General features: G+C 45.5%; 1 protein-coding gene across 1 annotated transcript; it reads left to right on the top strand.

Moving 5' to 3' along the window:
* The first annotated feature begins 25,716 nt into the window (after window positions 1-25,716).
* Window positions 25,717-117,994, top strand: C1QL4 (complement C1q like 4). The gene is made up of 2 exons (XM_068265189.1): window positions 25,717-26,702; window positions 116,429-117,994. Exons 1-2 carry the CDS (start codon window positions 26,142-26,144, stop codon window positions 116,606-116,608), a joined length of 741 nt encoding a protein of 246 aa, XP_068121290.1. The 5' UTR covers window positions 25,717-26,141; the 3' UTR covers window positions 116,609-117,994.
* Window positions 117,995-144,179: the final 26,185 nt, after the last annotated feature.

Raw genomic sequence — 144,179 nt, forward strand, 5'->3', positions numbered from 1 at the left:
TGGTAGGACGCTAGTGTAGCAGCCCAATCCTCCCATGTTTCTGTGGCAGCTAGCACTACCTTACTGGATATAATGCCCTCTGGAAGTGTAGACTGAACTGTCTCGGGTTCGAAACACCTGGAGAGAGCATCCGCCTTAACATTTTTAGAACCTGGGGTGTAGGTGATGACAAATCTGAAGCGAGAGAAGAATAAAGACCAGCGGGCCTGTCGGGGAGTAAGCCTCTTGGCGCCCTCAATGTACTCCAAGTTCTTATGCTTGGTATATACCACAATAGTGTGTTCTGCCCCCTCCAGCCAGTGATGCCATTCTTGGAAGGCCAGTTTAATGGCGAGGAGTTCCCTGTTGCCTATATCATAGTTTCTCTCCGCAGGAGAAAATCTACGTGAGAAATAGGCACAGGGATGTGTCTTGCCCTGCGGACCTGAACGTTGAGACAGGACCGCCCCCACCCCAATTTCTGAGGCATCCACCTCCACCATGAAGGGGAGGGTGACATCAACATGTCTCAGAATAGGTGCAGAGCAAAACATCTTTTTCAGGGTATTGAAGGCTGACTGAGCTTCTGATGACCAATGGTATGGGTCAGCCCCCTTTTTGGTTAGACTAGTCAAAGGGGCTACTACCGAAGAGAATCCCTTGATAAATCTCCGGTAGTAGTTAGCGAAGCCCAGGAACTTTGGAAGTGCTTTCAAACCCACTGGTTGCGGCCACTCTAAGACAGCCGAAACCTTTTCTGGATCCATCATGAGACCTGAGGTCGAAATAATATAGCCCAGGAAAGGAATTCGAGTGACCTCAAAGACACATTTCTCTAGTTTTGCATAAAGTGAATTCATTCTCAACTTCCTTAAAACGTACTTGACATGCTTACGATGTTCTCTGAGGTTCGGAGAAAAGATCAATATGTCGTCAAGGTAGACCAAGACGAATTTCCCCAAAACCTCTCTGAAGACCTCATTTATTAGTTCTTGGAAGACGGCCGGGGCGTTACACAACCCGAAGGGCATTACTAGGTACTCGTAATGCCCGTTGGTTGTATTGAAGGCCGTCTTCCACTCATCACCATCCCTGATGCGCACCAGGTTGTATGCCCCACGTAAGTCTAATTTTGAGAAGATACTGGCATTGGTAATTTGGGAAAAGAGATCGTCTATTAAAGGCAATGGATAGCGATTCTTTATGGTAATCTTGTTGAGACCTCTGTAATCAATACAAAATTTAAGACCACGGTCCTTCTTCTTTACGAAGAAAAACCCTGCCCCGGCTGGCGACCGGGAAGGGCGGATGAAACCTTTTGCCAGATTGTCTGTAATGTACTTCCGCATTGCCAATTTCTCCGGCCCTGACAGGTTATAAAGATGACCTCTAGGGGGCATACAACCGGATCTTAAATCAATGGGACAGTCGAAACTCCGATGAGGTGGGAGTTTATCAGCAGACTTAGGGCAGAAGACGTCAGCGAACTCAGTGTATTGTATTGGTACCCCCGTAACATCTATCTTGGTGGCACACATAGCAATCTTCCCCAAACAATGATTGTGGCAAAAAGACGACCAACTGAGTAGCTGACCTGAGGCCCAGTCTATCTGCGGGGAGTGGAGTTGCAACCAGGGCATCCCAAGAATCACCGTGTAGGTTGCCATGCGTAAAACAAGGAACTGTAAACTCTCCTTGTGCAAAACCCCTATTGTGCAAGACAACATCGGGGTCTGGGAGAGAGGTTGTTTGCACTGTAGGGGAGAATCATCCACTGCCGTGACGACTATTTGTCGGCCTAAGGGTTGAAAGGGCACACCCAGCCCTTTCACAAACTCATAATCTATAAAATTGGCCACGGACCCAGAGTCCACGAAAGCTTCCGTACAATCAGTAAAATTCCCCCAGGAAATTGAACACGGGAGGAGTAACCGATTATTCTGACTTAGAGGTAAGCTCTGTGTGTCTAGGGTATTACCTCTAACTACACCTAGACGGCAGCGTTTCCCGATTTCCTGGGGCAATTTTGAGCAATATGACCCTGCTCTGCACAATATAGACAAAGATTTTCCGCCCTTCTGCGCTCTTTCTCGGCTCGAGTCAACCGAGAGTGTCCGATTTGCATCGGTTCGTCAGTAGGAGGGGTAGGCGATAAACATGCATAAGAGAGAGTTCTTACTGCATTCCTGCCTCTCGATTGGCGCTGATAGCGCATTCTGCGATCTGCACGTATCGCCAGGGAAATGGCGTCATCGATGAACTTGGGTTCTGGGTGTCCTAACATCAATTCAGAGACTGCGTCTGATAGGCCTGAGAGAAAACAGTCCAATAAAGCATAGGACCCCCACCTAGATGGCACAGCCCACCTTCTGAATTCGGCCGCATAAACTTCCACCGAATCTCGACCCTGCTTGAGAGTTTTGAGCTTCCTCTCAGCAGTGATCGAAGCATCCGGATCATCATAAATTATTGCCATTGCTTTAAAAAACTCCTCAACTGACCTCAGTGCTGTATCCTCGGACGGAAGGTCATATGCCCAGGTTTGTGAGTCCCCGGACAATAAGGTCTTAATAAAGGTCACCCTTTGCTGCTCAGTACCTGACAAAGTTGGTCGTAGCTCAAAATAAGACAAAACTCGATTGCGAAAGTTCTGAAAGTCGGATCTTTGCCCTGAAAATTATACGGGCACAGACATACGGAGATCCGTGACTGGAGGGAATTGCACAGTGGCCACAGTCGTCTGCAAGGCCCTTACAGACCCAGCCAATTGGTTGATCTGAGTCTGTTGTGAATGAACCACCTCAATGAGGGTATTAAGTGAGGTGGTTAGAGTCTCGATCTGACTGCGAAGTGCTTCCATACTAGTGGTCTGCTGTTCTGTAACGATCGGTGTCCGCACGCAGAGAGAATCTGATTATTGGTGATCTGCCGCATCACCAAGAATGCAGATATATACCCGATTATTGATGATCTGCAGTATCACCGATAATCTGATATATTGCTAACCTCTGGACACCAGCAAAAGAACACAATAAAGACAGTAATATATCACGGAAGTGTGGAAATATCCACCACACGGCAATTCCTCAGAGGTGTGGTTACCTCTGAATGGGAACCCCATGCGTGAGATCCTCTAACCAGGCAGAGTGAGGAATCTCGACCCTTAGCAGTAATCGTCTGCTTGGGGCAGGCATCTTGGAGAGGCAAGCCTCAGAGATAACCCTCCAGTGGGAGACGTTCCACTGAAGGGAGAAAGGACAGACAGGCAAGGGTTCAGCAACAGAGATGACGGCAGCAGTACAGGAACGGAAGGCAGAAGAGTAATCTTAAATCAGGCAGAGGTCGGCAACAAGAATCAGATAGGCAAAGGTACAATAACGTAGAGCGAGAGAGTAGTCAAGGATAGCCGAAGTCAAAACACAGATACAATATCAAAATACAATCCTAACTAAGGTGTGAAATCCTTAGTATCAACACCAGGGCACTGAGCTAAGGTCTGAGCGCTAACACAACAGTGTGTTCACGACAGCAGACAAGGAGCAACTGACAGACAGCTCCTTTTATGCTGGGGAACACTCCAGCAGCATCCCCTAGCCACCCAGCCAATCCCCAGCACTGCTGGAGTCAGCTGACCAGCCTGGTCAGCTGACTCCCCTTCGGGAACTATAAAGTTCCTGTCTCCTCGCGCGTGCGCGCGTTACCCGGAGACACTGAGCCGGCAAGAGGGCAGGGAACCCTCTGGGCAGCAAGCATGCGGCGGAGTCCGTCGGACTTACAGACTCCGGCGCCTGCCCCATAGCCCCCGCCGGCAGCAGTACGGAATCCCCCTGGGATGCGGAGTCCGCCGCCACGTGTGTTCGGCGGAGGCTCCGTCATCCCTTACACATACCCCCTCGGAAGAGGGATTGGATATCTCTAGTACAGAAAGAGGTAGTAATACTGAAGCGGATATACCACAAGCGCAAATGTCGAAAAAATTCTCTGGTCATGTTGGACCTCCTTTTACAAACTGCACATTGATGACTAAGGCATGACAATCTGCAAATCTGTAGCCTAAATTAAGAGACTAGCAGGCGGGGGAGCATACAATCTGTCTAGGAAGATGTTGGGTCTGACCAGACCGCCGATCTCGGACCCGTGTGTATTGCTGCCCTGTTTTCTTTTTTTCCTTTTCCTCATGTCCTTGCTTGGTGACTGTAATACTTCGATAGCCACAAGTTAGGTTGTTATTGTTAGCAATGTTTTATATTGCAATGTTATGTATGTTAATATACAACTAAAAATCAATAAAAAATATTCTTTCAAAAAAGTATAGAAAGTAACAGAGCTAAATAGAGCTTCTAATAAACTTTCATACACTTATTTAGACCTTTGATATATGCCTCAGTTGCTGCTTCATAACTACAGGAATACATTCTAATTTCCAAATCAAGCACGTTTTTCCGTCATTTTATGTAATTACTCTGACCAAAGTGCATAATCCCACTCATTATTTAATATAATACACCAGTGTCTGCAATATTCATCTGGAAGTCCTAGCTGCTACACACTGTATTAATTATTTGTTGACACCATACATTGTTATAAATATTTGTTCTTTATATGGAGGTTCTTGTCCCTGAAAATGAGATTGTGATGTGTTCCATTTCAGGTCTCAATTGTGCTCTTCCAGACAAGAGTGACTTTTTGTCGTCTGCAGCAGCGCACCTCCTAGCAGCCCTGGGAATCCATTCACCCGCCGGCAGCTGTCCAAATGCTGAAGTGTTAAGAGAGCATATCACTTAGCAGCGGCAAAGCCGAGCTTATTATGAAAGAAATACCTGCATTTGCTGTTGACCTGTATGTATGATCTAACATACCCAGAAATGAATAGTCTGATTTATAGACATGGTTGTTTTTAGATTAGAATGAAGAGACATTTTGGTGTGTGATGAAGAGTGTAACTTATGTGTCTCCCCATAAGAATCACACGTTCTCACACACATTTGTCTAACTTGTCAGTTGTTTTTAAGTCTGGCATACTAGCGACCAACACATTTAAAGTGCGTGGGAACTTTTAATTACGCAACAGCCATCACTGGGATTTGCTGAATTAAAGTAACATAAAGACATCAGATGGTTGGCTGTACAAAGAAAAGAACAACTATTATGGGAATGTCTGCCCAGTGATGTTTGTAGAGAGATGCATTGAGTGCCAGGGAAGAGGGCTAAAGCACAAAACATACTGGCTACATGTGGGCAATGTTGCTGTGCCTGCCATCAGCAGCCATGTCCCATGCTTGTTGTCACCAGCTATGTCAATCACACATCCAAGTATCAATTGGTTCTGCACAATATGGTTGCATCCATGAAGGACTTTTGGATATTTACCAACACATCCAATCAAAAAATAACAAGAACATAGTTTCCTCTTGGCCACCTCTGGTGATTTATGATCATTAGCAGAAAAATTCACTCCTGATCGTGGTCCTCATAACTGGATTTGTCACAAGGTGCTTGATGTTTGCACAAATAAAAAGTGACCCTTTTTCCCATTTCAAAAAGCTCTAAGTTAAGAGACCCCAGTATTAATTGTGAGCACTGCAGTTAACTATCCTGTTCAGTACTTTTTTTCATCTTCTAAAAGGCCTTGCATATACATGCAGACATACTGTATAAGGGCCCATTCAGGCTAGAAATCGCTAAATGCTGAACGACTTTCTGGCATTTTTTCCTAGTGATTTCCCAACGATTTTTCACTGTATAGAAATCGTTTTTCCAGCATTTCTTCAGCAATTAGCGTTTTGTGATTTCTAGTTTTATTAAGCCTTACAGAATTGGTCCAGAATTGCTCAGAAAACGCTGCAGGAAACAAGTTTGCATTTCAGCAAATCGCAAATCACTTAGATGAGAACACTTCCATATACTTTCATTGTACACACATTTTTCAAACTGCTAGCGATTTTCAGTGTTGCTGAAATCAGTCTGAAAATGCACAAGTGACTAAAGCACCACCCTTTCTCGGAACAACTAAATGAAGCACAAGCTCTTGACTCCAGGGATTAATGTTAGGCGGGGGGAGGTTAAGGTTAGGTGGCCATGTGGGTTACAGTTAGTTGCCCATGGGGAAGGGTAAGGTTAGGCAACCACCAGGGGTGTTAAGGTTAGATGCCCACTGGGGGGGGGGGGGGTTAAGGTCCACTGAGAGGGGGTTAAGGTTAGGCAACAAAAAGGTGAGGGGGTTAAGGTTAGGCAACAAAAGTGGAGGGGGTTATGTGTGAGAGTAGGGAGGGGTTGGGTCATAGTCAAATGCCAGCAGCTATTACCAACATTTCACTATATGAATTAAGTAGTAGACTATTGGTAATTGGAGACACAAAATAAGTGTAAACTGTGTGTGTGAATTCACCTGTAGAGTGGCTTAAAGGGCAACTGAAGCGAGAGGTATTGGAGGTTGCCATATTTATTTCCTTTTAAGCAATACCAGTTGCCTGGCTATCCTGCTGATCCTCTGACTCTAATACTTTTAACCATAGACCCTGAACAAGCATGCAGCAGATCAGGTGTTTCTGACATTATTGTTAGATCTGACAAGATAAGCTTCATCCATGTTTCTGGTGGGTTTCAGACTCTGCTGCAGCCAAATAGATCAGCCTGGGCTGTCAGGAAACTAGGAAATAAATATGGTAGCCTCCATATTCTTCTTACTTCAGTTGTCCTTTAAAGGGAAGGTTCAGGGACTAGCTAAAAAAAATAAAAATCCATTTCCACTTACCTGGGGCTTCCTCCAGCCCGTGGCAGGCAGGAGGTGCCCTCGGCGACGCTCCGCAGGCTCCCGGTGGTCTCCGGTGGCCGACCCGACCTGGCCAGGCCGGCGGCCAGGTCGGGCCTCTTCTGCGCTCCATGGTGCGTTCCACGCCGGCGCGCTGACGTCATCGGACGTCCTCCGGGTTGTACTGCGCAGGCTCAGAACTACTGAGCCTGCGCAGTACAGCCCGGAGGACGTCCGATGACGTCAGCGCGCCGGCGTGGAACGCACCATGGAGCGCAGAAGAGGCCCGACCTGGCCGCCGGCCTAGCCAGGTCGGGTCGGCCACCGGAGACCACCGGGAGCCTGCGGAGCGTCGCCGAGGGCACCTCCTGCCTGCCACGGGCTGGAGGAAGCCCCAGGTAAGTGGAAATGGATTTTTATTTTTTTTAGCTAGTCCCTGAACCTTCCCTTTAATAAGACCTATGTTTAGTGATTTACAGTGCCCGTATTAACCAAGGTTTGTTTTCTGGTGAAGGTGTCACAGAGTGACAGTCATTTGTAACGCTCGGTGAAGCACAGAGAGGTCTGATTACCGGTGAACTGCAGTATCACGGGAAATACAGACGTATATCAGATTATATGTGATCTGCAGTATCACCGATAATCCAATATAATAGCTAACCTCTGGCCACCTGAGTAGAGTGTAGTGATTGGTGCAACAGTAATATGGAGGACAAGCCTCAGTGCAGCAAGAAGAACTGCACAGATTCCTTCCACAGGTCTGAGCTCTCCGAGACGGGAGGAGTCAGACTTACAGTGGGAAGGAAAGTCCGAAAGTGACACTCAGGCGCAAGTGTCACTAACGGGACAAGGAACCGCCTCCAATCGTGAGGTCGGTTCTCGAGGTCGGGCAAGCCAAGTCGTAAACACACTGACAGATAAGGTACAGATACAGTAGGCAGAGGCGGAGTCTAGGTGCAGGCAGGGTTTGGCAACAGGTATCAGAAATATCGGAGTACAAAATCAGGAGGCAGAGGCGGAGTCTAGGTACAGGCAGGGTTCGGCAACAGGTATCAGAATAACGAGGTACAAGGTCAGAGTTCAGAAGGATAGTCGAGGCAGGCAAAGGTCATAACATATAATCACAATCAAACTAGTACTTTAAGCTATCAACAAATTCTAGCTTAGTGTAGGATTACAGCTCCAGCTGGTCCCGGCACACTAACGGATCTGACTAACGGATCTGGGTGCTCCCACGTATGTGAACGCAACGCCAGACAAGGAACAAATGAACAGCCGGCAATATATATACCTAAATGCCTTTCAGCACCTCCCTAAGTGCTGAACCAATAGGGAGAAGTGCTGGCGTCAGCTGACCAGCCTGGTCAGCTGACTCTCCTCAGGAAGTCATAAATTATGTCTGAGTGCGCGCGCGCGCGTCACTCTTACTCCTGAGGGACTACATGTCCCAGCTCCAGCTGCCCCGCTCTGCGGAGTCTCTGCAGCGGGGTTATGGGCAGCAACCGCCGCGTCCCACGCGGCGGTTTCTGCGTGCCCTGCCGACGCTTGCCCGGAGAGAGCCGCCTCATGCAGAGGAGAGGCGGCAGCCTCTCCGTGTGTGGCAAGCGTCTGTACGCGGAAGGAGCCGCCTGCCGCCAGATCATGGCGGCGGCTCTTCCGCGTTCTCACAGTACCCCCCCCCCCCCCCGAGGAGTGGACTCCGGACAGCTCCTTCCAGGTTTCCCTGGATGTAAAGCATGAAATTCCCTAACCAAGTCATCCGCATGCATACGGTTCCCAGGTACCCATTGCCTTTCCTCAATGCCGTACCCCTTCCAATGTACGAGATACTGCACCGAGTTTTGTACAGTACGTGAGTCAATGATCTTCTCCACCTCATACTCGGGTTGGGCATCGACTAAGACAGGAGGAGGAGGAGTGGGGCCCACCTGGACTGCGGGTTTGAGAAGTGATACGTGAAAGGACCTCACTCCACGCATGCTGGTAGGAAGATTAATGGTATATGTGACATTGTTGATCTTCCTATTAACTGGGAATGGGCCCACGAACCTGGGACCAAGTTTGTCAGAGGGTTGTTTCAGGGTCAGGTGACGGGTTGACACCCAAACCAAATCTCCTGGTTGGAATTTCCACTCTAACGAGCGTCTCTTGTCAGCCTGACTTTTCTGACTCTGAAATGGTTGTCTTTTATGGTCTTCCACATGTCTTCTAAATGTCCTCTGCCAGGCCTCCAAGGCTGGGAACGGACTGGACGCAACCGGCAGCGGGGAAAACTTAGGTAACTTCCCGGTCACTATCTGGAACGGACAGAACCCCGAGGAAGAACTCTTTAAGTTATTGTGCGCAAATTCTGCGTAAGGTAAGAATTTAACCCAATCATTCTGCGCTTCAGCCACGTAACATCGTAAGAATTGCTCTAAAGACTGGTTGACCCTCTCAGTTTGGCCATTAGTCTGTGGGTGGTAACCCGACGAAAATGACAGTCCCATGCCCATTTGGCGACAGAATGCCCTCCAAAATTCTGAGACAAACTGGACTCCCCGATCGGAAACTATGTCCTCCGGAATGCCATGCAACCGGAAAATATGAGTGATGAACAGGTCGGCCAATTCCTGGGCCGAGGGGAGTCCTTTCAAGGGCACGAAATGGGCCATTTTACTAAAGCGGTCGACTACCACCCAGATGACCGACATGCCCTCCGACCTCGGAAGCTCCCCCACAAAATCCATGGACAAGTGGGTCCATGGCTCACTCGGGGTGGGCAAAGGCTGTAAAGTACCAACAGACGCCAGCCGGGAGGGCTTGCTTTTTGCGCACACCGCACATTCCCTGACAAACTCCTTGCAGTCGGCTGCCAGAGAGGGCCACCACGCACACCTTGCCACGAGATCTTGTGTCCTAGACGCCCCAGGATGTCCCGCATTCTTGTGTGAGTGAACCAACTCCAAGATCTGGAGCCGAAAGGGCAGCGGGATAAACAAAACCCCCTCAGGTTTTCCTTCTGGGACATCCTGCTGGAAAGGACCCAAAGTTTCCTTCCAGTTCTCCCACGTCTCGGTAGCGGCTAGCACCAACTTCCGTGGAACAATGGTCTCAGGAACAGAGGGCTGTGCTGTTTCTGGTTCAAAACACCTAGAGAGTGCATCTGCCTTGGTATTTTTACTACCAGGAGTGTATGTAATCAAGAATGTGAACCTCGAAAAAAATAACGACCATCGAGCCTGTCGGGGGCTTAATCTTTTAGCCCCCTCGATGTACTCGAGATTCTTGTGGTCGGTATAAACCATGATCGTGTGCTCCGCTCCTTCCAGCCAATGACGCCACTCCTCGAAGGCTAATTTGATGGCAAGGAGCTCCCTATTACCTATATCATAGTTTTTCTCTGCCGGAGAGAACCTTCGGGAGAAATAGGCACACGGGTGTAATCTCCCCTGAAGACCTGAACGTTGGGACAGCACAGCCCCCACTCCAACTTCTGAGGCGTCTACCTCAACTATAAATGGAAAAGAAGTGTTCACATGCCTCAATATGGGTGCCGAACAGAACAATCTTTTTAGAACGGTGAATGCCTGTACGGCCTCGGGAGACCAGTGAGTGGTGTCTGCCCCCTTCTTAGTAAGACTGGTGAGGGGTGCAACTACTGTAGAGTACCCCTTAATAAACCTTCTATAGTAGTTTGCAAACCCCAAGAAACGTTGTAAAGACTTTAACCCCACCGGCTGCGGCCACTCCAAGACTGCGGAGACCTTAGCAGGGTCCATAGACAGGCCCGAGGTAGAGATTATATATCCCAGGAAAGCTACCGACGTGACCTCGAAAATGCATTTTTCCAACTTAGCATATAATAAATTCTGCCTCAGCTTGTTCAATACCCATCTGACATGAGTTCTGTGATCAGAAAGATTGTTAGAAAATATAAGAATGTCGTCGAGGTAAACCAGAACGAACTTCCCCAACACTTCTCTAAAGACCTCATTAATAAGTTCCTGAAAAACGGCCGGGGCATTACATAACCCAAAGGGCATCACCAGGTACTCGTAATGCCCGTCCGGAGTATTGAAGGCCGTTTTCCATTCGTCACCCTTTCTGATCCGTACAAGATTGTATGCCCCCCTTAAATCCAGTTTCGAGAATATCCTAGCCTCCGTGACCTGTGTAAAAAGGTCATCTATTAAGGGCAACGGGTAGCGATTCTTTACTGTGATCTTATTAAGCCCCCGGTAGTCGATACATGGCCGTAAACCCCCATCTTTTTTCTTAACAAAAAAAGAACCCTGCCCCGGCGGGTGACCGAGATGGCCAAATGAAGCCCTTGGCTAGGTTCTCACGAATATATTCTCCCATGGCCACTTTCTCGGGTCCCGACAAATTATACAGATGGCCCCGGGGAGGAACACAACCTGAACGGAGGTCGATGGGACAGTCGAATGGCCGATGTGGGGGCAGTTTGTCAGCTGCCTTGGGACAAAATACGTCGGCATATTCAGAGTACTGATCTGGCACACCTCCCACCTGAACTTGGGTTTGTCCCAATGTCAATTTTCCCAAACACTGTTGGAAACAATGCGGTGACCAGGAGGTTAACTGCCCCGTGGCCCAGTCTATTTGCGGCGAATGGGTTTGCAACCACGGCATGCCTAGGATAATAGTGGAGGTGGACATGTGTAACACAAAAAAACGTAATAGTTCCCCATGCAGTACCCCTATGGTGACTTTCACCTCCGGAGTCTGTGACAGTGGGCGTTCCCGTTGCAGCGGGGAATCGTCCACTGCCGTGACCTGAATGGGGGGATTCACTGGAATGAGGGGAATACCCAACTCCTGAGCAAATGCAAGATTCATAAAATTAGCCGCTGAGCCGGAATCAATAAATGCTTCAGTGGCTACTGACTTATTCTCCCATGTAATCGTACAGGGGAGAAGCAGTTTTTTCTCCTTAAGGGGTGAAAATTGTGTGCCTAGGGTGTCACCCCCCACTACTCCTAGGCAGACCCGTTTCCCGACCTGTTAGGACAGTTTCGCACCCTATGCCCTGCCTCTGCACAGTATAGGCACAGTTGTTCCGTCATTCTCCTCCTCCGCTCCACCTGGGTCAGCTTAGATCGACCAATTTGCATTGGCTCTGGTGGAGGCAAGGCCGGAGAGGTCGAGACAGACGGAGTTGTTGTTACTGGGGATGCAACAGCCGGTACTGTGTACGAAGTCACCCTGACCCGGTGACTACTCCTAGCCTGCCTCTGATGGCGTAGCCTGCGATCTACTCGAATGGCTGACGATATGGCTTCGTCAACTGTCTTGGGCTCGGGCACAGTCAACATTAGGTCGGAAACCTCTTCCGACAACCCAGACAGGAAGTAGTCCATGAGGGCAAAATTATCAAATCTCGAGGTGACCGACCACCTACGGAACTCTGCCGCATAATCCTCGACCGACCCTCTGCCTTGCCGTAAGAGTTTGAGCTTCCGCTCTGAGGACGCAGCAAGATCAGGGTCGTCATAGATTATGGCCATGGCCTTAAAGAATTCCTCCACTGAGGTCAAGGCAGTATCGGTAGCGGGCAGGTTGTATGCCCACGACTGGGAGTCCCCAGTCAACAAAGTTTTAACGAAAATGACCCGTTGGGTCTCAGTCCCCGAGGATCGGGGCCTTAACTCAAAATATGACAACACTCTACTCCTGAAATTCCGGAAGTCAGACTTGTGGCCGGAAAATTTATCAGGGATAGGCATACGGATGTCATCACTAGGAGGGGATCGCACTGAATCAACTGATGTCTGGAGGGTTCTCACAGAGCCTGATAAGGCATCAATTAAGGCTTTGTGCTGGCCTAGTGCTTGATGAATGCTATCCACCGAAGTGGCAAGCACAGTCAGAGGATCAGTGCGTTCCATCAGTATTTTTTGGTCTGGCGTTCTGTAACGCTCGGTGAAGCACAGAGAGGTCTGATTACCGGTGAACTGCAGTATCACGGGAAATACAGACGTATATCAGATTATATGTGATCTGCAGTATCACCGATAATCCAATATACTAGCTAACCTCTGGCCACCTGAGTAGAGTGTAGTGATTGGTGCAACAGTAATATGGAGGACAAGCCTCAGTGCAGCAAGAAGAACTGCACAGATTCCTTCCACAGGTCTGAGCTCTCCGAGACGGGAGGAGTCAGACTTACAGTGGGAAGGAAAGTCCGAAAGTGACACTCAGGCGCAAGTGTCACTAACGGGACAAGGAACCGCCTCCAATCGTGAGGTCGGTTCTCGAGGTCGGGCAAGCCAAGTCGTAAACACACTGACAGATAAGGTACAGATACAGTAGGCAGAGGCGGAGTCTAGGTGCAGGCAGGGTTTGGCAACAGGTATCAGAAATATCGGAGTACAAAATCAGGAGGCAGAGGCGGAGTCTAGGTACAGGCAGGGTTCGGCAACAGGTATCAGAATAACGAGGTACAAGGTCAGAGTTCAGAAGGATAGTCGAGGCAGGCAAAGGTCATAACATATAATCACAATCAAACTAGTACTTTAAGCTATCAACAAATTCTAGCTTAGTGTAGGATTACAGCTCCAGCTGGTCCCGGCACACTAACGGATCTGACTAACGGATCTGGGTGCTCCCACGTATGTGAACGCAACGCCAGACAAGGAACAAATGAACAGCCGGCAATATATATACCTAAATGCCTTTCAGCACCTCCCTAAGTGCTGAACCAATAGGGAGAAGTGCTGGCGTCAGCTGACCAGCCTGGTCAGCTGACTCTCCTCAGGAAGTCATAAATTATGTCTGAGTGCGCGCGCGCGCGTCACTCTTACTCCTGAGGGACTACATGTCCCAGCTCCAGCTGCCCCGCTCTGCGGAGTCTCCGCAGCGGGGTTATGGGCAGCAACCGCCGCGTCCCACGCGGCGGTTTCTGCGTGCCCTGCCGACGCTTGCCCGGAGAGAGCCGCCTCATGCAGAGGAGAGGCGGCAGCCTCTCCGTGTGTGGCAAGCGTCTGTACGCGGAAGGAGCCGCCTGCCGCCGGATCATGGCGGCGGCTCTTCCGCGTTCTCACATCATTCAGTTGGATTCCATCTTAAGACTGAAACACGAGGTTGCTGTGGGTAAGTTTTTCACTTTTTGTCAGATTTCTTTCAATCTGTCTTGATAAACCATTACCTCTCTGAGCACTCCTGTGCCACTAAAGTTGCCATAGACCATACAATCTTTACTGTCCAACAGTATTGCTTGTGAATTTTTGCTAAAGTCATTTTCACATCAAAAATGCTATTTTGGATTTTGAGAAATTAGTCACGAAAATACATTGTGTTTTTGCAATATAGTGAAAAATCTCCAAAATGCGAAAAATCTGTATTTTTACAGCGAAAATTTGCAAACACCACAAAATAGTTTATTTTACAGCAAAAATGTGTGTACCATGCAAAAAGTCATAAACTAATTACAAAACTAATTTCAATGGCATTTTTGCTCAGTCAAATTTAACATTTCTTTTGCGAAAATTATTGCAAAAAGAATATTTACATTTTCGCTCATTACTGATGTCCAATCATACATCTCTAATATGAGGGACTATCCAATAAACCTGTTCACTGTGTCTGATCACCCCTATATTACATTGCTTTGTGTGAAAAGAGAACAGGGGAGTAAAATTAAAGGATACCTTAGCCTTCATTTAAATTTGAAAATGATGCCCTGTGTGTTTGGGGGGAGTGGTGCATAGGCTTACTGCACCTCCCATTGCCCGGTGTCTTCTATGGTTCCCTCACTGTGCCTGCCATTTCTCATTTCCTGGTCGGTGCCCTTTGACCTGGATATACTGCACTGTGCATGTGCAGTATGTTCTATTGGGCTTACTGTGACAGCGCTTTCCAGTGGAGCGTCCGCACGCCAGCATTAGGACATATGCTCACGCTCTCCAGGAAGTGCCCAACGAGCGCTGTCACAGGAGGCCCAATAGGACATACTGCGCATGCACATTGCAGTATGTCCAGGTCATCGAAGGGCACTGACCAGAAAATGAGGAACGGAGGCACAGCAGGTGAAACGTAGAAGACGACGGGCCATGGGAGCTGCAGTAAGCCTATGCGCACCTCCCCACACACACAAATTTAATTTAGGGCTAAGGTATCCTTTAAGAATTTATAGTTTTTGGCACCTGTCAATCAGTGGCTGACCAAGTAAGTAGAGAAGCAAAACATGTATAAGGTCAAAGGTTATGCAGTCAGTCATGTGACCTTTTTTTTCTTCTAAAAGTACAAAATGTGCCTCCAAATTAAATTTCCCTAATCCAGCTTGTAATGTGCAGAGTAAACTGTAAGTGAAAGCAATGCAACCTGCATAGCAGGATTTATAAGGTTCCAACCTGAATTTTCTCTGTAATAATGGTGACATATGGAGCTCAATAACATTCCATTAAACAGAAAGTAATGTCTAAAGCTGACAGTTTGTTTTATCACACAGGTGGGGGAGCCGGGTTTGAAGTGGTGATGCATGTACGGTGACACCTGGCAGCTGCTTGCTGAGACTATCACATGCATCCCACATCAGGCAATACTCCTGCAAACTTCACATCTTAACTTGTGCAATGGAAGAGAAATCAAGGCAAGTGTAAGAAATATTACACATTTGCTGAAATATGTATGTACTCAGCATCTAGTAAACCTAATTGCTCTGTGCTCTGCATAAGTAGATTCAACCATTTCTTTAATTAACATGAGTGCTATATCTTGCACCCAAATTACTTCTACTTCTTACTTACCTGTATCAGACAGATATTGGCTGTGGCCAAGCAAGAGTAACAATGTTTATCTTGCATTTGTGTTAGTGTCTGTGGTACTGGAAAAAGGGCAAAATAGGAGTAACTGGCACAAATGTTTGGAGCAGTCTCTCCCCTCTGAAGCTCTGAATATTACACTGCCTGCAATGGTTGGTAAGAGTGGCACAGAACATAAATGCACACAATGCACTGCATACTGACCACGTGGAAGCAGTGGCATGAAATTTGTTGTGATTTCTTTTGACACAAGTTGACTTCTCTACCAATACATAGATGCATTGTCTGTCATTTAACCACATTTTCAAAAAAATTGTAACTTTAATATTGATTTTCTCAAAGACTACAATGTCTTTTTGAAATATTTTCCCTTTGTTCCCACTATTCTCCTTAACATACCTGCCATGCATGGAAACGGTGGTGAGGATGTGGGAAGCCACTAACACTAATGCAAGATAAACATGGTTATTCTTGCTTGGCCACAGCCACTATCTGCCTGATACCTAATGTAGGTGTAGGCCTCTGCAGGAGCACAAGGCTTGAAGCAGGTTAAAAACAGTGATGCCATAGTTGGCAATGTTAAAAGCCACGATTAGTGGCCATAAACAGTGATTTGGCTGCCTGGGAGGTGCCCAATAAAATAGCAGGTGCTCTCATCACTCACTATTTACCATTTATAGCATATAACCTCTAGTTACCATTTATAGCCACTATTTACTATTTATAATTGTGGCTCTTAACATTTCCTGGTGGTGAAAATATTGGAGGTTAGGGATAGGAGGTGGGGGCTGTTAGGAGTGTGGGGGTCCTTATGGGTTAAGGTTAGGCACCACAGGGGGGTTATGGCTAAGTACCACTGGGGGAGGGGATTAAAGTTAGGCACCACCAGGGGGAGTTAGGGTTGGGCATTGGTAGAGGAAGGGTTTGTGTGAGAGTAAGGTTAGCTTATGTCATAGTAAAATATTGGTAAAGATTACTTTACTAGGGATGGTCGGAAATGCCAATTTCCGATTCCACGGTAAATCTGCATTCCGCCATTGCCAATTACCGATTCCGGTTTCCGGTACCAATTTCCGCATTCCAATGCGGAATTTCCACCGGAAATTGCGGAAATTCCGCCCGACTTTAACATCGATTTTCTCAAACACTATAAGGTCTTTTTGAAAACTTTTTTTGCATCTTGTTCAGAAGATTCTGTTTAATAAACCCTGAAAATTTGGTGTTTCTAGGACTTACGGGGGCTTTGCTATTAACCACTAAAGTCGGCAGATTTTTACTGTAATATAAATGCAGAAAATAGGCAGATACAGATTTTCTGCATTTTACTTTACAGTAAAAATCCTTCTGAACAAGATGCAAAAAAAAGTTTTCAAAAAGACCTTATAGTTTTTGAGAAAATCGATGTTAAAGTCAGGCAGAATTTCCGCGATTTCCGGCGGAAATCCGCCTAACACACTTGCATTACCGATTTCCGCATTCCGATGCGGAGATGCAAATTCCGATCGGAATTTCAGAAATTGCATTTCCGCGGAATCCGAATGAGCATCCCTATACTTTACCAATTTTATTTTACTATCTGAATTTAGTACTACATATTGGTAATTTTACCACTATTCTACTAGCGGCTATTTCCAACACTCTTTTTACCAGGCGCTTTTTTTAGATGTACACCCAAAAGCTTTTCTCTTCTTAAGTATCTGTTTTTTTTTCACTTCAGGTATATTTTTATTCATAAATACAGGAAGAAAACGGACAGGCAACATTACTTCAAGTTTGAGCCCCTAAGCGCTGGCAAATAGAAACATTCAAAATACACAAGAGTATACAAACTGTAGGCACAGGTCAGGAAAACATTGGGTAAGATAAACCATTGTGCCTTGGGCAACAGTATACAGACACACTGGATTATGAAACATGCATAAGTATATAGGACCAATCAAACAACAAAATAACAGAGAAAAAATATGCAACAGGAGGTAGAAGAGGAAAAAAAAAGAATACAAAAAGGTAAAAAATGTGTATGGGCAGAGTGTTATACAGACATGTAGAGTAAACGGTTCAATGAAACAAAATAAACCATATATTGTAAACCCACATTGTCACCATGAGAGATCCAGGGTTCCCAAGTGTTCTGGAAATGTCGCAAGCAGTCATGAGTTGTAGCTAACATGCGTTCATAGATCATAAAAGGATGGACCCTCTGAACCACTGGTAGCATGGAAAGGGTGGAAACAGAAGCCATCCAAGGAGAGGTTAGATACACTTTAGCTGCTTTAGCAATAATTGTATCAATCTATGAACAGGACATTTGGTGGGACCATCTTTATGCCCCATTACCAAAGTGGCAGGATCTAAGTCTACCATAGACTGAAGGATGGAAGAGAGAAGGCTAACCACATCACTCCAGTAGGCAGTGACTACTGGACAAGCCCACCACATATGAACACTGGTCTCCCTCCACAGCCTCTAAAGCAGCTGAGTACTCCAGTTGGACTTTATGAATCCTAACAGGGTTCAAATAGGTCCAATGGAATAATTTAATATTTTTCTCGATCGGGGAAAAGTAGAGGCTACTTTTCAAAAGGGAAGAAAAGGAATGGGACCAATCCTGTGGGGGGAGGGACATACCCATGTCTGCATTCTATCTGTCCTGAAAAGAAAAAGTTTGGGAGGAGGCTTTGTTTTTAAGCATAGAATACAAGAACAATATTATTCAGCCCTCTAGGGGCCCTGTTGAGCACCAGGATTCAAAGTATGTAGAGGAGGAGTCATATCTAATTCGTACCAAGCTCTTCCAATAATGTAAAAGCTGAGTGACCTGAAAGAGTGCAGATGGTGGTAGGATAATTTTGCAAGGACCTCCTGTGCTAAGAGTAGTCAATACTCATACAGATAATGTCATAGCTGAGAGGCCTAGCTATCCTTGGCCCAGGAGAAGCCTTCAATCAAATATGGGTGGAAGTGAGGGTTGTTACAGAGCTCAGTATTGTAACGATCGGTGTAACACAGAGAGGGTCTGATTATTGGTGATCTGCAGTATCATCAAAAATGCAGATATACACCTGATCATTGATGATCTGCAGTATCACCGATAATCAGATATATTACTAACCTCTGCACACCTGAGTAATATGAGTGTTTGGTGCAACAGTAATACTTTGAGGACAAAATCTGGAGAACAGGTACAAAGGCAGTAAGGAATACTGCACTAGAGAACGAGTACCTTTCACCAGCCTGAGAATCTCCCGCAGGGAGGAGTCAGGCTGGGAGAAAGAAGGACCAGAGCGTGAGTGACACCAATAGGAGGATGTCACTGACTGATCTGTGAACTATCTCTAACAGGGGAGATAGTTCTCAAGGTCGGGCAAGCCAAGTCGGCAACACATGGACAAACAAAGTACAAAGACAGGAGGCTGATTCTGTAATCCTAAGGCAAGCAGGGTTTGGCAACAGAGTATCAGATATAGCGAAGTACTGAATCAGTGAACAGAAGAGTGGTCAGGAAAGCAGTAAGTCATAACAGATAATAAACAATGCCTAGTCTTGGGTGTGAGCTCCGTGATCATCAACACCCTGGAACTAGTCTGACATATAACAGAATGATAACACAAGTCCCTAGTCTTGGGTGTGAGGTCCGTGATTATAAACACCCTGGAACTAGTCTGAAGTATAACAGAATAGTAACACAAGTCCCTAGTCTTGGGTGTGAGGTCCGTGATTATCAACACCCTGGAACTAGTCTGAAGTATATCAGAATGGTAACACAAGTCCCTAATCTTGGGTGTGAGGTCCTTGATCGTCAACACCCTGGAACTAGTCTGAAGTATAACAGAATGGTAACACAAGTCCCTAATCTTGGGTGTGAGGTCCTTGATCATCAACACCCTGGAACTAGTCTGAAGTATAACAGAATGGTAACACAAGTCCCTAATCTTGGGTGTGAGGTCCTTGATCATCAACACCCTGGAACTAGTCTGGAGTAGAACAGAATGGTAACACAGATTCTGACAAAAAAGGTCTGAGTGCTTCCACGTAGTGATCGCAACAGCAGACAACCAGTGAATGACCAGCACCCGGTATATATAGCGCAGCGCTCTCCAGCGCCTCCCCTAAGTGCTGGACCAATGGGAACTGGTTGAATCATCAGCTGACCGGCTTGGTCAGCTGACTCTCTTCTGGCTGTCATAAAAGTTCTGCCTCTCAGTGCGCGCTTCCTTCTGAACCTGTGTGGACTATCGGTCCCAGCCACACCAGACATGCGTTGTGTACCACCCGCCACGCTGGACGCGGAACCAGCTGCACCGCTATCAGGGCATGCGGCGGTTTCTCCGCGTTTAGCCATACTGGCAGATGTAGGCCTACTGTGAAGAAATGCGGAAAAGCCGCCGTTTCTCAGGGTGAGGCGGCTGGATTCCGCGTCCAGCATGGCGTCACAACGCGGAAAAACCGCCACATGCCGCATAGGCAGAGCGGCGGAATCCGCATTGGGAGCGGCGGAATCCGCATTGGAGGCGGCGAACTTGCCACATGGCAGTGTCCCTGACAAGGGTAGTGGTTAGCTCTCTCGCCTTGCAGCGCTGGGTCCCTGGTTCGAATCCCAGCCAGGGCACTATCTGCAAAGAGTTTGTATGTTCTCTCCGTGTCTGCGTGGGTTTCCTCCGGGCACTCCGGTTTTCTCCCACATTCCAAAAACATACGGATAAGTTAATTGGCTCCCCCTAAAAATTGGCCCTAGACTACAGTACTTACACTACATAATATAGACATATGGCAATGTTAGGGATTAGATTGTGAGCTCCTTTGAGGGACAGTTAGGGACAAGACAATATATATACACTGTACAGCGCTGCGTAATATGTCAGCGCTATATAAATACTAAATAATAATAATAATAAAAAAGGGGGCTGAGCTTGGGGAAGCCGCCGCTGGTGTAGTGAGCGGTGCGGCGGCTCCCACGCTCGGTTCGCTGGATACATTGCAAGACAGTACTGGTGTGGCTGGGACTGATAGTCCACCAGGATTTAGAGTGACATGCGCGCGCGCACTGAGGCAGAGCTTATATAATAGCCAGAAGTGAGTCAGCTGACCAGGCTGGTCAGCTGACAATTTTTACACCTCTCATTGGTCCAGCACTTAGGGAGGGGCCTGGAGAGTGTTCTGGTATATATGCTGCTGGCTGCTCAGTTGCTGGTTGTCTGGCGTTGCGATCACTACGTGGTAGCACGCAGACCTGAGTCAGATCCGAAAGTGTGCCGGGACCAGCTGGAGCTGTAATCCTACACTTAGCTAGATTTGTTGATAGTTTAAAGTACTAGTTTGATTGTGATTATCTGTTATAAACTTCTGCCTGCCTGACCATTCTCCTGAACTCTGATCCTGTACTTTGTCATTCTGATACCCTGTTGCCGAACCTCGCCTGTACCCTAGACTTCGCCTCTGCTTTCTGAATCTGTACTTTGTCTGTCCGTGTGTTTACGACCTGGTGTGTCCGACCTCGAGAACCGACCTTACTGTTAGAGGCGGTTCCCAGTCCTGATAGTGACACTCCCACTTGAGTGTCACTCTCCGTGAGAGTCCAGAAGAAATTGGGCAGTACTCCTTACTGCTCTGAGGCCAGTCCTCTCATTATTACTGTTTGCACCAAACACTCCACTCAGGTGTCCAGAGGTTAGTTTGTATATCGGATTATCGGTGATACTGCAGATCATCTATAATCTGGTATATATCTGTATTCCCAGTGATACTGCAGATCACCAGTAATCAGATCCTCTCTGTGCTACACTGATCGTTACACCTACGCGTGCAAACTGCCGCGTTAGATGCGGAATCAGCCGCCTTGTTCTGAGCACATGCGGCGGCTTTTCCGCGTTTTCTCACAAGTATAAGGGGAGGGTTGACACTGAAGCTCCAACTGGAATTGGGGCTGCCTCCAGATCGACATGGTCAGATGAATAGTTTGGCTAATCTGCTTGTATTTAGAAAGATCTCTCAACGAGGGCCATGTTAGAGCCGGGAGCAAAACTGGACTCCACTTCCCCCCAAAGGGATGCATGAGTTCCAGCAAAAATTGGGACAATTTGCACCAGTTGAACTGTCCTAAAGTAGTAAAAAATATTGGGAGGGGACAGACCTCCCTGGCATCTTAATTTGTTCATTGCCGGCTTATAAATGCAGAGCCTCATCCCCATCCAGACACATTTAGAGATATATCTTTTGTAGGGAGCCTAAAGCTCTCTTATACTGTATACTATTACCACTAGAGTCCTAAACAAATATTAAATCTTCGGAAGCAAAGTCATACAAACTGAATTAATTCTCTCCAGCCAGGAGATGGAATGAAGATTCCACTCTCACAAAAGTCTAGCCAGATTATAAATATTAGTGACTGTTAATGCGAGGTCATCAGCAAACATTGAAAGACTTATATTTGGAGTTCCCGACCATATAACCTTTGATGCCCGCTGAAGACCTAATGGAAATTACTAGGGGTTCCATGGCTAGTGCAAGGACAGTGGGTGATAGCACAGTCTTGCCTGGTTCCTCTGGCAAGAGGAAAATGTAATGGATTGGGGGTAGGAAGTTTTAAGGTGGCTATTGGGGAGGGGTATACCACCCCATTCAGAAAGGCAGCATGTACTCCAAATCTCTGAACCACAAAGGTCACATAGGGCCTCAGACTGTAGACGGTCAAAATCCTTTTCAGTGTCCAATGCTAATATGGCTAGTTGATGGGCTTAAGAATGAGATTTGGCATGATGGATTATTTCAATTGTTTTTCAAATGTTATCCGGTGCCTGCCTGGAAGGAATGAACCCTACCTGGTCCCTACTTATGAGAGGATTGAGATCTTTATAGCTTCTGTAATTATAGTGGCGGGGTAGCATGATATTCTCAAATGCTTTGTGTACAATTTAAAGCAAGCCTGAAGTGAAGATAAATTGATAAGATAAACAATTGTATCTATACTTCTATTGCTAAGTAAGCCTTTCCTAAAGTCCCATAATCTTATGTTGGTTTAGAAATATACAGACAAATCTTGAACTATTTAACTTTTTATCTGTTCCTTGCACTTGAATGTGTTTTTCTCAGCCACAGAGATAGTGTATTGCAAGATGTACAGTTCTTCAAACTGCAGTATTATAAAGCTGCCCATACAAAATAAAATCTCAGTTGTTCAATCTTTCCACTTGCATGTCATGAGTCATGACTGCCTACCTAAACCATCTGTTCATGTTCAAAGAACTGTCAATGTGTTCTCACCTACATTCCATAGTAGTAGTCAAGTTGGAGAAGATTTTACAATCAAGATTGTATAGAGCAGTGGTCCTCAAACTATGGCCCGTGGGCTAAATGTGGCCCCCGAAGCATTTTCACTGGCCCCCAAACACAAAATGTATAACTTATAGATGTGGCCCAATGCACCTTTAAATATCGGAGGCCCACGTACAGAATAGCAGTGCTGACACCAACCATCCACATACTACAGCAAGCAGTCATTCACTGACTTCCATCCAATCCAATTCTGCATCAGATGACACTGCTGTCCAACTGGATCGCAGATGGTCACCTGGGTATGGTTCACTGTCTGGTGCTCAAAGACGTTCTTCAGGCGCCGCAAGACTGAATGGCTGCTGCTGGGAGTTCTCCTCCAGGCATGATTGGGCGGGAATCAACACCTAGATTCAATGTAATGTTCTTCAACATTTTATGTATGTTCCGGCCCCCCAGCAGTCTGAGCTATGTTGACCCGGCCCTTGACCAATAAAGTTTGGGGACCCCTGGTATAGAGTATAGCCATCATACATTAGAGAGATGACTATGACCTGCCTTTTGCAGTCTGAACAGCATGCTAATGATGCTCAACCAATCAACACTGGCCTAAAACAAAGAGTCAGATGTTGATTGTTTCAGCTGGCTTGCTTCATTTGACATGATCACATTTTGAAAGCAGGATTTTTAGCTGCCAAAGCCTTATTTCACACAAAAAAGGGTAACCATTAATAAAATCATGTGTGTAATTCTATACACATATGATTATAACTGCCAAGCAACCAGCATCTCCTTCTGTGCACAGAACTCTCAGTAACGAACATTCCGTACAGATCACCTGACAGAAATAAAGATAAATTTCAGTATGTCAGGTAGGAAAGATTTAATAAGGGCAAACACTGACAACATCATTTATAAGTGAATATTTTAAAAATAAAATAAACAATTTTATTCCTTATGTTATTTTCACTACAGTTCTTCTTTAAAGGAAACATCCGTGCTAAAAAAACAAAACAAAATGAAAACAGATCAACTTACCTGGGGCTTCTGCCAGCCCCTACCAGCCTATCTATCCCTTGCCGAAACTCTGGTGTCCCAGGATCCCCTCCGTTGCACATTCTGACCTTGTCAGGTCGGCATTTCTGCGCCTGTGCGAGTGCTGCCGCACCACTCGTGAGCGCACTCCCATGCACGGGAGTATTCTGCGCAGACGCATTAGTTCTGCGTCTGTGCAGAATGCTCCAGGCCACGTGAGCGAGATCATGAGCGTCTCGGCCATGCGCTTGCGCAGGCGCAGAAGATGCCGACCTGAAGAGGTCGGCATCTACAATGAAGGGGATGCTGGGACACTGGAGTTGCAGTGAGGGACAGATGGGCTGCCAGGGGCTGAAGAAAGCCCCAGGTAAGTAGATATGGGATTTTTTTGGGGGGGAGGGGGGTTGGTCGGACCTGTCCTTTAAGGGTGTTTACAAATTTACAAAAAAGCACTCATTAATGACCAAACCAGAAGATCAAACCATTTATGTGGGACCCCCACTAACCTCAGAACACGTTTAATTGCATGAAAAATGAGATTTAGACTGTACTGATATTAGTGGCTATGGGGTATATATTCACTAAACAGCGGTAAGCAGAATAACTTGTGTAAAGTCTCACACACAATGAGTAGACTTATTTAGACTTTAGGCACGTTATTCTGCGTACTGCAGTTTAGTGAACATACCACAATGTTATATACATTATTTGATTTAGACCATAGACCATAGAACAGAAATTGTAAAATGAGGATACATGCTGAAATTCTTCATTACCTATAGAAGCAGCCACGTGAAAAAAATGTGAGTTTATATACTTACTTGCAGTCTCCTTCAGTTGAGTGCTATCTAATAAACGATATCGCAGAAATTATGTGCTTTTTTTTTTCTGTAAATCCCCCAGCACTGAGTGGATATGTGTGATTTGTACACAGTGTGGTTGCTACAGCAAACTAAGTCATGGCTCAGGAACTGGATAAATTAGGTAGTACTCTCTCATTGTACTGACGTCATACAGATATACTTGGAATTGTTCTTCGTGCTGATAAAAGACTACACCGACTCACATAAAGAGATACTGTATGCCTTTGCAATAATAGAGAAACAATGTCAAGGCTGTTTCCCCATTACAAAAAAGAAACTGTAACAGCTTTATTCTATTCTACAGTTGTGAATCAGTCAGGAGTGTACTATAAAGCAGTAATACACACATACACAAATACACATGTCATCCTGCGCTATACATATAGATAAACTATTTCTATTGGGAAATAAATAAAGGACCTCTGACCTTCTGTGTGCGGCCCTAGAAGACACATCTGTCCTGAACAGGCTTTTTAATTGATTAATTGCTGATTGGGCTGGAATGAGATGGGGTTTATGATCTTTTGCTGCACCCCTAGGTGATTCCTGCTGGATTTGTCAGTGCTTAATCAATCTCTACAGAGTGAGAGGGAGACAGAGAGACACAGGGAAAGCACTTAATTGCGCTGGGATGATACCAGTCCAGCATATAAAGCACATTCTTAAACATTGCTGCTGTAACTCCCAGGCTGCTGACTTTTAATAAGCAGGTGTGAGAGAGAAGATGGAACAAAAGGGAGGTGTTACAGCACTATGTAGTAGGATGAAAGCACCTAAGAGGCAATATAGGCAAGAAGATAACGTGCAGTGGCTTTGCTTGTAATATGGAATAAGATGAGACAGCCCCTCCTCCTTCTTGCCCTGAAAGGTACCCTGTCTATGCCAATCTGCCTTTTTCTCATGTAAATGAGGAGAGAGCTGGTTTGCAGAGAATGGGATGGGATCAGACACTGTGCCTGCAGGCAGCTCAGCTCTCAGCTTCTCCTCCTCCTCATGGCACCAGAGGTCGCTCTGATTTTCTTAAAGACAGTTCACACATCTTTGCCTCCGCAGACCTCCCTTATCGCTTGCATCTGAGCGAGTTTCACAGATGCTAGGATGTGATGCACACATCATGCCCATATGAACTGGCATGAAGAAAGGAACCCTGGGGCAATACAGCTGCAGACTAGACTAGGAAAGGCAAACACTCTATTAGGCAAAAGGACCAAGTTTTCACTCCTTGAGCACATCCCAGGGAGATACTGAACTATTGGATAAGTGCAGACGGATCCAGCCAAGGACTACCTGTTAGATCGGACAACAGGTGGATTGTCACCTAAAGGGAGCAGCCTCAGCTTGTGCCTCATATTTCCTTCCTGGGATTGCCTTTAATAAGTTTCCACCATTACTTCCAAAAGTGAAGAAGATTTCCTAGCCCTGGCAGCGTCCAGGCTAAGTCGTCGAAAGAGAGTGATTGGAGCGGCCATCGGGGTGGCCATGGTGCTCATCTTGCTAATAGCCATCCCTCTGTTGGTCAGCAGTTCAAAGACAAGTACTCACTATGAGATGCTGGGCAGCTGCCGGATGGTGTGTGACCCCTACACTCCCCAGACTGGGGCCTCCTCAGCGGAGTCCAGCCAGGAGTATGCCCTGATCTCACCGCCTCCACACCTGCAGGGGGCCAAGGTTGATCAGGGCAAAAAGGGGAGATCGGGACTCAGAGGATTACCAGGACCCCCTGGACCACCGGGTCCAAAAGGTCCTCCTGGTGAGCCGGGTCGCCCAGGACCACCTGGTCCACCTGGCCCCGGTCCAGGAGGTTACGTCTCGTCCTACTACAGTCCTAAGATCGCCTTCTATGCTGGGCTGAGGAAACCACACGAGGGATACGAAGTGTTGCGCTTTGATGATGTGGTGACTAATGTGGGCAACTACTACGAGCCCTCTACTGGCAAGTTCACCTGTCCTCTACCTGGCATCTACTTCTTCGCGTACCACGTGCTGATGAGAGGAGGAGATGGAACCAGCATGTGGGCAGACCTGATGAAAAATTCACAGGTAACTTAAAGTGGCTTTCTTATTTCTGGTTAACCCCTTCAACCCTCTATACAGGTAACTGTTTCAAAACCTCCCTTCCGCACCCTACACTTAGTTAGTCTCTTATGGTAATGGATGCCTCTTACTACCGATACCCCCTTACTATATATGATGAGTGACTTTATCCCCCTCCATAGCTCTATCATTGTGAGCATCACATCAGCCCTCGGTCCTGTCCCTGCGTGCCACAATTATTTATGTAGACTCCTCTACAGGTGCCGGGGCTACGCCTTGCCAGTCTCATAAATGCCGCAGGTGCATCAGTGGTTTGGCAGGCAGGGTCACTCCGGGTCTTCCTCCTCGGTGTAGAGTCTTTTAATAACAGAGCTAGTACAGAATAAACACGAAATACCACTATAATGAATTTAATATTTACTTAAATCGTACATAACGTGCAGCAGTTGGTATGTAATGTCCTGTGTGTGCTGTGCGTGTGTCAGCACCACTCACAGCAAACTCATTACATTTATCCGAATGGAACATTACTGCAGCAGAATTAATATTAATAATGATATATAAATATATATATATATATATATATATATATATATATATATATATATATATATATATATATATATATATATATACATACGCCTGACTTTCTGTTAGAAAGGAATGATAGATGGTCAATAAAAAGGACATCTGTGTCCAGGAATTTATATATGAAGATTTAGCTTAGAGTTAACTGACAGTGAATTGTCCTGTTGTAGTTATACAGCAGCGGGAGAGCTGTGCAAACGTCTCATCCAGACAGCTAAAGGGAAGCAGACATCAGGCAATTAAACGAACTATATTGGTGTTGTTAGAATCCAATTGGCGCCGTGGTGGAACACCTAATCGTTTAGGTTCGTTTAGCAGAGGCATGAAACACTGCTGAGTACCAATGTGTAACATAGAAAACAAACAGCGCCTGTAAATAACAATTTTAACACTTATGGTCGGTGAACCGGCTTATTTAAACTGCCCTAATAAAAGAAAAAGAGGAGGGGGCATATTTTATACTTGATTTACGATGACCTTGCATGTGGGGCTAACGAATAAGAAAGTGATTTCCCTAGATTAATAACTCCAGTGGGGTCGGGTGAATTGAAGTCTGCTAGCACCATGGACAGCAGCGGGGTCAGGTGAATAAAAGTCTACTAGCACCATGGACAGCAGCGGGGTCAGGTGAATTGAAGTTTGCTAGCACCATGGACAGCAGCGGGGTCAGGTGAATAAAGTCTACTAGCACCATGGACAGCAGCGGGGTCAGGTGAATTGAAGTTTGCTAGCACCATGGACAGCAGCGGGGTCAGGTGAATTGAAGTCTGCTAGCACCATGGACAGCAGCAGGTCAGGTGAACTGAAGTTTGCTAGCGCCATGGACAGCAGCGGGGTCAGGTGAACAAAAGTCTACTAGCACCATGGACAGCGACTTCCATATCTGCCGCAATAAGAGATGGGGATTAGGGAACTCATCCCAGGCTCTAAGAAAACGCTGCAGGTAACTTCTGGAGGCCACGTTATAAAACAACAGAAAGAACTGCAGCCGTGCTTATACCAACTACTTTTCAAACAACACAAGGAAATTAAATCGCTACCATGGGTATTGGCTCGAACAAATGCTATAACAGTAAATGCTATAACAGTTCTAGTTGTTAAATTTCAGTTTAGACTTTATTATGATTTACTTTTTACTGTTTTTACTATTTTGTAGCACAGCTTCAAGAAATGTTCGATTTTGAAAACAATAGTATTTTGTCACTTGTGAATGCACATTTGTCACATGATAATGTACCTATCTTCTATATAGTAGTATTGTATTTGTTAGCGGCACTCATGTAGTCCGCAATCAGGGTGATTCTGGAAAGTGAAGGATATGTTTTGTACCTTCAGTGCACGAATTTTCGTTCCCCAAATGATGAGAGGTTGGGGGGAGGGTGGTGGACGTGTCACTATGTGCTGCTCGCTTGATGGCTGGAATTAGATGTATGACATTAGGGAGGGTGGAACAGCTGCTGCCTGTCCCTTGATGCTCATTAAGTTGCATATTTTAGTTTCGTTATTTAAAGTCCCTGTCTGTGTTTACCTTTGTCTCCCTTCCCCTCTTTAGCTAATATTAGGAAGCATGATATCAGTCAGTGCTGAATCCTTACATTTTTACTAGTGCCTCTTCCTCTTTGTGGTAGCGTCACATTAATGTGTGGCTATCCCCCTGGTGTGACAGACACTACAAGACCCTTTATTTTAGTGACAAGGCTCCGGCTCCCCTGCGCACTAGGTGTAAAATGAATGACATGTTGTGTAGCTCAGGAGCATCAACACAGATTAAACAGAGACGTGTGTCCTGCAGTCTGGGCTGGTGGAGAATATTTTACAGAGGATACAGACAGTGATCTATATCCTCCCTGGCCGCCCCCACAGCATTAGCACTCCCTCTAACAAAGTTTGTGCCTTACAGATCATCCCGGGTGTAACACACTAGGCTACATAATATGAGGCCTTACAAAAGATAAAGATTCATTGTGGTGACATGAGACGTTGTCATACTACCTAATCTGCAGTCATACCAGTTGTATATGTCATCTTACAGGAGGAAGTAACAATCTGATGTTCTTAATTTTCTTCTTAAAGGACAGCTGAAGTGAGATATATGGAGGCTGCCATATTTATTTTATTTTAAGCAAAACCAGTTGCCTGGCAGCCCTGTTGATCCTCTGCCTCTGATAGTTTTAGCACAGACCCTAAAAAGCATGCAGCAGATCAGGAGTTTTGGACATTATTGTCAGATCTGACAAGATTAGCTGCATGCTTGTTTCTGGGTTTATTCAGACACTACTGTAGCCAAATAGACCAGCAGGATTGAAAGGCGACTGTTATTGTTTAAATGGAAATAATATGGCAGCCTCCATATTCTTCTCACTTCCGCTGTCCTTTAAAGGGAACTTAAAGTCAGAGGGATATAGATGCTGACATGTTTATTTCTCTTTAAAGGATACCAGTTACCTGGCAGTTTTGCTGAGCTTCTGCCTCTATTACTTTTAGCCATAGATCCTGAACAAGCATGCAGCAGATCAGATGTTTTGTGATACAAATCTAACAAGATTAGCTGCGTGCTTGTTTTAGGTGTGTGATTGAGACACTGATGCCAAAATGAACCATAAGACTTCCAGGCAACTGGTATTGTTTAAAAGGAAATATACATGGCTGTTGTCATATATCTCTCACTTCAATTGGCCTTTAAGATGGAAGCCTATGATCAGAGCTTACAATCAATGAAGATGGTTTATAAGCAGTGAGGCTGTTGTCAGTGGTAACCAGATTCTTTCTTAGCTTCCCTTTATCTCCTCAATTAAACAACGTTCCTAACAATCGTAGCATCCTAACATTTGAAACTTGCTTGGTTGCTAAGGGTTACTGTCATAATTGTGCTACAATTTCTATTCATCATTCCTTAACTGGCAGAGTTACATACATTAAAAGAAAAGTTGAGTAAGATTTACTAATGCAAAGGAATCCCTGTGGACATGCAGACCTATAGACACTCCCATACTAGTGTGTCCTACAGTTATTGTAGTAAATGACATGGAAGCTGTTAGTGGTGAGCAATCTGCGTCCCATTGGAGCTACACACTATCCACTTCATAACAGTACACAGAAGTTTCTGTTTTTCTTTAAAACTCCCCGTGCATCTATGTGGGTGTTTGCAGTGGTTGCAGCAATATAGCACTGCTCATCCCCTTTATTAAATGAGTGCTCACATCAAGGGACAGAGCCCCCCTCCCCTCTTAGGAGGCGCAGCAGGTGGATTGCAATGAACAAGAAGCCCAGTGCGCAGTGATGAAAGACCCTGCCTGGAAATGAGCCGGCAGGGGGAGGGTTAAGGCTGCTGCTGCTACTGGAGAGGTCAGCTCTGCAGGGGGAGAACTGGGAAGGGCCATCCTGGGGATCATTTATCAAGGCGTGCAGGGGGCACCGCTGACACAAGAAGGACAAGTCACTTGATATTCCTGTAAAAGTCACAATCATATCTCTGCAGAACAATCGCAGCACCGTAAACTTGGAACAAAAGAACAGCTCCCTCACCTTTACAGCTGCCTGCAGAAGAATGTGAGGGGGCTACCCCTGATCACAGGCCACCAGTGTGGGCGTTGGGCATGGGCACAGTAATGGGGATTTGATTACAGTTGTGCTGAATGATAACATCTCCCTGCCTCTCCTGCTCTGTGGCAAAGCAGCAGGCGGATACAAAGCAACTTAGCTAACATTATGGTGATTAATATCAGTGTAATGATATTCTAAGTGCCAGGCTGCAGTCATGGTCATTACATACAGGAACAGCAAGGCTCGGCTAATAATATACATGCTAATAAATACTTGTTTTAAATTATTGTTATTATTATCATCATCATCATCATTATTATACTACTAAGGCGTGTGTATATGTGTGTGCATCTATGTAGAAATGATACGTGCTATATCTCTCAGGCATCCTTGTGCCAGCATATCAGGAGGAATCTGGAGCACAGGCAGGACCATCTATGAATGAATCTATACTCAGCAAGTTCCAGCCCAGAGGCAAGTCACATCGCGACACGCTGCATCTTATAATCTGCTGTATAGCTGTCACATCAGCGCAGGGGGACCTACAAACAAAACCATTAACAGCTAGTCTGAAGGAATTTCTTGTGTTTGCTAACTTTTAGAAATACTCTGCCATGATTTGTTTAGATAAAAAGATGGTGAAATAGTCATGAGATGGGGGGGGGGGGGGGGGGCACGGGGGTACTTTTTCTTCATTCAGCTATAGTGATGCCACGTGTATGCATGCTGTGAGTATAGAGTGTAACAGATGTATATATACAGAAGGGTGATTTGTTATCTACAGGCTGCCAGGAAAAATATGCCTCGTTAATGCATTAAAACGTACGTGCAATTATTCAGGAAGTATAACATGTATTTGTACGTAGGGCTGGAATGGTTTCCTATAATCAGTGAGTTTAGGTTCTATAATTGTTTGCTCATTGCAATAGAGGTGGGAGTGGCTGCAATCTGCAAAGGGGACCAGTCAACAGGACCATTAGCATTGAGATAACTGAACTTTTAAATTATATTTTACAGAATGATTGTGCAGAACCCTCTGAATCATGCAGATCATTTGCACTACTGACTTGGTCGGCATTGCCAGAATTCATAAGACACACCCAGTTTAATTTTCCATATAGACTTGCTTTTACCCTGTAAAAGAATCCAAAGTGACTGAAGAATCACTTTGTATAAAGTCTTTCCTATAGACAATGATCCAGAGCTAGCCTAGCCACAATACACAGAATAATATAGCCTCTGAAATAATGTCCATGGTATGGGAGCTGAAGGCACCTGTATGAGTTCCTAGTTATCAATGGTGATCTCCCAGTGCAGGAGGAACTCAGTGTAAAAGATGCAGAGGAACTCAATATAGGCAGCTGCAGATGCCAGAGAAAGAATATGAGAACAGCAAACTACTGTTTGGAGCAATAATTGGATGGAAGGGAGTTTTCCTCAGGTCAGTATGTGCCTTTTAACAGAATACCAGGTGGTACAGATCAAGGTACTGGCTAAGCACTGCCACTCTGACTACAGTTTAAAGACTACACCTCTGCTGCTTCCCCATGGATCCTGGTAAAGAATGGCAAAATCATTAATGGAAAATACTTTATTTTTATTGATCAAAGGTATTCTGGGCAAAAAAAATGCTTTAAAAACATATTTAATGTTTATCTAGTGTGTATGGCTTTCAGAGCAATATGGAGGAGGCTGCACTATAATCCACATATGAAATTCTATGCAGTGTAATGCAGAGCAGATCCAGGTCATTGACTCTGAGTCTAAGTTAACACTTTGTGAGTTGCATTATACAATATGCCTGCATTAAAATGTAAGGGTCATTTGCATAACATGAGCAGTTGCTGTGTAAGGTGCCCGTTTTCCCACAGGCACCTAAAGGGAACCTAAAGCGAGGCTTCCATATTTATTTCCTTTTAAGCAATACACATTGCCTGGCATGATGGCATCCTGCTGATCTCTGTGGCTGCAATAGTGTCTGAATCACACACCTGAAACAAGCATGCAGCTAATCCAGTCAGACTTCAGTTGGAGCACCTGATCTGCATGCTTGTTCAGGGTCGTCTATGGCTAAATGTATTAAAGGCAGAGGATCAGCAGCACAGCCAGGTAATATGCATTGTTTAAAAGGAAATAAATATGGCAGCCTCTATCTCCATCTCACTTTAGGTTCCCTTTAAGAAATGCACTGGGTAAAGTACATCCGATTCTGGATGGCACACTGCAGTTTTCTGTAGCACACGTCTGAATCCCTATAGCCGTGCATGGCTATAGCGATTCAGCTGCGGCTTAGCAGCATGCAGGTGCCATGACCGATTGCAAAACTGATGCAGAATCCAGTGGAAATAGCTCCTGGATGTGCTAAATGTGCTTTGGGCCTAGTGGGTGACTCGGGGCCCACCTGCCACCTTCTTTGACCTCTCTCCGCTTTAGCTTAGCAAAAATGGAGAAGGATTCCCACCACCCCAACTTACTTGGTTTACACCAACTGCCAAGGCTTCTAGCAGCCATATTTTTTGTATTGTTCAAGTTCACAAAAACTCACAGAGAAGTAAGGCTCGGTTCACATCTGTGGCACCGTTTCTGGGCCAGGACCAAAACCGGAGACACTCATACAAATGTTAAAAATAGCAGCCGTTTTCACACACTTCAAAAACGGATCCGTGGGCTATCCGGGGGATCCAGGTTGAAAAACTGAACGGAGAGCCCAGGGAACTCATCACTTCCTTTTGTTCTGCTGCTCGCTGCGTCACTTCCTGCAATGCCACCCTCTGTACTTCAGTGGGCGGCATTGCAGGAAGTGATGCAGCAAGCGGTGGAACAGGGAAGTGAGTGAGTTCCACGCTTGCTGCTCGCTGCTGGATTGATTTTAAAAGAAACTAGCTGGAGGGGGAGTGCAGAAGGGGGCACATAGGTGAGGGAGGGGGGGTCTGACTCCCCTCCATGCCACTGTGCTCGCTGCCCCCCTTCCTGACTGCTACCCCTTTCAGCATGGCGGCTCCCCACCCACAGACAGGGCTGGGGATCCGTCTAGGGAAATGCAAACAGATCTGAAATGTATACTGCAAAAGGGCAGCATGGATCTCTTTGCGTTCTGGTTTAAGAAAACTGGAGCCCGGACAACGGATTGTGGTCTGCAACCGTGCCTAGTGTGTACCGAGCCTAAGCGAAGTCAGGAAGTGCCAAAGCAAATCTATCAGCTGATCAAACTGGTCAGTGATCCCATGATTCTCCATGAGTTCTAGAAAGTACACACAATGCTAGTTATTTCTCTATACATAGCTGTTTAATTGTCAGTTACTATGGTTCCCATTCTACTGACTACATGTTTCAACTCTAAAGTACCCCTGAACCAAGTTTATTTGTTCTGATTTTTAATAATGTTTTATCTGTGGTGCTATGACATATGTCACAGCACCATCCTCACCCTCCAGCGCCCCCTGTGGCCTCTGCTCTGCTCATCTGAAATACTCGACTGAGCAGAACATTGATTATGGGTGGGAAGAAAGTGGCAGTTCTCATCCTCTCCGCCCGTCCCTAGGAATGCCCCTTTACAGCCTAACTTATGGTTACTTGTACTGCACACAGTGCACAGGAGAGCTGCAATGCTTGTGCGCTTCCACACATAACAGCTCTTCTGTGCACTGTGTGCAGTATCTGGAACCATAAACAAGGCTGTAAGGGGACGTTCCTAGGGCTGGACGGAGAAAAGGAGAACTGCCACTTCCTCCCCATAGGCAAGTTTAGGGGGGGATTAATGGTGCCCAGAATCCCCCCTCCGACCAGGGTCATTGCAGTGTCTGAGGAAAGGCACAAGTTGAGACACCAGAATGTTTGCAGGCATCCTGTAGCTCACAGCACTGTGCTGCTGCCTGCACTATTGTACTACGCACCACCCGCCCCTTTCTTTTCTGGCTTCAGTTGACTTTGTTGACACCAAAAAGGATGACACGTTTTGAGGGACACGCCCGCTCTCTCAATACTACAGTGTCTCTTTGTCTTCATGGAGACTTTTTTTTTACTTTTGCCCAGATTTCCACTTTATATATGAATAATGTAGTTTCCGGATGGCTGTTTGAAAAAGAGTTTAGTGACTGTACAGTCCTGACTGACTTCTTTGTGCTGTGATATCAGTAGTGCACAGGCACTGGAGGCTTCAGGCAATTCTCTTTAGTACCAGGCCTGGGGTTTGGAAACTCTTAACCTTCTTGCGGTTTTTTGCTAGCTGCGTGTTGGGGACGATCGCCGCCGCCGATGTGCCGCTACCCGCTGCGTAACAGGCCCCCCCCCTAGACCCCATGAGCAGCCTGGCCAATCAGTGCCAGGCAGCGCTGAGGGGTGGATTGGGACTCCCTGTGATGTCACGACATCGATGACGTAATTCCATTTGTCGCCATGGCGACGGGGGAAGCCCTAAAGGAAATCCCATTCAGAACGAGATTTTCTGGTGGGTTTGATCGCCGTCGGCGATCAGAAGGGTGGGAGGGATTCGGTTGGGAAGGAGGAATCATATAGCTTGCGCTAGGCTAGCTACATGATTTAAAAAAAAAAAAAAAAAAATACTGCTGCACAGCCACCCTGGCGATCTTAATAGAACGCCAGGGTGGTTAAGTAAACCTTGTAAAGAGTAACACAGGCATATTTGGCATGGAGCCCAGACATTACTGGGGAGTCGTATGTTGTCTTAGACTGCAATATTTCCCACTTACACGTATGTCTGAGTACCTATGTTAGCATAGGCATGCTGCATCAACCCTACTTCCACCAGTTTCATTCAAAGCTTCCAGGGATGTAAAGTGTAATTCCAACTCAAAATGTGATATAATCTATAAAAAACGCATGAGTATAATTTATATTTCTTACATTAGTCATTTCAGGAGGATTTTGAATTGGAATGTTTTGTTCCATTTAAATTTGTCTTAAGATGCTAGCATTTTCACCTGTTTCTTTTTATAATGCTTCTCCTCTGGCTATACTGTATCTCTCACCTGGAAGATGTATACTGTACTTATGTATTGCTCTTTCATGACCTAGTGGTTACCTGCTTTGGGGAAAGAGGAGGGGGGTGGGTGAGTAACTCACTCACATTATAGTCAGCTGATCAGCCTTACAGTTTAAAATCTAGATATTTTTAAAGGTCTGGATAGCAGATTACTTAGGCATCTAATAACAGTTGTACTTTAAACCATGATTCCAGGCACAGACATTTTCCTGGACCTGTGTAGTTGCAGAGCTTGTTTTTGTATGTGTAGAAGGCCCCAAAGCAAAATTGTCATAGGTGCCTCCTCCCTCTCCACAGTTTAACACCGGTTCACACTGACAGACGAAACAACCATAAAGAGCTTTAGTGATAATTTCAGGTGAGCAAATCATTGTTTTTGCTAGTTGACACCTCCAGGACATAAATGTTAGTCCTCTCAGTGGCAATCTTTGTGTAGTGGTGTGTGGCCGTCATGCTTGTGTGCTCGTTCACGGGAGTGCAGGCAATCGTGGTTTTCCAGCCCCTATGGTCTGGCTGAGGTAGTTCAATGACAGTTAAAAAGGAACTTCAGCCTAAACAAACATACTGTCATTAAGTTACATTAGTTATGTTAATTAAAATAGATAGGTAATATAATTTCTTACCCACATTGTTTTAAAAGAACAGGCAAATGTTTGATTTCATGAGGGCAGCGATCTTTTTGGTTGAAAGGAGGTGACGGGGAGCATGAGACACAGTTCCAACTGGCCTGTGTGCTGATCACCCCTCCCAGTTGCTAGGCAACATAAATAGCAACATAGGAAATCCCATCATGCTTTGCACAGCATCAGGGGAAAAAAGCCCGGGCAGTTTTCTTTGATGGGGTGGAGCTTAAGCTTTTGTGCAGCTAAAAATAAGGCTTATGTAAGAAAAACAAAGTTCTGATGCTGTGAAACTGTTAAAGAAACATCAAGCCTTTTCAGTGCTGCTGAGTAGATTTTTAGTCTGGAGGTTCACTTTAAGTGACCAAAAAAACACTGATTCTGCACTGAGGCCTTATACCGGGGCAGTAGAGAATACTATATGCCAGTAGTGGTGCTGAAGGATTATTTGGTTATGGTCGGTGCACTACTAGGACCAGCAGACCTGTCTCCAACAGCTAATGTGTGCACTGGACACACAGAATTGCAATATAACAATAGCAAGAAAAAGAAAAACAGCCCTTACAAGGGTGATTGATTTATCAAGTTGGTGAACTACTATGACCAGTAGACCTGTCTCCAACAGCCAATGGGTGCACTGGACACATAGAATTTCAATATAACAATAGCAAGAAAAAGAAAAACATAGAAGGGTGAACTACTGTAGCATTAAGCACTGACTGCACCTGTCTGCAACAGCTAAAGTGCACTGTGTGGACACAGTAAACAGTAATTGTGATGATCCGCTCAGCTGGCTGCACAGGCAGACAGCTGTTTGTCCATTCCTCTAGTCTGTGGGCTGCAGATCTCTGGAACAGAGACCTGTCTTTCCATTGCAAGTTTCTGGTCTGTTCTCTTGCTGGGGAATTTGCATACATTCGTTATGCAAATCCCCTACCTGCCTTCTTTGATGACTGGCACTATAAGAGCTTTATGGTTCCCAGAATGCTTTGCTGGACATTTCCCTTCCATGGTCTGTTCCTGATGGACACTGCTGGAGTGTCAGCCATTGCTATCTAATATAGTTAATTCCTGGGGGTTGCTTTAGGCTCCCCTTCTAGCCCAGTCAGGTTGTATTATCCGTATTGCCTGTTCTGTCTTGTCTTGCCTGTTGCCATTGTCCTGCCCCTATGGTGGTCGACAGGAAATGGTTCTGATCTCTGTTCTTGGAGTATAGCTGGTGCAGCGGTTGCTACCAGCTATCTCTTCTGTTCTGTTTCCTGGGATCGCGCTAGCTACTTTTCGCTAGCGCTGGGGATCCTTCTGTTCTGTCTCCTGGGATCGCGCTAGCTACTTTTCGCTAGCGCTGGGGATCCTTCTGTTCTGCTACTCTGTACCTGGATCGCGCTACCCACTTTTCGCTAGTGCTGTGGATCCTATCTCTCGTTTGTCCCTGTTTTCGTGTGTCTGTCTTGTCCGCTACGCTTGCTGCAGGCTCGGTGAGGTAACCGTTAAGCAAGCGCTCGCGTCCTCTGTTTCATGTTTGTCTGTTAATGGTTAGTTTGGCGTGCTTGTCTCTATTGTGCTTATCACGTGGAGATCGCGCATAACCGCGTGCACTGTTGCGAATGAGTGCGGTGTTCGCGGTTAGCTAGCGTTGTTATTTTCCGTATCTCCTTATTGTATTTGCTGTGCCTTTGCTACCCTCGTATTCTATTCTGATCTGCCTTGTGTCACGTCTGGTGATCGCACCTCTCGCGATCGCGTTCCTATTTCGTATCTGCTGTTGTGTGTGCGCGGTCGCGGGGTGGCGACTGGATTGGCGCACACACATACAACCTATCCCTTTGCTCAATCTCATTCGCAATCGCCTCTCTTGCGATTGCGTTCTGCGCTTCGTACAATTCCTGTCTGGCACTTGTGGAGGTACAGAGGATTGGTTCCTCTGCACTCCCCAGCGCCATCTGCCGACAGGAATTTCCCTCTACAGGTGCGTAGCACCTTTTGCTGGGTGCCTGCAAATATACGCTTGTGGAGGATTTCCGCCGTGTCAGCGCACGCGTTGTGCGCTGATCACGGAGAAAGTTCCACAATCGTTACAGAATGTCCAGCCTAACCCAAAACCCCAGTGTAGACGGAATTTCCGATTTGTACGATTTTGTCGAATATGGCTCTTGTACCTTTAAGAGATTTAAAAAACTTGAACCTGAATCAGCAGACGAACTTTTGTCTGAGTGTACGAAACTGTTAGCGAACCCTGAATTCCAATGCACCCCAGTGTCTACCTGGGCCCCCCAAATGGTCTACATTCTGTTGGGGGGCAAAATGTCAATGTGGGGTTATGATGTGTTAGATCATACCACCCTGAGTCAAAGACCCCTGGAATTCTTGGCCTTTTTACAATTCACAATTGGCTGAGATTACCTCAATTACCATACCCCCTTAATGAGTTGTTGTCAGCAGCTCAATCAGCTGTTCCATCTACTCTTTCATCCATAAAGCAGCCATCCAAAGCCTCTAAGTCTAAACGTAAAAGATCTAGGAAGGCTTCCCAGCGGAAAGATCCGTTGCCCATGGCAACCACAGATAGAGAGGTTATTTCTGTCAAGTCTGAAATGGGCAAAACCATGCAGTATGATAATGATGTTTATAATGCATCTGCTGATCAGTTTCCAGGTTTTTTGCCCCAATCCAAAGCTTATGTGGATCCTGCCATAGGTAGGATCGCACACTATATTAAAGCAGTTAAAAAATCTGTACTCGTTCCTGATCCCCACCCATATGGAGATTATTTAGATACTGGGTTGTTCGAACCGCCATTTGCCTCATGGGAAATCGGGGCCTTGGTGGAGGAATTTGATTTGGATTGGAAAGCCTTTTGCGATTTTTACATCGCAAAAAGCGCGGATGTCCTGAACGATTGTCTTGACTCTGTGTGCCTTTTGATTGATTCTGATGAATGTGACAAGTGTGTTGTGGATCTGGTGATGTATGTGTGGCAGATAATTTTGGATGAATTACACACACACCAATTAATTGATCCCAATAAAGAGGTAAAAGATTCCCGTTCTGTTCCTGCTCCAGTTCCATCTGTAGACTGTGCGCACTATGATTGTTCATCCTTCGTTAAGTGTGCATGGGAGCCCCCGTTTGAGAAATGGGAGATCGAGCTCCTGGTCTATGAATTGGAATGTGATTGGAGATCGTTTTACAATCATTACCTTTCTAAAAACGAAGCAGTTTTGTATCCGTGCATTGAGTCTGCGTGCACTTTAATCAAGACTGGTGAATGTATCTCTGACTTTGTGACTCCGCTGTTTGACGTGTGGAGAATGATTTTGGATGAACTACATGCGCTTCAATCTGCTAAAAACACATTGTCAGCGGACGATTGCTCCAATCCTCTGGATTTAAAGAAAGTGAGTTTTGAATGCATTCCCTTTCCCAAAGCAACTGAGTGTTTGAAGTCTGAGTGCAAGTCGTTCAGAGCAGTTGCTTGTGTGGAAGTTGAACCAGTGAGGTCTGATGTCGCCACCGCACGTATGACTGCAAAAGGTCTGTGTGGTCCTGTGTCTAAGGAAGACAGATTTTTTTCCCTCAGGTTCTCTAAGATCGTCCGTTTGTGAGCCTGCCATGGGGAAAATTCCTAAGTTATGCAACTTTAAGAAAATTATTGATGTGTCTAATAAAGTTTCTCCTGTTGTTGTCGCCACTTCTTTTGCAAATGAATCTATGTCTTATTCTGTACGCACCTGTGCAGGCCTGTTGCCTGATGACAGTTGCTCCAGTGTTTCTGTCCTAGATGCCTTGCAGTCTGCTCTGCAGATCGCGGAGGTTTGCGATATGGAAGCGTCAATTTCGCAACCTAAAGCGATCTTGGATCCGCAAATTTTGCGTTCTGACTCCTCGGATTCGACATTGTTAGCCGAATCTAAGAGTGAGACAGCGCTTCGGTTTTGCGAATCTGATGCTGAAGCTTCTTTGCCTTGTCCAGAGAAGCTTTCTCTGAACCTGCCCTGTACCATGAATGAAGGCATGATGTCCACTTGCATTGACATTTGCGAGTCTGATTCTGAAGAAAGTATTAACTCTCCACCCAGTACTCTGGATGAGTCAATATTGCCTTGTACAATATCTCCTGCCCTGCCCCTAGAGGCTCGTCTAGGTATTGCTGCTATTTTTACCTGTCTTTCTGCAGTTTTGGAATTGCAAGCTAGTTTGACTACTACGCAGAGTTCTGGGTGCAGCGAGATTAAAGTTAGGGAGTCAGTGTGTGGTCCAGTGAATATTCCTGTACGTTCCACTCATGATGAAATTCAGTCTCAGTTTATGGTGGAAACTTCCCTGGGACATCTGCCCTGTTCTCAAAATAAAGTTCCAATTTTGCCCTGTAACATGGATAGTACAGAATCCTTCTTAGACAACTTGAAAAATTATGTTCCTGAGGTCTTGTTTGATGATCTAAAGGTCTCCGAGTTCCTCCCAAAGGGTGCAGAACTTGTAGGAGATGTCTCCTGCCCCCCAGGTCCTTCTGAGGTGTTGCCCACTTCAGTAGGCATTGCTGCCTTGCTGACTACTTTTGCAGCTCTTGTGGAGCTTCATTCATGTGTAGTCAATGATGATATTACAGTTACAGAAAATTCTGAATTTGAGTCCGAGTCTTCTTTTGAAAGACCAGTACCTGTGACCTTTACTCGTGATGATTTTCTGCCCGGTACTGGTTTTGGCCTTGTCGTGTCGGACTCTGAGGTTGGCAGTTCCCCGACATGTCCTGAGGTTTCTCCTGTACTAGTGCACCCCGATGTGCTCTGTGACCCAGTAAGCCCAAGTGTGCCTCGGTTACCAGCATACTCAGATGCTTCCTCAGTGGAGACATGTTCTGATATAGCCTGCCTGCTTGCATGCCCAGAAGTGGTCCCTGAAAGTCCTGATCTTGATGGGTGTCCTGCTAATTTTGAGTCTGGAATGATCATAGGTTCCATAGGGGTTCTTGGTGGTTCTCCATGTGAGCCTGGTGAGCGTTCTGGCTTCTTGGGATCTCTGCGGAGCTTCAAGGCGTTCTGGGAGATTCCGGGAAAGGTTTTGCTTGGTGCCCTGAATACGATCAGCAATGGCTTTGGTGTTGTAAGGGACACTTCGAACAGGTATTGCGGCAGGTTTGGTATTCTTGGACGCTCCTTGGAAGGTGGTGGGTATTGTCTGGAGGGTGTCGATGGCTTCTTCTCTGGTGTCCACAGTCCTGATGGGTGTTACGCTAAGACTTGCAGTGCTGATGGGCATGTTTCGGTGGCTTCTGCTTCCGATGAGGTCGGTTTCGGATGGACTGACTCTGGAATTGGGCCTTGTCGGGCTGTCCTGACCTTCATGAGTCTTCAGTTAGAGTTTTGTGATGATACCAGTTTTGAGGGATGTCTGGAATCCATCCCTAGAGGGGGGGGGGGGGGGGGTACTGTGATGATCCGCTCAGCTGGCTGCACAGGCAGACAGCTGTTTGTCCATTCCTCTAGTCTGTGGGCTGCAGGTCTCTGGAACAGAGACCTGTCTTTCCATTGCAAGTTTCTGGTCTGTTCTCTTGCTGGGGAATTTGCATACATTCGTTATGCAAATCCCCTACCTGCCTTCTTTGATGACTGGCACTATAAGAGCTTTATGGTTCCCAGAATGCTTTGCTGGACATTTCCCTTCCATGGTCTGTTCCTGATGGACACTGCTGGAGTGTCAGCCATTGCTATCTAGTATAGTTAATCCCTGGGGGTTGCTTTAGGCTCCCCTTCTAGCCCAGTCAGGTTGTATTATCCGTATTGCCTGTTCTGTCTTGTCTTGCCTGTTGCCATTGTCCTGCCCCTATGGTGGTCGACAGGAAATGGTTCTGATCTCTGTTCTTGGAGTATAGCTGGTGCAGCGGTTGCTACCAGCTATCTCTTCTGTTCTGTTTCCTGGGATCGCGCTAGCTACTTTTCGCTAGCGCTGGGGATCCTTCTGTTCTGTCTCCTGGGATCGCGCTAGCTACTTTTCGCTAGCGCTGGGGATCCTTCTGTTCTGCTACTCTGTACCTGGATCGCGCTAGCCACTTTTCGCTAGTGCTGTGGATCCTATCTCTCGTTTGTCCCTGTTTTCGTGTGTCTGTCTTGTCCGCTACGCTTGCTGCAGGCTCGGTGAGGTAACCGTTAAGCAAGCGCTCGCGTCCTCTGTTTCATGTTTGTCTGTTAATGGTTAGTTAGGCGTGCTTGTCTCTATTGTGCTTATCACGTGGAGATCGCGCATAACCGCGTGCACTGTTGCGAATGAGTGCGGTGTTCGCGGTTAGCTAGCGTTGTTATTTTCCGTATCTCCTTATTGTATTTGCTGTGCCTTTGCTACCCTCGTATTCTATTCTGATCTGCCTTGTGTCACGTCTGGCGATCGCACCTCTCGCGATCGCGTTCCTATTTCGTATCTGCTGTTGTGTGTGCGCGGTCGCGGGGTGGCGACTGGATTGGCGCACACACATACAACCTATCCCTTTGCTCAATCTCATTCGCAATCGCCTCTCTTGCGATTGCGTTCTGCGCTTCGTACAATTCCTGTCTGGCACTTGTGGAGGTACAGAGGATTGGTTCCTCTGCACTCCCCAGCGCCATCTGCCGACAGGAATTTCCCTCTACAGGTGCGTAGCACCTTTTGCTGGGTGCCTGCAAATATACGCTTGTGGAGGATTTCCGCCGTGTCAGCGCACGCGTTGTGCGCTGATCACGGAGAAAGTTCCACAATCGTTACAGTAATATCACAAGATCAAAACACAGCCTTTAGAAGGGCATTGGGAGTTATATAGATGGTGAATTGGTAGTGTAAGAAACTGGACTGGGGTTGCAGAACACAGGCATAACTAACGCTTTCCCTATTTGCAGAAATGCTCTTTCCCTGAACTGCTTCACACAGCACTAAGTGAGAATGTGATATGGCTGTTGTGCTGGCTTTCTGATGAGGCGGGGGGGGGGGGGGGGTCAGGTGGGAGGGATAGTTAATTGGCTGCCATGTGTCTGCTGACTCTGGAGTGAGGGGTACATTTTTGGCTCTATTATACTGTACAGAGGCGACAGGCGAGTCAAACATGCCATATGTTCGCGAACAAATATCAGAATCAGAATCAGAATCATTTATTTCGCCAAATACAACGTGAGTTGTACCCGGAATTGATTTTGGCACAACAGGGTCGGTGGTGGTAGAGTACAGAAATTGAACAGGCAGCATACAGTAGGTACACAGTAAATACATATAGTGCATACATATATATGGCGACATACAGTAGGTACAATGCATAGTTACAGAGCAAAGCAAAAACATAGGTAGAGAACCCGTAAGGAATGGACCCAAAGAAAAGGACCAGGGGGACATCCGCTGCAGTCTATGGCCCTCAAAACGCTTCTGCAGCGATACTTTGAGCCAGATGCCCCTGGCCTATGTGGGGGAGATAGAGAGAGAGAAAGATATACAGTGCATACAGATACATACAGTACATACAGTAGGCACAGTATGTGTGCACAGATAAAGGCATAGATAGAAGGATACGAAAAGAAGGATCCAGAAGAACGAACACACGTTGTTCGCTGCAAACTATTCGCCGGCAGAACAGTTTGGGCCATCTCTGTTTTACACTACACTACTTCTATTTTATCTTTTTACCATTAATTTTCTGGAGTGACAATATATTTAAGTGACAGTGTCCATCTTTTTTTTTCTCTCTAATTCCATGCACTCTCCCCATCTCCCGTTGTGATTTGTCATATAAGTCTGTTTGCGCACTTTGGCGGTACACAATCTTTGCCTTCCTGCCCATAAATTTGAAATTCTTTTTCAGTGAGACAGCTGTTAGTAGTTTGGAGCTGCCACCCCCTCCACTCCAACCCCATCCACTGACCTAGGATTTGTGGAATACAGTATAGAGCACAGGTTGCTGCTCTCCATTGCCACCTTTCTTTTACTGCAGATGACAACAAGCTACCTTCTCATTCAAAGGAGCACACCAGTGCAGTGGCCACATTCAGGTATTGCACCTGATGTTTTTAGGGTGCCAACTGGAGATCCACACACACACACACACACACACACACACACACACACACACACACACACACACACACACACACACACACACACACACACACACACACACACACACACACACACACACACACACACACACACACACACACACACACACACACACACACACACACACACACACACACACACACACACACACACACACACACACACACACACACACACACACACACACACACACACACACACACACACACACACACACACACACACACACACACACACTTTTATTAAACTATATGGCCCATGACTAAGCTTGTGTTTCAGGTTTTAGCCCCCTATGCGATTGAGTTTGACTCTCCTGTAATTTCTTAACCTCTTGCCGACCGTGTCACGCCAATGGGTGTGGCCGTGGCGGCAGCACCAGGACCGCCTAACGCTGATTGGCGTAAAGTCCTGGGGCTTACATTTGCAGGAGATCGTGCGCATGCTGCGTGCGCATCTCCTGCTTGGGGAGCGGAGCTCCGCCCCCCCTTCAGTCTCCGAGCGGCTATTGCCACACGGGAGACTGTTAGACGGCGATCACGCCGTCTATTTATATGGTGCAGCGCTACGATCAGCAGCAGCGCTGCACTGGGGACAGCCGTGTGACATGGCTGTCCCCCTGCGGGACAAGAAAGCGATCGGCTCTCATAGGGTGAAGTCTATGAGAGCTGATCACCGTGATTGGCTGGCTGGGGGGAGGGAGGGAAGGTTTTTTAAGGAACAGGTCTTTTTTTTTTTTTAAAACACAAACAAAAATATTTATTTAAAAAAAAAAAAATAAACATGGGGGGAGCGATCAGACCCCACCAACAGAGAGCTCTGTTTGTGGGGAGAAAAGGGGGGAGGAAATAACTTGTGTGCTATGGTGTGCGGCCCTGCAGCTTGGCCTTAAAGCTGCAGTGGCCTTTTTTACCAAAAATGGTCTGGTCACTAGGGGGGTTTAGCCCTGCAGTCCTCAAGAGGTTTTAAAGAGTTTCAGTCTGTTCCTGCTAAGAGGAATGCAGACACTCTTCAAAGCATTTTAAGAATGGTTTTTCAGCAGCAAAAGCCTAATTTCATACAACTAGGTAGCATCTGAGCCCTCTGATAACTAAACAAGTAAATGGTTTATTTAGATCTTTGCCTATAGATGATCTTAAATACCACAATGTTAAATTTAGATCAGGTAAACAATTAGTGTCTCCCTGATATTGATTGTTATCTCAAGAACCACCTCAAGCCTCAAACACACGTATGAGGAATGTCATCAGCAAGGGATCATCACTTGATCCCTCGGGAGAAAGTACAAGCGTGTTGCTAGCCTCTAGTCTAGCAATGTGTCCTGTTGCTATTCGAAGGGTAGAGGTCAGATGGAGCAGTGTGAGAGTGATGTCAGGCAGCGGGTAAGGTGAGTATGGAGGGTGAATATGGACAACTGTGCTTTCGGTCAGAGATCAGTTGACTTAATCTGCCCTGAGGATCACTGGCCAAAGAGATTTTTGGCAGAGGTGAATGTTCATTTAACGTGTGTATGAGGCTTTACTCTACTAAGTACCAATCAGATTTCATCAGAAGACTAATTGAATATTAATGAGCATATTTTCCCCTCCCCATTAGCTTTGTTCTGCTCAATGCAGCTCAAATCTATGCATCCACTGAATATGTACCGCTCACCCCACACTCCCATTGAACTGGGGAAAGATTGTCCTTTCAAGATCAAGTTTCAGTTTATATTTCTATTTAGTTAGCTTTTTTGTATAAGCAAGAAGGCCATAGTGGCTAACAGATTTTTACACATTTAATTTCTTAATTGAATCAAATGTAATCTATTAAAAAAAAACTAGCGGTATATATGAGGTATAAATACCACAATACGGGATATCTACGTCCTATCAATGTACTGCATTACAGCCCATCTCACCTACAGACAAGCATAAGTAGTAACAAAAAATGTTTTTATCGGGTTTTTGTCATCGGTGGGCGATTGCGCACTGAGGGGTGGGTAATGGGAGGGGAGGGAACCTTCGGTACGCATATAGCCTGTGACAATCCGTGTCCCCCCAGCTTCTGATGAGTCAATGATGATGAAACATGTAAGGTGGGGTTAGACACGGAAGTCACAAAGATGCATACACGTGGAATACCCGAGCGGCGTCCGGAACTGTGAGGGGAGTGGAAGTACACGCCATCCCAATAGCAGTAGAGAGACTACAGGTGCCAGCCGGGCCCCAACAAAGCAGGGGAGAGCCCGTGTCTAAATTACTCTGTGCGGATATTGACAGAAGGAATATGTGAGTGTATTTTTATATTTTTTACAATAAATGTCGCTGGTTTACGCTATGTGAGGCGTTTATTTTGAGGTATACTCTATGGGAAGGTGAAATCCAGACTGCAAGGACAGAGAAAACCAAACACCCAGGGACGACTATCATCAGTTCGGCGTGGTGGGGGATGGCCCGAAGTGTCCCAAGGCGCTGCTAGACCTAATTGGGGGTCTTAAAAGTTGGTGAGTGTCAGTTCACCTAGGTGCTGGTGGAGGTGATAGAAGGAATACAAACTGTGAAAAACAAGGCCCTTGGCAGAAGTGGACATATCAGTGGACATTTGTTTATGAACTTTTATTGGACTTTTATTGTAATTTATGATAGTTGTATGAAGCGCCACCTTCTAGTGTTGTATTGTGGATAAAAGTAGAAGGGGCAGCTCCGACTTGAGGTGTGCTAAAGAGGCACACTCATTGTTCTATAGGTGTAGCGCTTAGCTCCTAGTATAGGTTGGGTTTTTGTAGGTATTTTTGTATTTTGACTACTGTGATTAACCACTTAAGCTCTCAGTCGTTTTCACTTTATGCATCCGAGCAATGTTCACCTCCCATTCATTAGCCTATAACTTCATCACTACTTATCACAATGAACTGATCTATATCTTGTTTTTTCCACCACCAATTAGGCTTTCTTTGGGGGGTACATTTTGCTAAGAGCTACCTTACTGTAAATGCATTTTGACAGTAAGAATAAGAAAAAAACAGAAAAAAATCATTATTTCTCAGTTTTCGGCATTATAGTTTTAAAATAATACATTTTCTAGTGGTAGACAGGTCATGTGTATGCTCGGTGTGTATTCAACCCCACAAGTGGGGCTTGCACTCTTTTGCAGGTAGGCACTGGTCTGTTTTTAAGTAGCGCTGCTCATTTCCTTGCTGTCTTTAAAATAATACATGCCTCCATAATTAAAACTCATGTATTCAGGGCCGGATTTAGAGCTTAGGAGCCTATAGGCACATAAGTTCTTGCGCCCCCAAGCTCCGCCCCACAGCACAGGCCACACCTCCAAGACACCCCCCTTTTAGGAAAAAAAAAGCAAGGTAATGCATAAGTGCCCATTGAAATGGCGGTATTATCAGGAAATTTGAGAGCCTGTGGAGCCCGATAAATAGTGTGTGGGGGGGGGGTTGGTGGCTGGTAGGTTGTTTGTGGGAGGGAAGACTGTTAGGGTTAGCATCAAATAGGTTGTTTGGGGGAAGGGGGGGCTGTTAAGGTTAAGTCTCGGGGGGGGAGGGGGGGGGGGGTGTTCAGAGTAGAGTTAGGTTGCGCTATAGTAAAATAATGGTATTTAACCAATATTTACCGTCCTTTACATTTTAATAGTAAAATATTGGTAAATTTACCAATATTCTACTATTAGCTTTCCTGGGCGCCCAAATTTCCAGACACCATTTTATTACTTACACCACTTACACATACACAAAGGTCGCACCCACAGATCTCTCTCGTTCTCACAAACACACAGATCACAGACACACACACACTGATCACACGGACACTGATCACACGGACACTGATCACACACACACACGGATCACACAGACAGGCACACGGATCACACAGACAGGCACACGGATCACACAGACACACGGATCACACAGACAGGCGCACGGATCACACAGACAGGCGCACGGATCACACAGACAGGCGCACGGATCACACAGACAGGCACACGGATCACACAGACAGGTGCACGGATCACACAGACAGGCACACGGATCACACAGACAGGCGCACGGATCACACAGACAGGCGCACGGATCACACAGACAGGCGCACGGATCACACAGACAGGCGCACGGATCACACAGACAGGCGCACGGATCACACAGACAGGCGCACGGATCACACAGACAGGCGCACGGATCACACAGACAGGCGCACGGATCACACAGACAGACGCACGGATCACACAGACAGACACACGGATCACACAGACAGACGCACGGATCACACAGACACCTCACACATAGGTCACAGACACACACACACACACACACACTCCCCATCCCCACACAAAACAAAGCCCTCACTCCCCCTCCCCCATTCAAACAGCTAGCTAACTTTCTCTGCAGAAAGTACCATCCACGGCAGCTCCCTTACCATGTGACACTTTTTGTCAGGCTAGAGCGAAGCAGGAGGAATCCATCTCGGGAGAAGGCAGCAGGAGCTAAAGCTGCTCTGCTCTCTCAGCAACCTCTCCACCCCCAAACTGAGTGTGCCCCGGCCTGACCCCTTCTCCCTGACAGTCAAAGGAGATGGATGGATGAAGAGGGAGAAGAGGGATGGGAGCGGGCAGACAAAGCTGACATTATTGACACTGAACTCCCCGCCTGTTACACACACACTGGCTCCTGATCTGAACAGGACGAGAGAGGGGGGCGGAGCTTTTCCCCTACCTTCGCTGTTCTTATCTCTCTCCCTCTTATTCACTCTAGGCACAGGCAGGTTTAATTCACTGGCAAGTAAGCGATGCCTGCCAGGCGCCCACATGGTTTCTCCCATCCCAGCGGCAGCAGAGCGATGCCTATGCACGCAGCTGCTGCTCTAGGCTTGTCAATTGCAGCGCTGCGTGCAGGCCAGGCATGAATACAGCGGTGGGCGGAGAGAGCTGTGCTTGCAAGAGCCGCCCTCAGCCTGTCTTTCAGTCACTGTGTGTGGGGAGAGTGAGGTGGCTGCATGATTATGACGAAAGTGGGCGGGGCGAGCGGCGCGGTCATGGAGGATCGCACTTTAAGGTTTTTAAACTTGAAAGGGGCAATTAAAGCCCCGCCCTTGCCCAATCAGGCGCCTGTAGGCACGTGCCTAGGGTGCCTTATGGTAAATCCGGCCCTGCATGTATTGTAATTGCAAATTTGTCACGGTTATTTTATTTGGAAATAAAAGAGCATTTTTCCCATTTTGAATCCATCACTATTTACAAGCTTATAAAAAAAATATGTATAGAAATATTTCTTTACATAGATATTTAAATAGTTTAGACCCTTAGGTAAATATTTATGTTTTTTTTATTGTAATGTTTTTGTTTTTTTTATTAAACATTTTATGTGGGTATTTTTGGGAGGGTGGGAAATAAATAGTGTTTTATTTAGGGAACAATTTGTGTAGTGTAATTTTTTTTTTTTTTACTTTTAGATGTAGTTTTACTCTTTGGCCACAAGATGGCAACCTTGAGTTTGTTTACATGACGTCACTCTAAGCGTACAATGTACGCTTAGAGGGACATAGACTCAGAAAAAGTGAAGCTTCCGAGAGAAGCTGTCGTTTTTTTCTGCGGGGGAGAGGAATCAGTGATCGGGCACCATAGCCCGATTCATTGATTCCTGGGCTACCGAATCCGTGCCCGGGAGCGCACGTGCGCGATCGGCCGCGGGAGTGCGCATGTCCTACTTGACGTTTTTATACGTCAAGGAGGACAAAGTGGTTAAATACATGGGCAGCATGGTGGCGTAGTGGTTAGCTCTCTTGCCTTGCAGCACTGGGTCCCTGGTTCGAATCCCAGCCAGGGCACTATCTGCAAAGAGTTTGTATGTTGTCTGTGTGGGTTTCCTCTGGGCACTCTGGTTTCCTCCCACATTCCAAAAACATATGGAAAAGTTAATTGGCTCCCCCTAAAAAAAATATTGGCACTAGACTACAGTACTTACACTACATAATTTAGACATATGGTAATGGTAGGGATTAGATTGTGAGCTCCTTTGAGGGACAGTTAGCAACAAGACAATATATATATATATACACTGTACAGCGCTGTGTAATATGTCGGTGCTATATAAATACTAAATAATAATAATAACTGCTTGTGAGTACCTTCCAACTTCTTTTGTTATTACGGTATATGTTAATAATAGAGCATAGAGCTTGTATAGAGTGTGTATGTATACGTTCAGAATGGGCATTCCTTGTAAACTAATCTTGAGTAAATTTAGTCCTAAAATAGTCCTAAATTCCAGTGTTCATTCCAATAGGGCCTATTTTTTTAATATTGGGACTGAGAAAAGCTCTATATTGTGTATTGCAGAATTTTTTGATGACCAGTTTTTGAGAGATTAATCTCCTGGGAGTGTTCTTGCAATAGAAAAACATATCAAAAATAAGCAACTGTTGAATGATTGATATCCATCTTTCACTCAGCTCTATGGAGAAAAGATGATTAATTGCCCAAACCGTCTGCTACGAGATTAAGTTGTAGCATTGTGTGATCACGGAAATCAATCGACTATCGTGGTAGATCGCTTAAATTCTATTTGTGCTTAGCTGAGAAAGTAGTTTCAGAACAGGTGTGCTAATTTACTGCACATCATTACTCTATGATAGATTTTAATATGGATTCATTTTAACATCATATGATTATTACAAAAAAAATCATTAGCATTAAAAATCCTACGAAACGGCATACATGCTGCATCCCGAAGCAGCTGTACGTTAGCATTGCTGAGCTGTCTGGGGACAGCAGCGCCTGTGCAGAAATATGTTTGTATGCAATCCTTCATATGGGTTCAGCAAACTGTTATTAGTAGGTGAGATACATATGGATAAGGTGTTGCCATTGTGCCTCCCAATATTTATATCAATGCCAGAGGATGTGACAAGGTGAAAAGCAATAAATTCCAAAGATCATTACGTTAGAGAGGCACAGGGAGAATGTATGAATCTAAATTGCACACTTTGCAGAGCAGGAATATAGCATATCGTCAGGATGAGGTTAGATGTAGAAAAGGTAACATAAGCAGGTGAGTTAAATTGTGTTACTCTAGTGTGAATAATTTGTTTGTGTGGTTGATTGTGGTTGCATGGACGAGAAGTTTAAGTGCAAATTAAGTGACTGTTGATTTGAAAACATTGCTTGAATGCATTTTAACAACTATGATCAATATACTGTACCTGGTGACCAGATAAGGAAAATTATAGTGAGTCTTCAGGCCCATGATGAGGACTACTAGTATGATAAACCAGTAGAGGTCCACCATGTTACTGCTTTATCTAATAAACACATCAAGTTTTGACTGGCCAATAATTGGCCAATTTTACCATCTCCATGTAGTATGAGAGTACTTACAGAATCTGTTGATACTATTTAAAATCTGCTGGCTCTAATAACATATGGAGGTGGTAAAGTTGGCCGATCATTAGCGATGCAAAATTGGATGTTTGTATGCACCCTTAAGCTACATTACCAACCCAGTTCTGAACTCAGCTGTGGCAGATGATAACGACCGCCATGGCTGACGCTCAACACACACCATACAATCTTGGTTTTACAGATTTACCAAATCTATGTAGTAAAAGGGCCAACAGATTGAAAATACCTTGAATGATTGATTGGATAAGCTCTTATACTACATGAAAGTGGTAAGATTGAACAACCAAGATTGAATGGTGTGTGTTGAGCCTGAGAATCGGACGTCAGAGCAGCATGTTGTAGGGCCTGGCAACCTATCCACCCACGAATCAGCCTCAATGTCCCAATCTACCTCCGCCATCTTCGCCTTGTGTGGCGCGTCCCCGCTTGAACGGGAGGTGAGAGACAACACCTACCCGACTTCGGTTACACCCAGGCCTTTAGGGCGCAAGATATTGAGGCTGAATGCAGGGTGGGTATAGATAGATCACCAACACCAAACACAAGAAACAAAAGCAGAGTCCAATAACAGTCCGGGGTCATACACAGGTATCCGAGATTCGCAGTACAGAAGGAGCAGGCAAGAGAGTAGTCCAGAGTTTCCGGGGTCAGTTCAGGCAGCTAGCAAGGAAGGTCCAAAATCAGGCAGAGGTCAAAAAGCCAAGTAATCCAATAAAGAATAGTTTTCCAACCAGGATACACGCACCCAGCAGCTAGACTAGCTAACGCTATCACGGGCAATGACAGGAAGCACTCAGCAGACTTACATACTACATGCAACCAATCAGTGGCCGGCCACATGCACACAACAGCTAATCACACGCAGGCATAAATCAGCTGACAGTGAGATCAGCTGAAACAGATGACCAAACAGGTCAGCTGACCCACCCAATGCTGACCAGCAAAGATTTCTGAGAGTATTAACCATAGCATAGTGGTCAAGCTCACCACCTCTGATGTGGGAGACCAGGGTTCAATCCTAGGGTCAGAACCTATAATTTTATATTATTAAAATAAACCCCTGCTAAGTGTCAGCTGACTCTACCTCAGTCGTCGCCTCAAGCCATACTGCTGCCGAGAGGAGCGGATCCTTACAGTACCCCTCCCCTGAGAAGTGGTCTCCGAACACTCCAACCTTGGTTTATCTGGAAATTTCAAATGAAATTGATCGATTAATTCTTTAGCATGTACCTGACGTGCCGGGACCCAACATATTTCCTCTGGGCCATAGCCTTTCCAGTCAACAAGGTATTGTAAAGAATTACGTACTTTACGAGAATCCAGAATTTTTTCAATTTCGTATTCTGGTTCTCCATCAACAATAACCGGAGGTGGTGGAGAGTCAGACATAATGGTATTAACTGCCGGTTTCAGGAGAGAAACATGAAATGAATTGACTCCCCGCATGGATTGAGGCAAGGAAATTCTGTAGGTGACGTTATTGATTTTTTCTGTTACAGGGTAAGGACCTATATATCTGGGATCCAGTTTGGAAGAAGGCTGCCGTAAAGAAAGGTTACGGGTGGAGACCCAGACTAAATCACCAGGTGAAAAGGAAAATTCCTGAGAACGATGTTTATCAGCAAATTTTTTCTGCTGTTTGACTGCCACCTCTAAATTTCTTTTAACCTGGTCCCATAACGAAACTATATGTGATAGCCAATCCTCCAACACTGGAAACCCAGAAAACGTCCCAGATAGGGAAGCAAACTTAGGATTTAAACCTGTGACAATCTGAAATGGGGACATTTTTGTAGAGGTACTGGCAAGGTTGTTTAAAGCAAATTCTGCATACGGTAGAACTTCAAACCATTGGTCCTGACAATCAGATACAAAACACCGGAGATATTGCTCCAAAGACTGGTTTGTTCTCTCGGTTTGTCCATTAGTCTCAGGATGAAATCCAGAGGAAAATGACAATGATATACCAATACGAGAACAAAATGCTCGCCAAAACTGCGAGACGAATTGTACTCCTCTGTCAGAGACAATGTTTTCAGGGATACCATGCAGACGGAAAACATGGACAATAAACAATTCTGCCAATTCTTTTGCAGAGGGTAACTTACTCAAGGGAACAAAGTGGGCCATTTTACTAAATCTGTCAACCACTACCCATATAACAGTATTCCCCTGAGAGCAAGGGAGATCTACAATAAAATCCATCGACACATGAGTCCAAGGCCTATCAGGGATGGGAAGTGGTTGCAGATTACCTCTGGGTGCAAGATGAGAAGTCTTATTTCGAGCACAGACTGGACCTGCCTAAACAAAGGCCTTACAATCCACCCTGAGCGATGGCCACCAGACATGACGAGACAATAAATCTACAGTCTTTTTTTCACCAGGATGACCCGCTAATTTGGAATCATGAAATTGCTGTAGAACCTGTAACCGAAGAGTTAATGGAACAAATAACAGACCTGGTGGTTTCTCGGCAGGTGCATCATTCTGACAGGAAGACAGTAACACTGAAAGATCAGGTGATAACTGAGAGGTGGACAGCGCATTGATAATACAATGTTTGGGAACAATGGATTCTGAACTTACAGGTTGATTAGTTCCAAGTTCAAAACAACGGGATAATGCATCTGCCTTAATGTTTTTGGACCCAGGCTTATAAGTAATTGTAAAGTTGAAACGGGCAAAGAACAATGCCCACCGGGCCTGTCTAGGATTGAGTCTCTTGGCACTTTCAATATATTCAAGGTTCTTGTGGTCAGTAAACACAGTGACTGGGTGCAAAGCTCCCTCCAACCAATGTCTCCACTCCTCGAATGCCATCTTAACTGCCAACAGCTCTCTATTCCCTATGTTGTAATTTCTTTCAGCAGAAGAAAACTTGCGAGAGAAGAAGGCACAAGGGTGGAGATGTTCTGGAGAACCTGAGTATTGTGAAAGAACTGCTCCTACGCCAATTTCGGAAGCATCAACTTCAATGATAAAAGGTTGAAGGATATCTGGATGAGCCAGTACAGGGGCAGTACAAAAAGCATTTTTCAATACCTCAAAGGCATGACAGGCCTGAGGGGGCCAATGAGTGGGATCAGCTTCTTTTTTAGTCAGGTCAGTCAAAGGAGCGACCCAAGTGGAAAAACCCTTAATAAACTTGCGATAAAAATTCACAAAACCCAGGAAACGCTGGAGAGCCTTGAGCCCGGAAGGCTGGGGCCAATCTAGGACTGCGGACAATTTAACAGGGTCCATGGCGAGACCAGAATCTGAAATAATATACCCCAGGAACGAGATTTGATTGGTCTCAAAAACACACTTTTCCAATTTGGCGTAAAGAGAGTTCTCTCTCAATTTCTGCAGTACAGTCTTGACATGAAATCTATGTTCAGAAAGTGAAGCAGAATAGATCAAAATATCATCTAAGTAAATGACCATAAACCGCCCCAAGAATTCTCTAAAGATGTCATTTACAAAGTCTTGGAAGACAGCTGGAGCATTACAAAGGCCAAATGGCATCACCAAATATTCATAATGCCCATCCTTTGTATTGAAAGCTGTCTTCCACTCGTCACCTTGACGAATTCTGATCAAATTGTACGCTCCTCTTAAATCAAGTTTGGTAAAGATCCGAGCTCCTGTGACCTGGGCAAACAAATTGTCAATGAGAGGTAATGGGTATTTATTCTTAACAGTAATCTTATTCAGACCTCTATAATCAATACAGGGCCGCAATCCGCAATCCTTCTTCTCCACGAAGAAAAACCCTGCTCCTGTGGGAGAAGTGGATGGACGAATGAAACCCTTACTGAGATTTTCCTTGATATACTCCCTCATAGCCCGATCTTCAGGACCAGAGAGATTGTAAAGACGTCCTCGAGGAGGCATAGTACCAGGAAGAAGGTCAATAGGGCAATCGTAAGATCTATGGGGTGGAAGCTTGTCAGCAGCCTGAGGAGAAAATACGTCAACAAATTCTCTGTAACAAATAGGTAATGTATCAAAATCTATCTCAACCCCATGCAAAGGAACAAGTTTCAAACAATGTTTATGGCAAAAGGAGGACCAGCTAGTAAGGTGCCCAGAAGTCCAATCGATCTGCGGATTGTGCTTCTGCAACCATGGCAACCCCAACACCATAGAACAAGTAGGAATTTTCAGTATATAAAATGACTGAGACTCAATATGCAATGCACCAACTTTAAACGAGATTTCCGGAGTGATTGCTATCGGACAATTCTCCTGTAGAGGAGAACCATCTATAGCAGTTACACAGATCCTGTCCTGTAATTCCAAGGCAGGAATACCCAATTTAGTGGCCAGAGAACAATCAATGAAATTACCTGCAGCACCACAATCAAGAAATGCTTCACATGAATGACACTTGTCACCCCAAAAAATGCTTACAGGTAATAAAATGCGTTTTAATTTAAGAGGAAGTACCTGCTTGCCTAGGTGAGTTTCCTCGGACCCACCTAGGCGCTGGAGTTTTCCGGCGTCTTTTTTACAGGACAATCCTTGGCCATATGTCCCTTCCCTGCGCAATAGAGACACAGACCCTCAGAACGTTTCCTTAATTTCTCAGTAGGAGTCAGTTTAGAGAAACCAAGTTGCATCGGCTCTTCAGGGGGCAAAGTGACTTGAGGGACAGAAGTGACTGTAGGAAAGAAAGTTCTACCCTGGCGTCTCTGCCGGACTCTCCGGTCCACCCGAATGGCAAGGGTAATAGCATCCTCAAGCGTTTCAGGAACTGGATGACTGACCAATATGTCTTTTACAGTCTCCGACAGACCAAGCAGGAACTGATCAAGTAAGGCAGGATCATTCCAGTTGGTAGAGACTGACCACCTGCGGAATTCTGCAGCGTATTCCTCAGCAGGTCTGCGGCCTTGTCTCAATTCTCTTAACTTCTGGATGGCTGTAGTGGAGAGATCAGGATCTGATTATAATACTGCCATGGCCTTAAAAAATTCATCAACAAAAGAAAGGGCCACATGTCCATGTGGAAGGCCAGAGGCCCAAGATTGGGGATCCCCTTGGAGCAGTGAAATGATAAGAGCCACACGTTGAGTTTCGGAACCAGAAGCAATTGGTCTGACACGAAAATACATTTGACAAGAGTTCATAAAGTTACTAAACTGACTCCTGGTACCTGAAAATTTCTCTGGAAGTGGTAGCTTTGGTTCCGCAGACGTCCCCGAGACCGAAGCGGGAAGAGACCCTGCGTTGTCCACAGGTTGAGCCGGCAGATTAGCTTGCTGGTTTTGTAGAGTATTAACCTGTTCTGTAAGCTGGTTAACGGCTCCAGTAAGTAGCAATTATCCATGATAATAATAGTAGTAGTGGCCCGTGATAATGTAAGGCCTGGCAACCTATCCACCCACGAATCAGCCTCAATGTCCCAATCTACCTCCGCCGTCTTCGCCTTGTGTGGCGCGTCCCCGCTTGAACGGGAGGTTAGAGACAACACCTACCCGACTTCGGTTACACCCAGGCCTTTAGGGCGCAAGATATTGAGGCTGAATGCAGGGTGGGTATAGATAGATCACCAACACCAAACACAAGAAACAAAAGCAGAGTCCAATAACAGTCCGGGGTCATACACAGGTATCCGAGATTCGCAGTACAGAAGGAGCAGGCAAGAGAGTAGTCCAGAGTTTCCGGGGTCAGTTCAGGCAGCTAGCAAGGAAGGTCCAAAATCAGGCAGAGGTCGAAAAGCCAAGTAATCCAATAAAGAATAGTTTTCCAACCAGGATACACGCACCCAGCAGCTAGACTAGCTAACGCTATCACGGGCAATGACAGGAAGCACTCAGCAGACTTATATACTACATGCAACCAATCAGTGGCCGGCCACATGCACACAACAGCCAATCACACGCAGGCATAAATCAGCTGACAGTGAGATCAGCTGAAACAGATGACCACAACAGGTCAGCTGACCCACCCAATGCTGACCAGCAGGGCCGCCATCAGGGGGGGACAGCAAGGACTCCAGTGAGGGGCCCCAAGCCCCCAGCTGCTCTCAGGGGGCCCTGCCCCCGTTCCTAACACGCATGGCCGTATTTCTGCACACAGTGCACAGGGCAGTGAGGGCACCTTTGAGGGCAGGAGAGCTGAGGCAGCTGGGCGGGTGTCACACTCGCAGCAAATCAGTTGTCTGCTCCGGCTGCCACTTTCCTCCACAGTCTCTCCTGCATACACGCACAGTCAGTGCACGGAGAGGAGAGCGCCCCTCCCTTCCCCTCTGACACTGAGGGGCGGGGCTGAGCCAGCAGCGAGGGAGATTCGAGCCTGGGAGGAAGAAGATGGCTGAAGACAGGTAGCTAATAGCTATGTGGTGGTGGAGTCGCTGTGAGAAGGGGAGAGATGTGAGCAGACACAGGCATTTGATTTTGACTCACTTGCAGCAGCTGCCTGATCCTGACAGTCCTTGGAGTGAGTGACCAACTGGCTGCTATCAGTCTCTTATCTCTATGCAGCCTTGTCACTCCTTTCATCTTGTATCAGGGAGCTCTCCCCCTTCTCCTGCAGTCATTTCCTTTCATTCCCTCAGCCAGCTATTTACACATGGGTTAATTTCTTGCAGGTTGCTTTTATTTCAGGTTTGGTCTTATGGGCACAGTAGTTCACCGTATTGTTTACAGGACTGTTCCTATACTTGAGCACCAGCACTACCTCTCACACTTGATTTAATCTAGCTGATCCTTCTTGATTGCTTTGCTCTGCACTAAGCATTTTATGGGTTACTAGTATTTATTTAAGTATTTATATAACGCCGACATATTACGCAGCGCGGTACCGAGTATATTGTCTTGTCACTAACTGTCCCTCGGAGGAGCTCACAATCTAGTCCCTGCCATGGTCATTTGTCTACTGTATGTATCGTGTAGTGTATGTATTGTAGTCTAGGGCCAATTTGGGGGGAATCCAATTAACTTATCTGTATGTTTTTGGGATGTGGGAGGAAACCGGAGTGCCTGGACAAAACCCACACAGACACGGGGAGAGCATTCAAACTCCTTGCAGATGTTGACCTGGCTGGGATCCGAACCAGAGACCCAGCACTGCAAGGCAAGAGCGCTAACCACTATGCCACCGTGCTGCCCACTAGTAGACCTAAGCCCGTTTACAAACGAGCTCTAGGTCTCTTGTTGTGACAGCGCTGTCACGGGCGTGTGCACCCGACTCCCTGGCCCCGTGCTCCTGTCCCAACGGCTGTCCGTACTGCACACATGTGCAGTAGCAAAAACGCACGTACACAGGGACAGGATGTCGCAGGGGCAGTTAGGTTTTATTGTATGGGTTATTCCATCTGCCTCAATACATTTAGGCTTGGACCCTCAAACGGTTCTGCGACGGTAACCGACTGCTGCGTTGCTTGTTGCTTAAACGCTGTCAATCCAGATGAATGGACAGCCGTTGGTATGATTCCTTACCTCCATCTATTGTACTAATTGTGCAAATGTCACATTTTGATCCCGATTTTCGCCATTGTCTGCCCAACGCTTAGCCGTTCCTGGAAGCGGATTGTTTCCAGGATCGTTTACAGTCACTCTTCCATTTCTCTCTGCAGGGGAAGCGCCACCGGATGTTGACAAATGCTTTTCTACACACTTGCAGAAAAGCATTTGCAACAAGTTGCCGAGCTGCTGCTGGCGGCTGGTTCAGACGTCGGTCTGACCCATTTAAACATTCCAGCTTGCCTTTAGGGTTCATTGTTTGTGCAGCCTTTTTGTAGCAGACCATCCACTGTCACTCTTCATTCCTCCTATCTCTTGCTGCATCTCCCCTTTACCTCCTCCTTCCTTCCCTATGCCCCCCCAGTCGCTTAACTTTCTACCCCTCTCTGCCTCTCTCACCCCATCATTATTTCCCTCTTAATTAAATGAATAACTCCCTCTCCAAAACCATACCATCAATGTGTCACCTTAAAGTGAACCTCCGGACTAAAAATCTACTCAGCAGCACTGGAAAGGCCTGGTGTTTCTTTAACAGTTTCACAGCATCAGAACTTTTTTTTCTCTTATCCAAGCCTCATTTTTAGCTGCAGAGAAGAAAACTGCCCGGGCTTTTTTCCCCTGATGCTGTGCAAAGCATGATGGGATTTCTGATGTTGTTGCTCTCGTTCTGCTGTTTGGGTGAAAATTTATTTTTTTTACATTTTGAATTTGACATTTGAAGCCTAGCATGTGCAGCTGGGAGGGGTGATCAGGACACAGGACAGTTGGAACTGTGTCTCCTGCTCCTTCAAAGATGGCAGCCCCCATGACAAAGATGGCAGCCCCCATGAATCACAAACATTTGCCTGTTCTTTTAAAACAGGGTGGGTAAAAAAATATATTACCTATCTATTCTAATTAACATAACTAATGTAACTTAATGACAGTATGTTTATTTAGGCTGAAGTTCCCCTTTAATAATTATAAGTATGTATCCTATGCTGATGTTCCCCCATAGCATGTTACAGAGGAGCTCACAATCTAATCCTACCTACCATAGTCTCTCATACCATATTATTGTGTATTTATATTGCACTGACATTTTCTGCAGCACATTACAGAGTACATAGTCATGTCACTGACTGTCCTCACAGGAGCTCACAATCTAATCCTACAATAGTGTAATGCCCTACCATATTATTATTATGTACTGTATTTATATAGCGCTGACATCTTCTGCAGCACATTACAGAGTACATAGTCATGTCACTGACTGTCCTCATGGAAGCTCACACTCTAATCCTGCCATAGTCATAGTCTAATGTCCTACCATATTTTTATTATGTATTTATATAGCACTGACATCTCCTGCAGCACATTACAGAGTACATAGTCATGTCACTGACTGTCCTCAGAGGAGCTCACACTAATCCTACCATAGTCATAGTCTAATGTCCTACCATATTATTATTGTTATGTATTTATATAGCACTGACACCTTCTGCAGCTCTGTACAGAGTACATAGTCATGTCACTGACTGTCCTCAGTCAATTTAATCACCCTTATCTTGTAATCCGTAACTTGATAATGTTATCCCTTGTCCCATAATCTTATTATCAAATTCCAAGCCTTACCTTAAATTGCCTAAAGGCCTAGCCTTTAATCTCTCCTAACCTCCATTTTCAATACTGTACCCTGATCTATCAGTATCTCTATTGTCCCTCCTTTTCCTATGTACCATAACCCAATCATAGTCCAGCTGTTTTCATGGGGCGGCTGGAGGTACTGGGCTTTGTGCAGTAAAAAGTACAAATCTGGCCTTGCCAACGCACTGGCATTAAAGGATACCTTAGTGGAAAATATATTGAAAAATGGGGGCAGGCATGTTTAGTGGGCTCTCCTCATGCTCACTGCTCCCCCCGTTCTCCTCCATTCCCCTCTGTTAGTTAGTATCGACCCCCTCAATTCACTTCCAGGTTGGGGTGGTCGCAGCTTACTGCGCAGGCGTTGCCCGATGAAGTGTATCCTATCCGTTCACGCAGCCGAGAGGGAGCGCTCTGCGCAGGCACACTACCTAGTTGTGACATCACAACTACATAGTGTGCCTGCGTACAGCGCTTCTGGCCACGTGAACCTGTACAAGGATATGCTTCACTGGGAAGCACCTGCACTGTAAGTTACGACCACACCAACCTGGAAGTAAGTTCGGGGGTCGGTTTTTTCATTTTATTTTCCACTAAGGTATCCTTAATACTATCACGTGAAAGCACTTACTGGCTGGTGTGGGGTGGCTAGTGGGTGTGCATAATAGCCAGTGGGTGGGCCTGGGGGGGGGGCAGGCTTGATGATGTGTGAGGGGCCCAAAAATTTCTGATGGCGGCTCTGCTGACCAGCAAAGCTTTCTGAGAGTATTAACCATAGCATAGTGGTCAAGCTCACCACCTCTGATGTGGGAGACCAGGGTTCAATCCTAGGCAGGGTCAGAACCTATAATTTTATATTATTAAAATAAACCCCTGCTAAGTGTCAGCTGACTCTACCTCAGTCGTCGCCTCAAGCCATACTGCGGCCGAGAGGAGCGGATCCTTACACATGTGTACTGCGGTCCCAATTATGCAGCATGTCAGATCTTTAGCAATGCCTGACACCCAAACACCACAAAACCGCATTGTTCTCCTCACTCCCCGCCCACCCGACCCTGCTCCCTTGCACACTGTTTGTCATCCCTGTGCCCCAATTCATAGCAACAGATGTATTGCTGGCCAAGGGCTGATGAGCAGGGCCGTATTTGTACTTTCCAGCCCTAGGCCCTAGGCCTGCTGTCACCAAGCCCCCTAACCCCCCCCCCCCCCCCCCCCCCAAAAAAAAATAATATATATTTTGTCCAACTCTCTGACTAGTGATCATTGGTTTGAATGGGCTCATTTCAGTTGTGCTGCTCTGCCCCCCATTGAACAAATAAGTCCTGTAATTTGCGGTCCTACCCAAATGTGCACAGCAGCCGATAGTGTTCTGGGCATGCATACTTGAGAAATGATGCTGATGTATGACCGGTACTTGTCAAGAATGCATAACACTGTACCGGCCTCGGTTGCTGTGCACATCTGGGCAGGAGCGAGAAATTACAGGGAGCGTGAGTCGCCAGAGCATGCGCTGCTTCTTTGTCCTCTGTGCGACTGGCTGCAGTCGGAGCCACAAACAGGTGGCAGGGCAGTGCAATGGAGAAAAGCCCATCCAAAACAGAGAACAGGTAAGTAGCAAACATCCTGTCAAGACCCACTTTGGATGTTCTGTTGTAATTACAGTGGACCTGAACTCAGAACTTACTCTCTGCTCTAAAAGATACACAACAACATAACCTTTAAATAAAAACATTTCTTTGTTACAGCTGATACACATCCTGCAATAAATGTGCAATGTGTCTACTTCCTGCTTTTATGGAAGCAGACATATTTTTAACATCCTGTGCTTTCAAATGAGCTTAGATGTTGTGGCAGTAAGGTGACACAGTGTAGAGATCAAATTACAACTTGTGACACAGAGGAGGGGGAATTAGACAGGCTCTCGAAATACATACATGGTACATTTCTCTGTTGTCCTTCTGTCCTGTGCAAGAGTTCAGCTCCACTTTAAAGCATCTGAATGACATTTATTTATAAAACATAAATTAGGATTAGATAAATTAATTAACAACTGCTGGGGTCAGTGTCAAAGCTGTAAAAGAGGTAAAGAAACTAGCAGAGCTCACTGATGTTTGTGAATGCCTGCATTAAAACTCAGTGGAACTTAGTTATATCTGCTTTGTAATGTAAATCTCTAATATTTCTCACATCGATCTGTATGTCCGTCATACAGAGGAATGGATTATCAGTGACAGTTATGATTGATCCTGATTGTTTTAACACATCAGGAAGTGAGAGAGAGATGCAGGGATTGGGGAACTCTGGAATTCATCAATTAGTGCAGAGCAGGGCGCTGGCTGGCTGTGCTGTGGGACCAGAAGAGATGATTTACTTTGACATATGACCTCTTCTCTCTCCAAGTCATGTCGCCCTTCTTATCTTATCTAATTTTATCGCCCTAGGCCGTGGCCTTTCTGGCCTTCCTAGAAATCCGGCCCTGCTGATGAGGCATCTGTACAGTAGTGGCAGTGCTCTGTCGCCTGGCAGGGATTGATACACAATACCTTAGGTGACAGAGATACCAGAAAAATCACCATGTGAGCATGTGCCTTTAGTTTTAAACCCTTGCTGACACGGAAAGAGGAACTGTAACCAAGGATTGAACTTCATCCCAATCAGTAGCTGATGCCCCCTTTCCTATGAGAAATCTATTCCTTTTCTCAAACGGATCATCAGGGGCTCTGTAAGGCTGATATTGTGGTGAAACCCTTTCCACATGTGATGTCAAAACCTAGGCACTGACATCACACTGTGGCAGCCTTTTTGCATTGTGGGAAATAACAGCTGTTTCCAACTGCCAAAAATGCATCATCTCTTTCCACAGACATCACCTGCCAGCAGTAAAGATGTTGCCATGTGATACATTTCAGAATGTAAATCAGGGAGAGGAAAGATTTTACAATTGGCAAACACTGACTAAATCATTTATACATAATTATTGTAAAAATTAAGCACTTACTTCCATTATGTTATTTTCACTGGAATTCCCTTTTAAACCATGAAACATAAACTCACCAGAATTTGGTTTCTGGACAATTAAACTAAACATAATACAAATGCAAAGTATGTTGTGGCCCTCCCATAATAGTAAAAATGGAGCATTTCACTTGTATCTTTCTAGCTGGGAATCTGCCAGTTAAGGGGCCCATACACAGGTCGATTTCAGTCATTGATCGATCTGTTCCTAGTGTGTGACACACATCAGATAGATTCCTGCTAGATTTGACTTGACAGGCATCTGACAGAAATCTATCTGATGGTCTATTCTGCTGCAAATGTAAAAGTGTATGGCCACCTTAAGAAAATGAAACTGTTTTGTCTTGGTTTTGTCACTAGGGTTGGGTCACAAATGACTGCGGGATCTGCAGTCACCTGTGGAGTTTTCAGGAGTGGTAGTAAACATGATTAAAGTGAAAAAAAGTTTAGAACTTCTTTTAGATCTTGATTACTATCTGTGTCCCTGTTGAGTGATTTGCATTGACTTCCAGTTCTGATGACTCCAAAATTGTAATGCCCATTGATAGCTGATGATGTCACTGACTGGGAATGGAGTTATGTAGAGTAAAAGGATTGGGGTTTTTTTGTTTTTGTTTTGTTTTTCTTCACACTCACAAAAAAAATTGTTTGTTTTTGATTGATGTCACTTTCCAAATAGAAGATACTTGTACAGTAAACCTCTTCAATATATACATAGAAATGACATACAAAATCCATAAAAGTCTAATAACAAAAATTTAGCACAAGTCATGTCTAACTAATATTGTCAGGTTTGGGGGGTTTTTAGTCTGCATTTAAATGAAAATGTATTTGTCATGAGCGTCCATTACATCCCAATGTAGATTAGAGCAGAGGCTGTGAGCGGCATCCCCTCAGTGTACATGGAGGAAGATCTCTAGAATGACAACATAGGTAGTAAAGCAGCAGATGAAATGTAATGTTGATGAATGGAAGAAAGTAATGTACTCTAATTGCTACTACAGCTCGGCAAAACTACTTGGGAATATTGGTTAAAGAGGAACTTTAACTTGGGTTTGAATTTAATCCCAATCAGTGGCTGATACTGCCGTTCCTACCAGAAATCATTACCTTTTTTTGAATAGATCAATAGGGGGTGGTCTGCTTGACTGATTGTGGTGAAAACCCTCCTAGAGTGTGATGTCATGATTATGGTTCTGACAGTTTGCTGTGTATGAACTTGGTTGCACTGTGGGAAATAACTGCTTTTTCCATTTAACCAAGTAAGCAATATCTCCCTCTGTGCATAGAACTCTCAGTAACAAACATTCCACACAGATCACCTCACCTGACAGAACTAAAGATGTCACCACCAGTGATACATTTCAGAATGTAAATCAGAGAGAGGAATGACTTTACAATGGGCAAATGCTGACTAAATAATCTATAAATTACGATTGTAATAAGAAATTGTATTCATCATGTTAATTTCACTACAGTTGTTCTTTAAAAACAATCTCAGAAACAGCATTCAATGGCAACATGGCAAGCACTGCAGTAGATACGAAAAAAAAGTCTGTTTTGTTTTTTGTTTTTTTTAAAAAGGAGATGAAAAAACAGTATAGAATTATATTAACACTGCAGATTGAATTTTGGTCACCATGGCGTAGAAGAATATAGTTGATTCAGGTGAAGTTCAGAGGTGAGTAATTGAAGTAATCAAAGCAATGGGAGATCTAACTTATATGGTGGAAAACAAGGGGTTATTTAGTTTGGACAAAGATCAATTAAATCATATCTCGGAGGTCACTGAATGCCTTGCGGGGTCACAGTGTTGGAGTTGTATTTTACTTCCTGTGCATCAACACAACCGGGGCTATGTGAAGCTGAACTCAATGAATCTTTATTAAAAAGAAAAAAAAGGCTTTATTAAAAACATTTTTATTTCTTAGATTGTTGTAGCCCCTTATGGCAAGCTTTCCAGGCACTTGGAGTATGGAGAGTCTAGTAAGTCAGGCCAGAGGAGATATGAAAACGGTGACTTAACAAATCAGGACACATACAAATGGTTCCTCCTGCTGAAATTCCAGCTTCAATGTGGAGATTGGTAAGACATGGGCTAGAGCTAAGGCTCGGTTCACATTAGCGTTCGCTGTCCGGATTCGCCTGATCGGATCCGGACCGTATACTGCACAAACGGAATGGACGTTCCGCATAGCAATGCAAAGTCTATGCGGCCGTTCACACGCGTCCGTTCCGTACGGAACGGAGCCGGATCGGATCCGGACTCCGGACGCTTTTCCAACATGCTCTATTTTTGGGTCTGGATCATCCGGCCGACGCACCCAGACCGGAGCCTGACTGCACCATCCGGCAATAGAAACCAATGGGAAACGGAAAGCACAGAACACACTGGCTATAAAAACCTGACGTTCTACCCCACTTCAAATGCGTTTTCTAGCGGCCATTTTGGATGGGGACACATGGGCCCAGCATTTCTGGAGTGGAGCAGCAGTGACTTTGTGCTGGAGCTGTTTGGCAGTATATGTCGGACGTGGAGGTGAGGCCCTACACAGCGGAGGACCTGATTCTACAGGTGCACCTTCTGCTGACCTCCCAGACCCCAACAATATTTATATAGTTTGTATCTCTTTTACCAAACGGATCCGGATCGCAGCCGTATCAATACGTATGCAAACGGACCGGATCCGATCTGGATCCGGTCCGGTCATCCGGTCCGTTCTTTACAGAAACGCAAGTGTGAACGGGGCCTTAGCAAGAAGCAGAAATGGCTTTGTAAAAGCACTGCTTACATGTTTGCAAGCATTCTGCTGATAGGTCACCTGTGCACTGTTGATGAATAAAGAGTCATACGTGTTAGGAAGCAGGGCCTGTCTCACTTTAGCCTAATGGTGGCAGCACTTTCTTGAACTGCCATCGATTTCCACTGTCTGCTACCAGGAGGCCTCCCCAGTCTTTTTCACAGTCTTGTTCTCTGATTCACCTGCAGGGCATTTGAAAGGGCTGAGGGCCCAAAGCATCAAGCCATTTGTCTGTGATACTATGTTAGGGTGCGTACACACATCCAATTGGGGGACCGGGGGGGCATATTATGAGTGCTAAAAACAGATTGTGTAGGTAAGCTCTTATACTACATCGAAGTAGTACAATTGGCCAACCCTTGGCTAATCAAAATTGGACTTGTGTATGCAAATGTATGTAGTGATTTGGTTATTACCTGGTTGGAGTTGCTATTCGTTAAATTTAATCTTGGTACACACATTCAAATTTTATAAGCCAGTAACTGGCCAATTTTTACCACCTCCATATAGTATGAGAGCTTACCTAAACATAGTATTACAAATCTAATAATCTTTCTACATGGAGGTGGTAAAATTGGCCACTGATTGGCCAATTAAAACTGAAGGTGTTCTCTTTCTGCAGGATAATACAGTTGGTCCCTTGTCTTTCTCTATTCTTTGGCTGAAATAATGTATTTATAAGTGAAGGTGCTATTGATAGATTGTTGAGTGTGGGAAGCAATTCGATTTATTTAAAAAATAGCTGCAAAGGGGATTTCAATCATGGAGACCCTGAAATACCAGGATTTCATGCACTGGACTGGGGTCTTTTTCCACTGCAAATCACCAATATAATCATAAATGCACTGTAATTAATCACACTTGTTTTTTGTAAGGAAACGCGGAAAGGCCGCCGTCTCTCAGGGTGAGGCGGCTGTTTCCGCGTCCAGCATGGCGTCACAATGCGGAAAAAATGCCGCATGCCGCATAGGCAGTGCGGCGGAATCCGCTTTGGTAACGGCAGAATCCGCATTGGTAACGGCGGAATCCGCATCAGAGGCGGCCCCCGCACTAGATACATTGCATGACAGTACTGGTGTGGCTGGGACTGCTAGTCCACCAAGGTTCAGACTTACGCGCGCGCGAGCACAGAGGCAGAGTTTAAATAGCAGTTAGAAGGGAGTCGGCTGACCAGCTGGGTCAGCTGACAAATTCCACTGCTCCCATTGAACCAGCAATTAGGGAGGTCCTGGAAAGGTCCTAGAGTATATATACTGCTGGTTGTTCACTTGCTCTTTGTCTAGCGTGCGATCACATACGTGGAAGCACCCAGATCCGTAGTCAGATCCGCAAGTGTGCCGGGACCAGCTGGAGCTGTAATCCTACACTTAGCTAGATTGTTTTGATAGCTAAAGTACTAGTTTGATTGTGATTATCTGTTATGTCTTTTGCCTGCCTTGACTACCTTTCTGAACTCTGATCCTGTACCTCGATATTTCTGATACTCTGTTGTCGAACCCCGGCTCGTTCCTTGACTCTGCTTCTGCCTCCTGATTTTGTACCCCGATATATCTGATACCCCGTTGCTGAACCCTGCCTGTACTTTGACTCCGCCTTTGCCTCCTGATCTTGTACTTTATCTGTCCGTGTGTGTACGACTTGGCTTGTCCGACCTCGAGAACCGACCTTACTGTTAGAGGCGGTTCCTCGCTCTGTTAGTAATCCTTCCTCCTGAAGGTTACTTCCAGTCTGTCCTTCCTACTGTCAGTCTGACTCCTCCCGTCTCGGAGAGCTCAGGTCTGCGGAAGGAATCTGTGCAGTACTCCTTGCTGCACTGAGGCCTAGTCCTCTAAGTGTTACTGTTACACCCAACACTACACTCTACTCAGGTGAACAGAGGTTAGCTAGTATATCTAGTGTTGGGCGAACAGTGTTCGCCACTGTTCGGGTTCTGCAGAACATCACCCTGTTCGGGTGATGTTCGAGTTCGGCCGAACACCTGATGGTGTTCGGCCTTTTAAGTTCGGGTTCGCCCCGAACTACTGAATGGCCACCGAACAGGGCCCCTGTTCGCCCGAACATGCCGCAATATGGCCCCCCTATGGGGTCGCAGGCATAAGGGGGGAGCATGCCCCGATCGCGGGGGGGTCGGAAATTCCCCCCACCCCCTCCGCTAGCGCTCCCCCCTCTGCCCGCTTCCCCATAAAAAAAGTTTAAGGCAAGTTAAATAGTACTTGGTGGCTGGCCTGGCACTGGCAGTGGAGTGAGGAGGAGGAGGAGTCCGAGTAGCAGAGTGACGCGTTGAGGCCGGGCAACGGGCGGTTCAGCGGTAGTACCCTTGTGGTACTTCCGCCCTTTCTCTGACCTCACGTCCTCTACGTGATGACGCATACGAGGGTACGCATGACGCGTACCCTCGTATGCAGAGGACGTGAGGTCAGAGAAAGGGCGGAAGTACCACAAGGGTACTACCACTGAACCGCCCGCTGCCCGGCCTCAACGCGTCACTCTGCTACTCGGACTCCTCCTCCTCCTCACTCCACTGCCAGTGCCAGGCCAGCCACCAAGTACTATTTAACTTGCCTTAAACTTTTTTTATGGGGAAGCGGGCAGAGGGGGAGCGCTAGCGGAGGGGGTGGGGGGAATTTCCGAACCCCCCCCGCGATCGGGGCATGCTCCCCCCTTATGCCTGCGACCCCATAGGGCCCCCAAAATGGGCATGTTCGGGGGTCCCATTGACTTCCATTGAGTTCGGCGTTCGGGCCGAACATCTGGCCCATGTTCGGCCTGTTCGGCCCGAACCCGAACATCCAGGTGTTCGCCCAACACTAAGTATATCAGATTATCAGTGATACTGCAGATCACGTATAATCTGGTATACATCTGTATTCCCAGTGATTCTGCAGATCACTGGTAATCAGATCCTCTCTGTGCTTCACCGATCGTTACAGAACGCCAGACCTCCATATTGATGGACGCACGCGCTGACCCTCTGACTGTGCTTGCCACTTCGGTGGATACCATCCATCAAGCACTGGGCCAGCACAAAGCCTTAATTGATGCACTAAAAGGCTCTGTGCAAACTCTTCAGACGTCAGTTGATTCAGTGCGATCCTCTCCTAGTGATGACATACGTATGCCTGTACCTGATAAATTTTCCGGCCACAAGTCTGACTTCCGGAATTTTAGGAGTAGAGTGTTGTCATACTTCGAGCTGAGACCCCGATCCTCGGGGACTGAGACCCAACGGGTCATATTTATTAAAACATTGTTAACCGGTGACTCCCAGACCTGGGCATACAATCTGCCTCCCACTGATACTGCTCGAAATTCGGTAGAGGAATTTTTTAAGGCCATGGCCGTGATATACGATGACCCTGACCTTGCGGCTACCTCTGAGCACAAGCTCAAACTTTTGCGGCAAGGCAGAGGCTCAGTCGAGGATTACGCGGCAGAATTCCGCAGATGGTCAGTCACTGCCAGATTTGATAATTTTGCCCTGATGGATTACTTCTTGTCTGGGTTGTCGGAGGAGGTCTCCGATTTAATGTTAACTTTGCCCGAACCCAGGACAGTCGATGAGGCCATCACATCGGCCATCCGAGTCGACCGTCGATTACGCCATCAAAGGCAAATTCGAGGCAGTCACCGTGTAAGGGCGGCATCCTATGCGGCACCCTCTGCTGCACCCTTAGTAACACCGTCTCCCTCTGTCTCATCCCCTCCGGCCTTGCCTCCACCCGAACCAATGCAGATTGGTCGATCGAAATTGACCCAGGTGGAGCGAAGGCGGAGGATGATGGAACAGCTGTGCTTGTATTGTGCAGAAGCAGGGCATAGGGTGCGAAACTGCCCGAACAAGTCGGGAAACGAGTTTGCCTAGGAGTAGTGGGGGGTGACACCCTAGGCACACCATTTTCACCCCTTCAAGAAAAGAAATTGCTTCTCCCCTGTACAATTACATGGGAGAAGAAATCTGTGGCCACTGAGGCTTTCATTGATTCGGGCTCAGCGGCCAATTTTATGAACTTTAAGTTTGCTCAGGAGTTGGGTATTCCTCTCACTCCTGTGACACCCCCCATTCAGGTCACGGCAGTAGACGATTCCCCTCTGCAACGGAATCGTGTTCTGTCACAGACCCCGGAGGTGAAGGTCACCATAGGGGTACTGCATGGGGAACAATTATCGTTTTTTGTATTGCACATGTCTACCTCAACTATTATCCTAGGCATGCCATGGTTGCAACTTCATTCACCTCAAATAGACTGGGCCACGGGTCAGTTAACCACTTGGTCACCTCGTTGTTTTCAGCGGTGTTTGGGGAAGTTGACCTTGGGGCAAACCAGAATTCAGGTGGAAGGGGTACCAGATCAGTACTCTGAATTTTCCGACGTGTTCTGTCCCAAGGCAGCTGATAAATTGCCCCCACATCGCCCTTTTGATTGTCCCATTGATCTCCGTTCAGGTTGTGTACCTCCCCGGGGTCATTTGTACAATCTATCAGGGCCCGAAAAATGGGCCATGCAGGAGTACATCCGTGAAAATTTGGCCAAGGGTTTCATTCGCCCGTCCCGGTCACCTGCTGGAGCAGGGTTCTTTTTTCTCAAAAAGAAAGACGGAGGCCTGCGACCCTGCATCGATTATCGTGGTCTCAACAAGATTACTGTAAAAAATCGCTATCCGTTGCCACTGATAGATGATTTGTTCACTCAGATTACTGACGCTAAAATCTTTTCTAAGCTAGATTTGCGGGGCGCGTACAATCTGATACGTATAAGAAGGGGCGATGAGTGGAAAATGGCCTTTAATACACCAGACGGGCATTATGAGTACCTGGTGATGTCCTTCGGGCTATGTAATGCTCCGGCCGTTTTCCAGGAACTCATTAACGAGGTATTCCGGGAGGTGTTGGGAAAATTTGTTCTAGTTTATCTTGATGATATTCTTATCTTCTCCAACAACCTCGCTGAACAGAGAAACCATGTGAGGTTTGTGTTGAATCAGTTGAGGCAGAACTCGTTATACGCAAAGCTTGAGAAGTGCATCTTTGAAGTAACATCTTTCGCTTTCTTGGGGTACATAATTTCCACCACGGGCCTATCTATGGATCCTGCCAAGGTCTCCGCTGTTCTGGAGTGGCCACAGCCGGTTGGCTTGAAATCCCTTCAGCGCTTTCTTGGCTTCGCCAACTACTATAGACGGTTTATAAAAGGGTACTCCACTGTCATCTCTCCCCTTACCAGTCTTACTAAAAAAGGGGCAGATACCACTCACTGGTCTCCTGAGGCTGTACGGGCGTTGGCCACCCTGAAGAGCCTATTCTGTTCAGCACCCATCCTCAGACATGTGGATACGACCTTTCCGTTTATTGTTGAGGTGGATGCTTCGGAGGTTGGGGTGGGGGCTGTGCTGTCTCAGAGGTCAGGTTTGCAGGGTAGAATGCATCCGTGTGCTTACTTTTCTCGGAGGTTCTGCCCTGCAGAAAGAAACTATGATATTGGCAACAGGGAGCTCTTGGCTATTAAATTGGCTTTCAAGGAATGGCGACATTGGTTAGAGGGAGCTGAGCATACCATCACGGTTTACACCGATCACAAAAACTTAGAGTACATCGAGGGGGCTAAGAGGTTGAGCCCTCGTCAGGCTCGATGGTCGCTATTTTTCTCGAGGTTTAGTTTCATTATTACGTACACTCCAGGTAGCAAGAACGTTAAGGCGGATGCGTTGTCCAGGTGTTTTGAGGCAGAGACAGCACAGCCCTCCGTTCCCGAGACCATTGTTCCCCAAAGGTTCATATTGGCAGCAACTGGAACTTGGGAGGATTGGAAGGAGACTTTGATCCCCTTTCAGCAGGACATTCCGGAAGGGAAGCCCGCAGGGGTTCTATTTATCCCTCTGCCTTTTCGTCTCCAGGTACTGGAGATGTTTCATATGCATAAGAACGCTGGGCATCCAGGGGCATCCAGAACACAGGATCTGGTGGCCAGATGTGCCTGGTGGCCCTCCCTAGCAGCGGATTGTAAGGAGTATGTGAGGGAGTGTGCGATATGTGCCAGGAGCAAACCCTCTCGGCTGGCACCTGTTGGCACTCTGCAGCCTTTGCCCACCCCGAGTGAGCCATGGACCCACCTGTCCATGGATTTTGTGGGTGAACTTCCCAGATCCGAAGGCATGTCGGTCATTTGGGTCATAGTTGACCGCTTTAGCAAAATGGCCCACTTTGTGCCATTGAAAGGACTCCCCTCGGCTCAGGAATTGGCCGAGTTATTCATTACGCATGTCTTTCAATTGCACAGCATTCCTGAAGACATAGTCTCTGATAGGGGAGTCCAATTTGTCTCCCGATTTTGGAAGGCTTTTTGTCAGCTTATGGGAATTAAGCTATCATTTTCATCAGGATATCATCCTCAGACTAATGGCCAGACCGAGAGGATAAATCAGTCCTTAGAGCAGTTCTTGAGGTGCTATGTCGCAGAGGCGCAAGACGATTGGGTCAGGTTCTTGCCCTTCGCAGAGTTTGCTCAGAACAATTTAAAGAACTCATCCTCTGGATTTTCTCCCTTCCAGGTAGTAACGGGGAGATCACCTAAGTTCTCCCCACTTCCTGTGGTCTCCACTCCGTTCCCAGCCCTGGAGGTCTGGCAAAAGTCATTTAGGGACCTTTGGGGGATGGTAAAAAGTAACCTTGAAAAGGCATTTCTGAGTCAGAAGGGTCAAGCTGACAAAAAACGCTCAGTGGAGTGGAGGTTCCGACCAGGGGACTTGGTCTGGGTATCCACACGTCACTTGACCCTGAGACAACCTTCTGACAAACTTGGTCCCAGGTTCGTGGGTCCATTCCTGGTTGCTAGGAAGATGAACGAGGTCACATATACCGTTGATCTTCCCACCAGCATGCGGGGAGTGAGGTCCTTCCACGTATCACTTCTTAAACCCGCAGTCCAGGTGGGTCCCACTCCGCCTCCTCCTGTGTTAGTAGATGCCCAACCTGAATATGAAGTGGAAAAGATTTTAGATTCCCGCACGGTACAAAACTCGGTCCAGTACCTCGTACATTGGAAAGGGTACGGCATTGAGGAGAGACAATGGGTACCGGGTTCACGCATGCATGCAGACGAGTTAAGGAGGGAGTTTCATACCTTGCATCCCGAGAAACCTGGTAGGAGTTGTCCGGAGTCCACTCCTCTGAGGGGGGGGGGTACTGTAGGGAAACGCGGAAAGGCCGCCGTCTCTCAGGGTGAGGCGGCTGTTTCCGCGTCCAGCATGGCGTCACAACGCGGAAAAAACGCCGCATGCCGCATAGGCAGTGTGGCGGAATCCGCTTTGGTAACGGCGGAATCCGCATTGGTAACGGCGGAATCTGCATCAGAGGCGGCCCCCGCACTAGATACATTGAATGACAGTACTGGTGTGGCTGGGACTGCTAGTCCACCAAGGTTCAGACTTACACGCGCGCGAGCACAGAGGCAGAGTTTAAATAGCAGTTAGAAGGGAGTCGGCTGACCAGCTGGGTCAGCTGACAAATTCCACTGCTCCCATTGGACCAGCAATTAGGGAGGTCCTGGAAAGGTCCTAGAGTATATATACTGCTGGTTGTTCACTTGCTCTTTGTCTGGCGTGCGATCACATACGTGGAAGCACCCAGATCCGTAGTCAGATCCGCAAGTGTGCCGGGACCAGCTGGAGCTGTAATCCTACACTTAGCTAGATTCTTTTGATAGCTAAAGTACTAGTTTGATTGTGATTATCTGTTATGACTTTTGCCTGCCTTGACTACCCTTCTGAACTCTGATCCTGTACCTCGATATTTCTAATACTCTGTTGCCGAACCCCGGCTCGTTCCTTGACTCTGCTTTTGCCTCCTGATTTTGTCTCCTGATTTTGTACCCCGATATATCTGATACTCCTATCATCAGAAGAAAAAAGTTGAGGCCTCGTCACCCCCACCGCATTTCCGCTGTCTGTATACTGTGAGTAAATGTACCTTTGCAAGTTACAGTGCCTCAACTTTTTTCTTCTCATGATACAAGTAGTCTACATGATGCGCACGTAACTTTAGGTGACACTCCAGTAGTAGCCACCCTCCTCTGATTCCTATCTAGTGCCACCCGCTTTTTCTCCTTCACTCATATCTGATACTCCGTTGCTGAACCCTGCCTGTACTTTGACTCCGCCTTTGCCTCCTGATCTTGTACTTTATCTGTCCGTGTGTGTACGACTTGGCTTGTCCGACCTCGAGAACCGACCTTACTGTTAGAGGCGGTTCCTCGCTCTGTTAGTAATCCTTCCTCCTGAAGGTTACTTCCAGTCTGTCCTTCCTATTGTCAGTCTGACTCCTCCCGTCTTGGAGAGCTCAGGTCTGCGGAAGGAATCTGTGCAGTACTCCTTGCTGCACTGAGGCTTAGTCCTCTGTGTTACTGTTACACCAAACACTACACTCTACTCAGGTGAACAGAGGTTAGCTAGTATATCGGATTATCAGTGATACTGCAGATCACGTATAATCTGGTATACATCTGTATTCCCAGTGATTTTGCAGATCACTGGTAATCAGATCCTCTCTGTGCTTCACCGATCGTTACATTTTTTAAAGATTAAACCTTCAATTGTCTTAACCTTTACAGGATTTGTATGCAATGTATTTCATACTAGTGTTTGTGTTTTGCAATTTTGCAGTTTTTCTATATGATTTTTCTATATGATTTTTTGCATTTTCAATTACTTTAATGCAAGTGCACAACAAAGCAACAGTCACAGTGTTTGTGTTTGGTGAATCACATTAGTGGAAAATCTACAGGGGGACTTCCATTATCCTGGCAGGGTCCTAGTGATTGCATGCATGCCAAGAACTGACTCAATGCACATTCACTAGAAAAAGGCCTTTAAAGTAACCTAAAAGCAGACTGACAAGTGTGAACGGTTCCTATTTATAAAATAGGATCCGTTCACTGTTACTTATTGCGGCTAAAGAGACATAAAAATGTTAGTTTTCCGAGCCTGACAACCTTACATGACCCAGTATCATTAACCCAACTTACGGTATGTAAAGCTGTTCTAGGGTGCTTGCCTCTCATCAGTGCAAGGTATGGATTTTTATGATCATATACAGTGGGATGCAAACGTTTGGGCAACCTTGTTAATCGTCATGATTTTCCTGTATAAATCGATGATTGTTACGATAAAAAATATCATTTAAATATACCATATAGGAGAGACATACAGTGATATTTGAAAAGTGAAATTAAGTTTATTGTATTTACAGAAAGTGTGCAATAATTACAGCCTCTAAACGCTTCCTGTAGGTTCCAATGACAGTCTGGATTCTGGTTGAAGGTATTTTGGACCATTCCTCTTTCCAAAACATCTCTAGTTCATTCAGGTTTGATGGCTTTCAAGCATGGACAGCTCTTTAACTCACACCACAGATTTTCAATTATATTCAGGTCTGGGGACTGAGATGGCCATTCCAGAATGTTGTACTTGTTCCTCTGCATGAATGCCTTAGTGGATTCTGAGCAGTGTTTAGGGTTGTTGTCTTGTTGAAAGATCCAGCCCCAGCACACCTTCAGCTTTGTCACTGATTCCTGGACATTGGTCTCCAGAATCTGCTGATACTGAGTGGAATCCATGCGTCCCTAAACTTTGACAAGTTTCCCAGTCCCTGCACTGGCCACACAGCCCCACAGCATGATGGAACCACCACCATATTTTAATGTAGGTAGCAGGTGTTTTTCTTGGAATGCTGTGTTCTTTTTTCTTCATGCATAACACCCATTGTTATGCCCAAATAACTCAATTTTAGTTTCATCAGTCCACAGCACCTTATTCCAAAATGAAGCTGGCTCGTCCAAATGTGCTTTAGCACACCTTAAGTGGCTCTGTTTGTGCTGTTGGCGGAGAAAAGGCTTCCTCTGCATCACTCTTGCATACAGCCTCTCCTTGTGTAAATTGTGCTGAATCTTTGAATGATGCACAGTGACTCCATTTGCAGCAAATGATGTTGTAGGTCTTTGCTGCTGGTCTGTGGGAAGACTCTGACTGTTCTCACCATTCATCGCTTCTGTCTATCCAAGATTTTTCTTGGTCTGCCACTTCGAGCCTTAAATTAGCCTTCAGTCTATTCAGTTCTAGAATATGTTGACTCATGTTCAGATTCATTAATAAGAGCAGCCTAACCTTCCAAGTTTGATTATATATATAGCATTAACCTTGCCTAGATATCTATGTCAAATCAAGAGATAAGAATTAACACCAGAATAATTAGTAATATAGAGGGTAAACCATGATTGTAGTAATTTATGTTCCTTTCATGATGGTTGAAACTCACCATTAATATTACTAGAACCCTGGATAGAGTGACCTTTGGTAAACATGAACTTTATTACATAAAAAAGTGTTACAGAAGGTTATTCCCATTACGGTAAAACACTTTAAGATGCGTTTCCTGTTCATGTTTTAAAGGAACTCCGAGCTCAGAAAAAAAAGGAAAGTTGTACTCACCAGGGGCTTTTTCCAGCCCAGTGCTGGTCGGGAGGTCCCACGCCGGCGTCCTGGCTCCTCTCCTTCTCCCCGCTCCGGAATGGCTGGCAGGCCGCAGCCCGGGCGACACTCTCCCGAGTGTCGGGCTGCTTCTTCCGCATATGACGCGGATTACGTCACATGCCGGCCACCTCGCGTCATCACGGCGGCCGGCGTGAAAGTACTGCGCATGCGCGCTTTGTTCGCGCATGCGCAGTACTTTCACGCCGGACGCCGTGACGACGCGAGGCGGCCGGCGTGTGACGTAATCCGCGTCATACGCGGAAGAAGCAGCCCGACACTCGGGAGAGTGTCGCCCGGGCTGCGGCCTGCCAGCCATTCCGGAGCGGGGAGAAGGAGAGGAGCCAGGACGCCGGCGTGGGACCTCCCGACCAGCACTGGGCTGGAAAAAGCCCCTGGTGAGTACAACTTTCCTTTTTTTCTGAGCTCGGAGTCCCTTTAAGCTGATTCGTTCTAGAAATATGCAGGAAAAAAGGGTAATTGGATTTACATATAATACAATGAGGAGAGGAGAGATATTCTCTTTGTCTGAATTAATTAGAGGTGAGGTTATCATGTCACAGTGACACTCATGCCATAGTGATAATTTAATTCTAATAATTTCACTCTAATAAATGTTCATGTTCACCTGGCAACAGTCTGAAGTTCCCTCATGCCTAACCACTCCCTTTGTGTCCCCCTGTAGTCAGCTGAGCAATCTACCATATCACATGGTACCACACTATGTGGCTGGGGTTTCTCTGGGAGGTATGAGGGGGAGGGATTATGGGAAGGAAAGAGAGAATGGCCCTTACTCAATAAACTTTTTGTGAGAATCCGCTCAGCTGCCTGCGCAGGCAGGCAGCCTTTTGACCATTGTTTAGGTTTGCTTGCTGCAGGACTCTGGAAAGGAGACCTTCTGTCAGTTGTGCAGCTTGTGTTGCTGAGGGATTTGCATACATTAGTCATGCAAATCCCTTACCTGCCTTCTTTTGATGACTGGCACTATAAAAGCATTCTGCTCCCAGAATGCTTTGCTGGACATTTCCCTTCCATGGTCTGTTCCTGATGGACACTGCTGGAGTGTCAGCCATTCTCGTTTGTTGACGTTATCTTAGTGTAATTCGTGGGGATGCACTAGGCAGTTCCCTAGTGCAGTTAGGATTGCATTATCTGTTTTGCCTGTTCCGTCTGTCTTGTGTTTGGATCGCACAAGCCCTAGCGTTAGCGGCTGTGGATCCTTCTGATTGAGTCTGGAGTGTAGGTTGGAACAGCGGTTGTTTCTGCCTACCTCATCTGTTCTGTCTGCCGTGTGTTTGGATCCTTCTGTTCTGTCTCCTGGGATCGCGCTAGCTACTTTTCGCTAGCGCTGGGGATCCTTCTGTTCTGTCGTCTGGGATCGCGCTAGCTACTTTTCGCTAGCGCTGGGGATCCTTCTGTTCTGTCTTCTGGGATCGCGCAGCTACTTTTCGCTAGCGCTGGGGATCCTTCTGTTCTGCTTCTCTGTACCTGGATCGCGCTAGCCACTTTTCGCTAGTGCTGTGGATCCTATCTCTCGCTTGTCCCTGTTTTCTTGTGTCTGTCTTGTCTGCTACGCTTGCTGGAGGCTCGGTGAGGTGTTTGGATCGCACAAGCCCTAGCGTTAGCGGCTGTGGATCCTTCTGATTGAGTCTGGAGTGTAGGTTGGAACAGCGGTTGTTTCTGCCTACCTCACCTGTTCTGTCTGCCGTGTGTTTGGATCCTTCTGTTCTGTCTCCTGGGATCGCGCTAGCTACTTTTCGCTAGTGCTGGGGATCCTTCTGTTCTGTCTTCTGGGATCGCGCAGCTACTTTTCGCTAGCGCTGGGGATCCTTCTGTTCTGTCTTCTGGGATCGCGCTAGCCACTTTTCGCTAGCGCTGGGGATCCTTCTGTTCTGCTTCTCTGTACCTGAATCGCGCTAGCCACTTTTTGCTAGTGCTGTGGATCCTATCTCTCGCTTGTCCCTGTTTTCGTGTGTCTGTCTTGTCTGCTACGCTTGCTGGAGGCTCGGTGAGGTAACCGTTAAGCAAGCGCTCGCGTCCTCTGTTTCATGTTTGTCTGTCGATGGTTAGTTAGGCGTGCTTGTCTCTATTGTGCTTATCACGTGGAGACCGCACATAACCGCGTGCACTGTTGCGAATGAGTGCGGTGTTCGCGGTTAGCTAGCGTTTGTTATATTCCGTATCTCCTCATTGTATTATTTGCTGTGCCTTTGCTACTCTCGTGCTCCGCCTTGCTGTAACCTTGTGTCACGTCTGGCGATCGCACCTCTCGCGATCGCGTTCCTGCTTCTTATCTGCTGTGGTGTGTGCACAGTCGCGGGTTGGCAACTAATTTTATGCACACACACACAATCTGTCTCTGTGCTCACTCTCAATCGCTTCTCTTGCGATTGCATTTCTTCCCTTCGTACAATTCCTGTCTGGCGTGTGTGGTAGGGCAGAGGAGCTGTTCCTCTGCACTCCACAGCTCCACCTGCCGACAGGAATTTCCCTCTGCGGGTGCATAGCACCTAGCCTGGGTGTCCGCAATAATACGCTTGTGGAGGAAATCCGCCGCGTCAGCGCACGTCTGGTGCGCTGACCACGGAGACGATTCCACAATCGTTACACTTTTTTTCTCCTAGAGTTTTTTTAGGAGATAAAGCCCATTAAACACTCCTAGGAGCTGTAACTCCTAGGAGATAATGTTGCATCTCCTCTTTAAAATAACTTTTTTTAGCACCTTGCAATCAAAAAAGTACCAAAAAGTAGGCCTAACAGTACTACGAAACTTATTTTGAGTATTTTCTTGCTTGCAAGAGGTTTTAAAGGCATTATTTTTATAAATGTGAAAATATCCCCTAGGAGAAAACTCAGGAGAAAAATTTAACTGCATTTGGGCCAAATAATCTGTATGTGGTTTTCTGACCATCCGACCTGACCATCTCTAACAGCTTGTATTGACAACGTAAAGTGCTAGCTCACCTTCCTAAATGTTTATTTATTAGGTAAAGGTAAATAGGGGACGGTGTTATTGCTTACACACATTTCATATTTGATGCAGCTGTTCCAGAGAAAGTTCTTTCAGAAAAGTTAGTCAAATTACCCAAAGATCTGAGATCTGAGAACCATGTATGCATCTGACAGCAGAGTGGAAGTCTCTTCCTCTGCACACCTCTGAGTGTTAATGTGAACCTATTCTCTCTGCTGCCCCCTGTGGACACAGGAAGGAATGGGCAGGGCTAGCTCTGTGTTCACAGGAAAAGAAAAATCTACCCTCTCAGCCCCACCCTGACTACCTGCTGTAGAAATTGCTGGGATGGGAAGGAGTTTGAAAAGCTCATAGGCATAGACTGCTGTTCAGTGCACCCAAGCAGAGAGTCTAGCATTCACAAAGGATTTTAGCATTGCAAACCCAACTAGGTAACAGAAAAAAATAATATTGTCAATGGGATTTATATAAGGCACAATCTTTTTGCATTGCAAATTATGATATATTCTACACAGTATGCATTAAAAACATGAGCCTGGCTGAGATTCAAGGTCATACAGTCCTAATGTTTCCTAATGATCATAGCAAAGCTCAATCATTTTTGGTTCTTTTTCTTTGGTTTGGTTGGTTAATTGGTATAAGCCTGTTCATTTCAGACATCTTTGTGGGCTATTTATTGGTGCTAAGCTCGTAATTATCACTTCTATATGTGCTAGGCCTATTTTTTAGCACTGAGTCTCAAGCAACCAGAAAGCACACTTATCCAGCTAAAGCCAATCCTTGTCGGTGCCAGATAACCAAGATTCTACTGTAAATATAGAAAGCTTAAAAAAGAATTGCACTTAACTAGTTACACATTTTATGAACAAATGGTCTATGGTAGTAAACCCCTATGGCCATTGTTAAAATCATTTACCTTTAAATTACTACACAAGTTCCCAATTTCCGGTGATTCTCTGGGGTGTTGTCACTGGTCAGCACTTCCTGTGAGACAGTGACTGAAAGAGTTGAGTGGAGCCAGTTTTTTGGTGTGACTGGTTTGAATTCTGATTTAGCTCATGGTGATCCAGAACTACTAGGAACGTATAAAGGGATAAAAAAGACCAACAAACACCCTCTTACTAGAAAGCAACTATGAGTGTAATTTGTTTTCTGATCATCATATGCTAATTACGATTACGCGAAATTCCTTGTACATTTTCGCAATTACAGCCATATGTAATTACGATTTGGACATTTCATTGATTTTGTCTAAACCATTCGCAATTTCACATAATTTTTGTGTAATTTCATACTGACTTTAGTGGTTAATTGCATGCCCCCATACATGCTATCATCACCATTGCTACATAAATTGAGGGGAATGGTGGAAACAAGTCAAAAAATAATTTTTCAAATAGTCCTTATAGTTTTCAAGAAAATTGATTTTAATGATGCAAAATAAAAAAAATAAAAAATGACAGTTTAAAAAACATTTTTCCTTTGCATTTTTAAAATCAATGGGCTTGATTCACTAACCAGCACTAAGTGTTAGCGCTGGTATGAAAAGCCCTTTTTGGCCGCTAGTGTGCGCAAACCTACTTTGCGCGCGGCCCCGCGCAGCATGGGTGCACCCATATTAGTGCGCGGTGCGACGATAATGTTGCACCCGCTGGCCCTTAAAAGTCGCACCTGATGTGACGAAAATGATGCCTTGGGTGCCCATGAAGTGGCGCATCATAGCGCTGCTTAACGGGCACCCGATGCGTCATTTTCGTTGCATCGGGTGTGACTTTTAAGGGCCAGCAATGCGCACTATTATCCGCGCTGCGCGTGCAGAGACCGGGATTATTTCAACTGTGTGGGCGCAAACCACCTAACGCCATGGCTTGCGCACATTAACACTTAGGGCACACTAACCGCCTTAGCGCCGGTTTGTGAATCAAGCCCAATGTTCTCAAAAACTACAAAGTCTTTTTTTTCTTGTTGCCACTATTCCCATTACCATACATAGCAATTTTGGTGACAATAGCATGTATGGAGGCTTTGCTATAGTCGGCACAAAATTACGCCAAAAATTATGAGAAAATGCAAAATGACTGTTTCTAATTATGGTTACAAACAAAATTATGATTTTTTTTTTAGAAATGATGCATTATGATTTCTCACCATAATTGCGAATTACGATGCAAAATAGATTATGCACATCACTACTCAAGGATTTTACTATGATTGTTCCATACAATCAACAACAAAAAGATCACACAAAGTGCAAAGCAGTTGATCAGTCACTAGAACCCATTAGTGTATTAGCTCTATTTCTGGAATGCATGCGTTTTTCTGAACATAACAATGCCGACTCTATAATGTAAATCACAGTGCTGTGTTTCCACTAGTGCAATGCCGTTTTTAACACTCCGCCTGTTGCAGTTTTTTGAGCCTTTGTGCAATGCTCAAAGCAAGCATAACAAATTGCATACAAAATGCATTGATTTGTAAATGGCATGTGATTTCCCTGTTCAAATGTAAAGTAATGTAGAAGTTTATCATTTTCCTAGCCAATCCAATCAGAAAGGCAAATTTAAAAATTGCACAAAATTTGCACACAAAAAGCTTTAAAAAAAAACAAAAAAAACAACACCCACAAGTTACAATTGTCATAATCCCAATTTTGACAAATGGGAAGTTAAAGCAAATGTATTGTCAGAAAAAAGTCTTACGTAAGGAGAGGGATGACAGTGGATCCTATTGAGCTTTCCCTGTCTCCTTTCGGTGTTCTGGTTCCGCCGCTTTCCCCCGGTGAAGTTACACAACCTCTGGAAGGCTTCAGAAGACTTTGGGAGCACTGGTGTCCCTGAGTAGTCCTGAAGACAAGCAGCTTCATACTACACATGCGTCCGCATGCGAGTGCACATGAGCACATGTGCAGAGCGAAGCTGGCCATCTTCGGGACCACTCATGAACACAAGTGTTTCCTAAGCACACTCGGGTTCCTGGAGGTGTGTTCAACCGGTTGGTTAAATAGCTGGAACGAGGGTGACAACGCTGGAACGAGGGGACAGAGAGGAGACAGGGAAGTCTCTATTAGATCCAGAGCCTTCCCTCCCCATAGGCTTTTTATTCTCCAGTTTTACATTAAGATGATTTATTTCCAGCAGATTTGATTCCAGCCAACCAAACTTCTCAGTTTCTCCCATTCACTAGCTTACATGTATTAGGAAAATCTGCACAGTTTAATCACTTGTTCTTAAAATAGCAGATCGATTTGCATAAATTTGACAATTTTATCAAAGCAATCATGACATCTTAACATGTGCAGCCCATATCATTCTGTCAACTTATCCATTTAATTCTGCATGTACCTAAACAATTGAGGTTTTGTGGCTAATTGGAACCTCTTCCTTTCATGGACTGTCTCAGACGCATCAGAAATGATGTTGGCTTCTTATTACTCTCCCCTCTTGCTTGTGGCATGGAAACATTAGCATAAACATTATGTTCAAGAAGCACCACAGAGACAAGCACTGGGAGGCTTTGACGTTAGATTTTTATTAACTTTCAACAGTGAACAAATTTCAACCAACATCCATCCACAGATACAGATGTACTATATTTTTTGGAATATAAGAAACTCCAGAGTATAATATGCACTTAGGTTTAGAGTAGAGATGGCCCGAACGGTTCACCAGTGAACTTCTGTGGTTCGCGATCGCGGAGAACTGCAAACTTTTTCGGAAGTTCGATTCACCCCTATACTACATCATTAGGGTCAACTTCGACCCTCTACATCACAGTCAGCAGGCACATTGTAACCAATCAGGCTACACTCCCTCCTGGAGGCCCCCTGCCTTATAAAAGGCAGGCAGCATCAGGCATTTCACTCACTCATGTGCCTGCAGTGATTAGAGAAGGGAGAGCTGCTGCAGAGAGATATAGGGAAAGCTTAGTTAGGCTCTTGTAGGCTTGTTAGCTTGCTCCTTGCTGATTCTTATTGCTAAAAAAGCACCCCTCTTTTGAGAGCTAATCTTGTTCTTGTGATCTATTTTTGTTTTTGTGTCCCACTTGCATTATATACAGCCCTGTCAGTCAGTCGCAGCTGGCCTTTGGCCCCTTGATGGTAATTCCTACTGTGCCACTGCCAGGCCCAGCACATTCAGTGACTACCTGTGTGTGTGACAGGCAGCTGCACATTTGTAATCCCAATCACTGCACCTGTTCACTGTTCAGTACACCTACCTACGTGAGGCACGCATTGATAATACCACCAGTCATTGCACCTGTTCACGGTACCTGTGTGTGTGTGTGTGTGTGTGACAGCTGCACATTTGTAATACCAATCACTGCATACCTGTTCACTGCACCTGTGTGATGGCACACTGTTTTATATACCAGTCCGTGCATACCTGTTAACTGCACCTGTGTAACCTCAAATTGTTATACCAGCAGTCACTGCAACCTGTTCACTGCACCTTTGTAGCCGTACATTGTAGTCAAGTCACTTTCACTTCATCCCCCCCCCCCCCCCCCCAATATGAACAAAACAAAAGGCAGAGCCAGAGGCAGGCCACCTGGCAGGTCTGTTCAAGGTCGCACTGTCGTGATTTCATGCAGCCCTCGACCAAAGTACAATGTTCAAAAGAAGGCATGTGGCATCAACCCCCCATATTATCAGGACATAGTTGACTATTTAACACAGAACACCTCATCTTTCTCAGCTTCCACATGAAAGCGTGACATATCTTCCTCCTCCTGCTCTGATTTTGGCACCCCACTTAACACTCCATCGGCAGTCATCACCAAAGTGCCATCATCACAGGGCTCAGCGGTGTGGACATTTTTTTGTGTGTCTGCCTCAGATGAGAGCAATGCCATCTGTATGCTCTGCCACCGAAAATTGAGCCGTGGAAAGACCAAGACCCGCGTAGGGACAACTACCTTACAAAGGCACATTACAAAGCACAAACTGCAATGGGATGACCACCTGAGGAAAAGCAGCAGACAAAAGCAAAGTCACACACCGCAGTGGAAGATACCAGGCCGCAATTATTTCTCAAAAAAGGTGATACCCAAACTGTACCGTGATGTTGAAAGGCAAGTGGTGTCATCTCTGGCACACAGTGTTGGGTCAAGGGTCCATCTGACCACGGATGCCTGGTCTGCAAAGCACGCTCAGGCCTGCCCGAAGACTAAGTCAGTCCCCATACACAGCATCTGTGCCTGCACGCCGTGTGACTGCCTGCCCCAAGACTAAGTCGGTCCCCACACAGCATCTCTGCCTGCAGGCCGCTTGACTGCCTTCTCCGCCACCACCAACAGGGTCCAGGACTCCTGGCGGTTTCCTGAATTTTCGCTATAATAATTTTTCTGGTGCGTGTACATGCCTGCCTAATTTTTCTGGCTGCACTGCAGCTGCAACAACAACACAAAAGGCATGTACATGTGTCAATTCCCCTTCGTGATCATTACCTTGCCGCGGTGAAGGGGCTTGTGTATCACAATGAAGCAATGACTGCTGGATATATGAGTGTGTTGGGGTTGGGGGCCACACCTGACTCAAGAAGATAGATAATAAGGTTGTTGCTTCATTGTGGACAGACCAAATTCGATCAGCTGGACACTCAGTCACTGTTGTTTTGTCATTCAGCTACCTCAGCCCGACCATTTGGGCTTGAAAACCACCATCTCCTGCACTCTGGCCATGGTGCGCACCAATCCAGCACGGCCGTCACTACACAAACAGCTGTTTGCGGTGTGTTACACAGTGAGTTTAGTCTGTCAGTGTGAAGCAGTACACTAATTACACCACCTGATTGATGTTTACACATGCAAGATGTTTTAAAGCACTTTAGGCCTCCAATCTAGCAATAAAATGTGATTTCTGCCCTTAAAACGCTGCTGTGCATCAAATCTTGATTTTTCCCAGGGACTTTTGGCATGTATCCCACTCTGCCATGCCCCCCTCCAGGTGTTAGACCCCTTGAAACATCTTTTCCATCACTTTTGTGGCCAGCATAAATGTTTCTAGTTTTCAAAGTTCGCCTCCCCATTGAAGTCTATTGCGGTTCGCGGAAGTTCGCATGTTCGTAAACTTTTGCAGTAGTTCGCGGTTCGCAAACTAAAAATCGGAGGTTCGGGCCATCTCTAGTTTAGAGGGGAAAAAACAGGGGAAGAAGTATACTAAACCTGATGTGCCCATGTTCAAAGAGCATCTTGTAGATTTTCTCCCTCAGTGTCTTCCTGTGTCCCCTTCTATCCTCCTTTGCTCTCCCTGTGTGTCCCCTTCTGTCCCCAGTGTGTCCCACTGTGTCCTTCTTTGCCCATAATGTCCCACTGTGTCTCGCCTGGCCCCCTGTCCACTCCTGGTCCCCCTGTGTCCCTCTGTGTTTTGTCTTGGGCCCCCTGTGTCCCCTCCCTGTCCCCCTGTAGATCCCACCTGGTCCCTCTGTGTCTTGTACTGGTCCCCGTGTCCACTCCTTGTCCTCCTGTATGCCCTCCTGGTCCCCCTGTGTCCCCTCCTTGTCCCCAGTGTCTCCCCCTGGTCCCCTTCTTGTCCCCCGAAGCCTCCACAAGGGAAAGCCGAGTGGAAGAGGAAATGCCTGCAGTTTGCAGCCTCTGGAAATCGCTGGCTGAGGTGAGCTGCTCAGTCACTATTTCATTTTACACAGGGAGGGGAGAAGACCAGCTGGGAGCGGAGAAGACCAGCCAGGGGCAGAGGAAACCAGCTGGGGCAGAGGACCACCCAGCGCTGGAATTTTTAGGAAGGCTAGCCACGCTGCCGCTATTCAATTTTACACAGGGAGCAGAGGAGACCAGTGGGGGGTAGCGGAGGACAAGGCAGAGATGTTGCTGTGGGTCGGTGGGTGATTGTACAGTAAGTCAGGGACTCCCTGTCTTTGGAATATAAGATGCAGGGACTTTTCCCCACATTTCTGGGGGAGAAAAGGTGAGTCTTATATTCCAGAAAATGCGGTAGTTATAGCTCAAATGTATTAAAGCTCATTCTGCATAATACATAAACACTACTGTATGTTTTAGTCACAAGAAACTGTATTGCAGTTGTTTCTATCACTGATATATATTTGTGTCCCTGATGTTTTGGTATGGCAAAAATACATTTATTTGGGATACCTTCATGTGTGCTGTTGTGTTGGCATATGAAGGCACTGCCCATACAATTGTATGAACATGTTCACATCTCTGCATTGCAACAAATCTGCCTAGAAATTGTGGATAGTAGAATATCAGGAAGTTTACCAATATTCTATTCTTACAATGCTAAAACGGTAGTAACATTTCGGTAATCAAACCTCTTCCCTCACTGATGCCTAACTTTAACAACACTCCCTGGATGCCTGACCTTAACCACCCCTGCTTGACTTTAACTGCCCCCCATGCCTTGCCTGAATTGCCTTGCTCCACCCCCAACTCCCTGCCTCCCCAAAAGCTAACCTTAAAGGACAACTATCAAAGTTAAAATTCTAAATGCCACATACATTTCCAGTAATTACTAGCAAATAGTAATACAAAGGCTTTTTTAAATCTTTTAATTTTTCTGTGAAGAAAATATGACATTTAAAGAGAACAGTATTCACTGTTGGCATTACTATGGAGGTCTGTGTCCAGCACATTCAGCATACAGAAACAATCTTCACTGGCTGTAATCCTGTGACTGGAGTATGTTCAGAATGATAGAAAGCAGATATGTAGCATGAAATAGTGCGTACTCATCATCAGCCACAGCTCTGTGTGTTCCTGTGTGTCTCTCTCTCTGCGTGGCAGTGTAAAGTAAACAGAGCCAGGAAGCGCTCATTTTGAATTGGGGGGGGGGGGGGTATCCAAGAACAGGAATAAAGTAAGCCCCCACCTCTTAAAGGGACTCTGTAACAAAAATGTCATTGTGTTTTCTACCATCCTACAGGATCCTAAACCTATTATAATGTGCTCTGCCTTACTGCAGCACTTTCTACTATCACCATCTCTGTAATAAATCAGCTTATCTTTCCCCTGTCGGACTTGTCGTCCTGTGTCTGGAAGGCTGCCAACTCTTCAGTGTGATCTGCTATGCATGCCCCCTCTATGCACACTCCCCTGTGTGTGTGTGTTATTTACATTAGCCAGCTTTTCTCTGCTCTCTTATCTTTTACAAGCTGGATAAATCCTCTGTTCACATACTGATGAGTCACATACTGCAGAATTACAGACAACGGGGCAGAGCTGTCTGCAAGAAGAAACAAACAATCAGCTTGTAACTCTTCAGTGAGCTGCAGGGGGAAAGAAACACACAAATGATCTCTTGAGATTCAAAAGGAAGGCTGTATACAGCCTGATTGTGTATGGATGTATTTACTATGTGTGGACATACTGTACATCAACCTACTTCCTGTTTTGGTGGCCATTTTGTTTGTTTACAAACAAACTTTTTAAAACTGTTTTTGACTACTTTTAATGCGGCAGGGAGCGGCGAAATTGTGACAGAGGGTTATAGGAGATGTCCCCTAATACACTGGTATGTTTACTTTTGTGTGATTTTAACAATACAGATTCTCTTTAAAATCCTTCTCTGTAGCAGTATCCAGCTGTTTTCATATGATCTGTCAGAAACCAGTGTGTGTGCGTGCGTGCGTGCGTGCGTGCGTCCGTGCATGCGTAAGCAGGGCAGAAACAAACAGTAAATAATTATTCTGTGAATAGTGACAGAGAAGTAAAACCTATGTACATAGTACAGCTCTGCCCCCGCCCCTCCCTCCCCCCTCTCGTTGCTGACACAAGTTGTTACAACAGTATAAACAAAGCATTTTTTTTTCACACCGGCTGTGCTGAGAGACCTCTGAAAAGCTTTCTATTGTTGCTGGCTAAAATCTCTTTAGGTATGTGGAGCTTACAGAAGAACAGTTTCTTTGATAGTTGTTCTTTAATCAACCCCACGGCTATCCTTAACTGCCCATGGGGGGAATTTGGTTGACTGCGGTACCTAATAAATATTGGTTTCCAGGGCTGCCGTAATGTAAAATACAGCTACAAATAATGGAAGCTTGCAGCCTTTTTTTGGATTGCGGGCACACAAATTTCCTGTTTCCCATGCTTCTACCGTTCCTTTCTGGATAAATCATACAAAAATGTGTGTGCGCTATAGCAACTGACCATGATATAATAAGGTGCACATTTTACACATACAGTGTGCATTCTACTGTATAATATAGTCTTTATCCAGCAGAACTTCCAAGCATTCCAATTGTGACAATAAACTGCTCACTTCATCGCTGTGTCTTAACCTATGCATATGAGGGCATAGTCTGCCACCTTTCCCCTCCGGAGCTCTGTCCTCTTAGGAATCAACACTCACCGCAGGGTAAGAGCCCTAAGATCTCGCTCTGAGGGAGTTTGGCACCCGTTCTGCTACTAAATCTCCTCTATGCATTTGCAGATCCTCTCCTGGTAATATTATACAAGCATTAGCTCTGTCTCCTTTCCTGCACTAGCTGTGTTTCCTCATGCACTCCAATGTGACCTAATCCTTATTACCTCACTGAAAAGACAGATAGCCTCCTCATAGTATAAATCTGTTTTGTAAAAAACAGTATGAAAAGATGTCACGCTCACAAGTCTGAACGTTGTTAATTGCTCAGAGTTTTGTAGCCAGGTTCTCCCCTACGCACCGCTCTGGATCAGCATTCGCTGGACTAGCTCCAAGCTCCTACTCCTTGCTCAGTTTTAAACTGTTGCATTCTGCAATACCTGTGTTATAACAAGGGCATTATCCAATGCACATAGTGTAAACATATCTTTTATAACAAATGATTAGCTGTGGAAACAGCTTTTAAATTCTTTGAAGCAGTTTCCCTTAAGTCCATATAGGAAGGACTGAATATTGTCTTTACAGGGAGTGCAGAATTATTAGGCAAATGAGTATTTTGACCACATCATCCTCTTTATGCATGTTGTCTTACTCCAAGCTGTATAGGCTCGAAAGCCTACTACCAATTAAGCATATTAGGTGAGGTGCATCTCTGTAATGAGAAGGGGTGTGGTCTAATGACACCAACACCCTATATCAGGTGTGCATAATTATTAGGCAACTTCCTTCCCATTTGCAAAATGGGTCAAAAGAAGGACTTGACAGGCTCAGAAAAGTCAAAAATAGTGAGATATCTTGCAGAGGGATGCAGCACTCTTAAAATTGAAAAGCTTTTGAAGTGTGATCATGGAACAATCAAGCGTTTCATTCAAAATAGTCAACAGGGTCGCAAGAAGCGTGTGGAAAAACCAAGGCGCAAAATAACTGCCCATGAACTGAGAAAAGTCAAGCGTGCAGCTGCCAAGATGCCACTTGCCACCAGTTTGCCCATATTTCAGAGCTGCAACATCACTGGAGTGCCCAAAAGCACAAGGTGTGCAATACTCAGAGACATGGCCAAGGTAAGAAAGGCTGAAAGACGACCACCACTGAACAAGACACACAAGCTGAAACGTCAAGACTGGGCCTAGAAATATCTCAAGACTGATTTTTCTAAGGTTTTATGGACTGATGAAATGAGAGTGAGTCTTGATGGGCCAGATGGATGGGCCCGTGGCTGGATTGGTAAAGGGCAGAGAGCTCCAGTCCGACTCAGACGCCAGCAAGATGGAGGTGGAGTACTGGTTTGGGCTGGTATCATCAAAGATTAGCCTGTGGGGCCTTTTCGGGTTGAGGATGGAGTCAAGCTCAACTCCGAGTCCTACTGCCAGTTTCTGGAAGAAACCTTCTTCAAGCAGTGGTACCGGAAGAAGTCTGCATCCTTCAAGAAAAACATGATTTTCATGCAGGACAATGCTCCATCACACGCGTCCAAGTACTCCACAGCGTGGCTGGCAAGAAAGGGTATAAAAGAAGAAAAACTAATGACATGGCCTCCTTGTTCACCAGATCTGAACCCCATTGAGAACCTGTGGTCCATCATAAAATGTGAGATTTACAAGGAGGGAAAACAGTACACCTCTCTGAACAGTGTCTGGGAGGCTGTGGTTGCTGCTGCACGCAATGTTGATGATGAACAGATCAAAACACTGACATAATCCATGGATGGCAGGCTTTTGAGTGTCCTTGCAAAGAAAGGTGGCTATATTGGCCACTGATTTGTTTTTGTTTTGTTTTTGAATGTCAGAAATGTATATTTGTGAATGTTGAGATGTTATATTGGTTTCACTGGTAAAAAATAAATAATTGAAATGGGTATATATTTGTTTTTTGTTAAGTTGCCTAATAATTATGCACAGTAATAGTCCCCTGCACACACAGATATCCCCCTAAAATAGCTAAAACTAAAAACAAACTAAAAACTACTTTCAAAAATTTTCAGCTTTGGTATTAATGAGTTTTTTGTGTTCATTGAGAACATGGTTGTTGTTCAATAATAAAAGTATTCCTCAAAAATACAACTTGCCTAATAATTCTGCACTCCCTGTAGTTATGGAATCAGTAGGAAAGGTGTTGATTGCAGTATGTGTCTAACTTCCGGGTCCTCTGCATCACATGATGTAGAATAACCAACGAGGAGAGAGTCTCGGACCATTCTTGTCTACTAGATAGTGTACATTTTACAAGGTTCATAAATGTTGATAAAGAACAACTACAAGCATTCACATCACCATGTCTGTAGATGGGGAAGATGTTTGTTCTTGGGTGAAAAAGCCCTTCAAAGTGCCTTACCTAATTGAACACTGAGGGGTTTTTCCCCTTAAAGGACTTCCAAGGCGAAAGATCTAATCTATTTTTTACACATCTGGGGCTTCCTCCAGCCCCTCGCAGCCGATTCAGGGCCAGATTTATCAAATCATTACCAGCCGTTTTTTCTTCTTAAACTGTCCTTACCAGCAGGGGGAACTGTTCTGCACATTGTTAGGAAGCTCCCTGTCATGATCGCTTCTGCAGCATGTACTGCCGGCTGCAGAGGTACTGCAGCCAAGTAGTTCTGATTCCTTTACATGCATTTGCTAGCATAGTTCTGCATGCATTGCTTGTGATAGTCTGTCAGCTACGGAATGGTAGTCAAGCCAGCCTGCTTGTGACTGATTACCATTCACCTGTGTGGAGATTTGCATCTCTGCTCTCATTGGATGACTTCAGTATAAAGCTTTGCTTCCTGCAGGCGTGCTCCACCCATCATAGTTTTCAGCTTTAGCTCGGTCTAATGCTAGGTACACACCATACAATTTTCTGTTAGATTCTTCTGTTAGATTTACCTACAACATGGAAAAAAGCTATCTGGCAGGTAAATCTAAGAGAAAATCTAACAGAAAATTGTATGGTGTGTACCTAGCATAAGGGCCCTTTTACACTTAATTAGTTGCTCTCAGTTATAACTGAAAGAAAACTGATTTTCAAAGTAAAGCCCATGTTTTCCTATGGCACCTTTTACAATAATAAGAAAAAAATGGAAAAAATATATTATTTCTCAGTTTTCCGCCATTATAGTTTTCTACTATTCTACTGTTTCTACTTTCTACTGTTCTACGTTCTACTGTAGATAAAACCCACAGATTTTATTTGCCCATTTGTCCCAGTCATTATACCATTCAAAATATTTCCCTAGTACAATGTATGGTGACAATAATTTGAAATAAAGGTGTATTTTCCTGCAAAAATAACAGTAATATACCCTCTTGACATACATATTGAAAAAAGTTCAGCCCCTAAGGTAACAATGTATGTATTTTTTAAATTGTCATTTTTTTTATGCAAATGTTTTAATTTGGTAACTATGGGAGAGTGTGGGAGGTAAGGGGTTATTTTAATGGTATATGTATTTATTAAAAAAAATGCATGTAGATGTAATTTTACTCTTTGGTCACAAGATGTCCTCACTCATTAGCTTCCTGAGTGTACTATTAGTACGCTAACAGGAAGTAATACGTGTATGTATTACTTTTTTTATTACAATGACCGCAGGCATCTAATTGATGCCAGCAATCAATGACACTGGGACTTAGATTAAAGAATGGGATCTGCATTCCCATTTATTGATCTGCCCTCTAACGGGCGGCATTGAGAACGCACGCGGTAGCGAATGCTGGACTGCGTAGCAGTGATAGATGAATATCTACGTCCCTGGGACTTTAGATGAAGTCCTGAGGGATGTAGATATACTGCACTTGGTGCATTAAGTAGTTTAAGTACATTTTAATATTTCACCAAAGAAATAAGACCACAACTGGGTTCTGGAATAAATATTCATGCTTGCTTTAGCATTATATTCCAATAAAAATTGTACAAATCATGGCAATGCTATACATGCTCAAAATTATATAATGTGAATTCTGCACATATTTATTATTTAAATCGATGACAAAGGTGCCCTAAACCCATTTTAAGTATGGGAGCTTCGTTTCCACAACATGTTTGGTACAGATTTACCAATTAGATCAGAGTTGAATAGACTTTGCTACAGAATGTTAAGGATAAGAGTATTGGTCCTGACATACAATACCCAGAGGAACTGTACTAAAATGTTTTTGCTGAATTCGCCTGATCCACTGACATGGTGCTTGTCTGTAGAATATGTGCCCTTTTACAGGAGCCTAAAGAACAAAGGGGACTCATCAAGGGTATACATAATAGTACCATGTATAAAAAAAAATCAATGTAAAGGTGGGTTCTTTCTTCCACTAAATATAAGATCCAGAGACTAATAAAGATAATCTGATCAAACATCAGTATAAGTCATTAAATATATATATATATATATATATATATATATATATATATATATATATACAGTGGTGCGAAAAACTATTTGCCCCCTTCCTGATTTCTTATTCTTTTGCATGTTTGTCACACTTTAATGTTTCTGCTCATCAAAAACTATTGGTCAAAGATAACATAATTGAACACAAAACGCAGTTTTAAATGATGGTTTTTATTATTGGCCCTGTGTGAAAAAGAAATTGCCCCCTGAACCTAATAACTGGTTGGGCCACCCTTAGCAGCAATAACTGCAATGAAGCGTTTGCGATAACTTGCAACGAGTCTTTTACAGCGCTCTGGAGGAATTTTGGCCCACTCATCTTTGCCGAATTGTTGTAATTCAGATTTATTTGAGGGTTTTCTAGCATGAACCACCTTTTTAAGGTCATGCCACAACATCTCAATAGGATTCAGGTCAGGACTTTGACTAGGTCACTCCAAAGTCTTCATTTTGTTTTTCTTCAGCCATTCAGAGGTTTATTTGCTGGTGTGTTTTGGGTCATTGTCCTGCTGCAGCACCCAAGATCGCTTCAGCTTGAGTTGACAAACAGATGGCCGGACATTCTCCTTCAGGATTTTTTGGTAGACAGTAGAATTCATGGTTCCATCTATCACAGCAAGCCTTCCAGGTCCTGAAGCAGCAAAACAACACCAGACCATCACACTACCACCACCATATTTTACTGTTGGTATGATGTTCTTTTGCTGAAATGCTGTGTTACTTCTACGCCAGATGTAACGGAACACGTACCTTCCAAAAAGTTCAACTTTTGTCTCGTCGGACCATAAGATATTTTCCCAAAAGTCTTGGCAATCATTGAGATGTTTTTTAGCAAAATTGAGACGAGCCTTAATGTTCTTTTTGCTTAAAAGTGGTTTGCGCCTTGGATATCTGCCATGCAGGGCATTTTTGCCCAGTCTCTTTCTTATGGTGGAGTCGTGAACACTGACCTTAATTGAGGCAAGTGAGGCCAGCAGTTCTTTAGATGTTGTCCAGGGGTCTTTTGTGGCCTCTCGGATGAGTTTTCTCTGCGCTCTTGGGGTAATATTGGTCGGCCGGCCACTCCTGGGAAGGTTCATCACTGTTCCATGTTTTTGCCATTTGTGAATAATGGCTCTCACTGTGGTTCGCTGGAGTCCCAAAGCTTTAGAAATGGATTTATAACCTTTACCAGACTGATAGATCTCAATTACAGTACTTTTGTTCTCATTTGTTCCTGAATTTCTTTGGATCTTGGCATGATGTCTAGCTTTTGAGGTGGTTTTGATCTACTTCTCTGTGTCAGATAGCTCCTATTTAAGTGATTTCTTGATTGAAACAGGTGTGGCAGTAATCAGGCCTGGGGGTGACTACAGAAATTTAACTCAGGTGTGATAAACCACAGTTAATTTATTTTTTAACAAGGGGGGCAATCACTTTTTCACACAGGGCCATGTAGATTTGGAGTTTTTTTTCTCACTAAATAATAAAAACCATCATTTAAAACTGCATTTTGTGTTCAATTATTTTTTCTTTGACTAATAGTTAACAGTTTTTGATGAGCAGAAACATTTAAGTGTGACAAACATGCAAAAGAATAAGAAATCAGGAAGGGGGCAAATAGTTTTTCACACCACTGTGTGTGTGTATATATATAATATAATTTGCAGTTATGGGGCCACCAGCTGAGTAAGTAGTTAGGTTCTGGCTTTTAAGCTATCCTGTAGCCGGACTCTGGCTACCGCCAGAGCAGGCAGCAGGGCTGGATAACCAGGCTTTAGATATCATATAGCCGGACTCTGGATACTGGTGGAGCAGGTGACGGGGGTAGATAATTGGCACCCAGTGTTCAGATATCATGTAGCCATTCCCTGAATTGGCAGTGGTGCGGTGCTCAGCTACACAGGTTAGTGTCAGGCCTAGGTAGAGGTGTTAGTTGAAGGTCTGCATGTGTGTGTGGGGAGGGGGGGGTAGAGTAAGGTATAGGATAATGGAAGGATAACGGAAGCTAACAGAGGCGGCTGATAATCAGTGGTTGCTACTGTTACAGTGATGGCTGATAACGTATAGGTGAGCAAAGGGGGAGGCAAAGTGGCGATACAAGGAGGCCCCTGCATGTGGCACCACAGCTATGACTCGCAGGCCACTTGGAATAAACAACTGTAGAGAGCTTCTGGGGCATCAGAAAAGACTTGGCGAGCCTGATTAGGCCCCCGGGTCGGGCTATGGACATGATTGAACTAGAGGGATAAGCCAAAGAGGACCCTACAAATGTCTTATTGATGCATCTTGCAGGACTGAGGCAGGCCTTCTTTCTGCTTTTCATATCAGCACCTCTTGAGACACACCAACTGACTTTATTGGCTTTGCTCAGAAAAGGAAAAATCTCACTGTGTGGACTAAGCACCATGTGATATAACTAAATGAGGAAGGGTTTTTGCTTTAAAATTGTTTGCCTGTTCTACTGGCTGTGAGTGTTCTCCATCATGGTACAACTAACAAGTTCTAAACATAGCAATTATAGAACCACTGTGTATCTGAGGTGTTCATGCCTCCAGCTTGTAGGTGTTACTCTCATGGCCGGATTTCAGGCAAGGCCTCAAAGGCCATGGTCTAGGGCACCAGGAAAGCAACAGTGGGCTGTAGGCAGCAAGGTGACAGTAGCAGTTAGCCTGGCAAACATTTGTCCCGCTACACAGAGTTTGCACATAGCAGTGGTCAGCTACCAATAGCTGGATCTGACACTTGGGGGATGAAGGAGCAGCAAACTGGCACTTACAGCTGATTGTCACTCACTGAATGTGCAGCTCGCCATGGACCTTATATTCCAATCGCTGTCATGTCACTAACTGTCATCAAAGGAGCCTGAAATCTAATCCCTGCTGTGTTTGGGGGGGGGGAGTTTAGGATGCTGTCAGTCTGGGGGCAGCTGGTGATAATGGGCCTTGGGCGGTACAAATCCGGCCCTGGTTACTATTACATTATCTACACCATATACATCAGATCTATTTCGGATTCTGTAGTTTTTCCTGTGTGTGCAATGGCAGCCTGAGCCTTAAAGGGAACCTGAAGCAAGTCAAATTATTTAAAATAAACACATAACGTAACTGCAAATGAATGTGCAGTAGACAGTGGGATGTGGGGGGATGGGTGGAAAAACAAGGGGTGGGGGAGAGCGCACTCAGGTTGTCATTCAATAAAAATGGCCAGCCGGCCGTGGAATATTCTCACCTGGATCTGTGGCTGACTGTCCCATACGGGGTGGCCAGCAGAAAGGCTTTGTCCCACTTGGACCGGGGACCAAGTCTTGGCAGAAGTCCTCCTCCACAAGGCGTGAAGACGATAGCCTCCTTCAGAGCTGTAGTAGCAGGCTGCTGTTCTGGTATATTTTCCACCTAGCCTGAGTGCTGTGATGCCACTATAGGTGGCTGCACTGTCAGGCAGTCGTGGGTGGATTAAGAAACTTGAGTTTAAGCGATTTGCCAGTGCAAGTGTATGCAAGTAGGAAATAGACGGCGGCTGCCGTGTGAATCAAAAGTAAAAACTTTTATTGTAGCTAAGCAACGCGTTTCAGAGGGCTCAACCCTCTTTCATCAGGCTAAAGCCTCTTTAGTGGCATCACAGCACTCAGGCTAGGTGGAAAATATACCAGAACAGCAGCCTGCTACTACAGCTCTGAAGGAGGCTATCGTCTTCACGCCTTGTGGAGGAGGACTTCTGCCAAGACTTGGTCCCCGGTCCAAGTGGGACAAAGCCTTTCTGCTGGCCACCCCGTATGGGACAGTCAGCCACAGATCCAGGTGAGAATATTCCACGGCCGGCTGGCCATTTTTATTGAATGACAACCTGAGTTCGCTCTCCCCCACCCCTTGTTTTTCCACCCGTCCCCCCACATCCTACTGTCTACTGCAGATTATATACCACCTAGACAAAAATAAGAAAAAAGACTGGCACTAAATGTGAACAAAAATGCTGGGTCCGATTCACCGGATCTCGTATTCAAAGCTTGCACGTGCAACTCAGAACACAGTGATGTATAAAGAGCAAAAAGAGGAATGGAGGCACTGTGCTTGCAAAAAAGATATACCTTTTAATCCTTGGTGAAGAGACACATCGGGGTAGACAGTGGGGGTGAGGGAGGCCTGACAGCTGTTTCGCTTAAAAACAAAGCTTCCTCAGAGGCCAAGGGAAAGAACTCTTTCCCTTGGCCTCTGAGGAAGCTTTGTTTTTAAGCCTCCATTCCTCTTTTTGCTCTTTATATACCACCTAGAGTGGCACCCAAGAGAGCAGCACCCTTCGATGACAACTACACAGACTTGCACAGTATTGTCAAGATCGCTCCCTCTGTCCAACACAGGGGTTTAGGCTCTTTTCCTCTTCACTGCAAATGAATGTAACATACTAACCTCACCATCGGTTCCTCTCAGAAGCTCACCATTTTCTTCTTACAGTGATTCCTTCCAGTTCTGACAATATTTTGTCAGAACTGAAATATACCAGTTGCTGTCAGTTATATATCAGCAGCTGTCAGTTACAACTGATGTGCAAGATAATGTCCATGTTTCCCTATGCCTCAAGTGGGCCCTATTACAGTTTAACAGTGTGCTGACCAGAAAGCTGTTAGTAGGTAATGGCCATTTTTAAAATGGAGGACAGAGAATTCCATTGATCACAGTGGACAAATGGGATGCAGGAGAGGAGAAAGAGATTGAGGAGACTACACAGGAGGTAAGTATGACTTGTGGGTGGTTATTTTGACTTTTTATTTTCAGTTCAGCTTCTCTTTAATAAACTACCTTTCATCACTACTGAGATTCCTAGACTAATATATACAGCAGCAACTCACTGTATGATTTGTTTCCGTTGTCTAATTTGATGCTAGCTGCAGTCTCTGTACCTCCTCTGTACCTTATACTGTAATTGAGCACCTGAGTGAAAGACGTGTACTCAATACCATGTGAGCCAAAGCAAGTGTTCTCTTTTCTTTTAAGAAATCATTTTATACTAATTGTAGTATCGACCATTACTACAGTTGAACTTTGTACGCTGAGAATTAGCTTTGTTTCATAATGAATGAATGGGAACAAAGGAATGATGAGGGACATACAGAAAGAAAGCTTACAGAGGGAGCTATACTGGAGGTGCTGCTGTCAAAGAGATGCAGAGCAGCCGAACACACTCTCACCTGACCATCTGGCAGGGCACACACCGTAAACGTCCCAGTTGTCTGGTTTCCAGGGCAACCCGCCCTTTCTGTCCAGAGAAAGGAAAGAAGGGTCAGTAGCAGGAGACCCCCTCCTTTAAATGAATCAAGTCTGCATGTAGACCAGGTTAGGGCTTCAGTTCAGGGCTCATCCCTCAGGACATATTTTGAAAGGTAGATTCATGGAAATCAGTATGTGCATATTAAAAACAGTAAGGAAATCTTGTAACAAAGGGAATGCTCCTTATTATCTTGAGCTGATTTGGTGGAGAATTGTTAATAAGGTTCAGGCCAATCTAAGGAAGCCAGACATACTGATTATCTTTCTACTGCTGCAGAAGAATTTATGATGCTTCTGTACACTAGTGAGAAAGATGGTGGTTATACTGAGATGACACACTTTCTATTTGTTCTCTACACTAGTGGAAGAATAATAATTGCTGTATATTTGTTACAAATATTCCCACTTTTTGCACAATTTCTTTAATTTGGTATGCTGTAATTGGATGTAGTAAGCTGTAGTTTCTAGCATTCAGGTCCTCAAACTCTGGCCCACCGAGGCACTTTTACATGCCCAGCAGCGTATTTTTAAAAGAACTAACTGCAGCCCTCATACTGTCCTTTCACTGGTGCAAGCAGCTCCACAGTTGGCATAATGCAGCTAGTGGATTGATACGCACTGTGCTGCATCGCCCCTGTTCTTAATGTAGTTCCAGCCAGTCGTGTGCTTTGTAGGATCGATACTCATGCAACAGGGAGCAAGGAGGACTCAGGGGCAAACCCAGGATTTTCAAGAGGGGATTCCTAAAAGGTCTCAGCCATGCGCAATATAATAATCAAACAAAAACAGAACATTTATATCGCGCTTTTCTCCTGGCCGACTCAAAGCACCAGAGGTGCAGCCACTAGGACGCGCTCTATAGGCAGTAGCAGTATTAAGGAGACTCGCCCAAGGTCTTCTACTGAATAGGTGCTGGCTTAATGAACAGGCAGAGCCGAGATTCAGGTCTCCTGTGTCAGAGGCAGAGCCCTTAACCATTACACCATCCAGCCACCATCATAATAATAACAATATGGTAGGACATAATGCTGGGTACACACAATGCAATTTCCCATCCGATTGACGGGATCTGACAGTTATTTCCGACATGTCCAATCTGCTCCTGATCGACAACGGGATTGATCGGGAGCAGTTTGGATACAGATAATAATGAGGACAGCTGACATCTGTAATGAATGGGAAAGTGAAGCATTCTGCAAGGTCCCAACTTCCTTATTTATTAGCACACAGCAGGGCACAGGGCTGTGCGCATACCTGGCTCTGTGCTCTATCACATTCCCCAGAGCTGCTCCATCCTCTGGTTCACACCCTGCTGCTGCTACATCATCCAAAGCCAACGGTAGCAGGGAAAAAAAGTGGCGGGCAGTACATAGTGCAGGCAGCAGCACGGTGCCGTGCATATGCATACATATATTCTGATGCCTAAGCTTTTGCCTTTGTAAAAGGATTGAGTATAATTTCATTTATTAATTGCGAACAGTCATTTATTAACAGCTGTTCGCAATTAATAAATGAAATTCTATTCGATACTTTTACAAAATATCCTCTACTTCTTTTAGAAAAATGGTTTTAAAGCGTTATAATTCTACATATTTTCTTGAATTGGGTGCCTCCTACCACCTAAATTCTCCATCCCTATTAGCCATTCCAAACCAGCTGACTTCAGTTTAAAAGGTAATGCTGTTGCATTATGGGACAAAAGTTTACCACTGGTAAACACACATAAGTTTGTGAACACATGCGGTGGTGATTGTGAAAATCTCAACGTGAAGGGGCACTCTGCATTTGCTAGAGGCAATCTCCATTCCTACTCTTCATATTATTATTTGGGGGCCTTCTGCATATTATTCATTGGGTGCACTCTGCATGCTGCTGTTAGGGGGGAGAATTTGGGGTGGGACCGGATTATCCTTGGAAGGCAGTAGGCACTAGGCACTAGGGATGCTCATTCGGATTCCACGGAAATGCAAATTCCGAAATTCCGATCGGAAATTGCATTTCCGCATCGGAATGCGGAAATCGGTAATGCAAGTGCGTTAGGCGGATTTCCGCCGGAAATCGCGGAAATTTCCGCCGGAAATCGTGGAAATTCTGCCCGACTTTAACATCGATTTTCTCAAAAACTATAAGGTCTTTTTGAAAACTTTTTTTGCATCTTGTTCAGGAGATTCTGCTTAATAAACCCTGAACATTTGGTGTTTCTAGAACTTACGGGGGCTTTGCTATTAACCGCTAAAGTCGGCAGATTTTTACTGTAATGTAAAATGCAGAAAATCCGCATCTGCTTATTTTCTGCATTTACACTACAGTAAAAATCCGCCGACTTTACCGGTGAATAGCAAAGCCCCCGTAAGTCCTAGAAACACTAAATTTGCAGGATTTATTAAGCAAAATCTCCTGAACAAGATGCAAAAAAAAGTTTTCAAAAAGACCTTATTGTTTTTGAGAAAATCGATGTTAAAGTTGGGCGGAATTTCCGCGATTTCCGGCGGAAATTCCGCATTGGAATGCGGAAATTGGTAGCGGAAAGCGGAATCGTTATTTGGCAATGTCGGAATGTGGATTTACCGCGGAATCGGAAATTGGTATTTCCGACCATCCCTAGCTAGGCACTCTGCCTAATTACAAATGAAACTCGAAAAATTTGAATATTGTGCAAAAGTTAATTTAATTCACTAATTTAACTCAAAATGTGAAATAGGGACCCTTTGTAGTTGTTTGGGATTAATTAGCTGATTAGAGTCTGACACTTTGAGCCTAGGATATTTAACATTTTCACAATATTCTAACAGTCTGAGATTTGATTTTAGGGTTATCATAAGCTGTAAGCCATAATCATCAAAATTATAACAAATAAAGCCTTGAATTATCTCACTTTGCATGCAATGAGTCTATTTCATATATTATTTTCACCATTTAAGTTGAATAAGGCCCGGTTCACATTAGCGTTCCAGGTCCGGCTTTCCCGGACCCGGAACGCTCCGTACACAGCGGATGGTGAATGGATACATTGTTAATCAATGTATCCATTCACACTCGTGCGACCGTCCGGATCCGGATCTGATCCGGGAACGCAGCTCCAGGACGATCCGGCTTTTTTCCAACTTGCTCCATTTTTGCCGTATGTCCCCGTGCGGCTGCGGACCCGGGCCGGATCCTGACCTGAACATGCGGCCATGCTGTGCAATGAGAAACAGATGTTTCTCATCACACTGGCAATAGGACCGGATGCTTCTAGCACCGGTCCTATGCCACTTGGGCAGGGACGGATCTAGGCCAAGTTGCCCCAAGTTGCGCCTGGGGCAAGGTCAGGTTTTGGCGCCTAAACTGCCATTCCCCATCCAAATTTTGCCGCCTTTTTAAGAATTCAACAATCTGCGCCTGGGGCAAGAGGCCCGCTTGCCCCCCCTAGATCCGTCCCTGCACTTGGGGGGCCCAGACTACACGCCGGTATCCCCCATGCTTGCGGTGCCTTTCTGGTACTGCAATGTATCTAGTTCCGGCTACTTTATTGTAGCCGGAACTGATACATTCCAGATCCGCAACTTGTGGCCACCGCAGAGACCCGTACGGTCTCTTTGCGGCCCCCGGACACTTGCGGACTCGAACCGCAAGTGTGAACGGGGCCTCAGTGACCTAAATGGACTTTTGCACAATATTCTAATTTTTTGAGTTTCACCAGTATGACGTTTTGAGAGACACTGCCTAATTATGCTGTTTATTATTGGAATTTGCTGGTTGTTCGATAAGTGCCTGGCATTGCAACGTATGTGTCTGTTGGTATTATGTACATATTTTGCATATAATTTGGAAAATATACATGACATTGTATATTGACAATATACATGACATTGTACATGACACTGCTTCATTACCATTATTTGCAGATTATTGTAATTTGCTTGAATATAGGGCCTGATTCACAAAGCCTTTCTGTTAAATTATCTAACCTTACTTATTAACTCACAATTTAACGCTCCTTAAATGACTTAAAGGGGAACTTCAGCCTTAACAAACATACTGTCATTAAGTTACATTAGTTATACTAATTAAAATAAATAGGTAATATAATCTCTTACCCACCATGTTTTAAAAGAACAGGCAAATGTTTGTGATTTCATGGGGGCAGCCATCTTTTTGGTTGAAAGGAGGTGACAGGGAGCATGACACACAATTCCAACTGTCCTGTGTCCTGATCACGCCTCCCAGCTGCACGTGCTAGCTTTAAATCTCAAATTCAAAATAAAAAAACAAAAACAAATTTGCACCAAAACAGCAGAAAAAGAACAATAATATCAGAAGTCTCATCCTGCTTTGCACAGCATCAGGGGAAAAATGCCCGGGCAGTTATCTACTGTGCAGGCCTGGGTAAGAAAAACAAAGTTCTGATGCTGTGAAACTGTTAAAGAAACATCAAGCCTTTTCAGTGCTGCTTGGTAGATTTTTAGTCTGGAGGTTAACTTTAATTAATGATTTAGCTGCTTGGTAGATTTTTAGTCTGGAGGTTAACTTTAATTAATGATTTAGCTCTCCTTAACTGACTTAATTCATTGTATAACTCTCCTTAACTGACTTAAATCATGGTTTAGCTCTCATCTATTTATCTCATGAATTATCTCTCCTTATTTGTTTATCCCATGCATTAGCACTCCTTACAGTTAAGGTGAAAAATAAGTAAGCTTTGTGAATCAACCCCATAGTATTTTACTTCTACTTCTTAAACACGTGCTGCATATTTTCTTTTTTCTTTATTCTTCGGACTGTAGAAAACATGATTACTGCATATATTATATGGTACAAGGTTTATTTTATGTTGGGCATGTTTATATGACATTGTGAAAGGTGTGTTTAATGTTGTTAGTCCGGTCCCCAAGTAGTCTCAAAAATAAACCAGACCTTGATCTGAAAAGTTTGAGGACCTCATATTACCACTGATGGCTAGAATGGTCTGATTTAGCAATCCAGTGGTAGCAATAATCACTCAGATACATGAAAAGCAAAGTGAAAAAGCAGTAATAAGCCACAATATTACTGTAAATTATTACTGTTTTCATACTAAACGTGTTATAATTGGCCACTGTTAATTCAAAACGTTGCATCTCCACACATACCTGTAACGATTGGTGTCAGCAACACAGATTTTTCTGATTATTGGTGATCTGCAGAATCACCAATAATACTAGTATAGCCAGACACGGGACACCCAATGTGATATAGTGTTTGCTGCAACAGTAATCAGAGAAGTTATCTCCCGAGAAGCGGGAGATGCAGAGACTACTGCAGCCAATGATTCTCTGAGGAGCAGAGAATTCAGATAGTACTGTAGCCAGTGGACACCTGAGGAGCAGGAACCACTGACTGAGCTGCAAGAGTGATAACTGGTGGAATGAGTGTTTATGATTGTACTGCAGCCGAGGATTCCCCGAGGAGTAGGGAATCAGATTGTACTGCAGCCAGTGGACACCTGAGGAGCAGGGACCACTGACTGGGCTGCAAGAGTGATGACTGGAGTATAGAGAGATTATGATTAGACTGCAGCCAAGGATTCCCTGAGAAGCAGGGAATCAGATGGTACTGCAGCCAAGGATTCCCTGAGGAGCAGGGAATCAGACTGTACTGCAGCCAGTGGACCTCTATGAGGTAGAGACCACTGACTGTGCTGCAAGATGGCCTCCTGAGGAGCAGGTGACCATAAACCTGTGCTTGCAACTAATGAACACCTGAAGAGCAAGTGTCGTGGTACAGTAAAGCTGATCACCTAAGGGTTAGGTGACAGCCAGAAAGGCCAGACAAGCAAGGTCAGTAGCATTCGGACAGATAAGGTACAGAGACGGAAGACTGATTCGGTATCCGGGTACAGGCAATGTCGGCAACAGGATATCAGATAGGCAGAGGTACCGAATCAGTAAGCAGGAGAATAGTCAGGAAAGCCAGAGATCATAACAGGTAACAGAAATGTATCAATCCTACTCTAGGTGTGAAGACCTTGGTTTCAACACCTGGGAACTAGTCTAACACATAAACAGTGGCAATCTAGCAATCACCTAGTCTTAGGTGTGAAGTCCTTGGTTTCAACACCTGGGAACTAGTCTAACACATAAACAGTAGCAATGTCGCAATCTCCTAGTCTTTAGGTGTGAAGTCCTTGGTTTCAACACCTGGGAACTAGTCTAATGAATGGTATACAAGTCTCACAATACAATAGTGTAATAAGCTATCAACAGAATCTGACTAAGTGTGAATTCCCAGCTCCGGCTGGTTCTAACACACTGTAAGATCTGACTAGGGTCTGAAAGCTCACACGTAAGCATTCGCAACAGCAGACAACTTGCAACTGACAGGCAAGTCCTATATATACCCAGAGTGCTCCACAGCGCCGCCCCAGTCACTCAGCCAATCCAAAGCATAGCTGGAGTCAGCTGATCGGCTTGATCAGCTGACTCCCCTTCTGCTAGCATAAAGGTCCTGTCGCCTGGCGCGCGCACGCATAGCTCTCAATCTGCGTGCACTAGAAGGACCAGGCGAATCAGCAGCATGTTGGTGCGCAGCAGAAGCCGCCGGCTGGAGCGGGGAGATAGCCGCCATGCCACTTGCCCATGCGGCGGCATCTCCTCTATTCATTACAATACCTCTATAAAGATGTTTTACTAAAGAGGAATGCAGTGGAGCTTAGTTGTGTCCACTGTTTATGTAATTTTCCCTGCATCTGACTGAATGCTTTAACTGACATTTTCTCAGAAGCATCATTCTGTGGAGGCAAGGGAAGTAAGTGCTAATGACAAGATTAAGCATCCAAACAATGACCATAATGAGTCCCAGTAACCTTTGTGCATCCAAACGATGACCACATCAAAGTTTGGGTACCAGTAACCTCCATGCATCCAAACAATGACCACATCGCAGTTTGAGTCTCAGTAACCATCATGCATCTGCACCACACATTTGTCTGTCATCTAAACCAGGTGTCATCTTCTGTTTACAGCTAGATGCTAAGAAATAAACAATTAAAAAGAGAAGGGCACCACCTAAACAGTGGGAATGTTTATATGAACAAATAACTGGTGCAATAATCCAAAGTAAATGCAAAATCTAGTTTTATTGAGCCAATTGTATAAAATATAAAAACAATTAAAAACAAGGCAACGCCGTGCCCAGCCAACAATTCCCTTGTATTGTGTGATAACAAAATTAGTAAGCTCTGCTGTAAAGTAGTTTAACTGCACAACCTGTGACTAAATGTTTAAAAGTAATGATGATAATAATATCAATAAAGTTATATTTGATATAGCATATATAACCTGATGGGTAGCATCAGTGTCAAAATAATGGTATTGAAAATAAGTAATTGTGTAATTGACACTGTATTGCTATAATCCACAGGGAATATATGCTGTCACAGTATTATGCAATTCAGATAATAACATCTCCTGTGCAGAGCATCTAAAAAATTGTGCTAAACAGTCAGTGAATCAGCAGAACAGAAAGACCTCATTGAGGATGACAATGGTTTGATACAAACAACAAGATAAGGTGCAGATCAACAGGTAAAAGACCACTAACTATGGAAGTGCAAAAAAGTGAACTAAGTGAAACATAAGGTAGAGCAAGTACAGGAGAGAGGTAGCAGAGCTTACCCAGTAAAAGATATAAGGATGGCTGGGGACGGCTGCAAAGGCGCTCCTGCGCCCGTCCGACTAGTTCCGCCGAAGCTGCTGTGGGACTATGCTAAGAAATAGACCATGGGGTGGGGAATCCACAGGCCAGGACTAGACATACCAGGGTAAAACACCCTGGTTAATGCCACAATTGTTTCCACAGTAAACACACCACCTGTCAGATGCTCGTGGAAAAGAGGCCTGAGATTGGTGTCTGGATATGGGATTTCATTCTTCTTACTGAAGTGTAAATTTGATCGAAAGTTAATACTGTAAGGATTCCTCCTGTGGCGTGTTCTGTCCATTGCGGTGGAGCCACAAACGGACAGTTCTGGCTTGTCAGTCTGCATTCGGTTGTGCATTCGCAATGAGTCACATTGTCATTTGCAATCGCTCTGCAGTTCTGGGCAGCTCAGGATGCTGTCATCATGCCAACAATGGCTTACTACAGCTGAACTGCAGCCAGATAGCCCCGGATTTCCTGCATGCATGTTGATGCAAAGAACTGCATGCATTTGTTATGATAGTCTTTCAGCTAGCAAATGGTAACCAAGCCAGCTCAGGAGTGAATGATTACCATTCAGCTGTGTGGAGATTTGCATGCTCCATCCATTGGCTGATGCCAGCATAAAAGTCTGCCTCCCCTTTTAGACCTCGCCCGTCATAGTTTCAGCTCTGTCTAAGCTGTTACTGGGTCCTTTGATACTGTGAATAATATTCCTTGTCTTGTTACTTTCTAGTTCAGTTATCTTGTAGAGCTACGATTATATATTTCCCACGGGGACATATATACGTACTCCTTCTAGTGCAGAGAATTTGTATTGTTTGTATTGCCTAGTTAGTTCGCTGTATTGCTCCAGTCCAGATCAAGCTAGTCTCCTTGCTTATGTTATATATTGGTTTATCGCCAATGTATACATATTCTAGTCAGCATTTGTTATTTTACTTGTATTCGTGTTACAGTAATATATTAGTGTGTTAGGCTTGGTGGTATATTCTCCACAGTCAGCACGTGGTGTATATTCTGACGTGAAGGAGGTACACACGCTAGCACAAGGTACCAGGTTATCCCCAGTTTAGTGGAGGAGAGGACTGACTCCAACAGGAGAGCAGAGCAGGCGTAGATCCGAACAGCCACAAACACTATAGTGGCTCAGCGCAAGGTAGCGCTGAGCGCATAAACCAGAACTCATAAGATCAGGACAGGTAACAGAATGAACACTTGCTTAACTAGTCACTGCTTAAGTGACAGCAAGCATCCATAACAAGACAGACTGGAATGAGGCAGCCAATGCGATTGCAGCGGTGGCGTACCTCACATGGACAGGACAGAATAGTCAGGAAATAGAGTAAAAGAAGGCAGATGTAATACACACAAATATACAATAGGTATGATTTCCTAGCGTATTACGATTACAGCTATCAATGAAACTACAAACGACTGACTGAAATATGTATATATCGGCGATAAACCGATATATGACAAAAGCAAGGAACACTAATTAAGAACTGGAGCAGGACAAGGAACAGGACTAGGAAGGATTCGCTACTTCTACGCAGAAGTGAGTGCAATCCATGCAAGATAACAGGAACAGGACTGAACTAGCTAAGCACGGGTGATCACAATACGCGGAACCCACCTAAACGTGCTGAAAACTGACTGACTGAACACAGGATATACAACAGTTCGAGTACGTATATATCAGCGACACTGATGTATTAACGTAACACGAATACAAGGAAAATAACAAACGCGCTAGTATGTGTATATATCGGCGATGAACCAATATACGATGCAAGACCAGCAAAGTAGCAAATACTGATAGCAGGAACAAGAACTAGAAGGACTCACTGACTCCTACGCAGGAGATCAGTGCAGTCCACATGAATTAACATTAGAACTAGAAACACGATCTGGGGCCAAAGTGACAGCAAGACAGGTTGGTGCTGCTGAGACTATGATAGCCCATGGAGCACTGCAGGAAGCAGTTCTTTATACTGAGGTCATCCAATGGGAGCAGACATGCAGATTCCCACACAGGTAAATGATAATCAATCACAGGCTGACAGCAGGAAAAGGCAGACAAGGATATGCAGCCTGCCAGAAAGGGATTGCAGCTCCATTGCAGCAGACAATGTTTGTTTTCACAAAAGCATGTTAAACTGTCATTAACTTCAGAGCGACTGCAGATGGAATCAACATTCCGTGTGAGCGCACGCAAAACTATGCGAACAAATGCGCGCAAAGAAATCAAAAACTGCTTGTCTACAGTAAAACTGCAGCCAGCAGTACATGCTGCAGAAGTGATCATAACACAGTGCCGCTGATATATACGTACTCGAACTGTTGATATCCTGTGTTCAGCTAGTCAGTTTTTAGCACATTTTGGTAGGTTGCGCTTAGCATGATCACCCGTGCTTAGCTAGCATAGTCCTGTCCTTGCGAGGTAGCCATTGCTGCGGTTGCTATTGGCTACCTCACTCCAGTCTGTCTTGTATCTGTCTGAATGTTTACTATTGCAAGAGCAGCACAACATCGCACTGCGCTGCCATTGTGTCTTATCAGAAGCCCAGAGCTGCAGTTGCTCTGGGCAGCCTGTGTAGCCTCTTCCATTATCCAGCTCTTAGCCTTGTTGTGCTGGGTGGTCAGAAAGTATGACCCACCAGCATTACAAATACTTACCTTAGTAGAGGCAAGCCTGTGGATAGCTCCGAATCTTGCTCCATCGTTCATGAACCCCACCAATCCAGCACTGTGGCCATTTCAGCAAATCTAAAAGAGCTTGTCGGATTTGCTCCGGAGCGGTGCACCCTTTCGTGTACGAGCGCGGTCACACTGTGCCTCTGTATCCTTCTGAGCTTGCGCAGTAGAACAGAGACACTTGTTGTTTCCTCTGTGCATGAGCGGCTTCAAAGAATAGGAGGGTCCCAGCAAGAAGAGGTGGGGTCAAGGTGAGCGTGCAAAACTTCTGGATACTTTTCTTATTTCTTCCGACAGATTTGCTTCAAATATGCACCTCCCCCGAAAGTATAATGCTTTTAAACCATTACATTTATGATGCAGCGCTGCGTAATATGTTGGTGCATTTATAAATACAAGAATTTTAAATCAGGATGATACCATTTATTGGCTAACTTAAAAGAATAAACATAACCAAGCTTTTGGCTTTGCAGCCTTTGTCGGGCTTACAATCCTGTATGCCCAACGAAGGCTGAAAAGCCGAAAGCTTGCTTATATTTATTCCTTTAAATTAGTCAATAAATGGTATCATCTGATTTAAAATTCTTGCTTTTACTGATGGCTAACACTGTACAATACCTTACTGCTACTTATAAATACAATAAATAAATACATGCAAAGTGTCCTCATTGCAGATTTACATAATTGTTAGTATTACTATTATTATTGTAATATAGCATGACTAAAGATACCACAGCAGACTGGATGACACTCAGAATATACAATACACAGTGCAGCAGTGTTAGTGTTTCTTTCAATCATTTAGTCTTTGCACCATGCATTGTATTCCCTGTATTAAGAATGAAGTTCAGTTCTGCTTTAGACAAAAATAATGTTTCCAGAAAGCAAAATCGCTATTTATGCTGTCTAGGGCTCAGACAGCAGACATTTATATAATCGATCACTAGCGATTTGATGGGTCGCAATGAAATGTTTAGCTTTAGCAAAATATAGTTAATTTCTCTTTTTAATTATCATTTAACACATGTATTTATCTTCTGTGTAAAATAAATACACGCTTTAATTAATTGTGTCAGTGATTACCATCAGACACTCATTAGCCTACAGTTGGCATACTCTAAAGCACTGGTAATTAATATACTTTATGACAGCTCTGCTCCATTGATATCAGCTGCCTTCACCAGCTTGGATTGGCCTCTTTGTTTGCAGTTAGGAGCTGTGTTGTAGCGCCGTGACTGGTTTATGTTTTCCATTTAGAGGAGAAATTAGAAAACTTTGAATGGTATTATATTGTTCTTTTTTTTTCTGTAGCTGTGAGTTAATTTCTATACACGTTGGCCATACCTAGTCTATTCTAAAGCTCCGTACTCGGCCGAGGTGGTCGATAGCAAATTCAGCCTGTATACAGCAGCCCCTGACCCTCTTGGTCACTAGGCATGTCTGCGCCACTCCACCTCCCTGCATGGAAATAGAACACACGTTGCTAGTCTAGAGGCTAACAAAACATCTGTCAGCATCGGCCCAACCATGTGTACAAGGCTTTACTGTGATCCTGAGGTATACCTGAGCAATATAAACTGATAGCATGATGAACAAGTACATGATAAGAGATCAGTGAAAACTGCAATTTTTGCTTCAAGAGCTATACCCTAAAGAATGAAATGCAAATTACACAATTACTGTTGTTGCTGTCAGGAATAAGTCCTCAAGTATCAGGAAAAAGTCTCTGCCTTTTTAAGTACTTTTAAAACCTTTTTATTGGATCATTAATTTAGATGGCTTTACTAATCAACAGGGACAACCAAGGATGGAACTTCATTCCAATCAGTAACTGATAGCCCTTTTCCATGAGAAATCTTAACTTTTTTCAAATAGATCATCAGGGATGTCTGTATGGCTGATATTGTGATGACCCCCCTCCCTACAGTGTGATGTCAGGACCGTGGTTCTGACAGTTTCCTAGTTGTGAACCTTGTTCCAATGTGGGAAATACCAGCTGTTTCCTACTGCTAAGTAATCAGTATCTTCCTCTGTGCATATGTATATTTATAAAAAAAAATACATTTTAGCCTATCACAATGTTAGTGGGCGTGGTTATAAATAATAGCAGTTGGTGCTGTCTAGTTTTTTTCTTGTCTGCCAGTAGTAAAGGTGATGATGTGCAGGCTCATTGTGGATCAAACATGAACAAATTACATGGCAAATATCAATAATTTATTGATCTCTGTTCAATTTTTTAACTTCTTACTTTGCAATGTATTGATTTATTTGTTTCCCCTTTCTGCTAAAGTTCCTCTTTAAAGGCAGATGAATACCAGCATTTGTTTTTATGAACTTCCCCATAAGAGTGGTTCATAATGGAGTGTGCCATTGGGTGGGGTGGGGTGGGGGTCAACCTCTCTACTAACCTAAAGGGTGCTGCTCCTCTGCCACCAAGCCTGTGTGGGATGTGCCATCTCCTCCACAGAGCAGACTGACCGCTTCTACTGAAATTTGTAGTTTCCCTGGAAGTGTCTTGTTTACGCATGCATCGCAATGCATGCCAGGAGATGCAGAACATCTCTGTACTCACATCCACAGACTACATTTCCCAGCATGCATTGCTGGGAACTACAACATTTGGTAGAATCTAATGTGAGTACAAATGCCCCAATGTATCGCCGAGAGATCCGGAGAGTGCCAGATCATCTCAGCCAAATGCATTGTTTTCCACCTTAGCTTGCCTGCTGGAAGCTGCTCAGTCATGCACCGTGCCATCCTCCCTTCTCCCGCTCCATAGCAACAGAACGCACCGTGGCAACACATCTGTACAGCACTCGGCCTTGGATTGTCAGCCGAGAGTCTGGATCCCTGCAGGCATCAGTCATTGAGCAAGGGTTTAATTATGTTGTGAATTACCTCTCCTTTTCTGTATTAACTAATGCTTATTATACTTAAACCTTTTTTATCTTATGAATTATCTTACCTTATACTTTTTGTAAAAAAAATTAATTTTGTGAATTAATCCTCTAGTTTGTTATCACATTCTTTGTTTGTATTACCTGGGTTTGCTTCACTCTGTCGGCTCAACATAGTATATTAGCATCAGCTGTGTAATGTGAGGGCCTGCTTCTAGGGAAGATTGCTACATATATACAGTATATCTTACCTCTAAGTTGCTGCTTGTATTTTAGCCATGCTACAGTCTGATATGACCCAGGGGATAGCTGCAAACGCTGGCCACCTCATAGCAGACAGTCGTGAACTAATCCATGGCAGGGATGTTGGGTTACATCTGGTCAGTGATGCTCACCAACCCAGCATAATCTTAATATGCTTTGTTGGGTAACACACCTATAGTGAAAAAGGAAGGGAACTTTTAAAGAAATAAACATATTTACATTTTAAACAGTACAATGTTCAAAAACATTGATGGAATATCAAGGAATTCACTCATCAAGATGAATTGAATGTGGCTAACAGGATCTCCAACTAATGTTCAGCTGACTTTAGTTGAAGCTGTAATTGGTGTTTTCTCCTGTCTTGCTACTGCTCAGTCTGATAGTTTAGATGTTTTCCCTTTTTGCTTTTATTGGTAGACAAGAAGCAGGGCTGGTTCTAGACTTTCTGTTGCCTGAAGCAAACCTCGGAGGATACCTTCACTATATATATTCAGCCAGGACATTGCACGTGAGCAAGCGCCGGTTTTGGCGTGAAACGGCTGTAGTGCCGTCCTGTTCACACCCTGGTCACCCTTCCCAGCTCACCAGACACCCTCCACCACCCAGGTTTGATGTATCTTTACTATTTGTCAAACTGTTGCATTCGTGGTTGTATGCTGTTTACTGAATAAAAGGTCTTAAAGAGACAGATGCACAGTCATCTCTTTATGTGCCTATATATATTTATACCTCACCTCATAATATATACCTCACATCATATATACTGCCCATATAAACCCCATCACCGGCAAGAGATCATTGTGGCCAGTTAGAGGGTAAACAAACATATTTATCTTCCTACTCCTAAAAATGAAGTTTTTTTGCATATCCCATGGTTATTTTTATATCATAAAAATTACAAAGTAGGTTAAATGTTTTACAGTATCTAATCAGTGGCAACCTATTAAGGGCTCGTTTCCACTAGTGCGGCGTGCGTCTCACAGACGCACGCCAGCACTGAGCGAGTGGGCGGGATCGCAGGCGAATCCCATGAGCCGTGCCATGCGCGGCTATGAGATTCGCAGCCTCCGCCGCGAATTCTGCTGGGGGTTCTGGCCGAATCGCTCCCGCAAGCGATTCGGCCGCGGCGCCGTTATCCCCTATGGCAGAGTTTCCCCTGCGATTCATGTGCGGGGAAATTCTGCGGAATTACGGCGGAAACCGCAATAGTGGAAACGGGCCCTTAGTGTCCCAGAGTTAGAAAAGGGTCAATAGTTCATGTACGGTATTTTATCCCTTCCTGTCCTCAGAAGTTTTATTCTGCCAGGAAAACTTTTATGGCACTAATTTGATTATCAGTGATGTTTACTATATTCCAAACAAGATACAAACAAGACAAAAGCTGTCACTTCTATGCCTAGAAATTAACTCTTTCAGACAGCAAAATAAAGCAAGTAAAACAGCCTGGTTATTAATATTTTTTGTACTGTGCATACAAATGTTTATCTCATCATGTCACATATCACCTTGGGTACACTTTAAAGCTATTTTCCTCAGACCCTGAAATTGTTGTCAATACTTTTAACTGTGATGTATATGATGTACAATAAACAGACTAATCATGTATGCAGCGGAGCTCCTAGGATGGTTACAGTATATGTAGTCTTTTTGAGTTACACACTTTAGTGGATCACAGTATTACAAGGGGATACAGTATTACAAGCTCCTGTAAAACACTGTTTCTTTGTTGATTTGTCACTTCTTAAATGCTGAATAAGGGATTAAAGCACATAAGGCATTTGTGTCTAGGATGTCAGTAGGTTCCAAGGTCAAATAGGTCTGGGCACTTGGATGCTGATAGGTGTGCAGGTCACGGTCAGCAAGGGCTTAGCAGCACATACATTATTATGAGGGGGAACGGGGAGTACTGTACAGCTGCAGTCTAATATTCCTATCGAAAACACCATTGCACGGCTTTACACCAGCTGCATCCTACTTGCAAACCAACATCTATTGCTCTGGAGAGCTTGAGAACTATGAAATTGCACCATGTTTGTGGATCTATCAGTTATTCAAGAAACTGTTGGAATTAACATCTGATATTTATGCCTATATGGGACTGCGATTGAGTCCAGTGCTATATAACAACAAGGATATAGGCCTTTGTCTCCTGTTCTGTGATTGGGTCCAGGATTTTCGACTTTATATGCAATGTGACATGCGTCAAGTGTGCAAGTTCTCCACCATATACCTTGCTTTTGTTTCTGGATTCGGGATTGGCAGCTCACATATGTAGTATTTATAAGGAATTTATACAACTCCACAGCAGTGCTGCTGCACCAACACCAGCTTTTTGTCCATAAACTGTTGCTCTTGATCAGAGGACTGCAGCGTCTAAGTGGCTCTTTAGGGGATACTTTCTGTGGCTTTTTAGATAACTGTAGTTTGTGAAGTATCTATATGTTTGATAACTATTTATGTGGTTTGATGTAATTTAAGATTAAAGTTTAAAGTGACTTTTTGCATGCACCCAAGAGTCAGTTACCTTTTGTACTGTTGCCTATTGGAAACAACCCACCAGTAATAAAAATGTTACTCTCAACTTTCCTTGCATTCAATTTATATTTTAGTGTGACTTCAAATCACCATTTTAAAAGTATAAAAAGTGTCAGGATATTGCAATGAGAGCTATAACTAGTACAGGAATAAGGCTAATTTTTCTAACTAGGAGTTTTATAATGTGTTGGAAGTTTCAATCGCCTACATGCAAAAAGGGCCCCTGGAAATTTGGCTGCCCGTAATAGCTGCTAGTAGAATACTGGTAAATTCCCCAATATATATCACACTATTATGCAGTGCAAGTTATGATAGTAAAATATCTGTAACTTATGCCGATATTTTACTACATCTAAACCTAACCCTATTCTCACACAGAACCCTCCCTCTACTAATGCCTTATCCCAACCACCCTCCCCTCCGATGCCTAACCTTAAACCACCCACACTCCGATGCCTGACCTCAACCAACACCACCCTGTATGCCTAACCTTAGCCCCCACGATGCGTAACTTTAACCACACCCACCTTGCATGCCTAATGTTAACCCCCCCCCGACGTTTAACCATAACCACCCCCATGTTGCATGCCTAACCTTAAACACACACCCTGCACGCCTAACCTTAGCCCCCTCCCCCGACGCCTAACCTTAACCACCCCCACCTTGCTTGCCTAACCTTAGCCACCCCCCCCCCAGCACGCCTAACCTTGACCCCCTGATGCCTTACCTTAACCACCCCCACTTGCATGCCTAACCTTAAACACACACCCTGCGCGCCTAACCTTAATCCCCCCAACGCCTAACCTTAACCACCCCCACCCTGCATGCCTAACCCTATCTGTCCCCCCAAATGCATAACCTTAACCAACTTAACTGCATGCCTATGCCTCAGTATCTATGCCAAATAAATAATATTAACATCAATGCTGATCTTAAATTTCATTTCAGTTTCATTTAACACATTCAACTACCTATTAGATTATTAGGTGCTTGCTTGCCTAGAACCCATAATATACTATACTTGTGCCTAAGCTGCGTTTACTTTGCAAGATAAAGCAAGATGACTCTTGCAAGTCATTGATTTGTAGCACATTGCTGGTACAGGTTTACTGCAGCTTTTGATGTTTTTTGTTCTCTTTATCCTTGCAGGTTCGGGCCAGTGCCATTGCTCAAGATGCAGATCAGAATTATGACTATGCCAGTAACAGCGTCATACTACATCTGGATGTGGGGGATGAGGTATACGTAAAGCTGGATGGAGGCAAAGTGCATGGTGGGAACACAAATAAGTACAGCACCTTCTCTGGTTTTATCATCTATCCTGATTGACGGATCAGACTTGCAAAAAAATATTTTCATGAACCCTTTCCTTGCCAGAACCTTGCAGAACATTCCTCCAGTAACCCCTCATCTGCAAAACTGATAGTGTTGCTCCGTATACATTCTCCTTACCGTCAAACCACTGGACGTGTCTTAACCCCTTTTGTGCTAGACATGGCTAGTGCATACAACCATGCTGATGACTGATCTAGCAAAGGAGAGGTTAGTCAGATGTTTTTCATTCTTTCAACATTGAATAAAGGTGGAAGCTTCCATTGTAGGGAGCCAGATTGACTTTTTTTCTAATTTATAAAACCTACTCATTCTTGTTGGCCATCAGACATTCCACCCTGGAGATCATGGATAAATTGATGTTCCGAAACTTGGTATATTGGCAAGAGATGGGGCATGGGACTATGCCTGGGGCAAATAATACACAGGGGTAAGGTCAGCCATCTGTGTGCATGTATGTCATTAATTTTGTGTTGCCACTTCTCAGTAAGTGGATTCAAAGAAAAGGTTAGAAAAGGATTCTTATCTATGGAGACTTCATTCCTAACACAGAGAGTATGGCACTCAGGAGACAGAGGAACACTTCTGAGTTCAGAGCTATGATCTTAGAAGACTTCCTCAAGCTACAAGGAAAGACGAAGGAAGTCATGGACTGTTCTCAGCAGTTTTTGATGTTCTAGGAGAAACCCTTGTTTAAAAAGTCTTAAATGTTTTATGTCTAAAGGCTATTAACCCCATAATGATGTAAGAGGATTACTCCAACTTCATGAAGACACATACAAGCATTTTGACATTCCGGCATCTAGTGGTGCAAAACATGCTAAATCTCTGGTATACAAACTTGCCTCTCTTCTTCTTCTCGACATGTTATTATATAAACCAAAGTCAATAACCTGCAGTCATCAGAGTGCCATGCAAAGGACTACAATTGCAGACACAGAGCATATTGGACCATATGATTACGTGTGTTGGGGCTAAACTACTATTCCTAATCCTCCAATTTCTGTGGTCACTCCCATAAAAACTGAACTAGGATGGCTGGAAGACATATTACAAGCAACAGGTTTATTTTAGGTAATCCTAAAATGACCATAAAGAAGTATAATTCATCTAACATGATCTTTGTATGTGAGTGAGTGTGTGAGTGAGTATGGTCATTGCTGGGTGTTCCTCTAAGCCCCATGTCCTCCACAGGAGAAGGAGGAGAGCAGAGATATGAACTGCATCCTCCTGTAATGACTCTGGCCCTAACAATAGTACTGTGGCTCTGCATGCTGCTGGGTTTACGTCTCCACTTCTGTCCCATGTCTCTGTGTTGTGCAGTGTGAACTGTTGGAGTGTTTTGTACAACTACTAATAAAACACGCGTGATTCCAAACCAAATTTTGAATTACTGTGTCTAAATTTCAGGACTTTGTACACACACTAGCTGGCTCTCGGGTGAGGCGGCTTGTCGGTCAGCATTTGTCAGCCAGTAATGTGTATTATACCAGTAAAGTATGCATTGTTTCTATGCTCTTTATGTAATGCATGTTACAGGGGCGTAGCTAGAAATGACTGGGCCCCATAGCAAAAAAATTTTATGCCCCCCCCCCCCACGACCTTCTAATCCCACGGACCTCGGACCTCCCACCCAAACATTCCTCCAGGACCCTCCTCTCCAACATTCCCACACCCCTCTAAGTACAGTATAAGTAGCTAGGTCTATAGGTGTCCCCAGTTTAGTTAGTAGTCAGGGGCGTATCTAGAAAATCACTGGGCCCCCTTGTGGCAACAGCAATTTAACCTAAATACTGTACAAACGTTTTAACTCATACATGAACATTATGGAAAATCCAAGTTGAAAATAAACTGTGAAGATAAACAATTTCATCCATCCGACTCCTGAAAAATAAATTCATTTTGTACAACCTCCCAGTTTTATTTTCTATTTTAAAAAGCTAAAAAAGTAGGTTTAATGCTATTGTCTCATATGATGATGATTCAGCTTTTCCCATAGTCTCGCAGTTAGCAATCATGTGACCCCCAACAAGACAAATTCAGCAATCATGAGGCCCCCAACAAGACAAATTCAGCAAAAATGAGGCCCCCAACATGACAAATTCAGCAATCGTGAGGCCCCCAACAAGACAAATTCAGCAGTCATGAGGCACATAAATAGACAGCATTTCACATAAATAGGCAGAATGTCCCCTTAATATGGTAGACACCTCTCACCTGGCTTCTGAATTCTCCTGTACTGGCTGCTGTGCCTGGCAATACTGTTTTTGGCTGGATTGGGGATGATGTGTGGGCTGAAAGGCCTGGCAGTGATGCTGTAGCCTGGCTGGCGGTGATGCTGTGGCCAATGCTGTGGCTGGGTTGGCGGTGATGCTGTGGCTGTGTTGGCTGGTGGTGATGCTGGGCTGTGCTTGGCTAGTTGAAGTAAATGCTGGCCTGACTGGTGGTGATGCTGTGGCCTTTTTGACAGTGATTGTGGGCTGGTTGGCTGGTGGTGATGCTAGGCTGGCTGGCCTGGATAGTTTAGGTAGTGACAGGTGCCCCCTAGTTAAGGTAGCGCCAGGAGTCCCCAAGTTTAGGTAGTGACAGGAGCCCCACCAGTTCAGGTAGTGACAGGAGCCCCCCCAGTTCAGGCAGTGACAGGAGCCCCCCCAGTTCAGGCAGTGACAGGTGACCCCCAGTGTAAGTAGTGACAGGTGACCCCCAGTTAGGAAGTGACTGACAGGGACCTCCAGGTTAGATTGTGAGTGACAGGGACCCCCAGGTTAGGTTGTGAGTGACAGGCGCCCCCCAGTTAAGTAGTGAGTGACAGGCGCCCCCAGGTTAGGTTGTGAGTGACAGGGACCACCAGGTTAGGTTGTGAGTGACAGGCGCCCTCAGGTTAGGTTGTAAGTGACAGGGACCCCTAGGTTAGGTTGTGATTGACAGGCGCCCCCCAGTTAAGTAGTGAGTTACAGGCACCCCCCCAGGTTAGGTTGTGAGTGACAGGGACCCCCAGGTTAGGTTGTGATTGACAGGCGCCCCCCAGTTAAGTAGTGAGTGACAGGCGCCCTCCCCAGGTTAGGTTGTGAGTGACAGGGACCCCCAGGTTAGGTTGTAAGTGACAGGCGCCCCCCAGTTAAGTAGTGAGTGACAGGCGTCCCCCAGGTTAGGTTGTGAGTGACAGGGACTCCCAGGTTAGGTTGTAAATGACAGGCGCCCCCCAGTTAAGTAGTGAGTGACAGGCGCCCCCCTGGTTAGGTTGTGAGTGACAGGGACCCCCAGGTTAGATTGTGAGTGACAGGGACCCCCAGGTTAGGTTGTGAGTGACAGGCGCCCCCCAGTTAAGTAGTGAGTGACAGGCGCCCCCCAGTTAAGTAGTGAGTGACAGGGACCCCCAGGTTAGATTGTGAGTGACAGGGACCCCCAGGTTAGGTTGTGAGTGACAGGCGCCCCCCAGTTAAGTAGTGAGTGACAGGGACTCCCAGGTTAGGCCGCCCCTCCCCCTCCCCCCCCGGCCCGCTCAGGGCCGTTTTGAGGGCTGGAGGGGTCGCAGCATGAGGGGAGAGCTTGGTGGCACGTCGGTGGGAAGGGGGGAAGGGCCCCCCCCCTCCCTCACCTCGGGCTCTCCCCTCTGCGCTCTCCCCTCCAGCATTAACCACTTAAACCCCCGCGGTACGAATTTCTCCGTCCCTTTTTTCCCCCCTAAAAAACCAGGGACGGAGAAATCCGTACCTTCCGCGCTACCGCCGCTGTCCGCGCTCCCGCCGCTCGTGCGCGCGCACCCGCCGCTCGTGCACGCCGACGCCTGCTCGCACGGAGATCAATGAACGGGAAAATCCATTCCCGTTCGTTGATCCAAGCCCCCGCAATGATCGCGCTGCTTCTATTAGAAACAGCGCGATCATAGTGATTCTCCCAGCCTCCTACTGCTTCCTGTAAGCGTCCGGAAGGACGCTTACAGGTCGCATGTAAACAAACACACTGTGGCCATCTTGTGGCCAAATAGTAAACTACACCCTAAAAGCATTTTACATAAACAAACATTACATTTACACAATAAATTAACTCATTACCTCCCACACTCCCCAATTTTTTTTTTTTTTTTTTGTAATTAAAAAAAAAAAAATACAATAAAAAAAAAACATAAATAGTTACCTTAGGGACTGAACTTTTTAAATATTTATGTCAAGAGGGTATAACACTGTTACTTTATAAACTGCGGGCTTGTAATTAGGGATGGATGCAAAACTGAAAAAAATGCACCTTTATTTCCAAATAAAATATTGTCGCCAAACATTGTGATAGGGACATAATTTAAATGGTTTTATAACCGGGACAAATGGTTAAATACATTTCATGGGTTTTAATTACAGTAGCATGCTTTATTTAAAAACTATAATGGCCGAAAATTGAAAAGTAATAATTTTTTCCCACATTTTTTCCTATTTTCCCATTAAAACACATTTAGAATAAAATAATTCTTGGCATAATGTCCCACCTAAAGAAAGCCTAATTGGTGGCGAAAAAAACAAGATATAGTTCATTTCATTGGGATAAGTAATAATAAAGTTATAGACGAATTAATGGAAGGAGCGCTGAAAGGTGAAAATTGCTTTGGTGTTCAAGGGGTAAAACCCCTCAGTGGTGAAGTGGTTAAACAAAGATTGTATGCAGGAGGAGGCGGCGGGGCAGAGGCGGCAGATACATACCTTCCGTTCGCTCCACTGATGCTCCTCTCTCTAGCCTCTGACGCGACTTCCGGTATAAACAGGAAGTCGCGTGAGACACTAGAGGGAGAACCATCCGCGCTGGAGCGCACGGAAGGTATGTATCTGCCGCCGCTGCCCCGCCGCCTCCTCCTGCATACAATCTTTGTTTAATGCTGGAGGGGAGAGCGCAGAGGGGAGAGCCCGAGGTGAGGGAGGGGGGGGGCCCTTCCCCCCCTCCCCACTGACGTGCCACCAAGCTCTCCCCTCATGCTGTGACCCCCTCCAGCACCTAGCGGGGCATCCTGCTGCGGGCCCCCCGTGACGTAGGGGCCCCATAGCAACGCTATGGTTGCTATCCCCATTGCTACGCCCTTGGCATGTTACGTAGTTTGCAGAGCACCCATTAACTTTAAATAAGCTATGTGTGCATGTAACGTTTACTGGCTGTAAATATTGCCCTACCTGTTTTATTTCACAATTTTTCTGTCTTAACCCATAATTTATCCCCCCGATGCACAAAAGGCGGATACATTTTCAGTGCATAGGCAGTGCAGATATGTTACTGGTACTAATAGGAGGAGAGCACCGCCCGTTACACAATTAGCACCATGACCATTACCAGGGTAACGCATCCAACGCTATTGCATGTGGCACTAATAGTTAATTGTGCAGTGCTCCCCTAGTGTTAGAACTGCTAAAATTTACTGGCTTTTTGTGCATCAGACCTTATGGGCTTGATTCACTAAGACAAATAGCATGCCTTATCAGAGATAACATGCCTTTTCAAAGTTAAGACGCCTTATCAGAGTAGCATAGCGAGTGCTACGAACTTATGCCTGCTAATTGGAACTCCACTCATCCTGCCCCAAGCCCTTGCGGGTTCGTAGCTATGCTACTTTGATAAGGTGTGTTAACTTGATAAAGCATGCTATTTGTCTTAGTGAACCAAGCCCTGTGTGTCCTAGTGCAGGATTTATCTCTCCTTAGCTGTCTTAAAGCATACCTGAAGTGAATAAAATGTTAAAAATCACAGTAGATGGAAGCCTCTGAATAGGTCACATGTTTCCCTGATCATCCTGGTGCCCACAGTTCCAGCACTAGGTCCCTATGAACACTTTCAGCAAGGGCTTACTGCTCTTGTGCCACGCTCACATCCAAGTATGAGTTTTTCCATACTGGGAATGTGTGAGTAAAGTCCACACATGGCCTGCAGAACAAAGCTGCACATGCACAGCTTTAGGTCCAAGCATACAGAGGTGACTTGTGTATGCATGAACCTAAAGAGCAGGTGTGGCCATACTTCTTATTAGTGCGGGGAGTCATAGTGATCACATTGTTATGAGGTATCATGTTGACATAACATCTAATAGGCGAACACTGTGAATCCAGCGCAGGAGACTTGGGCACAGTCGGCGCCACCATAGACCATAATAGGAATCACAGCTATAGCAGAGCACAGTCAGTAACTTTGGCACCGTCAGAAGATGGAGCTGAAGTTACTTTTAAAACACTGTAATTCTGCCGCCAGCAATTACATCATTCCCCACCATCCACGTGGACCTAGAGGGGGAATAGTATTTAACGCTGCCGGGCTTGTGCTGCAGCAGGGTAAGCCGTATGGAAGTAGTGTGAAAGAAAGGGGCCTCAACAAAGTTTGGCTGGAGGGTCCAATTATTTGTAGTTACACCATTCATAATATATATATATGTATGTGGTAATGCTTTCCAAGCCTTGCCTCATTACTTCTGTTATTTATAAGAATTAATTCAGTTGGTCAGAAGTAACCTCCTGTGCACATGTATCACAAGTTGAAAACCTGTGATCTAAAGCCACTCCTCCCAATGAGTGATTTACAAACACGATAGGCTCTCAGTCAGAAGGGGGGGAAGGGGCAATCTCAACAGAACAATCCCTATCCCCTGCAGGGCCATGTGACTGGGAGGGAGCATTTTAGACCAAATAAAAGTGACAAGTTTTGGGCTGGTTCACACTGAAAGCGCTTTTCTAAGTGCCAGTGGTTTGAAAAACTCTTGCAAATGTAGTACTATTTGTGATTTAAAAAAAAAAATCACATCCCTCAAGAAGGAACACACACTTAGCATTTTGAATGTCTGGAGCTTAGAAAAGCACTTGCAGTGTGAACCTGCCTTAATAAGGAGGGGATAATGCTTTATAAACTGGTACAGAAGACATTTCCCTTTGTTTACGCTCAAATCTAAAAACTACAGCATTGTTGTTTTTTTACAAAACTTACAAAAGATAATATTTTGTTGAAGGCATAATAAAAAGTAACAGTTTCTGAACTGGGGGCTTAGCCACTAAACTATAATGAAGTGGCATAGAACAGGCGAGAGATAACCACTGTATTTAAATAATATGTTTATAATGTGTGACATAATGGGACCAAGTGAACCCTTGCGCTCTCCTAATTAACATAGTAAATACTTTTATCTCCAGAGCAAAATGGCTGTGTGCCAGACATGTCTTAAGGGTAAACCCTCCTGGCAGTTGGCATGGAAGCAAAACCGTCATCTGGAATGTTATTTTTATGTTACTACTATATGGGGACTTCCTAAGGCAGGCCTGTTTGATGAGGAAACGGTGGGCTCTTATGACAGGCCAATACCCTAAGGAGGACAAAACAACAGTAATAAACAATAGACCAATGAGCAGCTGACAGAAACACAGCCAGTGTAGTCAGAACACAGCTGCAGGTTACCCGCTTAATAGACGGCTTGCACCTTAAGTGATTTTCTCCTTTAATGCAGCAAAACCAAAATGACTTTGGGAAAAGGGCTTTGAGGGATGACACTGTGCATCTCCGCAGTAACACTTCATCTTCCCGGCAGGAAGTGTCAGAGCCGAGTGTTCTTTTTCCATCACTGGAGGGAAGTGGCAGATTTCCTGTCTGCAGCTTTATCATGTCTTATTTGTCTTTGGCGTGGCAGCAAAGATCAGCTATATTATCTACATTACCGCTTATTCTGCATCTACCCCTGGCTTGATCCGCCGGGAAGATTTCTGTCAGATGTGGCTTGAAGGGAACAAAATATTTCAATCCCTAATAAAACCACATAAGTCATTTCATAGTACAGGATTGTTTTCCTGGAAAACTGTATAAATAAATGGCCGTTTCATCCTGAGTTTGCTGTATGGCTTAAACTTAAAGAGTACCTATTTAGTAAGTGATCAAACATGTAATGTAACGCTCTATATTAAAGCTGTAAGGATCGGCAAATGTCAGCTGCAGTAACACACCCGCTAAGCCGACGCCCATAAATCATTAGAGGTCTGAAACTCCGCCCCCCCATCGGCAAAAACCACCATGGCCATTGCCGGATTTACATCTCAGGAGCCCATGGGCACCAAATTTCTGGTGCTTTATACTTCAACCTTTGCTAAATCCGCAAACCCCTGATTTGTGCTGGCTGCCCCGTGTTCCTTGGCCGAAACCTCTCTCCCCCGCCCCTGCCCAGCATCGCTGATATTACCCCCAAGGGAGCACAGGGGCTGAATGGATGGGCTGGATGCGACTGCCCATCTAGACATTCATCCAGCTCTCTTTGCTTCCTCATTGGTGACTAGTGATGCTTGCAAATTTTTGGCTAAGTCATTTTGGCTTTGAAAATGCTATTTTCGATTTCGAGAAAATATTTGTGAAAATACATAGTTTTCTCACAATAAAAAAAATAAAAAAAAAATTTCTTTCCGATGCAAACATTTGTGAAATGTTTCAAAAAGACATGAAAAGCGTTCATTTTAGCGTGAAAATTCATGGAAAATTAGAAAAATTACAAACTTATAACAAAATGATTTTCAATGGCATTTTTGCTTGAAACTCAAATTTTATAATATTTTTGCAAAAATGAATGTGAAAAGAATATCAGCATTTTGGCTCATCACTGCTGGTGACCAGCATGACTGCAGGATGGTTCGCCGATTCTCAATATTTTTTTTCCAAAAAGTTTTATTGATTTTTGTTTTTGGCTCGTCCAGAATCATGCCTCATGTTAGTGCTAAATCCAACTCTGGCCATGGCAGTTTTTTGCTAGTGTTCCAAAGCTCTGTGGCTGTCGAGCTTTATAACACTTCGGATAGAAATGGCCACCTTGCGGATGGAAGGGGCGAAGTTTCAGACCTGTAATGATTTACGGGCGAGTGGGTGAGTTACTGCCGCTGAGACCCACTGATCCTTGCACCTCTGACACAGAGCTTTACATTAAGGCAGGGAACACACTAGGCGTTGCTTTAAAGGTTGCGTTTTGCTGCATATGTGTTTGTGCCTTTTAAGTGCGCTTTGAGTGCAATTGTGCTTCGCTTTGCTTGTGTTACGTTTTGCTTGGTTTCAATGCGTTTGCATTTTGAACACATGAAATGCAAGAGCATTGTTGTGCGTTTTGTATGTGTTTTTTTAATTCGCTTTTTTGCCCATCACTATGAAGTCAACAGGAAGCGGAAATACATCAAACTTGTTTATTAAAAAAAAAACAATAAAAAATGCACCATTGACATACACAGTGTGTGCGTTTTAGATGCGTTTCGGAAACATATGCAGCAAGTTCAGCATTTTCAAAAACATACATTGCAGAATGCAAAAAAATGCAATATTTTAACTTGACTTACATTATGTGCATTAACGGCAACGCTAGTGTTTCTGCCTAGTGTGTTCCTACCCTGAGGGCTTTTTCGCCCTTATTTAATTACAATCTATGTTTTCTTTAAACATGCCATACAAATACTGCAGCCATTCTGTATGGCTTTTTTTACAAAGCTTTCTTATGTGAAAATAAGTGATCTATAATTATAAAAGAAACCTATTTAATGAGATTCGACCTGCCAAAAGTGAAACATGAAAGGTAAGGGGGTGTTATTGCTGTGCATAGGGTAGAGCAGCGTTTTTCAACCGCTGTACTGCGGCACACTACCGCTGTACTGCGGCACACCAGGATGCTGCCTGGTGTGCCGTACAGGTCTGGCCTCTCGCCAGACCTGTTCCCACTGTAGGGCGCAGGGGGGGGGAAGCAGCGCTAGAAGGAGGGGCAGTGGAGGCAGCGGTGGGGAGGGGGGAAATATCCAACCTGGGACCCCTCCTTCTGCCTCTCTCCCCCTCCATTTAGCGGTGGCAAGTGCGGGCTCGGCGGCGGGGAGGCATGCAGAGAATTACTCATCACTTCCGCCTTTCAAGCGCCGGCAGCGTCATGTCGTCAGATCTCCGCCTTCAATGCCGCCCACTGTGCTTCCCGATTAGCGGAAGCACAGTGGGTGGCATTGAAGGCGGAGATCTGTGACGACATGACGTTGCCGGCGCTTGGAACGTGGAAGTGGTGAGTAATTCTGCGCATGTCTCCTCGCCGCCGAGCTCGCACTTGCCCCCCTCCCCGCCCCCCCGCCGTTCCCCGGAGAAAAATATGGTCAGAAAGTGTTCCCCGGGCCGGAAAAGGTTGGGAACCACTGGGGTAGAGAGGCTCAATCAGATGCAAATCATTTGGTCATGCATGCAATATTGATGCAAATTGTATGTGGGTAGGAGCTTCAGCAGGAAGTGCATCTAACTTGGCAATTCCAAGATGCATACACTTTGCATTAAATTTGCATGGGGCAAAGGTGCTACTAGGACCTATTCTACAGGCAATCCTAGTTGCAGAGTTTGTTTTCAAAGACAGATTATTTGACCTGAGGAAGCTGGCAGGGGCACACAAAATGTGTTGTCTTTTTAATAGCTACCTGAATTGAGAGCGTTATGGTGGTTGCCATATTTATTTCCTTTTAAACAATACCAGTTGCCTGGCAGTTTTGTTGATCTATTTTGCTGCAGTAGTATCTGGATCACACCAGAAACAAGCATGCAGCTAATTTAGTCAGATCTGACAATTATGTCAGAAACATCTGATAAGCTGGGGATAAAAATTAGATACTTACCTGAAGAGAGGGAAGCCTCAGTCAGGATCCTATTGAGGCTGCCCTCGGTATTCGGATGTCCCCCGTCACTGAATGAGACTCCCCTCCAGATCAGGGTCTTGCTCCTCCTCTTTTATGAGTACGGCTGCACATGCGCACAGAGATGCCCGTACACGAGCGGCTCTGGCTTACTGCGCATACGGGGGGGGGGGGGGGGCTCGCGCAGCTACTGCACAGTCATGCTGCAGGAAGAGGCGCTGCTCAGCCCCAATACGATTAACGACAATGCCTTCAGGGGGGCTGTGCTCAGCTACGAGGGGCATCAAAATAAAAGGATCCTGAGTAAGTATCTTTGGCTAGGGTACACTTTAAAAGGCATTTAATTGATAGGTGTGAAAAAAATCACCTAGGAGAAAACTTAGGAGAAAAAGTGAACTGTATAAGGGCCAATGAATTGTATGTGTAGTACAGCTAAGAAATAGAACATTAGTAGCAAAGAAAAGAGTCTCTTATTGTTTTCCAATACAGGAAGAGTTAAGAAACTTCAGTTATTATCTATGGAAAAGAGCTTCTCTAAGCTATTGAACCAAATTTGGGTTGAATACAGTCCTAATTTCTGAAGCACTTAAAGGGAACCTAAACTGAAAAAAGAAAAGTTTCACTTACCTGGGTCTTCTACCAGCCCCCTGTAGTATCCCTGTGCCTGGGCCGTCATGGAACAATCCTCTGGTCCCCCGCAGCAGCTGAGTTTTCCTCGATCATGCTCCTGTCGCCGGGAGCATCCTGTGCATGCGTAGAGATTCTTGTACTGCACATGCACAGGATGCTGCCGGGACACACAGGTGCAGTGGCCATCCACTTGGCTGAGTCGCCAAAAACAAAACTCAGCTGCTGCGGGGGACCGGAGGATTGTTTCATGACGGCGCAGGCACAGGGATGCTGCAGGGGGCTGGTAGAAGGCCCAGGTAAATTAAACTTTTTTTTTTGTTTTCAGTTTAGGTTCCCTTTAAACAACCAAGAAAAAGACAGGTTGAAATAAGGTTTTACTGCAGGAAAGTTCAAAGGTTTATTATCTCTGTTTTATAGTTTTACAGAGGGTGGTTTTTAAACTGCAAATGTGACAGAATGATGCAATGTTATTAAAAAAAAAACAATAAAAAAAAAACAATATAACTGAAAATAAAAATGAGACTCTTTTCTTTGCTACTAATGTTTGATACATTATCCATACTACACACACAATTCTTTATATGATAAGTTTAAATGTATCTGCTAGTAGGCAGAAAACATTTACAACCTTGCCACTTGCTGAACAGTTATTGGATTATCAGTTGTGTGACTGCAGTCATGTGCACATGAATGTATCAGCTAATTAATCAAAGACAGCCTGAACTTAATTAACAGAAGTGCTTTCATGTGACTGCAGTAGCAAGTCAAATATGCTTGTCACATTGAAATATTATGGTCCACCTTGGTCTCGCCTGTCCAAAGAACATCAGGCATGATTCACTAAATAGTGGTAAAATTGCCATGCACAGCAAATTTACTGGTACCAGCAGGGGGGCAGTGCACGTTACCCTATTAGCAGCACACATAATTGCGGGTGATCTCTCTTAAGGTAGCCATACACTGGTCGATTTGCCTTTAGATCCGACCAACAGATAGATCCCTCTCTGATCGAATCTGATCAGAGAGGGATTGTATGGCTGTATTTACTGCAAACAGATTGTGAATCGATTTCAGCATGAAACCGATCACAATCTGTAAAGCTGCTGCATCCCCCCCACCCCCCCCATACATTACCTGATCCAGCCGGCGCATGTCCCCCGGTCTCCGCTGTCTTCTCCACCGTGCTCGGCTCCTCCAGCTTCACTGAACTTCCTGCCGGGGAAGTTTAAACAGTAGAGGGCGCTCTACTGTTTAAACTTCCTGCCGGGACAGGAAGTTCAGTGAAGCTGGAGGAGCCAAGCATGGAGAAGGGACAGCGGAGACCAGGGGACACTCGCCGGCGGAGCAGGTAATGTATTGCAGCTAGCGTCGGTCATCGGGCATTCGCACGCCGCTATCGACACACTCCCGACCCGCCGGCGATCAAGCGAAATCCTCCACACTGACAGATTGACGGGAACGATTGATTTCGGACGGAAATCGATCGTTCTGTCAGCGTTTGCGCAACGATTTCACAGCAGATTCGATCAGATCGAATCTGCTGTATATTGGCGGGAAAATCGTTAGGTGTATGGACCCCTTAAAAGAGAATGTTTTGTAATAAAGTCAGGACTACTTGCATGTATTATATAAGTGTTGCTTGTGATTTCGACTGCATGACTGACTGCTACTGACTGCTACCTCAGTATGATTTCATGTGATATAGGTGATGAGCTTGAATTTCACAATTGTGATGCAAAATTGTAACGCAAATGGTTAAACTGTTTTGAAAATAATTTCTCACATGATGCTAAACTTGTAATTTTGCAAAAGTGTAACTTTCTCATACCCATAAACTGCAATGCATTTGTGCTAATATTGTGTTTTCTCATGCCCATAGATTTTAATGCATTTCTGTGGAAATGTGTTTTCATATGCCTTCACGATAGTGGATTCCTTGGGCCTGATGCAATTGTCAGACTCGCCGGGGTTAAAGAGAACCCAAGGTGGGATTTAATTATGTTACTGGGGCACAGAGGCTGGTTGTGCACACTAAGACCAGCCTCCGTTGCCCCATGGTGTGCCTCCAGGACCCCCCTGCGCGCCGCTATACCCCCGCAGTGCTGGCGACACGCAACGTGTCGCCAGCACAATGTTTACCTACGCGCTGCATGTCGCCAGCACTGCGGGGGGTATAGCGGCGCGCAGGGGGGTCCTGGAGGCACACCATGGGGCAACGGAGGCTGGTCTTAGTGTGCACAACCAGCCTCTGTGCCCCAGTAACATAATTAAATCCCACCTCGGGTTCTCTTTAAACACTGGTAAGTCTGATAATCAGGTGACGATAAGATTGCCTGATTCAATCTTATCACTCAACGACTGCTTTACCCCATCCTATGGCATTTTTCATACTGCCGGGAAGCAATACATCCTGTCAGACATGAGCATTAGCTTGGACTTGCAAAAACCAGGTCTAAACACACGTCTTGCTGCTGCAAGCCCCCCATCAGTCCACCCCCACAGCGCCAATCATCCTGATTCTCAATGGTCCAATAAAAATCAGGATGATTCTCATTGGACCAACCAGTAAATACATGGGAAGCCCCAGCGGATTCCGCGGGTGTCACACAGCAACTGGGAGGTAAAAGCAGTGTCTGGCATGCTACGCCGGAAGTGGGTAAGTGGTTGGGAGCCTGCTGGCTCTCAGGGCAGATGTTGGGTATGCGCGCAACCAAGGCAGTAGTGCAATGGGAGCAGGCAGCAGTGCCATGGGAGCGAGCAGCAGTGCTGTGGGAGCGGGCAGCAGTGCCGTGGGAGCAGGGCAGCAGTGCCATGGGAGCAGGCAGCAGTGCCATGGGAGCGGGGCAGCAGTGCCATAGGAGCAGCAGTGCCATGGGAGCAGGCAGCAGTGCCATGGGAGCGGGGCAGCAGTGCCATGGTGCTGAAGGACAAAACCACAGCACAAAACCACACTTCCCATTGACCAGGAGATGGGAGCATTGCTCAGGCTTTCGCCTGAGTAATGCTACCTAGCACTTAGCTATCGCATGAGGGAAACCGGCAATAAGAGTTGTCAGCAGAGGGGTATCTAGAGGGGTGCAGGCATGGCTCGTGACATGGGCGCCATGCCTGCCCCTGTGCTGCACCCCCATGCCTGCCCTTGTGCTTCCCTGTCACTCAGACCTCAGATCAGTTTAATTCTGTTATCTAGGAAACATGGCTACTTACTTAATTTATGTATGTAGGGTGCCTTAGGCTTAGTGTTAGAAAAGAGGACAGAGAGGAAATGAGAAGAGATATTTCCAAAAAAGTAACTTCAGCAATATCCCGAGGCAAAAACGCAGGCAACCATAACACATGTACATAAGAATGGATTCAGTTGCAACCAACAGGACATGCTACAGGTGAGATCATGACACAAGGAGGCCAGAACAGAGCACTGTAGCTGCAACCTAGACATATGAGGAGCAACGGCAGCACAAAGGAGGGAACCCAGAAGAAACAGAGGAGCTTCGTAGTTCATGGAGGCCAGAAGAAGCCCTGAGTAAGCCAAATCTTTGTTTTGTTAACAGCTCAGGTGTGTTTTAGCCCCATCCGCACGGATCGCTCCCACGCTCCCACGCTGCCGTCCTCAGCCTTTTCCAGCACTGGTACCTGGTCCCATAACTTCGGCCAGTCGAGGCCAGTCGATGCATGCGCAGTGCGCTCCCTCCATTTATCTATGGCGGAGAATAGTACTGCGCAGGCGCATTAGCTCCCGGGGGCCGGAGAGAGCACACTGCGCATGATAAGACTGGCCGAAGTTTCTTGGCCAGGTACTGGAGCTGGAGAAGGCTGAGGAAGGTGGCGAGGGAACGATCCGTGCAGATGGGCCTGGAGGAAGCCCCAGGTATGTATAACACTTTTACCTTTAAACCTCTCTGGTTAACATTATGCTCTTAGGTATTAAGTTATTAGATATGATAATGGAGTACACTGTTTTACATATTATAATGTACTGCACTATAGAATGAAGAATTCCCCTAAGATGCAAATTTCCATTCACCTGCGGATATGAAGCAACTGTTCTAAAACCAAATCCACGAGCCTCCAATCAATCAGCTGGCAACTGATTAATTCACAGAGGTGCTGGCTAATTGATTGCTGTCTAGCAGTTTGCAATCTGCCATTCCCTTTGTCCAGGCAAGCAGAAATGCGCATGTTTAGCAAAATCTCCACACAACCCTAATAATAATTAACCACTTCCCTACCACATGCTTTTTCCCTTCAAAACCAGAGCAGTTTTCACATAACACTCCTCCCATTCATTTAGCAATAACTTAACCTCTTGAGGACTGCAGTGCTAAACCCCCCTAGTGACCAGGCCATTTTCAATAAAATAGGCCACTGCAGCTTTAAGGCTAAGCTGCAGGGCCGCACAACATAGCACACAAGCACCTTTTTCTTCCAACCAACAGAGCTCTCTGTTGGTGGGGTCTGATCGCTCCCCCCATGTTTATTTTTTTTTATAAATGTTATTGTTGTCTTTAAAAACAAAACAAAAAAAAAACAAAATAAAAACCTGTTTCTTTAAATACCCTCCCTCCCTCCTTCCCTACAGCCAGCCAATTATGGCAATCGGCTGTCATAGGCTTCTGCCTATGAGAGCCGTTCGCTCTCTTGTCCCCCAGGGGACAGCCGCTGCACCATGCAAATAGACGGCGATCACACCGTCTAACAGTCTCCCGAGCGACAATAGCCACTCGGAGACTGAAGGTGGGGCGGAGCTCCGCCCCCCAAGCAGGAGATGCACGCGCAGCCTGCGCGCAATCTCCTGCAAAACAGAGCCCCAGGACTTTACGCCAATTGGCGCGACGCGGGCGGCAAGAGGTTAATCACTACATATCACATTGAAATGACCTATACATTATTTTTTCTGGGACAAACTAGGCTTTCTTTGGGCAGTAGGTTTTGCTAAGATTATTTTATTTTATATGCATTTTACAGGGAAGAAGAAGAAGAAAAAATCTTATTTCTCAACTTTCCGCCATTATAGTTTTAAAATTACATTTGCTTCGATACATAAAACACACACATTTTATTTGCCCATTTGTCCCGGTTATTACAATGTTTAAATTGTGTCCTTAGTACAATGTATGGCGATAATATTTTATTTAGAAATAAAATGTACTTTTTTCCATTTGGTGGTTTTTTTTTATACTATAACAATAATTACAAGCTTTTACATAGAAAAATAACAGTAATATACCCTCATGACAATATTTTTTTTTAAAAAGTCCCTATTTATGTAGTTTTTTTAAATGATGTAATTTTGTTTTACAAGTGTTTTATTTTGGTAACTATTTGGTAGGGGTGGTTGGGGTTAAAAAATAATAAAAATGTATTTTATTTTTCTATGTAAATGTGTAGAATGGTGTATTTGGATGTATTTAACTTTTTGGCCACAAGGTGGCATTACACATAGTTTACATTACTGTAAACAGTATACGGCAACTAGTGTGTTCAACTGTTTACTTTCAGTTTTGGTCAATGAGAGGCTGCGTCTTGCTGACGTAGCTCTCATTCCCCACAGGCACGGCGATCAGGTTTGGAAACAGCTGTTTTCCATTCCCCAATCACAGAAGGACGGCATAGCTGTGAAAGCGAACAGGAGTGACGCAAACAACGGCAGCAAGTAAACAATCCGTATATATACACCCCTGATCCGCAAGTGAAGTACATAGGGGAGTATATATATATATATGTACCAGTGGTACGCACCTCGTTAAATGATGAAATAAAGGTTTTGCTCTGCTCTGCAATAGTTGGACTATAACACACTGCATTGTGAGATTTTTCATGATGAGGTTTTTCCAGGTTTAATAATTCAGGTAGAAAAAAAAAATACAACCTTCCTTTTACTGCACAGTGCAGTCCTCATATCTACAAAGATGTAGAATTCATGTACTTTGAGGAGAGAGAGAAAGAGAGAGAGAGGGAGAGAGACAGGGGGAGAGAGAGGTGAGAGAGAGCGGGAGAAAGGGAGGGGGGAGAGAGAGGAGAGAGAGGAGAGGAAGAGGGAGAGGGAGGTAGAGGAGAGGGGGATGAGAGGAGAAAGAGAGTGAGGGAGGAATGGAGAGAGAGAGAAGAAAGAGAGGGAGAGGAGAGAGAGAGTTCTTCTAAAGTGGAATAGCTAATTTACATTTTTCTGCCAAGTTGACTTTTTGTATGTTTATTGAAGAGCTCAGACATACACAAAGGTGACAGTTCTGGCCACGACTGTGAAGATGAACAAGTTATCCAGTCTACAGTGTTACATACTTGGCAGGCATTAATCAGCCTGTTGAAGTTTTGTGACAGTCAATTTTATTCATTACATTATTTTTGCTACAGTTTCTCTTTCAAGAGGAACTGTGGGGAAAATAATATAATTAATATCGTTTTTTTTACAATATTAATTTATAAATTATTTATCCAATGTTTGCCCATTGTAACATCTTTCCTCACCCTGATTTACATTCTGCAATGTATTACAGGTGGTGACATCTTTAGTCCTGTTGAGTGATTTCAGTGAAATGTTTGTTTACTCAGAGTTCTAAAGCCAATAGAAAAAATACCTGGTCTCCCAGAATACTTGGGGGGGGGGGGGGGGGGATTCCACATATCTAATCAGCCAGGGTTACATATGAATAGACAACAATATATAGCTATAGGAAGTGTTTATGATGCTGAAACCAGTATTGACCATGGATAGGAATCCCGATTTAGCACAGCGTATATCAGGATTGAAATCAGCCAATAGGCAAGATATTCACTCAAATTCTGACATGTAATATAACATTCAACCAAAAATCTCTTTTCATGTTGGAGACAGTTGTTTTCAATGTAAAGTCCATATTATCACTAGTCCTGAAAGTCACCCGGAAATGCATACTGTAAGTGCAGGTAATGAAGTGCTCTTTTTACTGAGGCAGTAATGCACCATAAAATGAAAGATTGGGTGCAGTTTATTATAGTGGTTTTAAACTCAGCATTTCTTCTTTGCTCTAAAACATTATTTACAGCATAAAATCTACTACAACGAAAAAAATTGTAGCAGAACAGCATTCAAAAAGTTAAACACAGCTCTTTCTTCTTCAATGGAAAGCTTGCTGCCGCATCGGAAGAGGTGATCACATTATCTTTTGTTTACATTCCTTTGTCTGCTACAATTATTATACATTCCTAGCTCTGCTGAAAATGAGCTCTCTCTGCTGTAGAACCAGAGATCTAAGAAGTGATCACTAGATAGATTTTAGTATATAAATACAGCAGCTATCCAATAAAATGCAATGGCAGCTTTCAGAGCAGATACACTGTACTTTGTGAACTTGTAATTTGTAAACAGACAATATTACTTGTGCACAAAGGCAAATATATTAATTGTATGGGTAATAAAAAAAAAGTAGGAAAGCACATTTTATTGAAGGTTATGTCAGAGATTTATCCTACTTTATAGGGAACCTAAACTGAGAGGATATGGATGTTTCCTTTTAACCACTTGATGACCCACCCTTTACCCCCCCTTAAGGACCAGCGCTGGTTTGATTGATCTGTGCTGGGTGGGCTCTGCAGCCCCCAGCACAGATCAGGGTGCAGGCAGGGAGATCAGATTGCCCCCCTTTTTTCCCCCCTATGGGGATGATGTGCTGGGGGGGTCTGATCTCTCCTGCCTGCTGTGGGTGGCGGGGGGGGGCACCTCAAAGCCCCCCTCCGCGGCGAAATTCCCCCTCCCTCTCCTACCTGCTGCCTCCCCCTGGTGTTCCGGGCTGCACAGGACGCTATCCGTCCTGTGCAGCCAGTGACAGGATGTGGTCTGTCACATGGCGGCGATCCCCAGCCGCTGATTGGCCGGGGATCGCCGATCTGCCTTACGGCGCTGCTGCGCAGCAGCGCCGTACAAATGTAAACAAAGCGGATTATTTCCGCTTGTGTTTACATCTAGCCTGCGAGCCGCCATCGGCGGCCCGCAGGCTATTCACGGAGCCCCCCGCCGTGATTTGACAGGAAGCAGCCGCTCGTACGAGCGGCTGCTTCCTGATTAATTAGGCTGCAGCTGGCGACGCAGTACTGCGTCGCTGGTCCTGCAGCTGCCACTTTGCCGACGCACGTTATGAGTGTGCGGTCGGCAAGTGGTTAAACAATACCAGTTGCTTTGCAGTCCTGTTGATCTTTTTGGCTGTAGGAGTGGCTGAATCACAGACCTGAAACAAGCATGCAGCTAATCCAGTCTGACTTCAGTCAGAGCACCTGATCTGCGCGCTTGTTGAAGGGCTGTGGCTACAAGTATTAGAGACACAGGATCAGCAGGAGAGTCAGGCAACTGGTATAATTTTTAAAGGAAAAATCCATATCCTTCTCAGTTTAGGTTCCCTTTAATGTGTACCAGAGACCATATAATAGAAAGAATCGATCATTACCCAGGGCTTCCTCCATCCCTATAAGCACATCTGAATTCCTTGCCATCCTCCTGTGGTCTGCCGTTCAGCTGCAATCAGCCCCAGTAACTGGTTCAGTCGCATCAGTCGGGTCTTCTGGACATGTGCAGGAGGTCCGCACATGCACAGAAGACCTCGACTGATGGTATAGAGACTGAGGCCGAGAAGACAAGAGTACTACCAGAGCCTCCAAGCAAGACAAAATATGGCTGAGTAATATCAGGTAATAGTGCAGAATGCACTAGTAGAGGAGACTACACAGATCACAGCAGGAGTAGTACACTAGAGACCGCAGCTCTGAGCTTCTGATAACCGCCACAATAAATTAGACAAAATGGTTGCTCAGAGCGACCGCAGCTCTGAGCCTTTGTTGTCCGCCACATTGAATAAGACAAGGACAGACAGGAAGGAATGTTTGCAATTGCTACTGCAACGATGGCAAACATCCACACAAACAAGACAGAACAAGAAAGAGCATAACTAATAGCAACCGCTGCTATAGTCACATCCACGGGATCAGAACTAGCAGGAGCACTAGCCAATCACTACCACACAGAAGGCTGTGTCCTGGCTAGCAGGACTGGAAGGACATTGATGTCCACGGGATCAGAACCAGCAGGAGCGCCATCCAATCACTACCGTCTTGATAGGCCAGCGTCCAAGCCAGCAAGACTGAAAGGACTCTGCTGTTAGCCCACGCAGAAACTGTAACTGTCTACAGGGAAGCAAGATAAGGCAAATCACAATTGAGACATGAGACCCAGCAAACAGCTATGGCAGAGCTGAAAGCTATGATGGGCAGGGTATCAGAGGAGGAGGAGGCTTTTCTATGAACATCGCTCAATGAGAGCAGGCATAAAAATTCCAACACAGCTGAATAGTAATCACTCAGTCCTGTGTTACTCTGATTGAAGACTGCAGGCTGATTGCAGATGGATAGGATTCTCATTACAAATGCATGCAACATTTTGCAGTAATATGCATGCAGGGAATTCTGCACTGTCTGGCTGAAGTTCAGCTGCAACAAGCCATAGGTGGATTCATGACAGCATCCTGAGCTGCTCTGAACTGCAGAGTGATTGCAGATGGCAATGACACCTATCACGAATGCAAGCAAAATTATGCAACCAAATGCATGCAGACAAATCAGAACTGCCTGGCTGCAGTTCAGCTGCAACCAGCAGGAAATGCTACAGGAGAGATCATAAAAAGGGAGGGCGGTGAGGGACTCAGACTTGCTTATGGGTCTTGAGGAAGCCCCAGGTATGTATTGATTCTAATATTTGGTCTATGGTTTACTTTAAGTCCGCTGAAATACTGTATTTGCCGCCATATAAGATGCACTTTTCTACCCCCAAGATGTGGAGAAAAAGTTTCTGCATCTTATATGGTGAATACAGGGATTCCCTGACTTACGAACGCCCGCTGATACGAACCCCTGACCCTCCGCTATGACGGGGGCTCCCTGCATACCTGCATCCCCCTGTATGTCCACTCCCTGTCCCAAGTGCGTGTCCACTCCCCGTGTCTCCGCTTTTCCCTCCCCTGTGTCTCCTGTCCCCCTGTATAAGTAAAAGTGTAGCAGCAGCTGTCTTACCTAATGCAGCAGCTCCCACAGGGATCACAGATCTTTTCTCTTCTGTGCAGCTCCCCCTAGTGATGGCTTCTGCTGATGACGCAATCAGCAGAAACAGTTGCTAGATGAGAAGTGCGAAAGAGAAGAGGTCTGCAATCCCAGCGGTAGCTGCTAGATTAGGTAAAACAGCTGCCGCTACACTTCTACTTATACAGGGGGGGCAGGGGACAAAGGTGGAGCGGACACACAGGGGGAGCTGAGTACACTCTGGGGACAGAAGGGGGGACAGAAGGGGCCACACGGGAACAGAAGGGGACACACTAAGGACAGAGGGGGACACCGGAGGACACATGGGGGACACAGGAGGACACCAATTGGAGGAGAACATCTACAAGACTCTCCTGGAACATGGACACATCAGGTTTAGTATATATATTTTTTTCCTTTGGTTTTTGCCCCCTAAACATAGAATATATTATATTTATGATAGATAGATAGATAGATAGATAGATAGATAGATAGATAGATAGATAGATATACACAGTATATGTTAATATATGTCTTATATTCCAGAAAGTCTTATACGGCGAAAAATACGGTGAGTTTTCCTTTCTTTTGGATGTCCCTGCTCTGTTTCAAGTGCTCACTTACCACAAGGTATTACAAAGTATTGCGATGGCAGAAGTCCTGTTGTTTCTGGACACCCCACTTACTCTTCTAGGATGCTACTGCTATGCAACTCCCAACTCCCTCCACCTAATGCCCCTTCCTGTCATGCTGCTTGTCAGTACCTTCCCTTCATGTCTGGCAACTCACCTCATCATCAACCACTTCTTTCTCCTCTGACTGCTGACCGGACTCAGCCTCACAATAGGCACCAGAAGTGGCATCTGGTAATTACATGTTATTTCTTGGTCCTCATTCACTGCTAGTTCCACACCTCTCCTTACCCCATATTTTCCCCACCACTCCCAACACTTGCCTCCACCGCCTCTCCTTCTGATCTGTCACCAGTGGTGCTCAGCAGAGCTCGAATATTCGAGTAGCTTGAATATTCGAGCTCTTTTTCAGATATTCGAGCTCGGTATTCGAGCTCCGAATAGCTGCAGCTATTCGAATGGGCTATTCGCGTACACTCGAATAGCCCATTCACTATTCGAGCTATTCGAGCAAACGGCGCTATTCGAGCTCGGTACCGAGCTCGAATAGCGTCATAGCCCAGATTGATGTCCTTAGAGCCAATCAGAGGGCTCCCAGGCCCTCTGACGGCAGCCAATCACAGAGGGGGACCCTGGCCAGCCCCTACCCTATAAATAGCGGCCGCCATGTTACGTTTCCCCGTCCTTGCCTGAGACTTGCATAGAGAGAGAGTTGCTCCTTTGTGCTTTGGCTTAGCAAGAGCTTTATTGTGGTCATTTACCTAGCGTTTTTGCTCACATACACCTCCTATACACACCTATATTGTTGTTAGTTAGTTAGACATTGTATTTTAGTTAGTAGCTTTTGTGTTACATAGAGACAGGCCAGCTGCTGCAGGCTTACAGCTTTAGGCCTCAGGGCCTGCCTGTGTGGGCAGCTGTCCTCCTGTCCTCTGTTTATTTCTCTCTATTCTATACCAGTATTTCTGCTGTCCTTTACTACTGATTGTATTAGTATTGTAGTTATATACTGTAACTGTACTAGGACACTCACTGTCACTGTTCATAGGCTACTAGCTGCTCCTGCGTGTGTGCACTCACTGTCTGTGTACACACTACACACACTCTATTTCCAAGTTCTGATAACTGATTGATTATTGTAATTGAATATTGTAATTAGTTAGTTGTACTCACTGTTACTACTTACTGTACTAGGAGTCTCGGACACTCAGTCACTGTTCATAGGCTACTAGCTCCTGCGTGTGTGCACTCACTGTCTGTGTACACACTACACACACTCTATTTCCTTCTGATAACTGATTGATTATTGTAATTAGTTAGTTGTACTTACTGTTACTACTTACTGTACTAGGAGTCTAGGACACTCAGTCACTGTTCATAGGCTACTAGCTCCTGCGTGTGTGCACTCACTGTCTGTGTACACACTACACACACTCTATTTCCTTCTGATAACTGATTGATTATTGTAATTAGTTAGTTGTACTTACTGTTACTACTTACTGTACTAGGAGTCTAGGACACTCAGTCACTGTTCATAGGCTACTAGCTCCTGCGTGTGTGCACTCACTGTCTGTGTACACACTACACACACTCTATTTCCTTCTGATAACTGATTGATTATTGTAATTAGTTAGTTGTACTTACTGTTACTACTTACTGTACTAGGAGTCTAGGACACTCAGTCACTGTTCATAGGCTACTAGCTCCTGCGTGTGTGCACTCACTGTCTGTGTACACACTACACACACTCTATTTCCTTCTGATAACTGATTGATTATTGTAATTAGTTAGTTGTACTTACTGACTGTTACTACTTACTTACTTACTGTACTAGGGACACTCACTCAGTCACTGTTCATAGGCTAGCTCCTGCGCGTGTTTGCGCGTGCGTGCACTCACTGTCTGTAGTGTACACACACTAAATTTACTTGTGATTACTACTGATTATTGTAAGTTGTAACTGCTAGTTGTACTTCCTGACTGTTACTACTTACTTACTGTACTAGGGACACTCACTCAGTCACCTCACCCACCAACCCACTCCATTAAAGTACCCCACTTTTCACCCGCCCTTTTAAAAAACTTTTGTCTATACGCCCAAAACATCGAAGATGTCTGGAAGTGGCAGCCAGCGCGGTTTGGGCAAGGGGAAGGGCAGCAAGGGAATCAGGAGGAGAGGGAGCAGCATTGTGGCAAGCCGCGGGCGCGCCACCATGCACAGTTCCGCAGCAGCAGCAGCAGCGTCAGTGGCTAACATTCCTCCCATAGCCACTGGCCGTGGACGCCTTGGGCGCCGCCCAGCAGGAGCATCTGCAACTCACGCTGCAGAGACACAGCAGCAGCAGCGTGTAGCACCTGCTCCGATTTTCCTCCAGCCGGGTCGGAAACGTCCCATTGAGGAAAAGCATGCAGACACTGTGGTGCAACTCATGACGGAGGATGAGCAGCCCGCCATCAGCTCTGCATCTGAGGCCTCCACCCTCACCACCACCACCACCACCCCTGTTCGCAGCAGCCGCCCAGCAGGGTCTGGGGAGGAGGCCAGTTCACCGTCACTCGCCGACCTGTCATTCAGCAGTCTTTTGACCCCAGGCATCATGAGTAAATTGTCTGCTGTTGTTGGCGATCTTGAGGAGGAGATGCTGATGGGCACTTTGGGGGATGAGGGATTGGACAGCAAGACTGTGGCGACAGTCAAGCAGCCCATCCATGCATCAGGAGAGGAGTTTGGGGGGTCCTCATCCCGGCAGGACATGTTTCAGGAGGGGGAGGATGTTGATGACCCGGTGACAGACAGAGACTGGGTGCCACCACCTCCAGGGGATGTCGTCCTCAGCAGCTCTGAGGAGGAGGATGCTCTTGTGGGCCTTGCAAGGAGGCGCATCATTGCAAGCATTGGCAGCAGCAGTAGGCAGGTCCCACAGCCTGCTGGTGTCTCAGGCTCAGCAGCAGCAGCAGCAGCATCTGCCAGTACCACCACCAGCCGCACCCAAGCCCCCCAAGCCCCCCCCCAAACCACCACAGGGAGACAGGCAGCAGCGCTTCCATGCCGTAGGGGGATGTTTCTGTCACCAATCTGGCGCTTTTTCACCATGCCCACAGTGTACAGCAAGTACGCCACTTGCAACCACTGTCAGCGGAAGTTGAGCAGAGGTGCAGACCCCTTAAAGTTCTGCACCAGCTCGCTCATCAACCACCTCGCTGCGAAACATTTCCACCAGCATCAGGAGTTCCAGAGGCTGAAGGCATCTGGTGCTGGCAGTGGCACCACACCCATCACTGCACAGCCTTCAGCAGCAGCAGCAACAGCAGCCACCCGCCCTCCTGCTCCTCCAGCAGCACCAGCAGGAGTGCGGAAACGCACTGCTCCTCCCCCCTCTGCAACTCCTGCCGCCGACACTGAGGCCTGTTCTGGCAGCCAGTCCTCAGTGGCCTCCTCCGCTGTGTCTGCTGATTCCCGTGCCAGCAAAAGGCCACGCCAGAGCCTTTTGAGCGAGTCCTTCCAGGGGGTGGTTAGGGCTCTGCCTTCCAGCAGCCGTCGCGTGCGGCAGCTGAACGGCTTGCTGGCACGGGCCATGTGCTCCCAACTCCTGCCGTACACGCTCGTGCAGGAGGGGAGCGACATTCGTGCGCTGCTTGCTTGCGCAGCCCCAGACTGGCAGCTCCCCAGCAGACACTTTTTCTCCCGCAAGGCCATTCCTGCACTTCACCGCTTTGTGATGGCCAATGTGGAGCGAGGGCTGGAGCACGCGGTTGGTGAAAGGGTCCACGTCACCATGGACTCCTGGAGCAGCCGCTTCGGGACAGGCCGCTACCTGTCCTTCACTGTCCACTGGGTCAGCTTGGTGGAAGGGGGTGAGGATGGGAGAGCAGCAGCGGGCACAGCAGCAGCAACACAGTGGGTGGTGCCCCCCCGCAGGGTCAGGGGAACTGCAGCAGGTTCCTCCGATCCTCTGCCATCCTCCGGCACACCTGGCCAAACCCCCCGCCTCAGCAGCAGCGTGAAGGCCCGCCACTGCCAAGCGCTGCTGCACTTGGTCAGCCTTGGGAAGACCAAGCTGACGGCAACCCATGTGTTGGCCAAACTCCAGGAGCAGGAGAGGATTTGGCTGACCCCCAGAGGCCTCAGAGTCGGAGAGGTGGTGGCCGACAATGGGGCCAATCTGGTTGCCGCAATAGACAGGGGAAACCTGACCCACATCCCCTGTCTTGCCCACGTGCTGAACCTGGTGGTGCAGAAGTTCTTGCGCACCTACCAGGGGATGGGCGAACTGCTGGAAACGGCAAGGAACGTTGTGCGTCACTTCCGGCGCTCGGCTGCAGCCTGTGCGAGCCTGGAAGACGTGCAAAAGGAGCTGGAGCTGCCACGCCATCGGCTGATCCTTGACGTTCCGACTCGCTGGAACTCCACCCTGGCGATGTTGGAGCGTCTGGTTGAACAGAAGCACGCTGTCAACCAGTACCTTGCCCTGGCCACTGTTTCCGCCGCTCGGAGAAGGGACAAGACCAGCAACATCCCGTTCATCGTCCCCGATGATGACTGGAGGCACATGCAGCAGGTGTGCTTAGTGCTGGCTCCCTTTCTGCAGGCCACTAACATGGTGAGCAGGGACCATGCTATGGTCTGCGAGTGGGTGCCCCTGGTTTGTCTGCTGAACAGGGCCCTCGATGCTTTGCTGGAACAGGGAGCGGCAGCCTTGGACCAGCAGGAGCGGCAAGCAGCTGCACAGTCCACCTCTGAGGGGGAGGAGGAGGAGGACTTGGTGGAGGTCCCTGACCTTGCTGCTGATGAGGGGGATCAGCACAGTGCAGCTGAGTTGGTGCGGGGGTGGAGAGAGGATGAGGCTGACGAGGCAGAGGAGGAGGATGAGGACAGCAGCACTGCCGTCGATGTGCCAGCAGACGTGGCCCGCCTCTTCCCAATGGCAGCGCACATGCTGACGTGCCTGCGCAGAGACCCCAGGGTGATCCAGATGAAGCAGAGGGAGGACATCTGGATCAGCATGATGTTGGACCCACGCCTCAAGGGGAAGTTGAGCCAGTTCCTGCCGCCTGCAGGAGGAGACCCAGCGCAACAAATAAGGAGCTTGCAGCAGGCCCTTGTTGAGCGCTTGGAGGAAGCCTTCCCCCAGCCTTCCACCCCCACTGTCCAGCAGCCAGCACAGAGGCAGCAGCAGGTGCCTGCATCCAGCAGCAAGCGCCCCACAGACCTGCTGTCTCTCAGCCACGAGCTCTACAGGACTGTAGAGGCTCCGGCAGCAGTGACTAGAGAGGAGGTGCATGCAGCAGCATCCTCCACCGGTCACAGCCAGCGCCTGACCCGCATGGTGGCTGACTACATGGGGTCCTACAGCGGGCTTGACAGCGATGCCCCTGTTGATCCCATGGAGTATTGAGTCAAGCGCCTGGAGATCTGGAGCGAGCTGGCGCAGTACGCCCTGGAAGTGCTGTCCTGCCCCCCTTCCAGCGTGCTGTCCGAGCGCTGCTTCAGTGCAGCTGGTGGTGTGGTCACCGAGAAACGCTCACGTCTGTCTCACAAGTCTGTGGACAGACTGACGTTTCTCAAGATGAACCAGGCGTGGGTGGAAGGCGAGTTCCTGGCCCCTGTTGTCGGCGAGAGGGGGACATGAACTGGCTAAG

This window comes from Hyperolius riggenbachi, chromosome 2 (assembly GCF_040937935.1).
Source record: "Hyperolius riggenbachi isolate aHypRig1 chromosome 2, aHypRig1.pri, whole genome shotgun sequence".
NCBI lineage: Eukaryota > Metazoa > Chordata > Amphibia > Anura > Hyperoliidae > Hyperolius > Hyperolius riggenbachi.

Bases quoted from the DNA above. Each gene is read 5' to 3' on its own strand.
- C1QL4 (XM_068265189.1), top strand. From the start codon at position 26,142: ATGGTGCTCATCTTGCTAATAGCCATCCCTCTGTTGGTCAGCAGTTCA. The intron at 26,703-116,428 runs GTAACTTAAAGT...TTATCCTTGCAG, and splicing joins ACCTGATGAAAAATTCACAG to GTTCGGGCCAGTGCCATTGC.